The 103,907-nt window shown below is 38.8% G+C and overlaps 3 protein-coding genes and 1 long non-coding RNA gene across 6 annotated transcripts; 3 read left to right on the forward strand and 1 right to left on the reverse strand.

The window, feature by feature from the left end:
- Positions 1-400: 400 nt before the first annotated feature.
- Positions 401-76,802, reverse strand: LOC133523758 (uncharacterized). 2 transcript variants are annotated; one of them, XM_061859468.1, is made up of 7 exons: positions 76,143-76,802; positions 27,185-27,418; positions 11,300-11,503; positions 9,103-9,583; positions 8,730-8,858; positions 6,003-8,340; positions 401-5,140 (listed from the first exon to the last, which is right to left on the reverse strand). In XM_061859468.1, the coding sequence occupies exons 1-7, from the start codon at positions 76,568-76,570 to the stop codon at positions 4,941-4,943; spliced, it is 4,014 nt and encodes a 1,337-aa protein (XP_061715452.1). In that variant the 5' UTR covers positions 76,571-76,802; the 3' UTR covers positions 401-4,940. The 2 variants fall into 2 exon arrangements, with proteins under 2 accessions (XP_061715452.1, XP_061715453.1); XM_061859469.1 differs by lacking the exon at positions 76,143-76,802 and adding an exon at positions 51,263-54,443.
- On the forward strand, positions 61,665-63,228 carry LOC133523772 (uncharacterized). The gene is made up of 2 exons (XR_009800276.1): positions 61,665-62,238; positions 62,405-63,228. It is a non-coding gene; the product is annotated as an uncharacterized LOC133523772 (long non-coding RNA).
- Positions 73,817-75,310, forward strand: LOC133523768 (retinol dehydrogenase 11-like). Its single transcript, XM_061859497.1, has 2 exons — positions 73,817-74,705; positions 74,799-75,310. Exons 1-2 carry the CDS (start codon positions 74,001-74,003, stop codon positions 75,147-75,149), a joined length of 1,056 nt encoding a protein of 351 aa, XP_061715481.1. The 5' UTR covers positions 73,817-74,000; the 3' UTR covers positions 75,150-75,310.
- Positions 76,803-77,187: 385 nt separating the features above from the next.
- LOC133523762 (sorting nexin-14-like) lies at positions 77,188-96,775 on the forward strand. Of its 2 annotated transcripts, none has more exons than XM_061859483.1 (15): positions 77,188-77,508; positions 77,585-77,741; positions 78,512-78,622; positions 80,952-81,083; positions 82,124-82,344; positions 83,306-83,459; positions 84,306-84,480; positions 87,430-87,565; positions 88,225-88,318; positions 88,795-88,853; positions 90,920-91,112; positions 92,251-92,435; positions 93,572-93,847; positions 94,259-94,443; positions 96,603-96,775. In XM_061859483.1, exons 1-15 carry the CDS (start codon positions 77,402-77,404, stop codon positions 96,773-96,775), a joined length of 2,358 nt encoding a protein of 785 aa, XP_061715467.1. In that variant the 5' UTR covers positions 77,188-77,401. The 2 variants fall into 2 exon arrangements, with proteins under 2 accessions (XP_061715467.1, XP_061715468.1); XM_061859484.1 differs by having other exon boundaries at positions 90,929-91,112.
- Positions 96,776-103,907: the final 7,132 nt, after the last annotated feature.

Consider the following 103,907-nt stretch of genomic DNA (forward strand, 5'->3'; position numbering starts at 1 on the left):
TATATAGGTTTTGCAATTTGAGTATGCGAACGGTATATGGTGACGATATTTAGTCCATCGCTTTCACCCAATAACCTAGTTCATTTTAGATTCCACCAACTCTCAATAGTCTTTACCCTTTGGTGGGTGCTGCCCCTTTTTTTTTTGACGGAGTGGGAATGCATTTACGCACGGTGTGTGGGACTCGCCACTCCTTTTCCCTCTCCGGGTGCTGCCCCCGCGTGCGTCCCATGACACGGGTAAGGGCAGCATCCGCTCGGTGTACCTCGTACATCATTAAAATGTCAAAGCGCGTCTACGTGTTGGCTTCGGCTCCGCGCACGCCTCCCAAAGGATGGCGCTGACATTTTCATCAGTATAGGTAATCTGTACCTCAACTTAGAGAAAAATGAAAAAACACTTATCAAATCGCATATGTAATTTATTTTACAATAAAAATACACTCATTACAAACAGCACTTATTTGGGGCCAAATTTATTATGGCTAAAATATATTTACAATGAAGTAAGACTAACTAAAGTTACTTGAGATGGCGTTCATATACAATACATTACATACAATATAATATCAGTCCACATCACAAGTGTAGAAATATCCAAGAGATGCGTTCATCGAATTTCGACTTTATTCCCTTGGATTAGAGTTGACAATAGACATGTCAATAAAATACAGGGTGTAACAAAAATAGTGGGGATCCGTTTAATAATATGACAATAATCGTGTGCCGATTAGGAATAAGTAGAGGAAAAATATTTTTGTAGCGACAATTTTTTTCGGTCCGAGCCGGCCGACCCTGCATGCAAAGGCCAGACAATTTTCGCGTCAAACAATATTTTCTTTTTTAACGAATCCCCACTATTTTTGTTACACCTCGTATAAAAAAAAATCTACACATTTCGTATATAGCATGCCTAACTTATCTTAAAATGTATTATTATAAGTTACTAAAAATACCCACTGTGTTGGATAAATTAATAGATTTTACCAGTACTGAGCATGAAGTTAATATTCCAACAGTTTAGCTGAATACAATGTTTTTAAAGTTAATCAATGTTTTGAATGTATAACTCCACAACATTGAACTATTATTACTATATATAGAACCGGCACAGAGAACCAGTATTTTGCGCCATGAGTTGTTGTTTTGACAACAAACCGTAGAACTCGCGTGAACTTCGCGACCTTAACGCGTAAGCGCCATAAATTTAAAGGCGCTTACGACGTTTCGGTCGCGTGGTACAGATTGCAATTGCGACAATTTCATTGTTTGGTATGACTTCTCTGTAGTAATAATAACTCGACGCTCCATAAACATTATTATAATGTTTAAGAACCTAAAAAGATGCAGTTAGGTTAGGTCAGTTAGTGACCCGTTTTATGTAAATTAATACACTTAGATTTGTTTTCCAATAAAATGCTGAAAATTTGATCTTTCTAGCTTATAAAATCCTAGTAGGTATCCATTTTAACATTGATAAATATTTTATGTTTTGAGCCAACATTAGGTGTCTATAGTACAGCGTTGGCAAGAATTAACACTAGAAACGAATTAAAGCTGAACTTATGTGTCTATAATTATAAAAAGTACACAATAAAATTTACCACCGATAGTTTGCCCGTATACATATTTAAAAAAGGCAAAAACAAAGTAACCTGAATCATTTCAGCTAATTCGTATTAACTTTATTTAAATACGTAAATTTTCAAACTACAATGAAGGTAACCTACAGCGATAATCAGCCCTCATAGCTACGTAAAAATCGCTTCAGCGAATTTACTCCATACTGACGCTTACAGCGTAAAAAATCAATGTACGAAGTTCTTTGTGAAGACCACTTAAATCGAAATTCGCAACGATATTGATTACTTATTTGGAGCAATTAGCGAAGATGTTCAGAGCGTTGTTGGTGGCCCAGGCATTAAGACTTGGCTAAGTAAAAATATGTAGCAGTAATTTTACAAAAAAAAATACAATATAACCCTCATAAACACCCTCATCGATGACTATGAATAATTACGATGTATAATAATTATATACATAATAAATAATAATGTAGATAAATACGATATAGAATAATTATATACACAATAAATAGTAATTCAAGAGCATTTCGAAACATTCGAAGTTCTACTAATCATTAGGCCGGTCCTACTACTCGATGTCCGTTTACTTATTACAATAGTTATATAGTTAATACAATAATTGACGTATCGAATATATTTACATGAAATATAGTTACTAGCTTCGATTTTATACAAGTTCAAGAGTTAGGGTATATATACACAAAATCACCCTAATTTATGTTAAAGTAGGCACTGGGTCGTTTGCCACATGGAAACAATGTCAGTTACTTCCCAGTGTGTTTCCGCCATTACAATATGTGAGCTTTTGAAAGAAACGAGCTTATTATATTATTTAGTTACGGCGAATAAAGGACTCGCAAAATGTTCTTTAGTTTAACGTTTTTTAAGAGACGTAAAATCCAGAAGGAAAATTTGGAGGATATTGTGAAAAATATGATTTACGCTAGCAAGGTTCTGTGTGAAATATACTGTACAGTCAGCATCAAAAGTAGCGGATGAAACAACGCGCCAAAAGTATCTGATATTCCGTATAACTTTTCCAAATGTTGATAATTTTCTAAAATGCGCGTTCAAAAATATATCTTTTACAGTCTTAGTTGTTCTATATTAAAGACATCACTTTTTGTTAAGCTGTTCCAGAATGATTATGATGCTTATGAAGCGTTATTAAATCCGCTACTTTTGATGCTGACTGTACAAGGATCTAATAAATAAAAATAACCTTAACGTACGCAATTATAAGAACAACTATATATAATCTTACTTTCTATATACATTTTCTTATCGGCAGGTACATGAATGATTATCGTTCTCGTATTTTCTAGAGAATATGATATGTTTCATATGTTTATATTTTCGCTCATGATTAAGGCTTAGTTTGTAAATAGTACTACATTAACAAGTGATTTATTTACATGATATTTACAGTGCAACGGCATCAGAAATCTACATAGTTTATCATTAATTTTAAATGATTATTTAAAAGAAATGCGTCCGAATCCAAATTCTATAATATGCGTTCTACGCGATTATCAAAAAACCTAGGTGTGCCAGTTTCAAGGAAAAGGATTCTATTTGAAATCGCCTTTATCGACATCCATCTAAGGTACCTTTTTCTTTATAACGTCACATTTAATTTTAATAATTCAATGTCTATTCCGTAGAAATAAACGGAAATGTACAGTTCATAGTGCATGGATGGATGGATGGCCGTTATAAAACAAGTGATACTTATGAATAATACAAGTTATAAATAAATTATATTTACAAAACTGATATAAAATTTATAAGAAAATTTTAGCGCACCAAGGATGGGCATAAAAGTGTTTCTTCTTGATTCATAATTCTGGGAATAATTTCATAGTAAATTCTGAGATTCCAAGTATTATTACCATTTAGAGTATCATATGTTAGGAATATATCTTATATTTTTAGACAAATTTATAACAACTTTCATACATTATTCGTTGCCACCTTTGACCAACGAGTGTTATAATAATTTTATTTACTTGTAAGTATCAATCTGCCTCGCCCCGCATAAGAATCCTGTTACCTACATTACAAAAAATATTCAATTTTTTGAGGTTTTTTTTTAAACTTATAATGTAACAGAATGGTTACTGTGCAGGATCGGGCAGCGTTGTACTTTTAGTCGAATTACTCTTCAGAAAACTCGTGTTTTGGCGTCGCTATATGACAGAAGTGTTGCTCAACAGCATCGTCCAACGTTTCGCTGAAGGCATATATAAGGATACTACAGCCAAATTATAAACCTTTTGAACGTCACGCCTATCGCATGCGGCGCGTAATCGTGGACCTTGTCGGTACGCATGAAGGTTGATATTGGGCTGTAGCCGCGCGCGTCATATGACGTCTTTGGCGGTCAAAAGGTTAAATATCGACACGGACCAAGTGCCAAAAATATGTATTTAATACAAACAGTACAACATCGTCGAAACTCTTATCAGCTTCTCAAGTTTGAACAGTGGCCATCGGAGTCAGAAATATCAGTCACGTGACGCTATTTTTGAATAATTCTGATAAAGCGAAGAAACTAATATTCAATTCGACGTATTCCACTGAATTAGCTGACCATAAAACATATGGCACTGAGCAACACCATCTGTTTCTGTCAAACTAGGGGGTTTTTACTAGACTTCTGAGCACCAAGCGTCGCGTAATCGTTTTATAAATGAAATCTCATTAGTTGAAATCAGCGTCGCTGGCGTCAGATGTCTTCGACGGTACAGTCGATACAGACGATCTTACTTACTGTTGATTATGTCAGTTTTGTTTTTTACGCCTGTATTACGCTACGTACGCTATGCTTCGTGTGTGCGGATTTGTTTGAAGTTGTTCGTGCTCGTAGCGTTCTCGTTCTACGCTCGTATCACGATACGATTCTGTTACACTTACACTCCGTGTGCTGAAGGCCTAAGTCATCAGTTATCTGTATGGACTGTAAGGTTATAAGGCTGCAAACAAACGGCTCAAACTGTACGTTAATAAAAGTAACTTATATACGCATAAATTACACACTGTTACAACGCTCGAGGAGTGGCAATAGATGACCTTGAACGATGTCTAAAGCAGCAACAATAGGTTTATCCCGCCTTAGAGAGTATCTCTTGAAAAACGTTTTTTTTTTTAATACTACGTCGGTGGCAAACAAGCATACGGCTCACCTGATGGTAAGCAGTTTCCGTAGCCTATGTACGCCTGCAAGTCCAGAGAAGTTTGACTTTCATAGCAATATTTAACGGCTTATTTCAAAAGAACTCTGCAGAATGAGACTATAAGGTCACTATAAACCGACCTTAGCTACAAACGCCTCAAGCAGCTCAGCGACTCGTCATCATAACCTCACGTCGTCATCTTCACACTGCTCGCTCAGCACCAGCTCGTCAAACGTCATGCCGTCCAGCGCCATGCTGACGGAGCCGATGCTCCGGAACAAGGCTTCGGAGTCGAGGTCGTCGGGCAGCTTGGTGAGGAACTGCGCGGCCGAGATGAAGTCCATGTCGCGGAGCTCGTCTTGGTATAAGTGAAGGATTCCTGGAAACAAATAATTAAACTAATATTAGATGATGAATTTAGAGTCGTACGAACCTAGCGTTTTGTGTGTAAAACTTCTACTCGTTCTATTTTCTTTGTACATATATAAAGTGTTTTAGCAACGAAAACAATTACCAGTCATAGATTTATGTTATGTAGATATTAATACTGGGTTTCACGTAATTTAAGCACGTCGTTTGTGTAAAATGAGAGCGGTTTTTTGGTGGCGGGTTCCAGTGACTCTTAAGAGTATTAGAACCCTTTTGTGCCATTCAATCATCATTTTGAGACAAAAGCAGGGCACATTTTTCTTGCTTAAATTAAGAACTCATCTGTATAATTTTGCAGCCAAATGACATTAATTCCTATTTGTTACATTTTAGATAAGTACCTAAGTATGTTATCAGGTCTTACATACTTCTTAAAAGTTTAAGATTTCTCTAAAAAGATTGGATTTCGAACCATAATTCTTCGTTATAGATCGATTATTAATAACCGTTAGTCATGATACTATCCAAATGTCTCTATGGGTATATCCAGAGTGTACAGTGCGGTATGGTAATGATTGGGTTTATTCATAGCTATATAATAGCATAAATGTATATAAAATGCAACGAGTCAATTTGAGAACTTAATCTCTAATTAGCTGTAGGAGTAATTACACGCTGAACGGTTTGTAACCCAGCACGGCTAACATAGGAGAGAACCCATACTTGCGTCTCCCAAGCGTCGGCGTCTAGTCAACTATCGCTGCTGATCGGCACAACGCTGGCGCAACTGCGCAGCGTCTACATTTTAGAGGGAACGCCGACGGCGACGCTCAAAAGACGCTAGTGTGGGGTGTTTCTATTGTATAGTGTACCTAGCGCCGTGTTGAACAGGAAGGCGCCGCCGTCGCGGTGGAACACGTCCCACACGCGGCACGCGGCGTCCAGCGGCATGGCCTTGGCGAACGCCGTGTACAGCCACTCCAGCAGGTACAGCTCCGGCGCCAGCATGTCCGCTAGCGACGGCAGGTTGTGCTTGAGGAGGCGGGTGTACGTATAGTATACAGTACCTAGCGCCGTGTTGAACAGGAAGGCGCCGCCGTCGCGGTGGAACACGTCCCACACGCGGCACGCGGCGTCCAGCGGCATGGCCTTGGCGAACGCCGTGTACAGCCACTCCAGCAGGTACAGCTCCGGCGCCAGCATGTCCGCTAGCGACGGCAGGTTGTGCTTGAGGAGGCGGGTGTACGTATAGTATACAGTACCTAGCGCCGTGTTGAACAGGAAGGCGCCGCCGTCGCGGTGGAACACGTCCCACACGCGGCACGCGGCGTCCAGCGGCATGGCCTTGGCGAACGCCGTGTACAGCCACTCCAGCAGGTACAGCTCCGGCGCCAGCATGTCCGCTAGCGACGGCAGGTTGTGCTTGAGGAGGCGGGTGTACGTATAGTATACAGTACCTAGCGCCGTGTTGAACAGGAAGGCGCCGCCGTCGCGGTGGAACACGTCCCACACGCGGCACGCGGCGTCCAGCGGCATGGCCTTGGCGAACGCCGTGTACAGCCACTCCAGCAGGTACAGCTCCGGCGCCAGCATGTCCGCTAGCGACGGCAGGTTGTGCTTGAGGAGGCGGGTGTACGTATAGTATACAGTACCTAGCGCCGTGTTGAACAGGAAGGCGCCGCCGTCGCGGTGGAACACGTCCCACACGCGGCACGCGGCGTCCAGCGGCATGGCCTTGGCGAACGCCGTGTACAGCCACTCCAGCAGGTACAGCTCCGGCGCCAGCATGTCCGCTAGCGACGGCAGGTTGTGCTTGAGGAGGCGGGTGTACGTATAGTATACAGTACCTAGCGCCGTGTTGAACAGGAAGGCGCCGCCGTCGCGGTGGAACACGTCCCACACGCGGCACGCGGCGTCCAGCGGCATGGCCTTGGCGAACGCCGTGTACAGCCACTCCAGCAGGTACAGCTCCGGCGCCAGCATGTCCGCTAGCGACGGCAGGTTGTGCTTGAGGAGGCGGGTGTACGTATAGTATACAGTACCTAGCGCCGTGTTGAACAGGAAGGCGCCGCCGTCGCGGTGGAACACGTCCCACACGCGGCACGCGGCGTCCAGCGGCATGGCCTTGGCGAACGCCGTGTACAGCCACTCCAGCAGGTACAGCTCCGGCGCCAGCATGTCCGCTAGCGACGGCAGGTTGTGCTTGAGGAGGCGGGTGTACGTATAGTATACAGTACCTAGCGCCGTGTTGAACAGGAAGGCGCCGCCGTCGCGGTGGAACACGTCCCACACGCGGCACGCGGCGTCCAGCGGCATGGCCTTGGCGAACGCCGTGTACAGCCACTCCAGCAGGTACAGCTCCGGCGCCAGCATGTCCGCTAGCGACGGCAGGTTGTGCTTGAGGAGGCGGGTGTACGTATAGTATACAGTACCTAGCGCCGTGTTGAACAGGAAGGTGCCGCCGTCGCGGTGGAACACGTCCCACACGCGGCACGCGGCGTCCAGCGGCATGGCCTTGGCGAACGCCGTGTACAGCCACTCCAGCAGGTACAGCTCCGGCGCCAGCATGTCCGCTAGCGACGGCAGGTTGTGCTTGAGGAGGCGGGTGTACGTATAGTATACAGTACCTAGCGCCGTGTTGAACAGGAAGGCGCCGCCGTCGCGGTGGAACACGTCCCACACGCGGCACGCGGCGTCCAGCGGCATGGCCTTGGCGAACGCCGTGTACAGCCACTCCAGCAGGTACAGCTCCGGCGCCAGCATGTCCGCTAGCGACGGCAGGTTGTGCTTGAGGAGGCGGGTGTACGTATAGTATACAGTACCTAGCGCCGTGTTGAACAGGAAGGCGCCGCCGTCGCGGTGGAACACGTCCCACACGCGGCACGCGGCGTCCAGCGGCATGGCCTTGGCGAACGCCGTGTACAGCCACTCCAGCAGGTACAGCTCCGGCGCCAGCATGTCCGCTAGCGACGGCAGGTTGTGCTTGAGGAGGCGGGTGTACGTATAGTATACAGTACCTAGCGCCGTGTTGAACAGGAAGGCGCCGCCGTCGCGGTGGAACACGTCCCACACGCGGCACGCGGCGTCCAGCGGCATGGCCTTGGCGAACGCCGTGTACAGCCACTCCAGCAGGTACAGCTCCGGCGCCAGCATGTCCGCTAGCGACGGCAGGTTGTGCTTGAGGAGGCGGGTGTACGCTCGCCAGAAGCGCTGGAAACACCAATTGATAACCGTCAATTATACCTAATCTGCAATACACTCGATTAGCATCAAAAATATATTCACCATTCATCGCAAGTATTTACTTACTACTTGGGAACACTAAACAATTTAATAAAGTTTTGCTTATTGAATGTTAAGTCTAGTTCCTTTATTTTTCGATAATGAAATGTATAGCGACTACCGAAACATCACATAAAAACCTACACGTAAAAACTTTGGAGTAGTTTATTCAAAAGCATAAGTTGCTTGCCAAAAAAGTCGTACATACTGTGTCAAAAAATACATATAATCCGACATCACCACTATAAATATGACATTCTTAATGGTGTAGCCAAATTATTTCAATGCAAAATTATCGTAGCCAGAGCAATGCTCACCTGCATAGTGTTGCCGTCGCGAGTAAAAGCTGCCCGCAGCACCGGTTGCTCCAGCAGATTAGCGAAGCACACGAAGGCACACGGTGCTTCCATGTTTAAGATCAGCACAGCCGCGATAAATGACATTCCCTGTGAATAAAAATGATTTTACATTGATTGAAAGAATAAAAAAAACAATTGACAGAAAAGGATGACAGAAAATATCGTATTTGAAATGAGTAAAGTCACCTACAATACTATCTTACACGCAAAAATTTCTAATTCAATTCCAGTTCCTTAAGTTCCTTTGTGCAAGATACTATAACAGATGAGGTGACTGTGCAATTGCGTTAACATTAACGAGGGTGAAAATAAATGTCGAGATATTACTAACCTGTACATAACCAACATCAGGACGATAGCACACATAAGCCGCCAGCAGCTCATGTAACACCGTAAAATACGGCCCTCCCGGTTGAAATATACACAACTGTGGAAAAGTCCGCGCAATATCAAGCTCTATCAACTCCATTGAACACTCATCAGTTCTCTCTATTAGGTCTGGATTAGATTTCGAACAGCATTTAGGAGTCGTGTCACTGTGACATTTCAAATTCTGCTCGCTAAAATTTCTTGGTAAGCCTAACCGTTCCTTTTCTTCAGTCTTTTTCTCTGATTCTGATTCTCGGTGGATCTTCAACCGTTTTCTCCTGAGCTGTGCTTCGTGTAATCGTTGTTTGGCCTTTTCGACGAACTCGCGGTAATGGTGGTGTGTGATTTGGAGTTTGTTTTCGATGGCGAGTTGCCAGACCTTGCCGCGGATGGACGGCGGGAGACCGCTCCACCAAAGCTCTTGGGTGCGCTTTGCGTTTTTTCTGGAATACAGAAGGGACATTGAGTGATGTAATAAACTGATAGTCCAAAACGGGGAATGTCTAGAAAAGTAGAAAGTACGGTATTTCCCTACTTGTATACCTTTTCCTTAATAATCAGACGATGTTAAGTACTCTTGCCGATTTTTGTCCTTGGTGCGTCAGTGGTAGATTAAATATGTCTAATATGTATATTAAATATTGCACTCTAACAGTTTAATACGTACTGTTTTCTTTCCGATTAAAATTTTCAATAAAACAATAAAAGAAAAGTGATATAAATAACTACATCCTTCAGTAATTGTTTTGACTAATATTTGTTTCGATAAATAAGTTTCCCGATTCTATTTTTCCTATATCGAAATCATAGTCATTTCTAGAGCTTAATTTCGCCTGAAACGAGTAGGTACGTACGTATTTAATTTACACAAACACTATTTGCATGTCACACGTAATAACATCCGGCTACATTTATTCTCGTGATATCAAGCTGCGTAAATAGCTCACGCTAACTAATGACAGCATAAATAAGGATAAACACATCAACAGGTAAACTCAATTCTACATACATTTTAGATACACTTTTCCTGTGTCAAAACAGGGCAAACAACAATGCACATTGAAGAAAATGGAAAAGAGAGAGTGTATTTCTTACTGCGGCTTGGGAACATTGTGTGCGTAAGAAAAGAATTATGACAGCGATTAGCATCGCTTCTTGTCATGCGATCATGACTGTTTGTTTAGCCAATGATAGCCATACGTCTATGACTAAGATTAAGAGCTCCTCATTTCGGATTCTGTCATATCCATAAGTAATTGTTAGAAAGTGTAAGGTTTAAATAGTGGCAATAATCGCGCCCGAATTTAATACTTTAAGAGGCTGTCAACACCCAATGTCCTTGAAATTGATGTTACTTAAACAGTTTTTTAAGAAAGACTATTTGTTTTAGTCAAGTAAGAAAAATATATGTTCATATTAATTATATTTCAAAGACCGTGGTTGTACTCGATACATGATTGAACGAAATCGGCTCGATAGAAAATAATTGCAAAGATTGGTCTTAAATTCACAATTAAACGGTTTTATGTCTTTATTGTTTTGACTGCAATTAAAATCACAATTTCAAAACATTTATATCTAAACCGTGGTTGAGTAAAATATTACACTAATAATCCACTTTTTTTATTTAAATATTTTTCTTATTATTCCCTTGCCCAGGCCCAGTAACATGCGACAGTGCTATCTCATTTACTCCGATAGAAATAGACAGTGTGCGCGCTTTAGGTATTGACAGCCTCTTAAGCATCAACAGCAACACCAATGATAATTGTGATATGTATCTTTTTGCCTATCTTGTTTACAACCCTGTTTATAATATCACCATCCTGTATCTTCCTTAAAACCAATTATTTTTAGCCAGTATGGTAGTTATAAATATATCATTTACCGCGTTTTACAATAACGATAATTGTATATCACGATATATATATAATTTCATATGGACATGTCTCTGTTCGCGTTGTCTTGTAACTAACTACCGTCAACCGGAGTGAATAGGGACAAAGTTCCCACACATACTGTATCATACAAAATCTACTATCATTTTCAAAGTAATGATATAATTTGTGTAAGTATTTTTTAAGAAATTGTCAGGTAAATCACATTAAGTTTTGTCCCTATTCACCCCGGTTGACGGTACCTATAAATAATGAACTCACTGCGCGGGCCAGTCGGGCAGGATGGCCTGCCACTCGCGCGCATGCCGCGCCAGCCGCTCCTCCTGCCGCAGCGACTCTTGCAGCCGCGCGAGCCTTGCCGCCGACTCTCGCTCCACGCGCCGCCGCGCCGCTTCCAGTATCCGCGCGTGCTCCGCCTTATGTCTAAGCGCCTCTTCTGTTGTCTTCGCGGGCAGGTTTGACGGCCTAAAATAGAAAAAAACAGTCGTCAATAACCTATTTTTACTTTGCGAAAAAACTAACCAAACACGAATGGAGTCTTCTAAAGTTAGCTTAAAGAGATCTAGGTTTCCAAATATGGAAAGAATAACACAGACTCATAAGTAATATAAATTCTGGCTGTTCAAGAGTCATGGGACGCAGAATAAACAACAGGCTCTTACAATTTTTTAGGCCAAAAAAGTATTTTGGTATGTCTAACATGGCTGTCGGGTTGTAAAACAGTCTTTGTTTTCACAGTAACACAGTAGAACACATGGACGAAATGTCCAGAAAAAAATGCTAAAATTGAATTGAATGAAACAATGCGTACGCAATGAAAGCAGAGTCGCGGCCGGAATAATTTCAATTTCGTAGTACTGTGTCCGATTTCACAAATCATTGTTATTGTTACTGCGGTCGTTGACATTCGACAGCAGTCATAACAAAAATACAAGTAAACAAACCACGTGAACGTTTGTGGTTAGTAATAATTAAAAAGCACTTTGGCAGGTAGTTTTGTGTGAGCAAAAGTACAATTGCAGCTCCTAATTGAATGGTTAACGAGTTGGCGCGTCACGACACGGCAGCGATTACCTCACTGAGCCAGAATCAGGACTCACGTGCACGATATTGCAATAAAAAGTGCACTGAAACACCGATGAAACCCGTACAATGTATACGAGAAAAAATCCCCAGAAGCAGCGCAAGCTTTGAGGTTTATTTATTTTAGCATGAAGATTTTTAACACCACAAAGTCTAAACAGACAGAATAGACGGTCGACTTAATACATGGAGCATAATTATTCGCTTGAATATGCAAAACTGTTTTACAGAAATCCATGTGAAAGTAAAGCCCACAGACTCCATTGGTTGGGCCACCTTGAGAGAATGGACGAAGATCGGAACGTAAAAAGAGCGTACCTGGGTCGCCTAGCAGGAGGACGTCCTATCGGACGCCCTAGGTATCGCTGGAGCGACATGGTGGAGGCGGATCTGCGCGAGCTTCGAGTCGACAATTGGCGAGAGGTCGCACAGGACCGAGAAAAGTGGCGCTGTCTTGTGTCGGAGGCCAAGTCTCATTTTGGGTCGCTGAGCCAACGGAGTAAGTAAGTAGTATGTGAGAGTAATATCAAGTCGGCATTTCGGCTTGGACTGGTGGATTTAAAAACGTTAATTTAAGATTAGCTCAAGTATAATACCCGTGCAATGTAATAATCTTGCTCTGGTATCAAAATTTCGGAGATACATCAATGTTCACTTCGCAACATAACCATTAAAAAAACTGTACTCAGACGCAATTATAACCTGTTATTACACGTAGGTATATGACCTTTAATTACCTCAGATTTGCGTGCCGAACGAGATATTAATATACAGCCCTGATCGATACTTCGTTGATTACGCAATCATAGCACACGATCCTCCAGTTTACGGAGAAACAATCAAAGATAATAGATAATAATAACAAGTTACACGCCAATACGGTTCTAGAACAATGAAAACGGGTTATTAGAATTTGCAGACCAACTACTAGACGGAGCACATACGACCTTAGATATAATTTTCCTAAAGTTGGAGTCTAAGCCAGCTGTCACTGTAGCCACACACACAGCCACATTTTTATGTACGATTAACAATGAGTAACCAAACAAAAGTGGTGGACATATCGATAAGCTAATATCGGCATTTTTTACAATAATAATTTTACTTGAAAGGATTTCGGCATTTTTACAATTTTAATTTTACTTGAAAAGATTTTAACTACCTAAAATGAACAGATAACCATTATAACACAAATTTATATATGTATTCTTATCAACCAGTGTGATTTTGTGAGTTTGATATTACAATAATCAACGGCGAAAATCCATGGGACACCGGCCAAAAGTAACTAAAATATGATTTCCGCAATAATTGAGTTATTCTATTATAGCATAAAGTATTCATTGATCCATTAGCATATCTATGTCGTTAAGTTTTAGTGAAGATATCAAAGCTTCAATTAATCGCTATACCGTTCCGCTGTGTATCGATTATCGATATATAACATGATTAAAATCGACAAGTCCACATTCCTAAAAAGCACACATACAAAGCTTGCCCATCGCCTAAATGGCTACGGCTTGAGTATCAAATTTTGTACTGAGAACAGACAACGCTTTCCATATGACAATCTCGGTCACCACACATAAGCGAACAAATGTAGTATGAGAGCGCGACCGCTTATTTAAGTTGCGCCCACAAATACAACCCGTACTCGCGGAAATGAAAAATTAAGCTTTAGGAGCGTACCTGGGCTGTTATTGTTACAGTATGAAATGGTGTAGAATACAAATTAGCGTTACTCGAATCGTAACATTTTTCAAGTAAAACTGCACCTATATGTGTGTGGTGACCTCCTGCTTTGAAAATGCACATAAAATTGGTATGCCTCGTCGTTTCTCCTACAAGACAAAACTGGTTCTTCAGTCAATAATTGCGTTTAAAAAAGTTAGCTCCAACTTTCAATTAGTTTTTACCAAATTTCACGTCTGTAAAGTCTGATCCAAATCCATTATCGTGAGAACGTATTTAAACCTAAAAGAAAAAATTATGCGAGGTCCCTCAATCAAATCCTTAATAACTCTCAAATAAAGCGACAAAAGGCTGCCATTTAATATTTTAATTAAAGTCACGTTTACTCATTATTTAAAGCCACAACTTAGTTGAGACTTTATTTAGAAAGCAGGCTTAACTATCAGGGTTCATTGACATTTAAACCCATTGCAAGTGCCCTTAGACTCTAAATTATTTGCCCAGTGTTGCGTACCATATTTTGTAGCGTAGTTCGACTTAATCTTAACCTGATCAAAACGATCGATCAGAAAAAGTTAAAGTTCGTTGCCTGATAAAAAAATGAGGGTAATATTTTTTAAACCGGTGCCTAATACTTATTTTCGAAGATTTAATAAAATCTCCTGCGCCTAACATGCCAGCGGTTAGCTATTTTTGTTGAACAGCGGATATTTTTGCGCAATTTCGTTGGTTGTTGTTGAAAGAGTTTTTGAGTGAAGGTATTTCTAAATAAGCCAAAAATATCTATAACAGATCTTGAAGCCCGCAATACAATCATCCGTTGTGCCTTACAACCGTTCGTTGCACCATGTTTGCCCTTTACAAATGAGGTAACCTAACAGCAGTGTCATGTTTCAGAGTAATCTTTACTCAGTGGAGATGAAATATGCGGGCGGAGCATAGGATGCGACACTCGACACCACGCATCCTGCGCACATGCTTTAGCTGTGATGTGAAATATTCGAGAGTGGCGGCGATTAGACTACAGCTTCAAGATGATTAAATTTAAAGTAATTATTCCTAGACGATTTTTTTTACGTAGATACATAGAACAATGTCCTTAGATGTACAGTTAACTAGCTTAATTAGTTTTTCCATCAATTATTATAGCTGCTAAGGACGGATGCCGTGAACATTACAAAAAGTTGCTGACTGCTTGGTGCAGTTAGGCATTACACTACTGCAGTCCATTGGGTCGGAAGAGCAGCTCTTGTAGTTTCCGAAAGAATAACATTTGGAATTTTTAGACCGAACAAGTCAAAAAGCTGGTTTTTCTTCCTAAAGGTTTCCCGACTCTGCACCGTTCCTATCGCAGTTTGTTTGGGGAAGACGACCTACTTAAGTGACGTCAACGCATCAGAAGATGTTCTGATCAAGTGTAATGGAAACAGTTCATTTGTACAGCTTCAATTGAATTCTACTCGACTTACAAGTCTTCATCAGTTAAAACCACTTCCCATTTATTAGTATCATATGTACCGTGGTATTTCAATTATCTTCTTGCTTTACTTGCTCTGTGTTGCGGCGTGGCTTACTCGCTTCATTGGTTACGCTTCAATCGTTCGGTGCACTTGCAGTGGTTGCAGATGGCGTGATGTACCGTCACAATGAATTATTACATTAATTACCACACCGGTAAACCAGCGTATTTTATTATTTACTATCATGTAAGTACTACGAGTCTCGTACCCGTCGCCCCAAGTTCTGTCGGAGGTTGAGAAATCTACTCGTCCTGAAGGCAGAAAACTGGAAGAAAACTCCCAAGTTAGGGTGCGAACTGGTTTCGGAGGCCAAGACCTATTTCGGGTCGCTAAGTCAGGGGAGTAAGTATCATGACTATCATGATAAAGTAGACAATAAAAATGTTTACCAAATATTTAAAAAAAACACCACATTCTGTTTTATAATTATTTATTTATCTACTGCATCCAAGTCACTCACAATCTACCCATGTATAAATAAAATTTATTGTACAGGATGTCTTCACAAAAAAGTCTACATTGGCTTATTGCGGTTTGGTCCGTGTTGAAATGGGTATACCAACTGTTTCAATTTGATTTCTAAACTGACTGGGTTAGTCTTTTCCGTTTACAGCAATCGGGCTATTGCAAATTGTGAAATCTCTGCACATATAATTTGCATGAATGCATAATGCCGCGCTATGTCTACTTATACCTTATACATATACCACATACATCTTACACCTTATAAAACAAAGTCCCCCGCCGCGGCTATCTGTTCGTGATAAACTCAAAACACTACGGAACGGATTTTCATGCGGTTTTCACCTTTCAATAGAGTGAATTCTTGAGGATGGTTTAGGTGTATATGTTGTAGATTCAAATTGACTCGGCGACGCGTCGCGGCGACACGTCAATTTGCGGCGAGCCCGACTTCGTGTCGTTGAGTTCAAATGGTATTTCACAGAAATATATAGAAATCAATCGTGACGTCTGCGGTCGCCTCTCGTCGCCGGATTTCAACTTGTACTTTTAATTTTTTGTGTAACCCGTACGAAACCCATGCCATGCCCAAACCCATTGTTGCCCGTTCCGAAACCCAATAATAGGAGTCAACAAGCCCGCAATACAATCACATGCCGTCTAGTAATATAGTACAGTACAAAATCAACTTTCATTTATTATTCAAAAGCCCGACCCGCATTTATTCGACACACCTATTCTCAACAGTGCCACATTCCTATCGGGCATTAGTAAATTTAGCTATTTCGGTCGGAATTCGGCTAAAAATACGGATTTCCTTGCATTGTTTGGACAGTACATACACTGCAGGCCGTTAACAAACGCTCACTTGGATTATATGTTTCTCTAAAGCAAGTTGTTATCAGGTATATCATATTTCCCAAATTCCCTCCTACGTGGGCTAAATTAAATCTATTGTAATATTTATCGCGGAATAAGGCGGACTTACGAACAAAATGATATGCATTATCATATATGCCATTCAGATGTTATTTTACCATTCACACGATCTCTTATGTATTTATGTTTGGAAATTAAATCTTCTCAATATTTTATGTGACTACCATTGTCCATTGAAGTATACTATAAATAAAAATATTTTAGCAATTTGCTAATAAATACTAAACAGTAAGGATGTTTTGAACGTTTGTATTTTTAAAGGTCATTGTGTCAGTCTCTTGACCAGCAGATGGTCAAATAAACAACACATGTGATGCGGGCAACGAATTGAATACCCTTCATTCACGCCCAATATAGCAATCAATAAGTTTTCCCCCTCTAAAAGGTACCTTTATCGTGTATTGTTGTCTGAGGTATGTGGGTTTCAATTATTTGAGATGGTTTCGATTGTGCGCCGAATAAAGCTACTCATCAAGGGCTTCGTCTGCCCTTCAACAAGTATGTAGAAAGTTAAATATTTTTTACTTCATCTAAAAGTTAGCCGATTGTATATGATAATAAATACCACTATAATCTAAAGCGCGCGGTTGCTTTATGCGATAACGACACAGCGTCAAACGCGCGTTTGACGCACACCCATTTTAAATCAAATAATATAATGACCGTATATTGTTATTGTTTTACGCGGTAAACGCGGCGGTAAGCGCATTGTTATTTTCCCTACATTCCGTGATCGCATGAGTTCAACGCTGCATCGATCGCAGCATGCGAAGCGATACATAATTACATACCTCGTATTTGCACCACAGATGACCTCCTTTGTCAAACACATGGGCGAAGCCCTCGCGAACCGTTGGAATAAATCGCTGAGTACGATACTAGGTTGGCTTAGAACAAGCATTGCTATAATTCGAGCCACCAGTATGTGCATACGAGGCACACGTCACAAATTCAAACCTGCAGCGAAGGGGTTTGACGACGGAGCAGCCATTCCCAGAGATGTGAATTATTATGTGAATTTCGAGTTTCGGTATAAAAAAAAATTGTAAAACAACCGCGCCCTTAAGATTGCGTAGCTAATTAACAAACGTTGCTGCGATGCAATCATATGAAAGTAATTCAAAGTCAATTCCGCTACTCTTTTTATGTCCTCCAGTGTACTTCAAAATTACACCTGTAGGAAAAGAACAATAGAGATATCTCTACTCCATCAGTTACAGTGGAAACCAAAATCCATTAGTAGTCGGAAGTGGTATTTATGCGATAAAAAAAATTATAGCGCGATATAGGGCTTTCGTGCTAGCCATCCATCAAAGTATAGGAAAAATTTATGATTTATCTAATTAATCAAGTCATCAATCACTTTAAAGCAAAACCTGACTCCTTAAACGCGTTTTACACTACCCTAAATTACGGCCTAACGACAGAGACGCCGTCATACATTAGATTCGTTTGGAGATAACTCCATACGTAAGGTAGACGTCCGAGTTCTCGCCACTGTCCATATATACGAGTACACATGACATTATTAATCCTTTGAACGCCACATCTATCGAGTGCGACGCCTCATCGTGAATCTTATCGGAATGCGCGAAGGTTGATATTGGGCTGTAGCTTAGCTCGTCAGTTGACGTTTTGGCGGTCAGTGTCAAACTTACGTCATTAGCAATAGAGGTGACAACAGAGTCATCTCTGGCTGGAACCTTTAGATACCTTATTACTTATCCGAAATCTAGCCTAAAGAATTCTTACTCACCTGTATGAACCCTGTATATGGAACCATTATAACGGCTATCAAAGACCACACTAAGACACAAAAGACAACTCTAAATTATAACAGGGGTGTTTACTGGCCATTTACGGAGTCAAAGCAGTTTTGGCCAAGATGGGACACTCTGACAACACCGATTTTCGAATGTGTGGCGAAGAGGAAGAGACGGTAAAACACCTGATGTGTGAATGTCAGTGTCACGCTCTCGCCAGATAAATATAGGTAATGAAGGACTTTGGAGCAGACTATCTGGAACCAAACGAATTCAAAATGCTACCCATGAGCTCTATCATCCATATGGACATCTCCATAAAAGCTCTTAAGTAGTTGACGGATCCTTCCTAAGGGGGTAATTACACAAAAGATCCCTATGCGTCGAGTGTACCCGCAAGGGCCCCTGAAAACCATAAGATAAGTACCTTATATATGTATTCTATTCGATCTAAGAGTCCGCTACTGTGAACTATGGCCAAATAACTATGAACGTTCCATGGAGGTTGACATTGTGTGCCACTGTTGCAACACAACGGATTACCAAAATGTATTGTTAGCGGAGGACGTTCTATTCTCATATTGTGTTCGTTTGTGAGTTGCCAATTTCAATGCCAGCTCAGGGAACGAGCACTTGGCAAAGAAACTGCATAAACATATTATTTAAGAAGTAAACATATGATGATGAAAATTATTGTAACATATTTACTTATTTAGTTCGCCAGCAGAGAATATTCTGCCTTCTACACACACTCTGGAGACAAGACTGTAAAACATATTCCTATTCGAGACTAATCTTCTTCCTCCTCCGGCCTTGTCCCATTTCTATTTTTTATTCTAGACAGTCATCATCATCAACATAATCTACTTTAGCACGAACCCTCTTCACCGTCGTCGTTTAACGCCGATATAATAATGACAGGATAGTCAGTCTCTCTCTATCAAGCGGTGTAGTGTCGTTAGCTCTATCATGTTATCGCGTTGATAGCCGCGTCCGCAGAAGTCCATGGCAGGTGGTCCGCCTACACTAGCTTAATCGTGCGCGAACTCAATCAAAAACATTTAGTTAATGGTCAATGAACTTTGTTTGACCAACCGTTCAGTATGTATGAAACGCCAGGCCTAATCATTTATACAAGCGTAGCAGGAATGTAATTAATATAATCCGCAGCCGACGTAGTTAAACCAAACGACCGGACGAAATTGAATTCATTTCTAAGATTGCAGTTGGAAATGGACATGCACAGTCTCACAGCCCCGATAATCTTTGCCTTTCCCATTTCACTTATTATAATGAGAATATAGTTCACTATTCGTAAACGTTATTGCAATGAGATAAGGTATGTATTTCAGTGTGTGTGTGTGTGTGTGTGTGTATTAGACACCCGCCCTTAGTGACCAGTAAAGTAAGTCGTGAGTTGTTAAACAACGCCTCAAACGAACCAGTGTTATAGTAATGTCCAAGTTCCGATTCCGAGGGGTATAGTTATATTGGTCGAGCTCGCAATCAGATTAGAGCTATGAGAAGGTAGCTGAAGGCCTGGAAGCCACACAAGTTAACACACATAAGTATGTAACATTTTTTTCCTTTTGAGGCCTCAGAAATGCGTGATGGTTCAAATCTTCCACGTGGTACACCGTGTACAGGGCAGGTAGAGTCCTTCTAAGCTAACTATGCACCGATAACAAAATGAGGGAGTGTCATTATAAACGTCATATCATCATACAAATTTGACATTATCGATGACATTCCACACTTTGTCGTTCCAATTGCCATGCCGAGTTAACTTGGTCCGATTCTAGCGCTATGCTTTTTATAGTCATTATATGTACCTACGCTACCTACATATCTCGATCTCTTTAGAACAGGATAAGTGCTGATCTGCACGATGAGATTACGCACGTTTCTGAGAACGCTCAAACAGGAAAGTCGTTAGAGTCAAATATATAATAATTAGGTTTTGATCGGAATAAAAATCTTAAGTTAGCGATATTCCCAGAAAATATCTTTTCCCATTCCGCTCGTGTGAATGAAGACATTGCAGATTGCAGTGCCCTTTAGTCAAACCTGTTTTGAGCGTGCTGCTTCGCTTGAATGCAATTTATTAGTACAGTTACCGTGTCCTGAATATTGCAGAGTCGTACAATATTGTGTGTTATTTTATGTAAGAAAATAGGGGCTAGCTCACAACTAGCCGCGATTTAGCTTGTCGCGCTTATTCCGCAGTACACTCGGCTGTCGGCTCTAGTATACTACTAAAAGATCCTGCAAAAACCGTACCCGCAAAAAACTGGACGTAAGTGGGAATGAGCTCTTACCGTAAAACTACTTAACTACAGCCCAAATGCTCCCAAGGGTTTGTGCACAAACCACGCGAAGTTTTTTCGGCTATATTTTGACCGTTGGTGATATTTGGTCTCGCACTGTATACAATTGCTATCGTGCTGCACATTGGTTAAAGGATAATAGGTACTTATTAATTTGGGTTATAAAGTATGATCAAGGGCACAAAGTCTTCACTTCACGTCCCCCTTTCTCCGTGTTCAATTTTCCTGTATGCACTATAAAACATTCCAGTTTTACAGGTCTTCTATTGCCTCCGTCCACACAAGTCTGCGGTCCGAGTATATAAACATATGTTTGCTATAATTACATAACTACTGCGAGTAATTTCAACAGGAAGCGAGCTAATAGTGCCGCTTCGTGACCACCGCAGATGCCTTCTGGCGTCTTATTCTCGAAGTTTAGCTACCCTTCGTTGCAACTGGCTCGGAGGACCAACCACGAACATTTAAAAACGAAACACATTATCTTCCTCTATCAGGTCTTGCATAATTTGAGAGAAATAATTTTTTTTCTATGTTCGGTAGGCCTTCAATGCAAGTCTGGTTATAGCATTCTATATCCCATTACACATAGTTACCGAGACGATCAAGCGTGCTTTACACATGCGTAAGATTGACAATTACTATTGAAAGTTTACGAACCACCTCATCATCATCATCATCCTGTAATGGCCGGTTTCGGCCCCGGCGACTGAGTTTGTGCTGGCTAGTGAGAACGACGATCGTGAGCTCTCAGGTGGCTGACGTAGCCTATTTTTGGAGTTAATGTATGGCCACACTCACAGCAAGTCAGCACCCCTCCGACAAAACCTCTTTAACTCGTCACGCTTCGCGTAACGTTCCACTCGCCTCTGCTCTTCAAAGGCTTGCACTTTTCTACTCACTGTATGCCTCCACTTCGGCCGATCTTCAGCGCTTTTGTAGCGCAAAAGTTGGCCGCCCGAGTCCGCTTGCCACTTTACAACTCTGAGTAGAAGATGCACTTAGCGACTCTGTCATTAGACATACGGGAGACATGACCACACCATCGCAGTTGTCGCCGCATTAGATCTTCGTCGCGGCTTCAACGCTGCTAACATTTGGCACGGCGTAGTACTTCGGTGTTCCTGACACGATCTGACCAAGAGATGTTTAGAGGGATGAGATTGTCACGCAGAGCAAAGATGACAATCTTACATCGACAAACGCCAAACCAAAACATGTATCGGGATGACAAATGCTACGAAAAGTCTTATAATTTGTTAGGTACGCAGAACCTAAAGTAACTCAAGAGACAATTCGGTTTATTCGCTAATAAAAGCGTATCTGATTTCTGGTTATGATAAAGTTATTATAAAGCTGCGGCTCGCACCGAATAGGGATGCAATGATACCGGTTTGTTAGGAGCTCAGGCATGATTCGCAGTTTATCACTATCCAATAATTGATCTTCATTTATCTTGCAGCCGGTGAATTCATCTTTGAGATTTTATAATCGGTTTGTAGATGAAGAAGTCTACAGTATAAGATAATAGATACAACTTTTGATAAGTATAGGTGAGGTGATTTTTATTTGTGGTATTATATGCTAATATTTCTATTAATGCCAAAGATATTTTGAGCGAATGTTTTCATGTCAAAAATTGCTATTTTCGACGTGCCTTCTTTATAGTGCTAACAGAATATTCGATCGATTGATAAAATATTGCTACACAAAAATCTAATATGTCAAAGTACTACAAAATACTCAATCAAATTACTTATAAGTGCTTGCCGTTGAGGATATCAATATCAATGGTAAGTCGATAATTGCACACCTTGACATTGACACGAACATTCTGTAAAAAGACATCGTAGAGCTAGATTCAGAGTGCTTGCCATTTATGGATCGTCTTTATATATACAGATGGCGATCATGCTGAGGAATCTCTGACATAACCATGATTATACGGCCAGTTTTTTTTCTTACCGGCCTGATGACGATTGCGACACAGGGAAAACTCTGAGTTTATATTATACTCTTACTCATAAACGATTACGTGCATTAAAGAAAACAGCTATTATGTATGGAGTTTTCCATACATATAGATCAGTTTTCTACTTGAGTTTCAGCATCACTTGAGTTACTCGTAGCGCTTTTCCGAGAAATCTGTCAAGCTTGTTTGTCTTGAGAAAGCTGGGTCGTATGCTTACAATTCTAACAAGGTTTATCTACGACAAAACCTTAGCCGCCACGTGTACCTTCAAAGTACCTTCAAAGACCCAGCTAATAAAGCCCAATAAATACCTTCTACATTAAAAATGTCATATCACGTGTAGATTATTTGTAGGACCTTGTAGGTGCACTAAAAATCTCACATCACGTGTAAGACTAACACTAACTATTAAGCTAGTCTCGTGTCGCTACACGCGTTGGGCCGAGTAAAACTTGTTCACAAAACTGTTTTGTAATCAATGTGAGCGATTCTAGTATAATGGTAATGATCCTGAGATTGGTAACAAAAGTACGTATATTCGGAGGACAAATCTATACTGGCGAGTTTATAGCAAACTGCATTGTTAACTTTCGTAATATATTTTAACCAAGCAATTGGTGTCTTTTAATTGTTTCAATAAAACAGAAGGCCTTGTGGCGTTAAAAGACGTTAAGAGTTTTTAGAAGCCTGATACAAATTCGTGTAACGTCAATTAAAAAAAAACCTATTTTGAATTAGTCTAAAGTACATACAGATCTTATTTACTGAACCCAGTAAATTGTGTAATATCTTATAACTAACGTTAATATAGTGCATAGTTAAAACAGCAATTACCCACACGATGTTTATTTTACATCAAGATTTCGCGAGCATCTCCGTGGTTAGCGGTGATAAAAAAAGAATCCTCCAACACGAAACGATTTAAAATTCTATTACAGCAATTTTCAAAGGCAGAATGCTATGCCGGGTCCACAGAAGCGGAAATGCCTGTATAATTTGACGCAGCCCTACAATTTGCCGGTCGTGTTCGCTGGAGGCGCGAGGGCCACTTCATACTACTTTAGCATCGTTTTGCAGAGTTTCAGGTACTATTTTTATAGGGTTGCTAGCTGTCCGGGTGGATTTATTTCCCGAAACACACTTTCAACCAAGGGCCTGTATTATCTAATGCACTACAGTTATTTTTCGTACTTTCTAATATTTTCTCTTCCTACTAATTTCAAGTCCCTACTCAAATCGTTCCCGTTACAAACTTTCAACCCTTTTTCAACCCTATTAGGTGATACATTTTCAAAACGCTCAAATTACTTTTCTTCTATTTTAATATTATACCATTTTACGAAGTTTCAAATTCCTACCTTAAAAGTTGAACGCCATACAAACATTCAACGCCACTTGCACATACCTAGGATGTACTGATCTTTATTTTGCGAAGACACGATATCCTCATCCAAAATGACGATTTGGAACATCGAGTTAGTTACAAAATGAAATGAAAAAACGACTTTAATAACGCTAATGACAGCGAACAGAGCGGAACCGATACGAAAACACCTTATTGGGACGTGGCGGGAGGTCACGATTACACCTGTCACACGTCCACGCATATTCATACATATGTATACATCCGCGTAGAAAGGCCAAGCCACCGGTCATGTCTTTGGAAAAGATAGACATTTGTCGAGTCACTACTTTTTAGAGGATGAGTGCATTCGCAACTTCTACTGCGAATATCGTATACGGTCCATCTTTGCCACTCACAATATTCGACCGACAGACATAAAAAAAACGATTTCCGAATTCCGATGGTCGCTGTAGACAATCAAGTCACCAGCAACATTTGACTCGATCATACATACAAATATACATATATAGGTACATATATTGCAAGTTAAATAAAAGCTTGTAAAAATTATAAAAAAGGTTTCAGTAGGCGTAGCCTGGAAACTCGCGTCACGTCGCGTTGTCTGGCTCCACTAACAGTCGCACGCATCAATTATGTATGACGTAAATGGTATCATGTCACGTCAATGAGGAAATAACACAATGAGCGCTCATTTTTCAGGTTATAAGGAAATAATGCTATTGTGTGAATTTTCAAGCTATTATCTTTTCTTTTCGACTATTGCAATCATACAGGAGACGTTTTGAAGTTTTAAAACTAAAATTAGACTTGACATTAACATATAGGTATGGTTTTCCTGTTAAGTTGACTGTTCGTGTTGAGTCGATTAGCATGCATCGATGAAGAAGATGTTAATTCTGCTAGCCTCTAAAAACCTATATTTTCTTAGGCATTTCCACTGCCTCATATGTCACAAAAGATGTTTCGCAAAAGTTATCATCAAAAAAACTACATCAAACAATGGTTGTAGCTCGAAACAAAGTTATTCAGTTAAGTAAATATCATTGCGACTGCCATACCACGAGTCCCTGATCCCATAAACTTTCAGGTTACTAAGGATATAATTTATGTTGGACATGGACCAATATATTTTTTTGTAAACTCTTTAAACATTTCGAAAAGTTACCCACGAAAAAGAGTACCTACTGAAATATGGTCGCGTATAAAAACTCAAATTCTAATCCAATTAAAGGAATCCCAAGTTATGTTTTGGCCAGAGACTGTCTCATTTCAAATATAGATAGAGATAGGGACCGTGCGCGTTGGAGGGTCTGCCATCTTGTGGCCTGAATCGGAACAATAAACACTTACATTTACACGTCACGTATTTTCTTGTGCATAGTAGATTCTGCCATCTTGTGGGCTACATCGGAACAATAAACATAACATTTACGCCTCGCGCCAGAAATCTGACGGCTCCTGTGCTGCCTCCTACAGTTCATGCACGCTCCCTATAATCATGCTGCCTTTGCCTTACGCTAGTACTAGCACCCAAAAGAACAGGATGAGTATATTTTTTTTCGTCTTATTTACTGAAAAATTGAGTTTGGTTTCTGACCTGGTGGTTAACATTTCCTCAAATATTACACCGATAGCCTGTTAGCCTACTTTCGTAGTTTCGTAGGTACTTTGATATGGCCTGATCCCCTGAACTGTTAAAGGTAGTTGTTAAGTTGTCAATCATGACCTGACCCCATGAACTATCAAAGCTGTCATTTAATGAACTACTAGTTAGGGTGTCGCCCTGCGCTCATTCAATTGTTCATGGAGTATCGGTCATCGTTACCTAATTATTTTTCATTTCTAGGGCATCGACCTCTGAGCCCGAATCAGATTTGGATTGGAACTGTCCACTATCAGATATTATACAGAAGAGATTAGTAAGTTAATATTTTTACAGTAAAACTTTTTCAAAGCTTTCAAAAACGGTTGAGTTATATTGGCTCGCAAGAGTCGCAAGACAGTCTATTAAAAAAAAAAAAAACATTTCTGCCTTATCTAATCTTTTGTGGAATAACCCTTTTCAGAAGAAAGTTTGATGTAACGTTATTCAAATACTCGAGATTTCCTTCGTAAACGCAACGTCATATATATGTATACTTAATCTTAAAATGAAACTAGACTGATGAAATGTGTCGTTTGATTTCTTTGTATTTTCACAAAAGAAAATCAATATTATATTTCATACAACATTAACGTTTCAACGATAAAAGAAAGACATTAAATAAGAAAAACAAATGAGTCAAATTTAAAGAAGAGCTTACTCCTGTTTTCCTACAATGTAATAGTTAAAACCAAATGTTAGCATTAAAAACAACACTGGGCAAAATCCTGCTTCGCTGAACCACTTTAAACTGGTTGAAACAATTATATATATGTTGTACATGCAGCCAATGAAGAGAGAGCTCAATGCCAGTAGCACAAACACTTGGGCCAATTAAATCACAAGTGGATAAACCTTAAGATATGAACAAACAAGATAGCCCTCTGTTCTGTTTATGTTTGTTTAATTAAAATAAACACTTCATATCGTATGTTTAAATAAATGTAACTCCCTTGTTTTTGCCGAGACCATTCAGATTTCGTTAAAGAAATTAAATGTTTAGCACATTTCAGCTCTACATACATACATCACGATCACGCACCGCACTTTCAAAAGTGTCAAAAGCAATCGCCAACAAACTGTCTCGCAGTTTGGCGAATATTTTGTTTTGTGGTACACATATTTTATATTTTAATGTTATAATAAATAAAAAAAATAAAAAATAAAAATTTCAATTTATTCTTTTCACGAAGGTGGGTTGTATCTACTTATAGCATGGTTCCTATCACCTTTGAACTCTTGTGTCCCTGGACCACTAGCGTCTGTACGACGACGCGACAACAGTAACCTTAAAGCGGTGGCTTGCTTTTTAATTTTATCGCCTTATGTGGTTAGGTTTTTCATGCATCTCTGTTGTAGTGTCTAAATAGATGTACTGACCTATCATGCTGTATAAGTGCTATAGAGCTAGCCACGAGGTCCTCAAACTGCTTGTCGCTGGCCGAGCTCCCCTGCCGGCGATGATGATGCGGGGTAGCGGGCGCTGGCGGCGCTGGCGCTGGCTCCCGCGGTAGGTTCCCGCTGGAGCGGCTGCCGAAGAGACGCCAGCTCGGGGTAGATGTTGGGGAGGTATTGGTTTTGGAAGATGAGCTGCTCTTCCATGGGAATACGCCTCTGTAACAATAGAGATGGGTTGAAGGTTAAAACAGGCTACATACAAACATGAAGTAAAGGACTAACTTTGGGACCTCGCATTTACAGCAATGGTTGCTCAAAATTATTATGATTGATAGCAGTCTCAAGTAACATTACCAATTTAAAACTATACTCGTATCGCAAACGGATAGCAAAGTGAAGGTTGTGGTTTTTGATACTCTTATTAACAGTCTTAAATAAAGTGTAGATTCAAAAAATACAATTACGTTAAAGGCCTAATCGCAAAATCGTTCAACAATTTTGATAGCGGAGCTAAATGCTAAGGTTAATAAAAGGTCAAGAAACAAAGTGTTACAACATCCTAAAGGACCTAACGTCTTAATAAATGGTTTTATGTAGGTGAATTATAATAATACTTCAATAGTAATTATTGTCATGCTTCTGATTGGTGCGTATTATTGGTTACAATAGCGTCCGATAATTGTATAATTGCTTACTGCATCTACTGCATTGCTTTTGTACTAAAGTCAATTTGTCTCAATGATAATAGGATGTTGATTGCCGCCTACATTCAAATGTCTAGCCACTGATTAATCCTGATACCTACCCAAACGATACAGCATATAGTAGTATTTATTATTGTTTATCATTATCTACAAGTGAAAACTATGTATAGTAGCCAATCGAGGCATCTGAAGAATCACAAAGCTGCGTGCATTTTTGAGTTGTTTGGAAGAGGTTGTATGTATACCGCAAATTCGCGATTCCCCTAATGGCTCCCATACACGCTGGGCCATCATACTGGCTCACTAAGATGGACCAGCGTGTAGAGAGGGTAGCGGTATCGGACGGCTTATGGCGCGGCAGGATGGCGATGAAATGGCCACGGTGTCGATGTCGGTTGTGGTGTGTGCGGTGTACGCATCTACACGTGGCCCATTAAATGGAATCGCGCGTGCGTATGTGCGTGCTCTCAACTTTCAACCAACGCATGGCCATCTCGCTGGTCTAGCGCTAGGCCATCGTGTAGATGAGCCATAAAATTCGGGACCATGATGCGGTCGGCCATAGTACCTACACGCTAGAGCATCTTTTTTTGTGTGGATACAGTCAAGTGTAAAAATATCGGTGCACACAAGTTGCTCAAAAATAAGTCCCATAGCTCTTATGTCGGCGAATTAAGAGCCATGATGACATATTTTTGAGTATGTTGCATGAACCCATATTTTTACACTTGACTGATCAGTGACCTTCTATGCAAAATGATCATGTCAATAACTTATATTGCAAAACCTGCGAGTTGCTAATAAACACTTCCTTTAGACACCTAGCATAAAATTTGCGAAGGTAATTGACCGTATCGTTCTCACAGAGCGACACATCGCTAATAATGGGCTAATAGCGCTCGCACGACGGGTATCGGGGGCTGAAGAGGTCACAAACGATCGAGAACATGCTTCCCCGTATTTCAAAAGAAAGTTGTTTATAAAATGCCTGTTAGGGAATTCTAGTCAAATCCAGGCCAATCTCATTCTGGCAGACTGAAGGAGTGTAACCAGGACAACTTAAGTACTTGCTTTAAGAACAGAGGAAAGAGGAGTAGGGATCGGAAGAGGGCTGTCCCGAAAAAAAAAAACATTTAAGTTTACAGATGGTATTTATATACTTGGAACTGATAATTTCATTGCGAGGACTTTTTCACATTACTCTCTGTTTTTCGGAAGCCTGCAAAAAATATGCCAACCAAGCACTTGGAAAATAGTTGCACTGATCAGTGATCAAGACACTAAATGATGCTTCGAAACACTTATATAATTACTCTGCTGTGGTCAATCGTAATTCCAGCTTTTGTTTAATCCATCAAAAGGTGTTGTAAAGCAGGCAGTAGTACCAAATACATAGTACAATCCGTGTAGTTAATGAACCAACGCCAATGCAACCCATTGACACACTAACAGTTGTAACTAAAACATTAATCACACGGAAGTGGAACGACGATGTTTTCTTTTTAAACGACTTATTGTTGCGTGTTGTATACACTAAGTTATTTGAGGCAGGAGTGAAATGACTACTATTTATCATTTCATTATGAGATACTAGTACAGTATTAGTATTAGTATTATTACCATTACATCTGAGGCAAAAAACAATCCAACGGGGTACTAGAAACGAAATAAATTGTAGTAAGACGGGATTAGTGCAAGAGATATCTCAACTGTTGAAAATAATAAGTGTAATCATTGACCTCTATCTAAGGACGGGCCTTACGGGCACTAAGAATGGTGCTAGTTCAGCGGTGTCACTCACGAATTCGAACCAATCGTGCAGTCTAACGCAACTAGTTTTGACTAATGACCCGCGTGTTGCGAACTCTTCGACTAATCGCGTTGTGGCATTAGATTGCACGATTGGCTCGAATTCGTGTGCATGACACCGCTGTACTGGCCCCATTCTTATTACCCGTAAGGCCCGTTCATTGATATATGTCAATGCCTGTAATATATGAGTATAATTATGTAAGAGGGTAGAATCAATTCTCACCGACAGATTATTGTATACCTTCTCCTCTCCGATCTAAAAGTTGCTGGATAGCCAGAGCATCCGAAAATACTTCATAAAATAATACCAATTTCACACACATAGAGAACACTCCGTGTGGAAAACGACGACTTTCGGCACGCTACGCTAAACGGGTTTGCCAATTTCCGGTTCCGTCGAACAGAAAAATAGTATACTATCCTCGTGTAGTAAATAATAAAGCCTCAGATCACATGTAATTAGACAAACATGTGATCTAAGACGTTATTAACTTTACTGCCTAGGTATATATAGTGACGTATAAGATGTAAATTTTATGAACAAAAAATTGAATTGACTTGAATTGAATATACTATTCAAGTATTCAATTCAGTAACCTCTACTCTACCAATAACAATAGATTAGTAAGCATTTTACGATACGTACGTCATTCAAATAATATACAAACAAGGCTAAGTAAACAATAGCGACACAAAAAGACTATGAATGAAGTTCGACACTCATGGAAACGTGACAATTTTATCAGCAATTACTTAATTCATGTATATTATTAGCTAATAATGTGAGATAATTGCAATCAGTTTATTGACAAGGCTTATCAACCACTTACAGATGGACTAGTAATAATTCTGATTTCTGTTCCAACTACACTTACATAAACTGTGTTTTATATCCCAAATACCAAAACGATAGTTAAATAGGACGTAGTTTTGTAAACGGAAAACAAATCCACAAACAACAATTTTAAAAATAAAACCCACGTGTTAAAACGTAAAAAATTGAAATAACTTACCCAATCATCTGCGTTTGTAGCTACCACTTTTGTACTGCAATGACAGATAGGTTAGATGAATTGCGACCACTGAACTGTCATTTTAGTATCGATCGGGTATAAAAACAAGGGTTAGGTTAGGTGTTATCTATCCTGAGGTCAAGTTTATAACACGGAGAAGTTCACAATTGAGATAAGAATGTAAGGATATAAATGAAATGAATAGGACTTTACTCTCTTGACATCACTCACATTGCTCATGAAAGATAATATTGCGAATAGGGATTGCAATCCGGTCCGGCGGATCCGGTAATCCGGCCGGATCCGGCACTTTTCAGGAGCTACCGGAGCCGGTAAAAATCACCGGATCCGGACCGGATCCGGTATAATAAAAAAAAACGCCTAAATACAGCACGCGCTGTGCGTTTCAGATGAAGAAAAGGCAACGGATACGAGGTATGAAGTTGAACAGAACAAAACGAATGAAAAAGTATAAATTTAGTAAGATAAAAATATATTTATTATGACGATGACTGGGAACACAAGAGGATTTCTTCTTCTTTCATGTTGGCGGCGCGATGTGACGATTACATAAATACTGTAATAGAAGGAAAAATGAAAGGATGGAGATGACATGGAAGGCATTTGTAATTTATGCTAAAGAGAAGGTTCATGTCGTGTTATAATGTTGTGATAGGAGATTAACCGACTACAGTTGGGCTCATCAATGTGTGAATGAAGAATATATGATAATATTGATAATCTTTAGTTTTCTCCGATATATGTATATATATGATAAAATATAGATTCTTTTCTATTCAAATTTAAGAGAGAATCTTTTGTCTTTACAATTTCATCCAATCTTATGCAATTTCCTTCATCTCCTAGTACATGCTACTCTACGTCCAGCCAATTCTTTATTTGATCTATGTAACTCTAACTTTCCCTTTCCGCGATGGTTTTCAATCCTACATTCTATTATTTTTCGCATGAGATCGTCGTGTCGTGTATTGTTCCTTATAATTTGACCAATATACTTTTCCATAAATTATAAAAAGTACAATTTTTTTAAGTCATACAGTCTACTACTTTTTCGGACAAATAAATTAGAGCAAGATAATACTAGACCGCATTTAATATCATAATTGGTTAAAAGTAATAAATAATAGTAAGCGTAGGAGTTGAAATTAGAGTTCCTGTTACTCTGGTTATAATATTAGCGGAAAATCGTTGAGCATTAGACTTTTTGTTTGCCGCGATATCTATTGTCGAGTAGCATTCCTGAGAGTTCCGCTACTCGATGCTAGATGTCGACTACGAAAATAATAAGCGTTTTGGTACCAAAACTGGTGTATGGAGTGTGCAATCTATGTAATTCTTATTTCTCTATGCTAGAATGGATGTCAACGTTAGAGTTTGTGAGGAAAGAGAAGAGTCGTGGAATGTATGGGGCCCAATACATTCCACGACTCTTCTCTTTCCGAACAGACTCTACAAAGAATTCAATCAAAGAACAGTTACGAAAACTTGTCCTTTCAAGGAGCTCCAATTCCCACCCCACATCCCATCATCAAGCTTTGGAAACTAAGCAAATTTATAATTGTAAACGAAAATTTGAGCACTTTTGAATGGTTAAATATAATAAATTACCGATTTAAAAATTTTGTTTTCTAAATGATTTTGACATTGTGACACTTTTTACTACCAAGTTCTATTTTATTGTTAAGAAGTTATGTATTAACTTCAAATTATAGATTTAGGAATACGTATTACGCAAAAAACTAGAAAAATATGTCATTTAATTAACTTTTATATCCCTATACCAAACCGGATCCGGTCCGGCCGGATCCGGCCGGACTACAGCCAAAATCCGGCCGGATCCGGCCGGATTGAAAACCAATCCGGTTTGCAATCCCTAATTGCGAACTTGGCACAAACATGCATTTGTTACGCAAAAAGTGTTTCCTTCATACACAATAATAATAAAACTATACATACAGAAGATGGTCATGTTATCTTGACTCCTTTTATATGTAAATACACTTTGAATCGCCAGAATTTCACTCATGTTTTTGGCTACCAATACCCAACCCGTGTCGCTAGCTTATGTAAGTAACGTGCCACATACGACTTCTGGTCACAGGATTTTATATTTCACCGTTTCTTTGTACTTCTTACACTTGTTTACTTTCCATTGAAACTAATGCTGACAGGACTTCAGTACCTAATTGGTTTCTTGTGTAAACGGTGTCGCACTCTAAAAGGGAATGTCAGAACCCAGCCGGACATCACCCAGACGAACTGTGTGGGAGTACGCCTGATAATTTGCCATGGACGGTACTTAAATTCGTATTATAACTGTAGAGTAATAACTAATAACAGTACCGAGAAATAAGGGAACATGAAGTGATTATGCTGTACAACCAAGTTTCTGGCAGGTGGAAAAATAACGTTACCGATTGCATGAGTATTTTGGCGGACCCTACTTGCAAACATAACCGGAATAGTATATAGCAATCGTTTTGAATATTGAAACCCTAAAATAGGTATCCAATATTTTCGATGGGCCTCTACACGCCATGGGACGAATCCATCAATCTCTAGTAATAAATAAATAGCAAAATACCATCAATGTACATAATAGCTGTATACGTAGTAGCTATATTTATGGTCTTATTTAAAGGTTATTGGAGCACTGTCTATCTATTCTAGAATGTAATTATATGACATATTAGATAATTATTGTGTATGCCTATAACCAGTAACTATATTTTCGCAGCATTTTAGTCACGTCTTTAACTGTGTCATAAAGGTCAAGAGCCCGACCTTACGCCGCTGCGACATCAGTCATCAATCAACTTGGTACTTAACCGTGTTTCCTATGTACTAAGTAAAAGCCTACAGTTAACTTATAATTCGTAAACCTTATTGCAAAGAGATAAGGTCCACCGATTATAAATGTTGCCGTTAGTACGTCATTAGTGTCGAAAAGCTACAGAGCTCATTACCTGTGGCAGGGCGCGAACTCGACCCCTATTTGCTACCTCCACGCTAGTACTCCTTTGGGCCTCCGCCCTCAACAGGTATTTCTTGTTGGACTTGTGAACTTCACGATTACCGAAAATTGGAGTTGTATGCATCAGAGAGCCTTTTTATTGCTCTCAGGACTATAGTAAAGTATATTGTGAACTAAATTTTATGAAAATAAAATAATATGATTACGTTATATCGTCCAATAGCTGAATTGGACGAATATTTTTGGCCTAATAAAGGTTTGAGTGTGGGTCACAAATGTCACTAATGATAGCTAGGCTAAAGTGGCGATTCCAGAGACAATTTACTAATTACATCATTTACTAGACTTGCTAATTTGTCTTTAGAACCACAAAACGCGTACTAACCCGTGTGTGTCAGTAATCAATATTTAACATGCAGAACACTCGATGGACTATAAAAAAATGTTAGCGATTAGTTCCACGCATCTATCAGAGTCAAATAACATATGACCTTGGCGTACTCGTATTTGCGCATTAAACGAGCAAAGGAAATCGGTCTTTATCGTCTGTAATTTGGAATACATGATTTGAAATTAGTATAGTTATATACGAAATATCCATAGGACACGCACGAAGCATAGATAACGCTTGAAATGAGACTGTTTCACAATTAAAAGCAATTTATTTAAAATTGTTTTGCTTCTCGTCGGAGTGCAGCCGAATTAAAATATATTCGAGACATTTATACCAAACTTATAGACAGAATTTACTTCCGAATGGCATTATTTTTAAAAGCTATTGCAGAAAAACTATACCTCATAATTGGACAGTGTAGTATTCATACCTTGTGCCATAGAAGAAACAATACCATATAATGTTCATTAAGTTAATCAGACGTCGGCATCTCGGAAGTTACCTAACAAATTAATTACTTTCACTGTAGCTAACACAAAAAAAAACAATTAGCTGCTTCAACCTTTCTTTTGTTTATAACATTCTTCGTTTTATATAAATACTAACCTAAAACAACAAATAGCTTTCAAATCGAGAGGTTAAATCGTGTTTACGCTTTCAAAATAATGCTAATAGTATCTTCATCAGTGTGACGAATTATGAATAGTAAACGCAAAAACCAAACAAAAAAGGTACACGTAGAAGTACACGGAGTACAAAACATTGCATAACGTAGTCAGCGTTTCATTCAATAGCGAGTGTGAAAAGCTGGTGGGGAGCCGTACCGGGGCGTGCTAGGTACGCTGAGCGGAGCGGCTCCGGCGCACTGAACGCGTGTTTACCTGCAACCCTTCTAATATTACTTGAGAACTGTGAGCCTCATGTTAGTCGCATTTAATATCTACTTCGTCTCCAAACAGATTAGAACCGACTCCTAAAATATAATATTAACAGTTCAATGCGATACTTAATCACATAGTAGCAACCGTATCTAAAGTCTCGTCAATCTGCAGTCACGTATTGAATGCTCTTATCGACTCTTTGGCTTCTTCGATTCAATGAACTTTAACTCTTGCTTGACTGACTCAGTGGTTATTTTCAAGTTCATTCACTTACTTTCACCGATGCACAGTAACAACACAGATGCCAATAGATAACTAAACCGTTGTATTGGTAATATCAATACAAATAGATAGAACCAGCTACATATTACATATACTTCATCGCTTAGTAGGTCTTCCTTAACTTCTCACCATCTATGACTATTTACTTATAACTCTTTTCCTTTGTCATAAGCCTTATCATAAGAGTAGTACGAGCACGTTGACATTTGTTATTTATGGAAGTACCAATCACCGGCTTCCTTGATCAAACGATTTGCTCCCTTATTCCAGCATGCGTGAAGTTGGTGTGTTAGAAGCTAACAAAAATCTAATTTGGTATTCATTGTTTTTAATTATGGAAACTATGTGTTAAAAAATACGTTTGAATACATTGTTTAACTCAACAACTATTCGATTCTAGATAATGATCTTATAATTTCTTCTCAACTAGAGCCCAAACATGCTAAGTAGTCATAAAACTGTATGAAACAAAAACTGAAATGCTAAGCAGTTTATCTCAAAACGCTCGATATAGCTTGACGTTCGTATAAATTAATCTTAGCGGGTCCTGGTACCGGCTGGCACGGCACGAAATGTACAGACTCTTATTGGTACAGCAAATACATGCTGTTGGTAGTGTACTAACACAGCTAGCCAATAATATTGTATTCTTTACCTTCAGTATCCATATACAAACAAAAAGCACTAACAACTACAGATGCAGAGTAAATGGCATCGCTGTGTATTAACGAATGGAGCTGCACTTTGGAGCATGCATTAGAACAGGTTTAAATTATGGTTGTTGATCTGTGGATAATTGAAGTAGAGGAGCGGTATGCTACGGTAAATATATCAGGAATGCTAATAGAAATACGCGCAAAATCATAAGGATTTGACATCGCATTTCTATTCTACCTATGGCGCATCTTTGGTAGATGCTTGGTTTCTCACCCTAGTCGCCTAAATACTAGCTTATATACGAGAACAAATGGTGGACCACAACGTTAGGCCCCATTTAAACGGATCAAGAACTTGCATGCGATTTTGGTTACATTGCGGTATCTGGCCGAACGGCTGAATTACTCTGTAGTTAGCAATGTGTCGAATATTGCATGCATGTACTCACACCGTTTTAAATGAGGCTTTAGGCTAGGCATTCGTGCACGTCGAACGTCGCAACTGTCGTAAGCAAATGAACAACCAAGACCATCACTCATGTCATATGGACATTACTAAGAAACTACACGCCACACACACAAAGGCAAAATAAATCAAAACAACATAATTACTAACTAATGTATTCGTTCGGCTGACCGTTGTTTGAGCAGGCATTAGAACAGGTTTGCGTTACGTAGTTAAGTGACGTAAACTTGGTTATCAGTAGCGCAAACAGTGATCGAGTCAAGAACAGCTGTTTGAGTAGCGACTTATTGTTATATTCTACCAACAACGCTTCAGACGTAAAACTGCCTAAACTCCAAATCTGTCTAAGATTTAAACATTCATTTTCGCACCTTATTTTAGTGGAACGAGATCCTCTTTCATCTTTAAAATTAAATAAACCAGTCTTTTAATTATATATAATTCTCGCCAATGCCATTGTCTGTGCAATAAAATGCTTAACTAGAACCTTATTTAGACGGCTCAAGAACTTGCATGCAATATTCGATACATGAGTACAATGAATTAAATCGATCGACCAAATACCAATCGATAAAAATTATGGGGCTTAAGACCATATCGATCTATCTATCTATAATCTGAAATTGCATTCTTTTATTCGAATCGAATCTGTGTATATCGTCGGAATACATCGAGCAAAATACATTACAATAACAATTAAGATTTTCAATAACAATACTCAAGATTTGTAGATTTAAGTCGAGTCCCTCAAAGCAGTCAAAATGTAATAACCATATTTCAATCTATACAATTTTCACCAGAGAGTAGTAAAATTATTTTTAATGGGTTACGTTAAGTAGGATACGTTGTGCGCTCTATCGGTAGAGGCGGTTCAATCGGTGCTCCTAGTTGAAGATCCTCAAAGACGGATCGAAACATTTCGAGCGTTTTTGACTTAAAGTAATGACACCAGTTCCACCTCTCTTTACTATTACAACGGCAACACGTGGAGTAGATACCCATCGACTATGGCATGTGGTTAATGTAGTACACACCTACGCAAGGTCGCAGGTCGCGGCAGAAATATGATCTGTCACGCCTACATTCTTGATAGTGCAATAACTTGATTGGCTTAACAATTGACCCCAGGGACAAATATTTCTGTAAAGATAATTTAATTTGAATGTTGTGAATATTTTCTCTAGCAGTAAGCAATACGTTCTGAATCCTCATTAAACGTGGCACGTAGACACGACAAACCTACAAGAGGTCGTAGCGGGTCGCGCCAGAAATGTGGAGTCTCGTGCCGGCATTATTCGAGAGACATTCTTTACAAGTTAGTTACAAGCGGCAAAGCAAGGCTAGAGTCTGAAACTGTTAAGTAAACGTCATTATTTCATAGAAGTTTGACGTTTAAAATAACCCGTGCACCGTTTGGGCTATCAAAATCGCTGCCAACTTATCTTGGTTTGACTCTACAATAGGTAATATGTAAAATATGCGTCGAATTAAGCATAAAGTTATCTTGGACAACGTAAGGTATTATAGTTAACGTTAAAGGCTTAGAAGGCTACCTTCATTCTCGATAGATCCAGTCCATAGATCCATTAACCAATGGAATAAGGTTCATCATCATCATCATCTCAGCCATAAGACGTCCACTGCTGAACATAGGCCTCCCCCTTGGACCTCCACATGTACCGGTTGGAAGCGACCCACATCTAGCGTCTTCCGGCGACCTTAATAAGGTCGTCTGTCCATCTTGGTCGTCCTACGCTGCGCTTGCTAGTCCGTGGTCTCCACTCGAGCACTTTTCGACCCCATCGGCCATCTTCTCTGCGTGCAATGTGGCCTGCCCATTGCCACTTCAGCTTGCTAATCCGGTGGGCTATGTCGGTGACATTAGTTCGTCTCCGGATCTCCTCATTTCTGATTCGATCGCGTAGAGAAACAAGCAATAAGGTTATTTTTTATTAATTCGTAGAGAGTGACTGTGTAAAGTACTTACCCAGTATTTAACAGGTCCAGTGGTCGATAAAAGACCAGTTATCTGCAGTTTTATATCCGCATATTTTGGCATACAATTGTGTAAGGTAAGGAGCGCAATAATGGGCTTACCTAACCGTTTGAATATTAATCTCGATCAATGCGTATCGACAATGTATTCGAATCGCGATCTATTGTTGGCTGTACATTCCATTGTGTACGCGACCTTCTGTGCATTGGTTGTGGTCCGTGTGGGGGCTATACAATAACAGGTTCTGATTATTTGTTTGTAGACCTTATTTCAATGTAATAAAGCCTAAACGTCAATTATATGCTAAGGAAGATACATTTTGTACCTGCTGCTTCGTTTAGAATTAGAATCGTGACCTGTCTTCCAAGTATATGGCAGTCATTACATGCACATTGTTATTAATTGGTTTTATAGATACAATAATAATGTTATTTTGTTTACAATTAAATTTCGCTTTTTGCCACCCTTAAAATAATACCATTATTAAGGTAAAACAACAAACTTTATCTCTAAACTGGCTAAAGTGCAAGTTAGTAAAACGATTTATCACTTTTAGACTAACTTGTATGTAAAATAAAGCGTAACATGGTTTCCTTCACTATCTGTAGATGTAAGTTCCTGCTATATTTAGAACTGCACAACTTTAGTCGTAAATACCTAATTAATTTTAAAACCGATTAGTGCCATTCACTTCACCTAATTTGGGATTGTCATTTTAGTGACCGACATTGATACGAATATTATGTAGAAACAAGTTGTTTAGACCTGCTTGATTTGGCAACGCATTAGACACTCAACAAGTCAACAAAAGTTTTGTTTTGTATACAAATGTACAATCTTAAAACTTTTGAATGCTATGCCAATATCATATCAATAGGCATTTAATGATTTCGTCTTTTTATGACATTATGTTTCGACTTTTAAATTCTACTTGGGCCGATTTTTATTTTGTTGTAGTTTTTTTCCCGTTGAAATTCAGAGGAAGATTTTGTAGTATACCTGTACAGTAATTGTACAGAATAGGCGATTCTATAGAATTCTGACGAAAAAACAACAAAATAAAATTCGGGCCATTTTCAGTCTGAACTCGCAGTATACTCCAAAGATTTCTTTATTTCGGCACTCGTAAAACATTACCTCTCTCGTAAAACACTGTGTCCCACAGTGGACACAGTGGATCCCGGGGTAACGATGCCGCGGAAGAGCTTGCCAGGTAAGGATCGAGTGCGGGGGCGATTGGCCCGGTACCGATTCTCCCGATAGGTACCGTTTTACAAGGTACGCTCAATGCTGTTGGCACGTACAGGAAAACTACAGACAGAACGCTGGATAAACCAGACTGGATGCAGACAGGCCAAACAAGCCATGCCTGGCATCAACGGAAAGCTCACAAGGGCGCTCCTTCAACTAGGGAAGGTCTGACTGAGTAACCAGTGTCATAACAGGTCATGGACTATTTAACAAACATCTTTTTATAATAGGTGTCACAGACAGTCCCCTATGCCGAGGATGTATGGAGACAGAAGAAACAGCCTCTCACGTGTGGCCCCACATAGGGTTAAACATCTCGCATCCCCGAGGTCCTACTTAACATCAAAGGTTGGATAGGATTCTTCGAGAAGTTTGGCTGGCAAGACTCCTCCCGTCACGCTAAACAGGCGCCAGTCGTCGATTTGTGGAAAATCTCCCAAATTACAATACAATACAACACGCTGTCTCTAAACTAAAAACAATTCCCACGCAAGGCGGATTCCTAACAAGGTCCTTCAACTTCCCTCATCTAAGCGTCTAAACGCTTATTTTCAACGTAACTTTTTGCCGACTAACAAAAAGTTAATGACTGTTTTAACTTAAGCACAAAAACAACAAATAGTGTAGAAACACGTTTGAACAGTTTAATAGACCCATCGACATACTGACCGTCAGTGTCACTGTCAAGTGCTATCATTATATTCATAATGATCATACGCGGACGGAAATTCTTCATTTCGAAGGGGTATTAGCTCTATTCTATAGCCTTTTTTTACGGAAAAGCGGTGTGTTGCGCTGCGCGGCGAATCTCACTACAATTATGTCCATTTATATTTGCTACCCTTATACATATTTCTTCCTTACGGTAATTTCTCCTACCTGAAGGTTTTCTGGAAGAGATCGCTTTTTAGCGATAAGACCGCCTGTTGTTGCTTAGTTTTTATGTATTTAATCATGTTTTCGTTGTGCACAATAAAGAATATTATTATTATGAAAATTGCGATACATTCGAAATTAGATCATAAAAATACCCAAATTGTCTGTGCGAAATACGTAACGTAAATACATAAGCTTATTTTAATTTTCACCAATACCTAATAACAATCGACAATTCCGCCTTTTATCACTTATTCAACCATTGAAAGCAGCGCAAATGAAAAGAAAGATCACATATTCGATTGCGCAGCTAAACGGATTCAAATTTATGGCATAGCATTTAAAATATTCAAACCTGTGTGCATATAAGGTATGTTGAATTGAATGTTTCATTTGAGACACAGTAAAGTACAAGGCACTTTCTGAAACTATTATAATAAATAAGGTTTACCGTTTAAACCGAGTATTCGATTGGATGGTATACAGTATGGTTAAATTATTGTAAATGACGATAATTTATATATTTCAATTTGAACCTTTTTATAGACAACTAGAGTTAATGAGGTCGATATTGATTATAATTAAGTTACGTTATCTATAATTATTTTAAGGCAGGTTGTCTACTAACTAGCCTATGAAAACAGTTGAATCATAATACTGTCTGGCTTCGCTTTCTTGTTTCATTTGACAATGTTGTTGTTCGACCAAATTAATGCAAATGTGCCACGAAATACAATGTCTATGTTTCAAACAATCGACTATACAGTGTCATGGCACGTACCTGGGTTTTATTTTCTGTTAATATCCGAATCCAGTCCGAGAAAGTTGATATTGAGCTTGTCTGTCAAAAACTACTAAGTTTCGCGAGCTTGTCGGCATGTGTCTGCTATTGCATCAGCATTTTCAAGCTTTCTTATCATAATATATTAGCTTACCTATATTCGCAGTCTATTTCGATTTAAATATAGATCTATCCACTGAGGCAGTTGGAACGAAGTTATTATGGCCATTTACGGACTGGTTGAAGGCTTTGACTGCATGAAGCTGATTTGTATTACGATAAATAAGAAAAGATGTAATATGTACTTGCAAGCGAGGCGACGGCGCACAAAGTAACGCACTCGCACCGAAATCGCTAAGCGGGGTCCAGACGGGCGTAACGTGTAATGTAAGCCATTTTGCGTATCAACGGCACTACGAGCATTACATGTAACTAACGCTTGTGCCGGACCCCTCGACTGTCGGTTTTTAGCGCAAACACAAAGGCACTCGCAGTGCCGTCCATACTTTGACACTATATGTATTACACGTAATCATACATTACACGTTACACCCGTCTGGACCCAGCTTTACACGCTCGCGACGAAAATCCATGCTCGATTGCTCGCCCGCGGTGAACTCGCTGCGCGGTCGCCTCGCTTTCAAGTCTCCCGCAAATTGCCAGAGTGATAAGGCTTATACTTTACAACCGCAGCTATAAACTCTCTTCGCTTAGTTGTCGGCCCGGGAACGCGACATAAATAATACATCGTTTCTTGTTTGCAATTCCATTCGGCAATAAGTAATGACAAATGTTCGTATTGTGCTGTTTTATTCAACTCCGTGGGTGTATAAAAATAACATTATTTTATAGGGATCTGACTTCGAAGACGGAATGGAAAATATGAGTCTAGCTCTGGAAAATAATGTTATTTGCCGTTATAGAGGCGCATAAAGAGAAAGGCTTATGCTAAGTAGTGTAAATAGATACATTTCGTGTATCTATTACAGAGGCTAACAAATGAAAATAAAAATGTATGCAACACAATTAAAAAAAAAATTATATTTGTCTGTAAAACAATATCTTTGTCAGCGTATTAAATAACTAAATCGTATGTATACAATTGCAATGCGAATATAATAGGTTGTTTAATGTGAAATCTAGGAACAAAAATCTTGCCTCTAATTGGACATATATATTTTTTTTTTTTTTTTATTTAAATATGAAACAAACGGTCATACAAAAAATATTATTACAGTTTCTTATCTTAATCTAGACCTATAGTTTCCATGTTTGTTAAACATATCTTTATATAGAAGCACGAAAAGTACCTATCTACGTTTAGGTTCAGCTAAATAGTAAGATAGTAAGAGGTTACACAGAATTTGAGAAATCAATAGAGACATATATAGTGTATGGACCCGTATGTTATGCGGTGAAGCTATCGTATGACAACTCATATTCGAGAGCGCGTTTTTTTTTCTTTACAGCTTTTCTACAATTTATAACTCTTTTTTTCTATTTTTTTTAATAGTACATATTTTATACAATCGTGATTTAATCTCTATTTTTTTTTTAATATAAAACCTAAATAAGTATAATGCAAATTGGTAAGTATCTAAGTAGACAAAAATGTAATACAAAGGACATAAACGCGCGAGTGATTTTTTTTTCATATGTATGAGTTGACTACAGCGTATCGAAATAAATTTTATAGTTGAGTTGGGAGCCCATACATGAAAAGCACGCAATTATAATTTGTTATACGAAATCTTAATTCAACCATTACAGTCGACGAATAGAAATACTTATATATGTACTTATTTGTTAAATTATTCGCATTGTAAATGCACTCAGTAACTCAGTATGCTGCAGGCTGTCCGTCGCACAGATTGACATTGACTGACACATTTACAACCGGTTCGAGCAGTCTTAGGGCGCATTTACATGATCTGCCAACCTTCGTGAAGGATTTATGTGGTTGACCGAGGTGTAGTCTGTGCGGAAAAAGAAGAGTCGTGGAATATAAGGGAACCAACATTCTATTCCTCTTCTCTTTCCGCACAGACTCTAGCATGTAAAGGGAGTCTTAAAGACTGCAGAATGTCTAAATACCTACCTCATCTAAATGCATATATAAAACAGTCGAGTTACATAGAAAATGACTCGGACAATGCACAATCTAAAGCTAGACCTTTAAAGGTAAGACGCAAAAAAAAACATTAACCATAATAGGTATACACTTCAAACGTTGGAGCTCTTAGAATATAGGAATTTAGGGTTAAAAAAATTAACGACGTAGACGAAGTCGCAGCGGAGGCTAGATAATAAAATAAAATGTTAAAAACATGTTACTTTAAAGCGGCAAACAACATAAATATTCTCATCACGCAAATTGCTAGTTTAAGTACTGAAAATAAAACTAATTACTACGGTTTATGAATTTAATTATATCCATTATAAGGAGCTGGTATTTTCCTTACAGTAGGTTGGTGCACAGTAGGTAATCTATGCGTTCCGAAAAGTTTCGAAACTGGTGTCAACATAGTTTGGCAAGAATTCGCAACCTCCGGTCCCTCCGGGCGTGCCAACCGTGAGAAGCGAGTGACGCAAGGAAACGTGATCATCCTTTGATCATCACCAACATTGCCAACATACTAATAACAACTTAGCACATTACTACTACTAACATCGCTTGCTTTTTCAATTTTCAGTAAACTTGGAAACTTTCTAAACTTAGAAACCAAAGTTTTTGTTACAAAGGTGATCATATCGCCTGCTCCCGGCCAGGCCTTCCCATTCCTACACAACATCATCATCATTATCTCTAGTCTATCCTCTTTCTAATAATGTGCAATAATGTCAAAAAAACCTTTCAGAAACCTTATTAATTTGCCAACTTTGTGCAAGGGACGCACTGTTCGTAATCGATATGCAATGTTTTTCAAGTCTGCCATTTTAATTTAGGAAACGATGGACCAAACAGCCTGTGTAACACTCCTACTATAGATGTCGCTAGAGTGCCTCCCTAAAGGCCCATATGGTGGAAATATTTGCTGTCCTTGTGTGAGATCTTGGTAGCTCAGATGACAGACCAATGGGCCAGCGATCCAGTGTCGTCAGTTTAAGTATCAAAGACAGTATTTTTCACTTTTAAATTTATTCTAAGCTTAACAAGTCTCGTATTCAATGTCTAGGAACAACAACATTAAACGCTGAAATTTAATGAAACTAATGATGCAGATAGCGTTGCTAATTGTTAGAATCAATGATTGAGGCGCTCATGTTTTTATCAACTTATCCGGTAACACAGAAAAAAACTGATGCTACCATAAGAAACGAATTAAAAATTGAGATTGAATAGGAGATGCAGCAGCGTCATTAAAGATCATGATTGCAGATGAATATCATGTTAATCATTAAAGTTATTACGAAATCGTCACAGTCAGTTGGCATGTATAATCAAAGATTTACGTATCATAGGATCATATTTTATCTTTTAATATAATCTTTGATTGCACAGGCTAAAATACAAGTACCATGCTGTTTTTGCTGACTTTAATCTTGATTCACTCCGCGTAACCAACTAATTATTTTGTTTATATATTTTACTCAAATCTTTCAATGTAACCTAACGGGAACCAGCACGTTGAGATGCCGGATTGAACTGAAATTTTAGTAACATGAAACTATCTAGATGACATAGCCAATAGAGCCATAGAAACAAGGAAAAACTAACCGTAAGGCCATATAGAACAGATACCAGCACCACCCACCAACTTCTCCAGAAACTTCCTGCTTCGCACAGCGAAACTATGGAATGAACTGTTGCCCGCATTACTTCCTGACCAATACGACCTTCAAACCTTCAAGAAAAGAGCGTCCTTTCATCTTAAATTCCGGCAACGCACTTGCAACCCGTCTGCATCTACCTCCTATATCATTAAAAAACTGTCATTTTAGAAATATTACTGGCATAAAATACTACCTACTACTACTAATAAAACTGCAAGTTACTAGTAAAATTACTATAGTATAGTCAAGTTAAGAAAAAGTATGGAAGTAAGTCGTGTAGTCGTGCTTTTTTTGGATTTGTTAGATGGCGCAACTAGATTGTTTCCCCCGAGTTGCACCGTTTCTATTATGTACGGAAGACCGTTAAATTTTAGGTATAAACTATAAAGTGCCGTAATTTTGGAGTAAATTAAAAGCTATTAGGTTCAAGCTAAGTAGTGTATAGAGAACACCTTGGTGCATAGTATATCTTAATTAAAAAGATGTGCAATGTATGATACCCTAAAAAAAATTTTTTTTTCGATTGCGGCTCGAGGATAAGTCAGTCGGTTGGTGCAATCTCAAGTTAAGCTTTTTAAAGCATTATAAACATTCAGTTAACTTTGCACGCCTGGGCAAATTATGGAACATGTATTTTTTATTATTTTGTACATTGTGCTTCGGGGGATATTAAGAGAGACGTGAAAATTTTAAAAACGGTATTTATCTAAAGACACTACATTTGCACTAAATAAAAAATAGATGTTTTTACCGGAAGTTTGTCAAAAAGTAAATAGGATTAATCGCAACGATCTGCAAGCGAAGGTGGTTGGCAGCACGTGGCGTGGGGCGCGCGGGGCGGGGAGATAGCGCAGCGCGCAGCTAGGGTTTGCAATATCCGACAATCTTTCGGATCCGGATACATAGAAATAGGATATCAAGAACGACTGTCAAACTTCAAAAGTGCGACCAAAAATGAAATGCAAGTTTGTGCGTAAATTGTCTATGTGAGATCAAAAATAGTGATGTCATGTTACAACATATTAATAATCTATCGGTGTTTGACTGCTTTATCGACTACTAATTCAAATGTGTTTGATTGTATAAAAAAATGTTATACGAGTAGGTATGAAGTCGCTTCCCTTATGGTCATATAGGGCCCAAAAGGTGCCTATGAAACCAGCATCATATTTTAGTATGTTGTTAAAGCATGTTATTCTGACTAAAAAACCATTGGGAGACAGTTTCTAACGTGGTTAAGTCACCAGTTATGACGTCATCAAAATGGCCGGTGCCGTGTTCAGAATATTGCGTATACCACAGCAAGTATATCACATGTAAGCTTGTGTGGGGTGTCAATTATTATTGTGCGCTACAATATCGTTTATACATTTGACCTTACCATAAAACCATACCAAAAAACCTAACCATAAATACCATAGTTTGCGAGAAATTTTAAGTTTTATTCAAATTTTCCCGAAAAAAAAAACCGTTTTTTGTTTTCATCAACTTTACTAGTAACTTTACAGGAAGACATTGTATCAAGATATGAATGCTACATTAATAAGCTATAAAATTCCATTAAAATTTTGAAAATCGGTTTATAAACAAGCAAATTACACTATTTTTGTTCCATACCGGATGACACCACCAAGAGTCGGATGGCTGTTTCAATACAATTTGCAAGGCAAATGATGTTTAAGTAAAGGTAACTTGCTGAACGATATTTATAGTAAAGTAATATTTTCGATAAAAGTATTATTATCAAAGTTAAGAATACTGAGATCGTTTTATTGTAATTTACTCCGGATCTAGCTAATTAAAGTTACACACTAATTAAACAATTTTTTTTTTTACGTATTATTTTGTCCCAGAGCATGCACCTTCGCATGCGCAAAGCATAGTGTATTTAAATCCGTGTTTTACTCCCCCACACCCTGTACAGCGTTCTTTGCACTTGCAAGACAATAGCTCCTTGCAGAGGTGTACGCTGGTCCATCATTTTTCTTTCGCCAAGCCTAGTTGCAAGAATCTAGCATTTGTGGGTCGCTATTCAGGTAAATTGGTCCCAATGTGGGTCTGTTAAGCCCTTTTTATATGCTGTAGGAGAGCATCCTGTTGAAGGAATATACTCGATCGCTCTGGTTTTTCCTAAACAAGATCCTCCTCGCAGTATTTACATTACCTATTTGTGTCCCTACTGGGAAGTTATATGTAGGGTTTGCAATTAGAATATTGTGATATTCTAATTATTCGAATATCCACCAAAATAAATATCCGAATAAACTGATTTAGATAACACAGAAATAACGTTTTTAACTATGTTTTAATACAATGATATCACTCCAACTAATTTTAAATGATTACTTGATTACTATAATAGCTAACATAATGTTATCTCTAAAACCGTACTTAATAAGGAGGGTTTATATCTGGATTAGCTGGTGCATAGTTGGAAATACATCCAATGCCTCACCTCGTGTTCATTCGTCATGAAATACTAACTATGAAAGCAATACTTACTTACTTCACTGGATCAGTGACCCAAAAAGAATCTTGGCCTTTGATACAAGAACAACGTCACTCTGCTCTATTCTGCACCACTCCACGCTAGTTGGATACTCCGAGGGTGTTTTAGGGCTACATCGCTCCTGCGGTATATCTTTTCACAGCCCGATTCTCTCCCGTCCACTCCAAGTGACCAAGCCTGCGAAGTCGTGCGGCTATAATCTCGCTAATTATATTGGGTGCCGCAACTTGCTACTCTAGCTCCCTATTTTTCCTACGCTTTCATCTTCTCTATCTTCATCTCTGATAGGTCCCAGAATATTCCGCCAGAATTTCGTCTTCTTCACTAAGAACTTGTTCTTTTTTTTCTGATTCAGAGTCCAAGTGTAATACTTACCGATGTCATTCATCAAAATCTAATTATTGTCTTATAGACTTGTATCATGGACAGTCTACTGATCAGCTTGGACACTAGAACTCGGCGAAGCGCTGCTGAGCATCCTCAGGCATTTTGGATTCGAACATCTATCTCCTCTTCCCGATTACTTTAGGTAGGTCTTTTCTTTTCGATCTACGGTGGCAGCATGGTTCTATTTTTATCACTTGTCACTATGCCCTTCATGACAAATGATAAAGAGCCGACCATCTTAGCCCTATTCATTTGGAGATATTATAGTGGTTGATTATCAGACCAATTTTCTCTCCTTCCTACTCTACTATCCTAGCCTTGGCCTTCAGGTTGCTTTTGTTTTGAGCCTATAGCCCCAAGTCATCAGGATATCCAATGATCTAATGTTTGCATTAAGCAACATTCGCATTCATTGTATAAAGTTACTGCGTGACACCTGTATGTACCTATCAAAATTGATGTGCTGTTAGTATTTGAATTGATTAAATATATGAAAATACTATATTTAAATGATAAAATGGTATGAAATTATTCATAAATTTCATTAGAAAATTGTTCCGGTTATAGGTCAATAACCATATTTAACGGATCCGTAATATCCGGATCTTATGACCCGATATCCAGATATTTCGGATATCCGGATCTCAAACCCTACGCGCAGCGATTGTTCGCAAGAGCCGTGCTTCGTCGGTGCATCTACGCGCGTTCCTTCTCTTGCCACTAATCACACGCTTGTCGCTTCTGTGTATTTATTACTCTACTTTTTGGTACTTGATTACAAAACTGCATGTTCCGTATAAAAATGCCAATTTTTTATGGGGTGCGAATGTAAACAAAATCAAATGAATATGATTGCATCAATTTCCAATAGTATTAAAATTTCCCCCGAAGTACAACGACAGTAAAACATGAAAAACTACTTTCCGGGTGTCGCACCATGGTGCGAATTTGACATTGGATTTAGATATTTTTTCTAATTATTTACTCAATTTGCACCGAGTACATTACTTTCCCCAGACCCGCAATGGCCAAAATAGATTTTTTTTAATGTTGTTTTTTTTTTACCTGTTCCGTAGCTTAAATTAACATAAATAACACGTGCGAATTTAGATATAAGTGTTGTAAAACGTACGCCAAATTACACCGAGTACACCTTTTTTCTCTTCTTAGTTATAACCATTACATTTTTAGCCCATACAAAACAATCCGTAGTGATTTTATTAGTCCTTAGAATTAGTTCCTGACTTTAGTGAAATTTGAGTTAATTTGACCGTACTACTAGTATTCTATAAGAAGTTTTCAATATATTCAAGGTAGGCGTACTTAGATAGCATGATGCACCCTCCCCCCTTCCCCCCCCCCCCCCCTTACTCATACACATTTTTAAGAGCTATTGAACGTGTAAATCTTGAACGATCGCCAAATTACACAAACATTTCCAAGATGGACTATTAACCGTTTTATAGCTAATAGTGCCAGCTGTTCCATCAAATAAATAACCTAATGACGTCACATCATAAAATGTACAGTCAAGGTTGTGAGACATTTATACAGTACAACGGTTCTTAGCTATTTCTAGTTCTACCTGATCGAGAAAGCCAAGGTGAGGTTAGTAGGTAGTTAGCATAATATTTAATAATTAGGGAAAATTGTTATTACATTTCTTAATTTAATGTTCGTGGGAAAATACAAGAAGGTATTTGTTACTGAATATTAAATTGATTCTAGAACATTTGTTTCAACGGTCAACGTTCCTCAACACACTAAAGATCTTTAGGTTTTTTTTTTTTTTACCACGACGGTGGCAAACAAGCATACGGCCCGCCTGATGGTAAGCAGTCACCGCAGCCTATGGACGCCTGCAACTCCAGAGGTGTTACATGCGCGTTGCCGACCCTTTAAAAACCTGTACACTCCTTTTTTGAAGAACCCCATATTGTAGACCCTCGGGAAAACCTCGGAAGGGAGCTCATTCCACAGCCGGAGCGTCCGCGGGAGGAAATTCCTCTTGAACCGCACAGTACGCGACCATTTTGGTTCTAAGGTGTGAGGATGAACTCCCTGCCGACGGCGAGCGGTGCGGTGATAGAAAGTGGCCGTTGGCATCATGTCAAACAATTCCTCAGAACACAGCCCATTGTACAAGGTACTTTAAGTAACTTAACACTTAACTTTAATTTTTACTCTTATGTCCCGGTGTAATTTAAAAAGGACAAAAGCAAATCTAAATTTGAATTATATTGGAATAAAAGAAGGTTCCAAATTAAAAACTGTCAAAATGACTCTGGGACTTAGGATGATATAGTGTACATTCCCAGACTTGACATCGGTGGTATGTCAAGTCTGGGAATGTACACAGTAGTGATAATAAGACACTACTAGCATGCAATTCAGCAGTCGCCCTCTTTGACAGCCGACAAAGTGGCGTATTCATGTCTGATAACATCACATTTATTAAAGAAATTCATGTTTTCGTTAAAGGAAATTGCCTATACATCATCAGCGTAACCTTGTATCCGGGAAGCGAGGTCGAGACCTATTTTCGCGGCCCCCACAGCGAATCGGGTCCGAAATATAAATATTTGCGATTCCCATACTGAAAGAGTAACGTCTACTTCAAAGTATCTAGGGCTAGTTGTTTTTATAATATTTAAGGCGAACTGCAACACGAATAAGCGATGAACTGGTTAGTTGAATAGTTGACTAGCGTTTAATATGACGCCGATAGCTGTCAAACCATACATGTCGAACTATGGAAGGTAGAGTTAAGGAATCCAATCTCCATAGGCAGAAATTATGCAAAAGTGTCCAGTGGTCAGCTATAAATAATAGTTCCAAATCTCTCCAGAGTAGCGCTAGATTAGCTAGGGACCTAGGCGTTATTGACGGAGTGAAGTGCGCTGTCTATCATTTGATTATTTTTTCAAGTATTCTAGGTATTGTAGCGCCACCTATTTAAGGTTTTTTGATGACACTTTTTGGTATATGGACATTCCATTCCTTATCTCCACCTTCCGTATGTCGAACTTTTCTATAAGCAAAATCGAATAACGAACCGAAATAATCGGTTGTAACTGATTATTTTGACAAAATTTCATAACCGATTTCGCTCCCATCCCAGTACGTCAGTACGCAGAAAAATCGTTATATAATAGAGAGATAAGAGAATCTTCCATCTCTACGCTACGATAATTTTCCTACTATTGTTTAGAAGTTTTACGAGCAATGGAACAATGGAGCACTAATATGACGAAACATTAATTCTAATATAGAATTTACTTACTCAGTTTTCGAGCACATGCCACGCAAACTATGTATACACGCGTTGGAAAATGAAAAACACAAATATAGTATTTGGATACGCTAACAGGCCCGAGAACACCTTGCGAACAGCACTACGTTGAAACTGAAAACAGATGTCAATGCGTCGATATTTAAATAGGTTAATATTATTGCTTTTTACATATTTTGACGGCCGGTTTGGCCTAGTGGGTAGTGACCCTGCCTACGAAGCTGATGGTCCCGGGTTCAAATCCTGGTAAGGGCATTTATTCGTGTGATGAGCATGGATATTTGTTCCTGACTCATGGGTGTTTTCTATGTATTTAAGTATTTATAAATATTGGTATATTATATATATCGTTGTCTAAGTACCCTCAACACAAGCCTTAATATTGAGCTTACTGTGGGACTTTAGTCAATTTGTGTAATAATGTCCTATAATATTTATTTATCCTATAATATTTTTAGATATGTATTTTGTTCATGTACTGCTGTTCTTGTACCTACTAACAAAGTTGTAGCCATTCTGCAGAATGTTGTAAGCAAGCAGTTTTAAGACGAAAGTCGAGGACCCCCGTAAAATCGCCTTTTCATACAAACGTAGTAACGTTTTCCTGTCTGGATGTTAACATTATTAAAAATATTTTGATACAATTTGTTGTATATGAAACACAGCTATGCCCCTTATAAAAGTTAGGAGCACAAATATATGTATGAAATATGTTTTTCCGCTCATAATTTTTACAATAATCTAAAAAAGTCAAACGTAGGGGCATAGCTGGTGGTTAATACATCAAATTATGTAAAAATATTTTTCATAATGTCTATATCCAGAGAGGAAAATGGGGACTACGTTTGTTTGTAGAAGCGGCCGTCCCCTTTCCTCTTAAGAGCACTTTCTTGTATCACTTGTATGGTCAAATCGGATAAAGCTGGTTGTCAAAAATCGTGGGTTCTAGGTGACCTCGGTTCTGCTGTAGAGCAGAAAAAAAGTTGTGCTCGAAAAAATGCAAAAACTTACTAAAAATTCGGTCCGGATCCTTATCCAGTACCCCTAGTGTAAATTTGATCGACATCATAACGTGACGAACGCGTTTGCGTTAAGTCTCATTATGTATAGGATTTTGAGTTTCCAAAACGTCCCGCTTGGCGCGCTCTTTCTAAATCACATACAAAATGAGACTAAACGCAAACGCGTACGTCACGTTTCGAAATCGAATTTATTTACACTAGGGGTACAGTACACAGAAAAAAGGTAATAACGTTTAAACTGTCAGTTTTGTTGCAAGACGTAAACTAGTATGTTGCGGTTGACATTACTCTTTATTTAGGTGAAGGTCGCTAATAAAACGTAGAGGCCACAGTTATTAATAAAATGCATGTATTGTCATACTTATAAGCATGCATTAAACTAATTTTGCGGCGAAATTGAAATACATATTCATTAGACAAATTTTACTACTTCAGTACACTAAATTTTAATACTTGCAATTACTTCAGCAATTACTCATAACTGTACTTTCTACATAGTACGAAGATAATTCAAGCGATCGTGAGATTTATTATCTTTCTTGATAACTTCCTCCGGCCGTTTTCCGTGATTGAAAGAGACTCTGGAGCAATTAATCTAACATCAAAGCTATGACATGCAATATCAAAACTTGCATCTCGGCTATCTCTGATGATATATTTTGCTGTACAAGATCGAAGCATGATAACCGACAAGATGGCATTTTGATTGCGCTATGTGAAAATTCTATTTTATAATTCAATTATCATCGCGCGGGGCTCTGTTGATAAGATTGTTTGGAACATAGATTTTTAGATAGGTATAAAACTTTGGTCCCAACTTTTGCGATAATAGGATGACTGCTATATTTATTGGCCGCTCCATCCATACAGTACAGCATAGTAATTGACCACTCCCTAGTGAGGCAGAAAGAAACAAGGGAATAGAAGTTTAAAGAATAGCCAATAACTATAGCAGTCATCCTAAAACAATATTCCAACTCAGAAACTAAGTATTAATATAAACCTATAAAATACATATCCTACCTACGGTCTCAAATATGTAGTCTCGTGCTCCGTGACTAGGTACATTTATTTTGTCGTTGTGTGTTCTCATTATACATACTTGGCAAACTTCAAGCTACTTATAATTTGAAGCCCCCAAGTGATGTAACTAAATAACGTGATTATTCAAACTGCCATTTTATGGTCTCATACTAAAAGCAGCACTCTTAACGAACCATCGTTGAACCCTATGTCGTTGCAATAAGGTTTACGAAAAATCAGTTAACAATATGGAAGATGGTACAATAGAAATTTACCTAATGTGTCGTAATAACGAAAGTAAGGAGAGAATCCGTGAAACGGTTTGCGTAACTTACATGAATTTGGCCGACACCGTTGGTTCAACAAATTTGTGCAATATTAACTTAGAATTTTACGCAAAACCGGTTGCATGTTAATTAGGTTATATGTATTGCGGTAGTTTAATTGTGAACATGTAGTAAATATATTTATCTGCAACACTTCACATGGGTGAACCGTCTAAACCTTGGGACTTGACAAAACACTTTCTAAGCCACCTCTTAACTGAAAACTTGAGAAGCGTGAAAAAAAGATAATCTTATAAGCACGAAATATAAAATTCATCTTGTATGTATCGATCGAATGTAATAAAATGTTTATGAAGAAAGTGAAATGGTTTCCGAGAAATCGCCAACACACCAATGCAAGGCTGAAATTTCTTGAGATTTAACATAAGTAACTTGCAAAAATTGTTGTAACAATTTGAATGTTCTTCTTTTTAATTAATGATTACTCCGTCACTATGGGATGACATAATAAAGACCTGCAACATTTCTTAATGACAATATTTAACGTTTAGTTCTGTTCACGTTCACACGCTCTATAAAACCAGTTCAACGACATTATAGCGTCATCTAATAAACTCTCTAACGCTATTTTATGGCTTCGGGTTATAACTGCATTTATGTGCATCCACGTTCAGGTTACTTCCATCTGCTTTCATCGAGTGGTTCGATACAGACAGAGGATCCTAGGCCCTTCTATAACACAGCTTTATCGGCTGGTGGCTTGAGAAGAACGTCTATTTTAATTAATAATTAAGCCTATATACGTCCCACTGCTGAGCACAGGCCTCCTCTCATACGCAATAGGCTGGCTTAATGCGGGTTGTGTATATACAATCGAACAGACTGATTTGTGACCCACCATAGAACGTTTTCACAGTAAGTGTCATTAAGTCATTAATATGAAAGTTTTCACAGTGGATCAGGCAGGAATCAAGTTGTTAAAAAATACCTACACAAATTCTAAGCATTACTACTTTATCCCACATCTGAGCGAGGTTTTAGTCATAATGATATACATTTTTTGGTACAGTTATAATACAATAGTATGGCAACAGATATAAAAATATTTCAGTAGCTATTTACTCGTACTCGGTTATGAGTCGGAAAAGTCTATTACATATAAGTGGTATAGTGGTACCTATAAATGGTCTATTTCCGTTATTATAATTTAATTGCATGTTCCCACCGTCCGTTACGTGTGTAATATTAACTTTTCATCGCACTTGCTCGAAAAAGTTCTTATTTCATGCAGGTGTACTGAAGGACAAAGGCCTATTTTGTTCCCGTGGGAGTTATGGATTGTGAAAAAAAAACTATAAGTCCCTAGGGAGTTACAGTTTTTTTTTTAATTATGTCACTTTTTCATACAAACCAAGTAGCATAATAAATGAGTTAAGGAGTTTTACTTTTAAAATACTGACGTTTATAATTTAACATTTTTGTTTATGTTTAAAATTAAATAATTCGATTAATTTAACAGCCGTTTAAAATATTTTTCCATAATTATTAATCGTGGCTGAATGCCGAATAGGTCTGTGCCCTCGATGCTAACCTGTCAATAAATTACAAAATGGCGGACGAATGTTTGATATGTCACCGTATTTAAGAATTATTTCGTTTCAAATTTAGTTTTTTCTTCGCAAGTGTGATGAAAATCATTGTGTGTAAATCCGGGGGTAAGAATATTGCAAACTCGGGTCTTTAATATCACCCTCGTATCCAAAATTTCACTTACCCCCCTCGTTGCACAATGTACTATTCTTGTGACATGTTTCTTATAGATGACGTGTACTTGTGACGCGAGTGGCCGCTAAATAATTCTGCCCCGGATATTACAGGTCACCCCCGCTAACCCAGATCGCAACGTCGAAACGTTCTCATGAATATATTAATGTATTATTATATCTACATCTACGGTACTAGACAAATGAGTTTAAGACAAATCGGTACTTTTACATTATGTGTAATTGTGTAATAAAGTGCTTTCCTACTCCTCGGAGAGTTCGTTTCAACGCAGCTGGCCAACTTTATTGTCACGCGTGCAATAGAGTATTTAAGAGCAAGTTCGGCCTGGCCAGCCACATTAGGGCTCATGCTAGACAACGTCCATAATGTGTTTATTTAGGGTCGCCGTCATCGAAAACGATGAGGAGGACTATATACTTTCCTACTAGTCAAGTCAGTTTCTTTCTTGAGCTGTCAAAACGATTATATAACCTATGTGGAATTTATATGAAAACTGCACAAGTGACGTCACGGGGTCAAGTCACCACTTTTTTTAGTTCTATACTATAGAACTATTTTTTAGTTCTATACTATACACAATTTTTTTTGATATTATGTGAAAAAAAATTGTCTATGTTTTTCTATTAATTATCTGGTGCTTTATTTCGTGCATGGTGTGAAATAATTTATTTTAAATACAGGCAAAAGATGTTGCATATTGTGGCAACCTAACGACTGGTAACCAATGAAGATTCTAGGATCAACTGGGCTAAATCCAATGAAACTCACTTGGCAATAGAAAATATCAACCCATCTGTTTCAGTTGACATGCTGCTATGCTCTCATTCTTTGTCTACAGTAGCACGGACTCTTGTATACATTTTGCGATAATGTTTGTAAATAGTAAATGCAAAATGTATTTCGTGTCTTTGATCCTTTAGGAGTTAACATACACCATAAAGTTAAGTAAAACTTCCAATATTCCACGGTAGAGGTAGGTCATAATTGTATGCCGCTCAAATTCAACTGCTATGCTAAATTAGAAATATAATTTCATCTGACATTAAAAATAAACAGAAACCGTAAACTTTTGAAACGTAGTAAATATAAGAGCCTCGGTAGAGAGTACCATTTGGCGTTGAAACTCTAGGTCCATGGGGTCCCAGCGCGCACAAGTTTTTTGGAGAAATCGCGAAACGTCTGGTTGACGTAACTGGTGACCGAAGAGCTGGCGGCTTCCTCCCACAAAGTATCAGTATTGCGATACAACGAGGAAATGCTGCCAACATCCTTGGTACAATGCCTCAAGGGCCTATTTTAGATATAAGCTAGTTATAGTAATCATCTGTATATATCCATTATGTATATTGTTATTGTAAATAAAAACAGAAACCTAACACTTAGCACTTTATTGTGATGTATTGTGCCATTTGTGTTTAAGGGCCGCGAACTTCAATAATCGAAATTAGTGCAGGTATTTCCTAAGGCACTACAATGATGAAAGAGCATTAGGGGTAGGCTATAGGGTACCAGCAGGTTGACATTGACTTCTGATCTTCGAATTAACTAACGCCCTTGGTTGTTTGTTTGGTTGGTTGGTTGAACGCATGCGATCACGAAATGTAGAGAAAATGACAATGCGCTTACCGCTGCGATTACCGCGTAAAACAATATACGGTCATTAGATTATGTGATTTACGTTGGATGTGCGGCAAACGCTTTATAGCAATAACCTACGAACCACATACCTGGTATTATTAAGGTCTCCAGAGTCCAGAGTTGAAATTTATATTTAAAGTATCACAATACTTCTCATTAAGCTTTCAAGTTGAAGATGAAAGTTTCCCAAACTGTCATGTTATAAAAACACAATACAAGCCGCTGACTTGTGTAGAGTTTTTTATCCTGATTAACTTGTAAAGTGCGTATCGGGACTCGGGGCACGTTCGGATTAAAATTTACTCGCATTGAGATTAATGTGGATGGATGCCTGTGTTGGCTGCGCGGGTCAACACACCGAAACTCGTTTACACTCCAAGCCGTGCTCGTGAGCATTGCGCGAGATGCACAGACTCTGTGCGCAGTTGAATCGTTCTTGTTAGTGCGTTCATTTCCATTGACTTTCACGTTATTGTTGTTGTGGACCTGAAACTAGGGGGGTGCTGGCCGGCAGATATTGAAAGCCACGAGTTAATAAATATTGAGGTGTAGTATTGAATAAATCATGTGCTGACATATAACGCGGTGGCAAAGTCAAGCTTCACGAGTTATCGTGTTTTAATTATAATACAAACACAGAAGACTTTTAAGACTTCCATCGCTGCCGGGTTTCTAGATCCCGCGTACCTAAATACACTGACCAAAGAAACTCTCCCTCCATTAATCGCAGTTGAACGAAGTCAGTTCTCCTCATACTTGAGCAAATAATAAAATGGCTAGGCATTTCTGGCGCATATTTAAAACCCAAGAATTATATCATTGTACGTTTCTCTCAGTTAAAGGCAATGCCATTTATTTTAGTCTTACACTCTATTGTTTTGTCCGTCCGCATGTCCACTTGGCTGTAACCGCAATTGACAAAATTGCCTCTATTTGATTATAAATAGACATTCCGTTCATTCATTCAACATTCGAACGACCTTAACAATTGAATGGTCCGTAATGGGACACGAAACATGACTCTTTGGAATTGTTACAGTACTGTACTGACCTTATACTTTTGGCAGTAGAAAATAAACAAACATTGTGAAATCATGACAAATATTAGCTTATCGGCCTGAAGCGACCAGGCCTCTATTTTACCAAACGTGACAATATTATCACAGAAGAATCCTGGTAAGGGCATTTATTCGTGTGATGAGCATAGATATTTGTTCCCGAGTCATGGGTGTTTTCTATGTATTTAAGTATTTATACATACATATTTATATATTATATACATCGTTGTCTAAGTACCCTCACCACAAGCCTTATTGAGCTTACTGTGGGACTAGTCAATTTGTGTAATAATGTCCTATAATATTTATTTTATTTATATTTGTCCTATTTAACTATATCGAGATAGAAGTTAATCGATTTGTAAGGGAACCGAGCGTGTAACATTTTGCGAAGATACTTTGACGTCACGAGTGTAATTTTGTGATGGGAAACATAAATCGCGCGAAAACGATTCAAAACGCGGCAATCTATTTCTAGGTATTATCAAAACGGATATAGCATATACGATTTTCCACCCTCATATGAAAGTAGAACGGGTGTTGCGTTCGCCCAAGGATAGGATAACTTATAAACAGTCCAGGCGCTTGATAGGAGCTTGCTGGGAACCACGAAGGGCCGGGCCGAAATATTTGAACCAGAACCAAAAACTGACACATATTTCTATAGATAGAGGGATTATATTCTTAACTCTCCGCTAAAAGTCGTGTGTCTACATCAAAATGCCAAATACGGCTTTCTCTGATCCAAAGGTTTCCTTTGGCAGAATTAATCTCTGTGTTTATAAGATGTATTTATGAAGTGGAGCCACCCAGATTTTTGATGCAGGTGTGGTAGTGGAAGGAAAACAATAAAATAGTACGTACAAACGAATGATTACCAGAGTAAATGTGTTTTTTAAGTCCTTTATTGACTGTCAAGTCACTAATTGTTAATTTGGGCCAAATATTCGTGCGATTGCCATGAATATCAAGTTACGGTGTCAGCGTTTAGGGCCGACCTACCACGAGTTAGTTCGTCTATTAGGGCATCGAATGAAGCATTCATGCTTGTGACAGGATTAAACTTTTGCTATTGATTTGTATTCACTACGAAGAGGAACAAATGGTTATTACCGTCAACTGCTTCAACATTGCCTACCATGCCAAACATTGCTTGCCTTGAAAAACAGTGATTCTCTATCAAATAACTCTCTATGTCGTATTCCTCTTAACGGTCACCCTCTTCCCATTTATAATTAAATATAGATAGACTGATAGGACTGTTTTTCAAATCAGGCAATGTTTGGAATGGTTAAGCAATATTGAAGCCGTTGAGGCGTGACGGTACTGCACGATGGTGTTTTAGTTTTTAATGCGGCGCACCAATTTTCTTTGAAATGTATATTTCGATTACATCTAAGGGAAATAAGGGGAAGTATGATCCAATCACACATGTCATCCTTTTACATTCTCTATCCGTAAAGATGTGTCTGCGAGCATATCTGCAATTAGCAACAGCCTTTGTTTATATAACTAAGAAAGCATCCCATTAAAATACATATAATAGTCATTTGTGCAGGGCCATTAATCGTGTAGACAGCGATTTTAATTCCGCGCAGCAAAGCTTTATCGCACATTACGTTCCATAAGAAGTAAAAAGTTATGAATGAGTTTCGTAACTTCCGTATGGCGAATTGTTTAACGGAGCCTTTGGTCATTGCTTACAGAGCTCAGGTGACACGAAGATTTGGACTAACCAGCGTAAATACGACTTGGAGATTTTTAACAACAAATGTAATAGGAGAGTGCATATATAGCTTGAGGTGATGAGCCTTTGACTCGTATGCATAAGCGATTGTTACAATACCACTGGGAGTGATATTACATAGGCCTGTTTTAACCTGTATAACCTGCGGAAGTCTCTTTTTAACATTTAAATTAAATAGAAATAGATTTTCGCTTAGCTTACAATTTGTATGCATTTATAAAACGGCTCACTTGTCGATAATTTCAATAAGTAAGTTGAAAAGTCCGCCGAAGTTGTTGACTGTGGCTTTAGATCCATGACAACTAAGTATAAGTAAAAAAAAGTAGGTTTAGGTTCGATCCGGATCAATTCAAATATTGTATAACAACACATCTCGGGCTTCCTGCGTAGTAGCATAGTAATAACATTATAACACCCAACAAGTTCACTTTTTACTTTCACTTTGTAATTCGTTAATTTCACGACCCGAGTCGTTATTGTGCTGATGAACTGATACATTTCTATTTTCTCACGCGACGATTGTCCATTTCGTAATCGCTATCATGCAATAAGAGATAAGACCTTGCGTAAAGATACTAGTGGAATGTTTCCAAAATATTATCGGTTTACGCTTTGTAATCTGGCCCATTAACGAAGACATCCGTTAAACCATTCATTTAAAGATAAAAGTATTTACATTGATCATTTGAGGGTATCGAACCTTGTACCTGTTTTTACAAGCTTTTCTGTTTTCTAATCAGAAATCACTCTACTCCAGCGCTAAGAAAGCAGCGAATGTGCGGCCACACTCGCTGCTGGTCAACACCCCTCGGACGTAATTACGAGGATATATGATGGTGATGGCCACAGGTGGTCCGGCCTTTAGCTCGTCACGCTTAGCGTCGAGTTCTGTGCGTCGCCTGGTTTCGAATTCACGCAACTGCGTCTGCACAATATGCCTCCGCTGTCATCAGCTAGAGTCTCCCATGTTCTTGGCTCTATATGAGCTCTCTTCATACATATATGCCGCCTCAGCACAATTTTTGAACTGCAGAAACTGGCCGCCTTGCTTAATCTTACCATTTTGCAGTTCGTAGTAGAAGGTGCGTTTGCGTTTACGAAGATGAAGCTCAACAATACCTACTTACTAACAGACGTCTTCAAAGTTAAGGGCAAATAGTGCAATTATTTTTAATTAATTTAAAATATATTAAATACCTTTTGATTATTAAAACTTCAAATATCTTTACTGATACTTGGTTGCTAAAAAAGGATTTATATTTGCACTTTACTTAGTATAAGTAGGATATTGGTATACACAAAATTGCGTAAACATCTATTGATATAAACACGCAATAAATTTGGCAAGGTATAATTTGTTTCACAACTCCAACCAATGCCTGTTCTTGGCAACGTCAAGGTCTAATTTTGTTTTACGTTAAAAAGCGGGGTTTCATTTATGACCTTTAGAAGCGGTATTAGTTTTTATGTCAAAATCAAGATAAGAACTTTCTTGTATGATTTAACAACCGCAATCTTAAACATTGTATTGCTATGCTATAGAAAATACTAACAGGAATTATTTTTTAGTATCATTCTTAATTTACTTTTGCCCAGATACATTTCCTAAAATACTTTAGGAACGGTCGTATATTTACAAGTCGAAGAAATAATAATACCTTCGCTAAGAGAAGAACAAAACTATCTTAGCGAAATATTTCTGAGACGTGAGATCCAGATAACTCTTGTAAAGTATTGCATTGTACTGCGACAACGCCAACATTATCAGTGTCAGTGTATGTGTTTCTACACTTAGCAAACACCCTAACAATGTTTAATTCATTTTGGGTCTTCCTCAAAATTTTTCCAGACTCCGAAACGCGAACACTAGGGTTTCGAAACATCATGTCATGTTTAACATAGATATTATGACGGCAATATTTACTAACCTCTAGATATTATTTTTGACAAGAGTGACCAGAACACTGGCGGCCATTTTTATTGTTTTGCCAACATTCGTGAGTCACAGTGTAATAATTGGATAGTACTTAATACTCATAAGTTATCATGCATTGTCCACGCAGTTGTAAAACATAAATATGAATACTGCCGAAGTACAAACTGAAGTATAGCGCATTGTTTCGCTTAATTGTGAGTCAGTGTTCCTATGCAAAATGTGACAAAATGTTTTGCTGGCTCAAGATTAATGAGGCTTGGTTAGTCATCTCTTCCTTGGTGAGTAATTAGCATTATCAAGACATAATGAATTCGTCTAATTAGCTTATTGTGTGTAGCCTGCTTAGTAAAACCTTAGTTACAAAAAATGTTGAGAGCTTTGGGGTTTCCGTTCTTTTGCAGATTATGGGTACAGTACAACCTGCAGAGTGCCCTCTACTGATGTCACATTTCGAAGACAAACACATACGAGGTCCAGTGGCGTAGCGTGCCTTGGCGGGGCCCCGTATAAAAATTTGTTTGAGGGCCCTTAGGAAGGGTAAAGATTTCTCACAAAAACGCACGTTGGGGGCCCCCGTGGCCCGGGGGCCCCGTATAATTGATACGGCAGATACGGCGGTAGCTACGCCCCTGACGAGGTCTGAGGATTCGATTCGCTTTCTCGGTCCTAGTTTTCAAATGCGCGAACTACATGTTCCGAGGTCTTGTTCGTAAAATTACTCCAGCTAGGCACAATTCATTGATCTGCCGCTGAATTCTATGCTTATCGATATCGACAATACCTCAAAACTACGCATTGTTCACGAAAACAATAGTCTTATTGCCATTAATACCGCATTTCAGCTAAACTCGAGTACAATACCATTCTAGTGACGTAACCAGCTATTGCCGGCAGCTGCAAAATACATATATGACTGAATTCCGACACAATAACAGCAACACTAACTGACCTTCGGTAGTCCTTATGTCTCAGCAATAAGGTTTACAAAAGGCGAAAGAACATTGTTGATGATGGTACAAAGGAAGTAACATAAGTCATAGACTGGTTTAGTCATATGCAACGTGATTAGTTATAGAAACAGTGGTAATTTTAACGAATGAACTCAAGGAGGTGAATCATTTTCGGATCGGATAGCTAATATCCTCGGATCTCAAATACACGCTAGGAATTAAAAGGATTGTCCGGATCCGAAGCACGTATCGTTACAAATCACGCATTATCGTTTTTTTTTTCTTAATTTGCTACGTTGGTGGCAAGCAAGCAGAAGAGCTCACATCGCAAAAATCGCGGTTAAGCAGTTAGAGAAGATCTGGAGGAACAGAGGATTCAGCAAAGCAACCAAAACCAAGCTAATGCGCACCCTGGTCTTCTCTATATTCCTGTATGGTTCGGAAACCTGGACTCTGAAGGCGAGTACTCGGAGTAGAATTGACGCATTTGAGATATGGTGTTGGCGCAAGACGTTTGGGATTTCTTGGATGGCGCGCCGGACTAATGCGTTTTTTTTTTATTTCGTCATGATTGACGAAAATAAAAATCTAGTGCCGGTTGTCATCCATTTGTCTCCAGAGGATCCTTACCTTAGTTACTTTCGACACGTAGCCAGACGGGAGCCGGACTACTTCGAAAAGTGCATTATGTTTATTATGGTGGATGGAGGACGGGGTAGTGGACATTAGAGTTGCAACGAATATTCGGCCACTATTCGCTATCTGGCCTATTCGGCCACAATTTCACTATTCGGCCGCATACCGAATAGTGAGTTGCATAGTATTCGGCCGGATACCGAATAGTAAGTTAACACGTAGATAACGGTAAACGAGGGGTAAAAAAAGTAACAAATTACAAGTGATCAATTATTAAGATCAGTATAATCTTTCAAACTACCTTTACATTCATAGATAGTACAAAAACATGAGAAAAATAATACAAAATAAGAAAAATTACACACACGACGAAAACGAACGCACCGCAATGTCCGCAATTCAATCCGCACTGCGTGCAGAATAAGCGCAATTTCTATCAAAGAGTGCCTACAGCGAGAAAAAACTTGCAACTTGTACGCACACGCGCGTTTGAATTTACTTCATTGTCTCGCGCTCTCACTCTCGGCTTTAATCCCTGCATCACCTGAACTCCATAATTTGTTTACAGTACATATGGCGCTAATTTACCACCCTAGTACGGTAACTAGCCCTATACGTGCGTATGTCGATAATTTAAAGGGCCATATATACTGTAAAACGTTACAACGTTTAAACGTTCAATTATTGACATTTAGCGATTACCTTTTTGCACGTGTATTGTGTACAATACACGTGCAAAAAGGTAATCGCAACTTGTTTTTTTCCTACTTTTCGCACATGTATCGTAATGTACATACTATTCTTTCATTTAGTAGTATATTTAGACTGCCGCAAATCTGGAGAATTACCTTTTATTACCACACTTTAATTTAATTTCAAGCGCTCAAAATGTAAAAAACCACATACGCAAAATTGGGCTTTAAATAGGTACGATTTGCTTTGCAACCGCAGTATTCATAAGGCACCAAGATTATGTAGGTTAAAGGGTTATAAAATGTGGTTACGCAATCGTTGCATAAATGCGTGAATGGATGAACCGCAAGCCGCTAATGCATATATTATGAACGCGACTTATGCGACATCGCCGTGGGTCAGACGCGAGCGAGACGCGGATATTATTCAGTTAACCCTCGAATGTAATTTCTCAGACACTTAAATCATTTTTCTTGCTTTTTATACTTAATGGATTTTGCAGAAAAAATCAAGCAGATGCTTTAGAAACGTCAGGTGGATTGGCGACTGTAGGACGTGAGCTATACGTACACAAAGACATCAGGTGTTTTATCGACACCTGCTTCGATACAAGAATGTAAGTTATTTAAATGTTCATGAACAATGCTAAAGGACATTTCTTTGTTTGATAAAATGCTAATTTAACGCTTGGCACGACTGTACAGTGTACATGTAAACATTATATTGCACTTCACAGTGAATCCCTCTCACCGAGCGCAGGCGCGAGCGAGATGGATGACCGTGCTCGGGACCGCGGATATCATGTTTCTGTGTATTAATTTGTTGCAAGTTTTAAAAAAGAAAAAATAGCCGCATTATTAGAAGCAATTTTGATATTGTTTGTGCACAAATCATTAAAAAAAAATTAAGTGCGTTTTAGACCTAGGTATGTTCGTTATTTTTTTTTCTATCTATTTTGAAATCCCTAGAGAAAATCCTCAAGATTGTTAATTAAATTTTTGACAACCCTATTGTTATCTAAACAAGTGCGAGTCGGAATCGCCCACCGAGAGTTCCGTACTTTTTAGTATTAGTTGTTATAGCGGCAACAGAAATACATCATCTGTGAAAATTTCAACTATCACGGTCCATGAGATACAGCCTGGTGACAGACGGACAGACAGACAAACGGACGGACAGCGGAGTCTTAGAAATAGGGTCCCGTTTTACCCTTTGGGTACGGAACACTAAAAAGCGTTACGATTTTTCAAAAACCCCGCTCCTTGGACCTACGGCATCTTACAAAGCCGCCCCAATACAAAGTTATATAAAACTTGCTATGAATCAGCATGTCGTTTTAAAATGAGAACGTAACTTTGATACATGGCGGTGGCTATCTGCTTTTGACTCTGTCCGAGAATATCTTAAGGGGCCCACTGAGGACCAGTTAGCCCCTCTAGATAAGCTACGCACGCGGTGTTCGGCGCAGCGCACTCCCTCCTGCTTCCTCAAACTTCGTGCGTGAATTGCATTTGAAAAAAGTAACGAGTTTATAAGGAGACTCAAATGGATTGTTGCAATATACACAACACAGTGACGCAAAACTGTTTCTTAGAATTTAGAGACGCACTGCCATGGGTCTAGAGGATGCAACAACGTATGGAGGTTCACGATACAAGGTCAGGGTTGGTGAAAGGGACCGGCCGGCCGAAACAGGTTCCCCCGGTCAAGCGGCGGGATACTCGTAGGCCATTGTACTTACATATAAGTTACGTGGAAATTATGTTGAAACGCTCGATATTATGATGTTGCGGTAAGAATTTCTACAAATATCGGGCGGTAAGGCATTAATTTACCTGGCTACTGATTATTTAATTATCTTGAAGATCATGAAACACATTAAAATAATATTTTTTTTTTAATATTTGTCCGATTTTCCATTTTAGTTCAAAATTGGTACAAAAGAAAGATCATTGGGTAGTAAACTCGGCAATTTAACTGTCATTTAAGTATCTGCATGAGATATAAGAACAGACCTTAAAATATATCAAGTGATATAATAAGGTACTTAAACGATATTTTGGGCGACATTGGATCATGGTTTATGTAAAACCAAATAAAACCTTTTTTTTACACAAGTTATACAGGTAGCTAAAGACAGAAAATTATTGCTTTTTTACCTGACCTGAATCATAGTACATTATTGAACTCAGGCAGACGAGTTCAGGCAGAAGATTATATTTTATAATTTTGTGCAGGTGGAGGTAAGGTCACTGCGTCCATCTGCCAACTTGTCAGCATTCCTAGTGTTGTCAGTTAGCTCGATGTATACAGTATCTGTCTAGACTTCAAGGCTAAAGTTAAAGCACTGACAGCTTGAGCCTTTGTGCTTCATTTGAGCCTGTATTCATGCCAAAAAACAGACTTTTTATTGAGTTTTTAACACGTATCATTACCATGGCAATTATCACTATTTAAATTAGTTGAATGACGTCTTATCAGTATGAATATCATCAGAAAATCCATTAAGCTCTTATAATAATCAGATTAAATAATACGTGTATCGATGCATATACATTAAATACTAGTCATTAGTCATGGTTTTCATTCTGTTTTCGATTATTTTTAACGTTATTGTATTTATTCATCATTGAATTTAGAAGGTTGTTTGAATTTGGTTTATACGCCTAGAGATCTTTTAATAATATCTTCTGTAAGTCGTTTTAGCGCGTTTTCCCCGTCAGAATTAGCTGTCCTATTTTGCGAAGCTCATAAAGAGTTATTTATTTACTTCTTACTCTCTTAGTTCGTAAAAGTTTCTTTCTTTGTATTTGCAAATCGAGTATTGGATATTGTTAAATCTTTACTTTCGAAGGTGACTTTTCCTTTGATGATGTCATGTCCGTCTCAAACTCCGACCGTTCAAATATTGCTTTAACGCGACGTGACGTCACCAAAGTGCACCGAGCTTCGCCTGGCTGCACAATTAATGAATTGTGCAGCCAGGCGAAGCTCGGTGCAGTGCGTCACGCTCAATTGCATTTCCGTTTTATAGCTGTTCAGAAAAATATAAAAACTGAGGTAAATATGCTTTATAGCGGAATAGCTGTGATACTTTATCTTCTCGTATAGTATTTTACGTCATAAGTACTACATACAAATATTGTATGTAATTTATTTGGTTCTAAATATATCATGCGATCTACGGAAGACCTACAAACAAAAGGCTGAATTATAAAACTGCATGAACTAGATCAGTGGTGGGCAAGCTTTCTTCATGGGGAGGCCAGAAACTTTAAGAAATTTCAGGAGAAGGCCAGAATTGCAGCAATTTTTTAATTAATTCACGGGCCATATACCTACTATAATTATTTCGAAGGACCTTTGGCGGGCCTGATAAAATCCTTTCTCGGGCCGGGGATGGCCCGCGGGCCGTAGTTTGCCCACCACTGAACTAGATGGGAGGTAATTCTTTTTGGACACGTTCCTCAAAATTGAAAAGTCGTCGCGTCTACTCGCGCTGAAGAAGGATATTACTATATTTAAGTAAAAATTGGCAAATAAGATAAAAACAAGGAGAGATTCTCGCTAGGTGCCTGGCACAAGGGTCAGATGCACATGGCGGTAGTCTTGGTCGCGGCGCGGATAGTCCGGCGGTTCCTCTCTGCGGCTCTGACTACCGACAGCTTGGGTACTGCCCCGCTGCTGCCGGATTCATAGGTTAGGTTTTTTTATATGTTTATATTCTGTATTGTTCTTGTATGTATTATTATATTTTACTTTTATATCCATGTTGCAAAAACCTTATTCAGAGAAGAAATATAATTAAAGGAATAAAAACAAGGAAATAATATTCGAGAGAGGTAAGTAGAGCTTATTGATGTTTGTTGGATTTTTTTAGACTGATGAAGTAAAAAAATAATCATATCATATTAGCTCAACTTGAAGGAGTAACGTAGTACGTACTATAAGACTACTGTAGTTTTGGAAAGGGCATCGACTTCTAGCCAACTATAACCGTTATCCCTAAACCAGTAACCGCAACAAACCATAGCAATCCGGTTTGATCCGCGAACTCCATCATTGAAATACTAAATTAATGGTGAATGCTGCCCTGCTACAGCAAAACAACGTTCCAGTGAGGAAATATGTATGTAATAAGCTGCATGTGTTGCCGTAAAGGGAAGTGAGGGGAAATTTAGTCTTCCCGGAAATATTGTCTATTATCGGGAAGATTACTGCGCCCCAAGTCATTACGGAACGCTGCTGTCGCTTGCTGTCGACTAAGCAATGCGTAGTTGGTCGAAACGTAAACGCCATGATATGGAGAATGGTATTTATTAGGGTTCCGTACCCAATGGGTAAAAACGGGACCATATTACTAAGACTCCATTCCCCGTATGTCTGTGTGTCTGTCACCAGGCTGTATCTCGTGAACCGTGATAGTTGAAATTTTCAGAGATGATGTACCTATTTCTGTTGCCGCTATAACAACAAATACTAAAAAATACATACACAAATGTCTCTGTTTGACCCAATGGTTGACTGGTAGAGAATGCCTTTTGGCATTAAGTTCGCCATTTGTACATTTTTCTTTATGTGTGCAATAAAGTTTAAATAAAAAAATAATAAAATGGTCCAAAACTGATATAGAAGCTATAGAACGAACCACACGCACAACATTAACAAAACACAAACACTTACACCCTAAATCTGCAGTAGAGAGACTCACTATTAAAAGGAACAATGGAGGTAGGGGCATGATAAACATCAGCCACCTATGGCAAAAACAAATATACAGCTTACACATATTCTTTCACACTAAATCACACACAAGCAATATACATAAAACAGTAGTCCAAAATGACCTCAACTACACCCCACTTAATCTAAACCAACTACCTGAAACGCGAAATCTCGATAAGGATCCACAAACGAAACAGATGGACAACTGGAAGAAAAAGGTACTTCACGGACGACATCCCCACGACATAGAACAAACCCACATAGATACTACTGCATCAAACACTTGGCTGAAAATAGGTAGTTTGTTCCCAGAAACAGAAGGCTTCATTATCGCAATTCAGGACCAAATAGTTAACACAAAAAACTACCGAAAATAAAAAGAACCAACAGTTACAAATGACAAATGCCGTAGATGTCACACCCAATCGGAAACCATACAACACATAACCGGAGCATGTACAACACTTACACAGACAGACTACACACACAGACACAATCAAATTGCAAACATCATTCATCAAAATCTAGCACACAAACATAATCTTATTCAAAACAACCATACACCATACTACAAATATAACCCACAGGTAGTTCTAGAGAACACAACGCACAAAATATACTACGACCGCGCTATACTGACAGATCGCACCATCCACTATAATAGACCAGATATCACTTTAATAGACAAAATAAAGAAGACCACTTACCTCATAGACATCTCAGTCCCTAACACACACAATATACAAAAGACCATCACAGAGAAAATAACAAAATACGCAGAACTAAAAGACGAAGTTACTAGGATATGGAGACAAGAGAAAGTATACGTAGTTCCAATAGTTTTATCCACAACAGGCGTCATCCCAAAACACCTTCACCATAGTTTAAAATGTTTGTCAACAGTTTTAATAAAATAATATTTATTTCGCAAATTAAACTTAATATTGAGTCATTACACAAAAAACATAAATAAAACACTACTATTACAAAAAACAAAAACAAGCACCGCTATATAAACACAAACCTACAATTATTTAACTAGCCCGTCCTGTGACATGCCTTGTCCAAAAGTCCCCATCACACTCGCAGCGTTGCCACGCTGTATGGCGATGGAGACCTGTTGGACAAGCCAAGACCCAGAACGGGGATCGTTCCCCCTCTCCCTTAGCCGCCGACCCAGTTCCCTGAACAATTCGGACGCCTCGCTGCACCAGGGTCCGGCTGTCTCGACAGCAATGGGCACAAAATCGTACGCCCCCTGTAACCCGGAGTACTTGGCACGCTTATTTTTGGCGGCAATTTCTGCCGCTGAACCCGCGGCCTTAACCGTGTGTCTTAGATGGGATGCAGCAAATGTACTAACACATGTCGCATCCCATAAAAGACACCGCCCCCTCCGCCAGGGGACTAAGGTGAGCCCGTCGGGTCTTTTACCGTCCGACCGTGACAAGCCTGGTGGTTCCAGTACGCACGGGATATTGGCCGACACCATTGCCCGCCGCACAATTTCATTTAAAGAGTGGTGTCTAGGGAAACGACCGGCGCACCTCTGGCAACTCAGCCCGTGATGGCCACTCTCCTCAACCATCATGCCACAAATACACCGGTGTGCGTTGCACACTTTGCATCCCAACCTTAGGGCCACTGCAATTCTCAGGGAGTCGTTGTCCAACAGTGTGCCCAGGTGCGGAGATGGCAAAGCATGCAACCACGCTCCCGACTCAGGCATGGAAACTGCCTTGAGGCGCGCCAAGTCGGCCCCCGAAGCCCCACCCTGTAAATTTGCGCACGCAAGTTTGCAAAGGATGTCATCCCATGCCCTCTGCGTCACCAAGCTATCGGGACGTTCACTGGTAGGGCATAATGTGGCCCATTTTTCCAAAGCCTCGGAAACGTATGGTACGCACACGTCGCTACCCTGGATTCCCAGAATACGAGCAACGAGACCCGCTGAGCCATGCGCCGACGCCAAAAAGGCCACCAAACCGACGTCCTGCACCCGCCGAATACCAAGACCGCCGTAACGAACCGGTAAGGAAGCCTGACGCCACTGAGTATCATTCAGATTCACATTTAGCAGCGATTCCAAAGCAACCTTGAGCGTGTCGTCCAGAGAAAGCAGATCCTGTTCAAAAAACCAAGTTGGAGACGTGCGCAAAGTGTACACCATGCGGGGCAACGCGAAACAATTCCGCAACAAAATGAGGGAGACGTGTGCAGCCAGATGCGCCAAATGCTCGCGTACTCCCGAGAGTGCCTGCCTTTTAAGTTGTAGTACAGAGCTGACACCCTCGGAAAACACGGGAGCACCTAGCAAATGGAAAGAGGATTTATCAATCTGCCTCATTCCGGGCAGAACTACTTCAAGCTCCGTAAAAGCTTCACAGGATATGCCCCCGCAGGTAAAATACTCGCACTTGGATGGATTAATCTCCAGGCCGATCTCTTTAAAAGCTGGTATTAAGGTCTTTAAACTCTCAACGACCACATCTGGGCTACCTCCAATGATGCCGTCATCCAAATACCACACATTTAACGGAGCGTTCACCCCCGAGATTATTTTATGGATGGCCAAGCAGAAAATAAGGGGTCCCAGGGGGTCTCCCTGTTTAAAATTACTAGATCTAAAATCGTATATCTACACTATTCTACAAAAAGCCGCTATATTAAATACATGCCGAATTGTGAGAAAATTTATGCAACTTGACACAGAAAATAATACCCCGGAAACAACTTAAATTCAACAACCCCCGCTGCATTTACTTGGTAAATAACCCGTAAATGTAGCTGATTACCAGCCTAGAGCTGAGAAAACCAACCCTTTCGAAAGTAATAATAAAAAGTACGGAACCCTCGTTGGGCGAGTGCGACTAGCACTTGTCGGGTTTAAAAAAGATCCAATGCTTAGTAAACCAGCATTGAAAAAATTATTTTGGAAGTTTGTTATAAAATATGCTGATGTTTTATTATGACAATATTGAATTAGTATTAGGTTAAGTATAGGTATGTTAATAGGATATGTATTTAAATCAGAATTGGAAATTAATTAACGAATGGAAAACCAATATGAAAATCAGCTTACTGAATATGTTTCCGGGAAATTACCCATCATAAGAAAATTAGCAGTAATGACATCATTATAACAAATCGATTAGACGTAACACTTGGTGAAATCTTATTACTTAGTATATAATTTGGCACCTAATTAACATTAGCTTCTAAATTAGCATGTACAATTTTCCTGGAACCATAAACAGCCTTAAATGCGAACACATTAAGGTAAATATTTGCGTTTCGAGTTCAACTGAACACACAGTATAGTGTAGTAGTTCTATTAGAGGCCGATCTTATCGTCTGGCGGTCAGTTTGTACGAGTACAACTAGGGCGTGCAGTCCCGGGACCGGTTCCTAGTTTTTCATTTCCCGGTACCGGGTCGGAGCCGGTACCGGGATTCCCGGTTCTCCCGGTTCTTTATGCTGAGTTGAATTATTTTTTTATATATTTTGTTTGACATCATTTAACTGTGAATCTTGCAACTAACTTTAATAATAATGAAAAGGAATCGTAGGAATAATTAAGAATTTTTTATAGAATAAAAAACAGTTTTAGGAATAATACACTTAAATCAGTCTTTATAGTTACTTTAATCAGTCTTAATTGATTAATCAGTTAACAGTGTCATTGATCATAACCGTAATGTTATGAATCATGTGTAGTAAGTAATACTTACAAACACCATAATATTTTAAACATTATTATCATGTTCACAATATCATAATTATCATAATATTGTAATAAAAAGAAAAATTGTGCAAAGTTATACAAATTTTAATATCTCAACCTGACTATTTATGTAAGATGTCGAATTTACTTGACGTAACGCTAATCATTATTTTAATTTTAAATGTGAACCTAAATAATATAAATCAGTCTAATTATAATAGTTCAATATTTTTTCTATTTCAAATGTGATTAACTTAAGATAATTGTAACATTGCAGTAATATAATAATCAACACGCTTAAAACAAATACAGTTCTTTTTTTTAACTAAAACATAATCACCTCACAAATAAATAATTTAACATAAAGAACTTATCAAATACCTAATCTAATCATTGGCTTAAGAACGGATGGAACTGGAGATCAATAACAATTAGACACAAGAATGTGATTTATAGTTTTATACATAAACATTGTAGTTTAAGTCTTGTGTATATAACATTTATTAAACTCTGAGTAAAAAGTAATCAATATTACGGAAACTTAAACGTAACATTAACAAATTATAATCAGGTATTTCAGGTCATTATCTAACATTTGAATCTTACAAAATAATAAACTTTTGCAAAATTACACCTACAAGTTTAAAATCAAAATCTGACTAGTTATGTAAATATGTCGAATTTGTTTGACGAAACGCTAATGATTACTTCAATTAAATGTCAACTTAAGATAATATGTATAAATCAGTCTAACTAAATCTAGTACTTAGTCCAATACTTTTATTTGCATCTCTTTTCTTGATAATATGTCCGAAGAAAACTAATGGCGTCTATGGTACGGTCACCTAGAGATGTTCGCAATCGATTGCATATATATGCGACGCTGCCGAACTTGCCGGTGCGTTAATTTTTCTGATAATATAAATGTTTATTTGATGTTATGGCGGGAACCGGGAGAACCGGGACTCGGTGCTCAGTACCGGTGCTTTGGATTCCAAATAAATCCCGGGATTTCCCGGGAAATCGAGAACCGGTATTTCCCGGGAGGACGCCCTAAGTACAACGCAAGTGTGAGACTACAAACTAGTGAAGTTGTTTATTCTTGAATAAGATCTTAGATTATTTTATCGTATAAATTAAAATTAAATAATTACCTTGACCCTCTGATCTTTTTAAAAAGGATACGAGGATGCTTTTTAATAACGAGGCAGTTTTATTGTTATGCGATATTTTATTCAAATTGTAAATGTCGACATTTGAAATTTATAAGCGTCATTTATTTTCTGCATCATTCCTGAATAACATTACGTCAGTTCAGTCTCGCCAGTAGAGCGATAAAGACAGCTCTACGAAACTTTGCGAATAAATTGCAAGTAAAATCCAAATCGAAACGTGTAACGGTACAATAAGAATACAAACACGCCAGGGAGAAAGCGTCGGTCGGTGAAAGCAAGCAACGCCAGTGTGAACCCCGCGTCGCGACGAACGGACGAAATAACCTCAAAATGTCGCTCGCGATCATATCCGCGGTCATCGCTACAAGTGCCTGCATTTATTGGTACATGAACCGACACAAACCAATAAAGCACATTTTATGGGAGCTCCGCTACAATTTGGACATGCAGGGCGCGGGCGTCGGCGGCCTTATCGACGACTGGGTGAATATGACAAGAAACAAAATAGTGTTGCCAGACGCAAACAAGAGAATCGCCGTGATAACAGGCGGAGCGCGCGGCATAGGTACTGAAGTGGTCCGTGGATTATTGAAAGCGAACATGATCGTGATTATGGGAATTAGACAACCTGAATTAGCGAAAAAACTAGCGGAACAATTCGAAAATGGAGAAAATTTGCACGCATTCCAATTGGATTTACTATCTCTAAAATCAGTGAAAGATTTTGCGGATGCAGTTTTGAGGAAGTTCCCTGAGATCCATGTTTTGATAAATAACGCTGGGATAATGTTTGGAGATTATAAACTGACGGAAGACGGCTTGGAGACCCAGTTAGCTGTCAATCATCTTGGACATTTTTATTTGACACATCTGTTGTTGCCAGCCCTGAAAAAGGGTGGGAATGTTGGGGAATGCTCAAGAGTAGTAAATGTGTCATCCTGCGCCCATTATCCGGGGAAGATATACTTTGAGGACATAAATTCGGAACAGTATTATGACACATCAGCTGCCTACTCACAGTCAAAACTAGCACAGGTAATTTACATATCTTATTGGCCTTATTGCATATATTTTATAAGCAGGTTTGTTAGAGTTTTGTGTTAATAATGTGTTTTATTTTTGTTGCAGTTGATGTCAGCAAGGTATATTAACAAGATTTTAGAAGAAAATGGCGATAGAGTGAGATGTTACTCCGTACACCCTGGGATAGTAGACACAGATTTGTTCAACGGCACATTGTTTAGAACAGTATTTCCATGGGCGATGAAATTATTCTTCAAAAGCCCGGAAAAAGGAGCGGTACCTATTCTACATGCGTGTTTCAACAAAGATTTGGAGAAGAAAGGGGGTTTATACATCAGCAACTGCATTGAAGGCATTAGTAACAAGTTCTCCAAAAATGTGGACCATCAGAAAAAACTGTTTGAAATGTCTTGTGACCTAGTCAAAATAGATAAAGATAGTTTTGGTATGGCATAAAAGTCATTAATTAAGTTTTTATAAAATTTGGAAGACTGGTATTTATAAGGGATTTTTGGATGAAAACTATACATTCCATTTTGCAATTCACAAGGTTGTTATTTTTTACAATGTTTACATTATTAAGTATTTATAAGGTAATAAAGTTATTTATTTAGAAATATTGCTTTTTGCCTCATTCCTATTAGCTTAAGAAATTTGCATATGAATGCCAAAAGAAGATGCATTTTTATTTTTTTAATTGTGCATATTTGAACTTTAATAGCTGTCAATAGAGTTGAATATCATATCCGCCGTATATGGCTTCATATGCAGTAAAGGATTAAAGTAATTTAAACCAAATACAAATTCATTTCTAACATTAAAATTCTTTTATATTTATATGAATATGGTAATCATTATTATCTTAAATACTCAGTAAGTAGCAAGACTTATATTTTATCATACAGATAACAATATCTGTCTTGAAAATCTTCGGCTATCAGAAGAGATTTATGTACCTACATTGACACCATGTTACCATTATTGTATAATGCAGTGGTGGGCAAAGCATGACTCGAAAGTACGATAGGATTTTATCCAGTCCACCATCGGTTCTTCAAAATAATTTGTGTATGACTCGCGAAATAATAAAAATGCATTTTTGGCCCCCCATGAAGAAAGTTTCCCCACCACTGGTATAATGAATATTTTTATTAACAATAAATCTACATGCTTCATTTATATATTTTAAAAATTTCAGTTTCCAATATGTATTCCAAATAATCTACATTGTGTTGTAGTATCTACAATAATACTTTATGATCTATAAAATATATCAATGTATTATGACCACTATGAATTGTTTCTACCTAATATGTCTTTTAATGTCATTTATAAATAAAAACTATATTGATATAATATCCAATACATTGACCAATTCCAGCAAATACCTATAACAAAATCAGGACAACATTATATAAATAAACAAAGCAAGCATAAATTAGAACTTACCGGCTGAAAAATCCAGACAATCCTTTCTTCTTCAGCTTAGCCTGCTCCTGGTCTGATGTCACTTCACCAATATCCTCCTTAGAGGCACTAGATCCCAAAGAACACTCTGAAAGACTCGACACTGTGCTTGAAAATGATCCACCATCTTTCCCTCTCTGATGACCACTCACACTACCTCCCCAGTTCAAAGTACTTTTTGGGGAATCACTTGTGTCACTTTTCTCACATGTTGATATCGAGAAGTTCCCTTCATCACTGAAACTACTCTTCTTAGACAACTTATCAAGGTCGTCTGAAGTGTCTTCCGAAGGTTTCTCCACTTTAGGACTCACAAAATGCAGTTGCTTAGTGATGGGGTTGTAAGCTAGCTGCATATTGTCGAGGGCCTCGCTCAGCCGCATCCCGCCCTTCTGGCACGGCGAAGCCATCGCGAATGTTTGAATCCCGAACGCGCTCACAGACTCTAAGCATGTTTACGAGCGATGGGGTTTCCCAGAATAGCCATTGTTGATATTTTCGTCAGACGTTCAGAGATTTTATGTTTTCATTACTGTAGCGGGGCACTTAATAGAACTAAGCACTAAATATTGTATGATCGTGTAATTAGTTTTGCATAAAGATACATAACAAACAACCTTCGTTTACATAAACAATATTTTGTAAAAATATTTACAGTCTATTAATTAATAATTGTACACATTAGTTAATGTTCCATAATGGATATGGATATTATTTACACTACGAAATATTTTTTTATTTTGTCTTAAATAAACATACTAAACGCAAAACACACACCCATCGCCTTTTACTTTCTACAGTAAATAAATTGACATTTTGCTCGCTTCGCCTTGGCAAGCTAGCTCGGTCCATAGTCCGTGTTGTACCAATACCAAACAATATGCTCCTTTTCATTTATCTTATGGTCAACACTGCTTAGTGCAAGTGAGAAAACATTTTTGCGGTTAATTCAACGCTCAATTCGGACGCAAATTTCTACTGTCAATATTGCTGTGAAGTTAGCTAGATATAGTTATGCTATAAAATTAGAAAGAGTCATTTCTGTAAGCTTAGAGTTTGAGTATCATGCTTCTTTAATTTGTTAGAGTATATTAAAAATGACAGCTTATAACTATCTTCATTCGATGGATTCGTTTCGTTTCTGCATGTACTCTTTATAAACGGTCCAAATCAGTCGCTCACTACACTTGCCACATAAAAAAAAAACAAACGTCATCAATGTCACCATTGTTCGTTTAGCCATGACTGAAAGATGTCAAACGAAGTTTACGGAAAAATTTGAAAATCAAAATTATGTTATTTATGTTGGAATTCTTGTTGCTTCGCTAGCCGTGTTATATGTATACAGGTACAATATTATAAATACTAACCGTTGAGTTCTATCGCTGCTTCGGAAATTGTTAACGGCGTTGCAAATTTTGCAGATTTCACTTCGCGACGATAGCAGTCAGCTATGTGCTGGGATGTGTGGCTTGTTATTACGGGCTGAATTCCAACGTTCTGGACAGTTTAGTGAATAAAATAAAGTGCCATTCAGTGGTGAGCAATGTTGAGGACGAGGCCGAGAAAAGCGGCGAAACGGTGAGTTAAACTGACACCATTTATTCTGTTTACGCTGTTATTATAAGGTCGTTTGCGTCGACGCCTCTTTATTACGTACTCATTATCCTTTATACTCGTGCAGGATAGTGTTGAGAATCATGATTTATTGTGTATGAAATTGTTTACATGTTGATTTCTAAGTCTCAACTTGATTTCACTTAAGATTTATTGAGGTAGGTTATTATAAAAACCGGACTTGTTATGAAACTAGTTTAGTTGCTAAAGATTGTAAGCAGTAAAAGCTTTATAAAAACTCTTATATGTAAACATTTTGAAAGATAATAATGAATAACTTTTTGTGTTTACAGTAGGTTTTTAAGTATTAAAGCAAATAACAAAAACATGTAATATCAAAACGCCTTACATAAATAATAATAATTATTAAAGCTTTATTTAATCCCTACATTTATTTACATGTTTGATATACTGTTTAGTTGATATAAGTTTTATTGTATGGCCCCTATAGGGTAGAAAGCCTCCATCTTATTCCATGTCTGTCTGTCTTGAGCTGTGGTCATCCAGTGTTTACCAGCTGTTTTTACAACATCGCCGACCCATCTTGCTTTTTGTCGTCCATCTTGTCTTTTTCCAATGGGACCAACTGGAACTGCCACATACATAATACTATTCACCTATATGTTTTTTTTTTCCTTGCTTTAGAGCGCTATCTGAGTATAGAGTTATAAAATTCCAAATAATAAATGAAATAGTCTCCATCTATTTTATCACTGATTCAGTAGTGTTATCAGGGTTGTGCTACATGTGGCTTAAACAGCTGTCCCCGGCATGACTCTGCCGCATCCTCGGAGCCCTGGGTGGGGCTCCACATACACAAGCAGTTGGACGAAGCCATTGAACAGGTGAGCCCTTTTATTTTCATTATTATTTAAAGTATTATATATTATATTATAAATTATTTTGGACATTGTGTGATTAATTATTGAATTATTTTTGAGAACCTATTTTTTTGCTTTCATATTATTCATTTCATAGTTTTTTCATATTTCATTTATATAACTACCCCCTTAACTATTTAATAAAATATTTATTTGCAATTTTATTAAATTTCAGGTATCATTAAAGTTCAGGATAATATCCGATGATCAGTATATTAATAAGTAATTACTTATCTATTCATTCACATTATGTATGTAACTAAACTAAACATTGTTGGGTTGTTGGAATGAAATTTAAATCTGAATTTCAATATTGTCTAGTTATTTGCCACTATTCTATCCTCTTAAGGCCCAGCCATAGAAATGAAAAATCCAAAATTTGCCACTGGAATTTGAACCTATAGTGCACGGAATACAGTTGATTTTATTTTGTTTGAAAATTGCACGAAACAAAACAAATGCAACTCTGTCCTAATTGAATGATTTAAATTTAATCGAACTGAATAAGTCCTATAGGTAGGACCTTGGGCCTTACGAGGCTATTAGATAAATTAGAATTGCCCATCACTCTCAACTTCGAGTTACCTGCTTGTCAGAGTGAACAGAGGATAATAATAAATATAAATATATCTATATAATGGAGAATTAACTTTACAAATGTTACTATCATCTTTGTTGACAATTCTCATTATCCTCATTAAGATAAAAATATAGTGTAAATTTCCATTTACTGTAGGAGATAATAACAGATAACAGTCAAACCATTTTAAGTTAGCATTGATACACTTTTCCATCATTACTGCATAGTTACAATATTTAAAGTGTGTAACAATCAATGTATACCGCTTTCTTGATCTCTCCCTTGCATAGGGAACTATGAAAGCACCCATGAGGCTGCCATGTTCACCTAGTGTCCAAAGCCTTAATAAAAATCAGATAAAAAAAAAAGAATTGTAGGATGAGCTATAAATAACATTTATTCTGACAATATTGATGTCTATTGTCCTTTACACTCTATTCCATTCTTAATTATTAGGTGGACGTATGTTGTAATAATTGGCTACTTGCCAGTTTTTTGTCAATAATGTCAATCGATCTTGATTTTCCTGAGGATCAAATGTCTATACATAGGACTCATGGCATTTAAGCATAACAAAGGTCAGAAATTAGAGTTAAAGAATGAAGAGCTTCAGTCTACGAGTACACTCGACGATTGAAACCACTCTAACAAAATTATATTGTAATGTGATGTCACATTACATTAGTCTGTCCTAAATATATGGATGATCAAGAAAATTGCTATTCTGACTCTGAAATATTGCGTTTATGAATATAGTTGATATAATTTATTTTTCAATAAAATGTAAGGAATCAAATGGTATCATTTTCTGTTTTCTTTTTGAAGGTTAAAAAAAATTTTTTTTTTGAGACTTTTCCATTTTTTTTATAATGGATGGATGTTATAATAATTAACATGCATCAAGCCCAATTATTAATATCCCGGTGTTTTGGGTGTAGGAATGATTCACACTAGTCAAAATCGGTAAAAACAGAAACTAGTAAAAAGTTTCTAAGCACAATTGAAGCTTTAACTTAATTAATTCATAATTTGGGAACTTTTTTACAATAAACTAATATTTTTAAATATATAATATGTTATATGCCTGACTATTGTAATATGCCATTGTAATTCGCTGTCATTTTATATCACTACTTATATTTAGCTATAACACAATGTTTCAAACAGCCAAAGTGTACTTTGAACAATTTCGTAATCAGCTGGTGTTAGCGTCATTAGTTATTATTTACAATAGGTTATTGTCAACGGCAATTTTATAATTTATTCATTTTTAAAAATAACAATACATGAATATTAGCTTCTATAAAGTATTTGGCTTAGAAATAGGTAATGAAAAGTAACGAGTGGATCTTGCATATGTTTGATTTTAACTTATAAACTGAAATGTCCATATTCAACTTACTCCATAACAATTCCAATTCGACCTCGGGCACTGCCGTAAAATCCCCCCCCCCCCCCCCACTTACCTATGTATGTCACTTAGATCTTAGGACCTAGGCTTTGGATATTTGAACAATGAATTGCCCCATGAACGAAATCCTAGAACTTCGATCAGCACTAATTTAATATATTTTTTAACTTGAACGGCAAAGTTAGCATTGGAATTAAGATTGCAGATTTAGTGAGTCTCCTGGTTTTGGTTTTTCATTCTTTCATTATGCACATGGAGAAAACTACAGAGATTGATATATCATATTTCTTGGACTATTTCAGTTTTACAACGCGATACTGGAGCAGTTTATCGGCTCGTGGTACAAGAGATTGTCAGAGCGGTGGTTATTTACTGACGAGTTGAGATTGCAATTGAGACGAGCCTCTGCTAGGCTGCTGCGGAGGGCGCTTAAGGTAAACTAGACCTTATAACAACGTAATAAAGTTCAGGACATAAAGGCGCAGGTGGCAAACATCCGCGAATGAGATGCGATGTGCGTCGCTTTGACCTTAACAATTTCATCTCACACAAGTTGTCCGTCAGCTTTTAGAAGACTTGGGTTTTGTTTTTCTTTGTCTGAATTACTGTATTAATTAATTATACCATACTAGCTGTTGCCTACGACTTTGTCCGCGTGGATTTATTTCCCTAAACGCACTTTCAACCCCTTTTTAACCCTATTAGGGGCTGAATTTTCAAAAGCATTAAAATAATTTTCCGTATTTTCTCTTCCTACTAATTTCAAGTCCCTACTCAAATCGTTCCCGTTACAACCGTTCATTTCAACCCCTTTTAAACATTATTAACGCTGAAATTACTTATGTGTGGGGTATCTATGGATAGGTCTTCAAAAATGATATTGAGGGTTCTAATATCATTTTTTTCTAAACTGAATAGTTTGCGCGAGAGACACTTCCAAAGTGGTAAAATGTGTGTCCCGTCCCCCCCTGTAACTTCTAAAATAACTGAATGATAAAACTAAAAAAATATATGATATACATTACCATGCAAACTTCCACCGAAAATTGGTTTGAACGAGATCTAGTAAGTAGTTTTTTTTAATACGTCATAAATGGTACGGAACCCTTCATGGGCGAGTCCGACTCGAACTTGGCCGCCTTTTATTTTCTGTACACAACAGTCTACTGATTTTTGCGGGGAGGGGCACGTCAAATGTTGTACATGGTTACTCATATTTTAACGTAACGTACACCACCGCGTAAATATTTATTATAACAGTTTTAATGTTACAACTGTTATAATAAATATTTAACAACTATAAATGTTATAAAAACTAAATTCATACAACGATTTGAGTTGTAAAGTCGGATTAAGCTAACTCTACACACTTTACCCTGTCAAAATTTGAGTTAACTGATGTTTTTATACGTTGTTCAACGAATATACCCTACTTCTATATAACAATCGATATTTACTAAATGTGCAATTTCAGGTTAACTACTCCCGTTTCCTAACGGAGCGTCTAATCCCATGCGCGCTGCGGCACTACACGCTGTACGCTGAAGCGGGAGCGGAGCCTGAAGCGGGCGCGGGAGCGGGGCGGGTAGCGATCCACGCCGCCGCTAGCAGTCGCGCTGCCGAACTTAAATATTTAAGAAGCGTCACGGACGCTATTATGCCATATTTGCTGAACGATGATGAGTTACATAATGCGTGAGTATTTTGTATAAATATCCATATCGATTTTAATATTCATTTAACACAAACATCGACTAATGAAAAAAAACATTGGAATATGTGTCGGTAATAATGTTCGAATACGAAGATCGAATACATGGATCGAATACAGGCATAGTACGATTTATCGACCACATACGCGCCATTAGAATTTCAACTTTAGCATTCCGAATTAAGGTTCAAATTCGATTACACTTTCAGGAACAAAAACAAAAATAGTGGAGATTCGTTTAAGGTTATATTCCAGTGTTGGCAGAAACGTTAATGCATTTAACTAATAAGTCTTTCAGGAAATGTTACTTGTCTTCAAATGAATCATTAAAGCTGGATTAATTGGAATATGTTTGGATTTTTTGGAAAAACCTTGTAGATTGGTGCGGCCTGGAAAAGGGTTATTTAACTTAATAATTTTGCTACGCGCACTGCGCGGAAGCGGCATCGATGAACGAAGCGGGAGCGAAGCCATTACAGTTATACGCTAACAATATTTGTTTCAAATTATATTGTCCCTCTCTTTCTCTCCTAGTCCCAGTATCGTTAGTTTTGTTTTTGAATTTGGAACCTTGATTTATTTCATCGAAGTTTAAATTACGTTTTGGAATAAGGCCTTTATAAGGACCTCTGCGACTCGGGAGGTTACGCACGACATGTTCTTTATTTCGCTCTATAGATTGCGTCAATTACTTTTCGGAACAGTCATTTAGTTCTAGCCGATCGCGCCCAATCACTGTGTTATACCACTAAGCGGCACTTGCACCATCCCACTAACCCGGGTTGAACCGGTTAAACCGCTAATCCAGTGTCAAATTGTACTGGTAACCAATAGTAACCATGATAACTCCAAGTTAAACCGGTTCCCGAGCTAGTGGGATGGTGCAACTGGTGCTAAGTGATATTTTGCTGAGATATTAACTGGAAATATGGTTTTTTTTTTCAGAGTATTCCATGTGCTAGTTCGTGAAATATTCGCCGGCTGGGTGCTGTTGTCATTAACGGACCTCCTAGCAGACCCTTACATAATAAACGCGCTCATAATCCTGGCCACTGGAGACGAGACTATGGCGCAGTTGAAGACCACACCTGATTATAGGGTGAGTACAAACTGAAAAGGTCTCCTTATAGTGTGAGATCAAATAAAATTGATTGTAATAGGGAGGTAAAAATCTAAGAAAAAAACGCGCCCTTTAGTTTGCCATCCAAAACAGATGTAGCTGTACTGCACCATATGTATTGCTGGTACTGAATTGTCAAACGTCAACTTTTGATAATCGAGACCTACCTCTAATTATGGAAGTTGGAGGTAAGGAATGGAATCTCCATGTACCAAAAAGTGTCATCAAAAAACCTTAAATAGGTGGCGCTACAATACCTAGAATACTTGAAAAGAAAATCAAATCATAGATAGCGCACTTCACTCCGTCAATACCGCGTAGGTTCTTAGCTACTCTAGCGACACTCTGGATAGATTTGGAACTATTATTTATAGCTGACAACTGGACACTTTTGCATCAGTTCTGCCTATGGAGATTGCGTTCCTTACCTCTACCTTCCATACCTCTAATGTATTGAGTTGAACAGCGCCATCTCGTTTACCTGTCAAATTTGAAGTCTTAAATATCTTAAATATATAAGTCTTAGATTTTACACATCTTACTCAATCAATGTAGCTTTGGTAAAATATATAGACTGTTAATCATCGAAGACATGGTTATATTTTGTCTAAATCCAGATACAACCGTTTAGGGAAAGAAGGTGGCTCTTGATTCAAATGAAAACGTGCTCCTCCTTAACCTTTTGAACACCACGCCTATCGTACGCGGCGCGTAATCTTGATATTAGCCGCGCGCGTCATATGACGTATTTGGCGGTCAAAAGATTAATACGCTGCTATCGTTAAAATGCGATTAATGATGCTATATTATTCGTCTATTGCCCAGGTGGAGTTCCTCTCAACATTAGCCCGACAGTCCGGTTCCTCGCACGAAGAGCGAGCGCGGCTTCTCCACGTAGACCTGGAGCTGCTGGTGGGCGAGCCGCGCCATCTTTACGCTTTCATGCAACACGTCAAGTCTACAAGCCAACTGCAGCTTCTACAGTTTTATAAGGACATAAGTTAGTGTTTTGACTCATTTCAAACCTTATTACAAAGACATAGGGTCCTCATTCAGAAGAAGAGCGAGCGCGGCTTCTCCACGTAGACCTGGAACTGCTGGTGGGCGAGCCGCGCCATCTATACGCTTTCATGCAACACGTCAAGTCTACACGCCAACTGCAGCTCCTACAGTTTTCCATAGATACCCATCACGTATAGGTTTGATGAAAAAAAAAATTTTTGAGTTTCAGTTCTAAGTATGGGGAACCTCCAAAATTTATTGTTTTTTTTTTCTATTTTTGTGTGAAAGTCTTAATGCGGTTCATAGAATACATCTACTTACCAAGTTTGAATAGTATAGTTCTTATAGTTTCGGAAAAAAGCGGCTGTGACATAAACGGACAGACAGACGGACATGACGAATCTATAAGGGTTCCGTTTTTTGCCATTTGCCTACGGAACCCTAAAAAGGAATCAAGTCATAATTCTTAGTGACAACTTTTTATATCTATGATACTAAATGATTGCCATCTTTATGTTCTTATTTTTCATTAATACATTTAAATAAAAAATGGAGCCTCATAAAATGCCATTAAATTAAGACTATCAATACACGTCCTTGGACACGAACAATGCATTTCTCACGGCGCTGGTCGATATGAGGCGGTGTCTGTAACTTGGCATTTATGATATTGATATGTCAAGGTTTTTTAAAGCATCTGTGGCATTTACATTAGTTTTGTATTTTTTGTCTTGCCAACTTGAAGAGGTGTATGTATATTTAGGTATTATCTTTTCAGTTTTTCGTAAGCATTAACTTAAATTATAGCAATTTTGTTTCTATTAAAGCAAAAATACAGGTTGAAATTGTTATGTTTGAACAGACGCTGAGGGGTGGATACGTAGGTCATACTGAACAACTTTTACGAGTACTATGGGGCCGACGCCGAAATCGAGAAAAAAACTGCCGTCTCAATGTTTTCTACGGAACAGCTGTTTTTTTCTCTTTCAGTATGACACATATACAGGGTGTAATCGTTAAGTGTGGCCAGGCCATAATTCCGTAAATATATCAGATATCAGAAAACTTCCAACTGATATCGAAAGTGCGTTACCCAATGAGTAAAATTACATTCATCACTTTTTTTAAATAAAAGCAGAAATATCCCAAATATAAACTTCAAACCCTTCCATACATTTAGTAGGTAAGCCGTTCATTCAAATACTTACTAGTTTATACGGCCGAGGCATTTCACCGTTATCAAATGATTCATGAATTTTCTTATGTTAACCACTTACTCCATATCAATTAATTATCTTTTCTTCATCATTTAGAAACAGTTAGGAGGGCCCGTGTATGTATCGCACAAGAAGGACGTCACATCGAGCAACTGTTGTAAATAAAATAATTATTCATTTCAAAATAAATGTTAGAGTAATTATTTCATAAACGGTAGTTTTATTATTTTATTACAATGTATTCGTACAAATAACGAATCTCAAACAGTTTTATCTCTTACGACACCCGACATTCTTTGAGGCTGTAAGTCGTCATACTAAATGTATGGGAGTGTTTTAACTTAGTATTTTTAATATTACTTCATCTATTCAAAAAAAGTTTTTAATGTAATTTTACTCATTGGGTAACGCACTTTCGATATCAGTTGGAAGTTTTCTAATATCTGTTATATTTACGGAATTATGGCCTGGCCACACTTAACGATTACACCCTGTATATCCACCCCTTAACAATTTCATCCTGTATTTCTAGTGAGATTTTGTAGTTTGTAAACGGTATCAAACTAGAACTTATATTGATACAGTAAGCATCAGAGCCGATATCGATTCCAATTCGATCGAGTCGATTATTTCTAAGGAGACAATAAGGGCCAGTTTTACAGCGTACCTATCAACGTCACTCAGCCGTCAACTATAAATAAATAAATAATAAATAAATATTATAGGACATTATTACACAAATTGACTAAGTCCCACAGTAAGCTCAATAAGGCTTGTGTTGAGGGTACTTAGACAACGATATATATAATATATAAATACTTAAATACATAGAAAATACCCATGACTCGGGAACAAATATCCATGCTCATCACACGAATATATGCCCTTACCAGGATTTGAACCCGGGACCATCGGCTTCGTAGGCGGGGTCACTACCCACTAGGCCAAACTATGAAACTATGTAATTAGAAATTACAGTTTTTTAGAGCAAAAACAAATCATTTTCTGCACACTTTTGAGAACTTTTTTTTAAATACTACGTCGGTGACAAACAAGCATACGGCCCGCCTGATGGTAAGCAGTCTCCGTAGCGTATATGTACGCCTGCAACTCTAGAGAAGTTACATGCGCGTTGCCGACCCCAAATCCCCACCCCCCTCGTTGAGCTCTGGTAACCTACAACGACCCACTTTCAATGCATGAAAAGTGAAAAATACATACAATAATCAAATTGGATACATATTTGTAAACATTAACTAATAAAATTAATATGTTTGTTAATTATATAGAAATTATTTTAATTGGGTGAATACTCCGGTATGATTTTTGTGATTATTATTTGAGTCCAATTATATTTGTATTATACCTGTTGGAAAACCTTAAATAAATAAATATTGGAACACTTTCAATTTTAACACATGCAGGAGATATATCCGATTCAAATATGTGGGAGTGTTCAGTGAAAGGTACCATTTCACGACCTTTTGTTTCCGAGTTACATGCGTTTTTGTGGAAGTGGTCAAAAATGGCTGTAATAGTTTTGTATTATAAGGCCTGTTCCGTTAAGTCTTAAGGGCAAGTTGCACCAAACACATTTAGCGTACCTATCAACGTCACTCAGCAGTCAATTATGAAACTTCCCATACAATGAAATTTTTCGAACGCTATAACGGTAACAGACGGTTTGGTCCAACCGACCATAAATTGATAGGCAATTATTTTGTCCCCAGAACTGTTTCAAACCAAGCTGCTAGATCCGAACCTCAAGCCGAGCGAACAAGAACAAGCAACATTATTCCGCGAAGCGGCAGAGTTACTTGCCCGTCGCGGTAACACAAGCGTCATACATAATGGTGACCTTAAGAGGTAACATATAAGAAACTAAGATAGAGCGTTATATTTTTTTTATAAGACGTTAGTGGCAAACAAGCATACGGCCCGCTTGATGGTAAGCAGTCATCGTAGCCTACCTAGATAATGGAGACCTTAAGTGGTAACATGTATCCCAACAAAAACATTTATATGTAAAATGTTGCCAAGACGAAACCATGAGGCTCGCACTGTAAAAAAGTTATCAGATCGTTTGTAGAGCCAAGCTTCTAACTTAGTCAAAATATATGGCTTGGCCGTTTACATAAAGTAAACAAAATCTACCCTCAAATGGCTCCTTAAGCCAGTTGAGGGTAGATGAAAGCATTACATGATCAAATAATGTAGGTTAAAGTCAGGTCGTTCAGTGACAGATCCAGGCGGTTTTGTATTTGGTTGGTTAACTACCCGAAAATTTCCAAATTGTTTACTTTTATTTAAATGCCTAAAGATGCATAGTACAGGCTTAAAACGCACTGCGATTAATTTCTTGCGGTTTCAGTCTTTAAAATGTGCTCGCTTATGAAGCATGCCGTACGTTATACTTTTTACGGTTCTGAAACCGCAAAATATTTAATCGCAGTCTTACACAAGACAGTAATTTTTCCACGTTTAAATTTAATCTAAGCTTAATTACAATGTTTTATCTTGTGCAGATTACAAACATGCCCGGAAATATTCACGGCGGCAAACGAAGTGCAAGCCATGCTTGAGAACGTGCTGCTGCCCCGTTTCTTACACAGTGAGGAGGTGAGACAAAACATCAGTACTCATCTATCGATAGGCTGTCTATGTAGCGAATGACATTGCCAAATATAAATATTATAGGACATTATTACACAAATTGACTAAGTCCCACAGTAAGCTCAATATGGCTTGAGTTGAGGGTACTTAGACAACGATATGTATAATATATACATATTTATAAATACTTAAATACATAGAAAACACCCATGACTCAGGAACAAATATGGCCAAATATGGCGCGACAAATAGTTTTGTGGACTAAACTCGGGAAACGGCTGCAAAGTGTGACGAGGCTTTTACTCCCTTTCATGAAAATGCGAATGAAAACTGATTGAGTATCGAAATCGCACCACGCACAAAAGAGGGTTCCTTCTGTATATCCATGAGATACCAAAAGGCGAAAACAACAGCATATCTTTATAAATCACCTATTTGCTGATCAGTGGACACATTAAACGAAATGTATTATTTTGTTGCAGTATTACAAAATATTGATTGGATCAAGAATACCCACAGGCTATCAGAAACAAAACAAGAGGTGAGTGAAATACATGAAATATTACAAAAATTGTTAGAGAATATAATATTAATATAGAATATAACAAAAATACAAGTTACTCTATGGTTTAGGATTTGCGCTAGAGCTGCACTCTGGTGACAGAAGACAATTGTGTTTGGTGCAATTAGCCCTAAGACTAATGTTTTTTTTTTTATAATTATCGCTTATCAACTTCTATTGTTGTAAAACTTCAAAATTAGTTTCTTTGGCATATATCTTATCATCTAGCTAGCAAATATACATCTTATTCAGTAAGATTACAACACTTCCAAATTAATACTCTTGATAAACGAAGAGACTTGTTTGATCTTCAATTTTTATATAAACTTTTAAATAATTATATAGATTGTCCACAATTTTTGCGCAGAATTAGATTTAGAGTCCCATATAGATATCCTAGGAACACAAGAGACGTTTTGTCTCCGGTATTTAGGAAAACCGTCTTAGGCGCTAATTCACCCATTCCACGACTATGCAGTTTACAACAAACTTAGCCACTGCTGCGATATTTATTCTAACTCATTGCTCATGTTCCGAAAATTATTGAATATTAATCTATAGTATAGACAAGTTTAATTTATTTTTGTTATTTAACCTGTAACTTTCACTTTATGTTAAGTAAGAAATTGTTTTTCTTTTGCATGCTGTGTTTACCTTTAATTGGTTACTTGAGAGTTTTTTGTAAATAATGTCAAACGATCTTGATTTTCCTGAGGATCAAATGTCTATATAGGAGTCATGGCATTTAAGCAACACAAAGGTCAGAAATGAGAGTTAAAGTGTGACGCTCGCACTTGACGATTGAAACGCCTCTAACAAAATGATAATGTGATGTGACGTCACATCATATAAGTCTGTCCTAAATGTATGGAAGATCAAGGAAATTGCCATTTTGACCCTGAAATATTGCTTTTATGTGTATAGTTGTCATACAATTTATTTTTCAATAAAATGTACTATTTAAGAAGATTGTAATTCCGGTTTCTGGATATATAAATAGCAGCCCTCGTAAACACCGATGTGCAATATTTAACGCCGGGTACTGTACTGTATTGACTTTTTGTTTGTGTAATAGTAGTTTATGTGACTGCTACATAATAAAAGGCATTAAAATATACGAGTGTGGGTCTAAGAAACGAACGAAGTGAGTTTCTTACTCGTAAAAAGATCACACGAGTGTTTTAATGTCTAATTATGTACAGTTACATAAACTATTTTATCTACACAAATATTATAATCTTTCTATGAAATACTCACTAACCCAAATTACAGCCTCCGTTAGGGCATCGTTGCCAAATCGTTGCTCTCTTGGCGGAACTCGCGGATATGTGGTGGCGTCACCGAAATATTTGTTATCGCTTATTTTACACGAAATTTTTGCTATAGTTACCTTAAAAACAACAAAACATATTCATTTTATACTTAAAACTAATGAAACGATAAACTGTACGTCATATGGCGGTAAATGAAAACTTTTTTCACGCATTTAGTTTTTTTTTAATTCAGAGACAAACTAGAGTCTGGGGCCTATTTCCGTATCATTCGATACAAACTAACACGCGAGATATGTCAAAATTGTACATTTCATTTCGAACAAACAGGCATCTCGACTGATATTAGAATAGAGGTCAAATCGAATTGCTTTTATTTTTAGAGATGTTCCAAATTTGAATTCATAACCAAATCGATTTTGACGTAGTTATGAAGCTATAACTACATTATCACAGATAAGAAATTTGTTGTAACAACACAGTTTATCGTAATGTTGGTCATTATTTACGGATTTTGAAGGCATCATAGAGGGTTTATGATATGTGTGTAGATAAAGATATAAAATCAAACTGAAAATCATCTACGAATCATAAACGGGCTTTCAAATACTTGTAGAGTCGGAACAAGCTAAGTTGCAAGCTATTTTGATAGGTCAGCCTGTGCAAGTGTTAAGTAAACGTCATAATGTCATAGAAGTTTGACGTTTAAAATAACACTTGCACTCTCTGGGCTGTTCAAATCGCTGGCAACTTATCTTGGTTTAACTGTATTAGTATATCCAGGGCAGCGGCGGTCCGCGCTAGAGGCCCCCCGCGCGCGCCCAGCTCGGGCCTGGTGCTGGAGCACTGCGGCAACGAGGACGCCGACGACGGCGCCCTGCTGGCGTGCCTGGAGCACCTCGCCGACGAGCTGGATGACGACCTTGTCACCTACAAGGTCGTGCTGACCAGCATCGACATCAGAATGGTGCGTGTTGTACATATAATGTGTTGAATCTTAGGTAAGCTTTTTTGTGTTATTTTGTTAGTAGTAGTAGTTTATTAGCTTATTGCACCGCCCACAATCTCTCTGCTTTACCTTAAGGTTGACTGGTAGAGAATGCCTTTTGGCATTAAGTCCGCCTTTTGTACGATAAGTTTTCTTTTGTGCAATAAAGTTTAAATAAAGGACATGAGCGTGGCTTTAATGGTTGAATTAAGACTTCGTATACCAAATCATAGTTGCATAATTTTTACTTTAGACCCCTGACTCGATTATAATGACTTCATTACAAAACGCTTTAGGGAACTATAATGAATTCGACCATTCACGTATCGCCGCGGTCAAGAGGACAAAACCAAGGATTGAAAAAATACATCGACGAGCTTCTATTTATAAAAAAAAAAAAAAAAAAAAAAATTTAATGAAAAAGATACTTTAATGAGAAATCCTTCTATCTACTGAGATATTACCTAATTTTGTTTAATTAATTAAGGTGTATAGTAGAAAAAGTACTATTTTAGTTGAATCGTAGAAAAAATATTGTATACAATAGTGATATAATCAAGCTTTTTAATCTCGTACGTTACTTAGGCCACTCAGCAAGCTTGGGGACCTAAACACGGTACTCGACTGAAAAGCTCTCCATTATATCACGATCGTATAAAATACTCTCACAGCAAGGCTGGACCAGAAGCTGGGCTTTATTAGAATTCCACTTTTTTAATGATTGCCGTTCATATTTGGTAAAAAGTTATCAGTGAGTGTTTAGAGAATTCTTTTTTCACCGCCGGTTACCCGACCGGGAGCGGCACTTGGTCACTTTTTCTTTAGTGTATGATACTAATTTCAGTAATATAATTTATTTATAGTAATATGACTACTTATAAAAACACAAATCAAAAATATTTCATAAAAAAAGTAATTTGTTCCCTGGTTGGATTCGTTTTTCTGTTTCATTTTCTATATTTAAAATAATGTGTAATGTAGTCGTATCATTAGCATATAATTAGAGAGCCCTAACCAACGACGACGCCCAATAGGATTTGGTTATTCGCTTTTACTGAAGTTCATTTAATACACATTAACAGAGTGGGCTCAGTGTATCACAAAATCTATCTTCCAGCAAGCCCCTCCCCGCACCGGCACCGTGCGCGTGTTCACCCTCTGCGTGTACTGCGTGGAGCGCGGCGCCGAGCCCCGCGCCTGGACTGTAGAGAGAAGCGAGCACGACTTCCACCTGCTGCGGAGCAAGCTGCTCGAGTTCCACGGCGAGCGCCTGCTGCAAGACCTGCAGCTGCCTTCCAGGAGGTACTGTATCACTGTGTACTGGAGGCAGAACCCCTGGACCTGGATTTTTACCTGCTACGGAGCAAGCTGCTCGAGTTCCCCGGCTAGCGCCTGCTGCAAGACCTGCAGCTGCCTTCCAGGAGGTACTGTATCACTGTGTACTGGAGGCAAAACCCTGGACCTGGATTTCTACCTACTACGGTGCAAGCTGCTCGAGTTCCACGGCGAGCGCCTGCTGCAAGACCTACAGCTGCCTTCCAGGAGGTCCTGTAGCACTGTTTACTGGAGGCAGAACCCCCTGGACCTGGACTTCCACCTGCTGCGGAGCAAGCTGCTCGAGTTCCACGGCGAGCGTCTGCTGCAAGACCTACAGCTGCCTTCCAGGAGGTAATGTAGCACTGTGTACTGGAGGCAGAGCCCCTGGACCTCGACTTTCACCTGCTGCGGAGCAAGCTGCTCGAGTTCCACTGCTGCAAGACCTGTAGGTGCCTTCCAGGACGTAATTACCACTGCCTAAATTCCATGAATTAAGTTCTCTTATATTTTTTAATGCCAAATAAAACTCGATCCGTCCGTAAACACCCCGCCATTGTTAAATTTTTCATTATTGAATCTTACAACAGAGTCATAGATAAAACTGAGTAAGACGCCCGTGGTTACAGGTAGGATGGAAATAAAAAAATCGGACAAGTGCGAGTCTGACTCATACACCGGCTTCGTATAAATTTAACTTATTTTTTTATATATATTTATTGTTTTCAGATTTTACCCTGTAGTGTGCCCACGATATTACTTGGCCAAATTTCATAGTTCTAGGTGAACGGGAAGTACCTACCCTATACATTTTTAATCCCTTGAGAGTGTCGAAATACACGTTTTTTGCGTCATAAACGGACGTATCTTTTTTTAACGCCAACTTATAAGTTTGATTTTTGCACAGGTTCAAGTGAGTGTAGATCTGAGTATATGGTTTTAATTACAACTCGATACCCCCACTTTTACCCGAGATAAAGGGTCTTTTACCAGACGGACGGACGGACAAAAAAGTGATTCTGTAAGGGTTCCGTTTTTTCCTTTTGAGGCACGGAGCCTAAACTAAAAAACTGCTAAAACACACGTGTTTGTCTGATCATTTATTTCTCATCTCACATTTCCAGAGACAACAGCCCATTGGAAACGCTTCGCTACAAATACGAAGACTTCCTCCAGCGTGCACTAGAAGCGCCCCTGCTCCAGAGCTCCGCACTGCTCCGGCTGTTCCTCTCGTGCCCCGACTTCGCTCTCGCGGCGGCCGCGGCTGCCCTCAACGGACCTGATATCGGGAATATGGTCACGGCGGTTACCCATCGGCTGAGAAAGGAGAAAGGACAACATTTGGAGTCATTCTTAAGGAACTATTTACTGTCTGCTGATTTGGAGCGATATCAAGCGCTGTGAGTATTTAGCTACGCTAAGTTGATCTAGGTTCGGGACCGATTATTTGAATACAGGTTGGATATTTGAAATGGGTTATTCAGGGCTGCTACCGTGCGGATTATATACTGCTACGCGAAATTAGTCTTAGAAAACCTTATTTTTCCACTGAGTGTACGAAGTTTTGGGATTTATACATTTTGAATGCGATATAGTCGGCGGCGAAAACGGCCTTTTTGTTATTTCTTTGTTTGATTTAATTCAATCCAAATTTTTTTATGATCACTAAAAAAGCCGCATTGTAAGAAAACGGTGTTTTTATGTATTTTGTATATATATATTTTTTTCATAGGTTCTTCATAACGCCGATTAAACTTGAGGATAATAAAATCCCAATATTACCTACACGTAATCTACGACAATTTTTTTAGAAAGCAAGGTGCGGGCGTAGAAGAGGCTCAAGAAGTGAGCGAAGACGTTAACAAACGGCCGCGTCGCCGCGACATCAGAGAATCAGTATTTGGCAACAATTTCGATGTGGAACCCAGCGGGGAAATCATCGATGGCAGCTATCAAGACAAAGTCAAGGGATTCACGCAGTGTCTTATGTATTTATGTGAGTATGCTCCGTATTGTATATTACCTCATGTTGGCACACGTTCTTGCGAAATGATGTAGTCAACAGCGATTTGGATTTTACCCAGAGGGTAAACTAGGCCTTATTGGGATTAGTCCGGTTTTTCCTCACGATGTTTTCCTTCACCGAAAAGCGACTGGTAAATATCAAATAATATTTCGTACATAAGTTCCGAAAAACTCATTGGTACGAGCCGGGGTTTGAACCTGCGACCTCCGGATTGAAAGTTGCACGCGCTTACCACTAGGCCACCAGCGCTCTCTGGGTTACTGGGTTGGATATTACTTTCTGGGTTAAGAACATGAAATTCATCCTATGTCCTGTCCCGGGACTCAAACTATCTTCATACGAAATTGAAGTAGTATAAGAATTGGGAAACAATTTCTTTATGTTAACATACCAAAAATATATTGTTTTAACTTTTGTCAGTCATTTAATAAATGCAAAACAATATTTTATTCATCGCGTGTTTGAAGGACTACCTCGAAAATCTTCTAATTTCGCTGCTGTCGTACTAATATTGTAAACAACAACAAAAATGTTATTTAACAAGGCATGTTCAAGCACCTTTGGGTACGTACCAGTTACCTAAAGCTAGGTTTACCCATGTGCATATTGACATAGTAGGACCGCTGCCTCCTTCTCAAGGGTTTCGTTACTGCCTCACTGCTATCGACCGCTTTACTCGATGGCCGGAGGCGATACCAATGATGGATATAACTGCAGAAACAGTGGCGAAATCACTGCTCACTACGTGGATCTCCAGATTCGGTTGCCCTATAGATATAGTGACGGATCGAGGAGCACAATTCGAATCAGCTCTATTTAATTATTTGGCGAAGATCATCGGTTACAAGCATCGACGCACAACTGCATACCATCCTGCCTGCAATGGAATTTTAGAGAGATTCCATAGGCAGTTGAAAACAGCAATCATATGTCATGCTCAAGAAAGCTGGACAGAAGCCTTACCATTGGTCCTGATGGGAGTAAGGAGCGCTTTTAAGGAAGAGCTGCAAGCTTCTTCTGCAGAGCTGGTATACGGCGAACCGCTCCGACTGCCTGGGGAATTTTTCCAGCCCAGTACCGACACCACAACCGACCTCACCGACTTCACTGCACGCCTGAAGAATATAACCCATAAACTTCAACCTGTGCCTACTTCTAGGCATGGTCAGAAGAAGACGTTTATATTCAAAGACTTAGCATCATCCACCCACGTTTTCTTAAGGGAAGACGCTGTGCGTGGCGCGCTAAAACCAGCTTACACAGGACCACACGCAGTTCTGGAAAGAGGAGAGAAGGTTTTCAAAATACGGGTGAACGGAAAGACCAACACCGTAACCATCGATCGCTTAAAACCAGCTTACCTGTTAGCTGAGCCGACGTCTGGTACTGGAACTCAACCTGAAAGAGAAAGAAATCCTGAAAGAGAGAATACGCCGAAGCCTGTGAAAGAAAAGAGAACTGTAAATGAAAAAGAACCACAGAAAGGAAAAATAATAAAGCATACCAGATCAGGCCGACGGGTAACCTTCCCAGATTATTATCGCCCGTGAGACGGTCTCTGGGGGGGACTGATGTGGCAATGCCACCCATCTATATACTTATATATACATATTACTTATATACATAAATATTACATATATACCTACTTACATAGTAAACATAACTAAATATATAAATCACTTACATATATAAATATAAATGCACAAATAAATACATAAAAATTCACTATAATAATGCACATGCAATATATACATAAATAAACACGTACATAGATACAAATCCAATCTCCGCCGCGGTGGACCCGCAGCCGTGACGTCACACCAGGAAACCGGCTCGACGAGGTGCGCGGCCGCACTGGCCGCGCCGCCCGCCACGCCGCCACGCCAGTCAGACACTCGACCTGACGGCGAATGCATGCCGCTCCGCGCTGCGCCCGCGCTCGCTTATCGCTTACGTTTACGTAGTGTTTACATTTTCTTTCTTCCGCTTGTGCTTGAGACTATGTACCGCTTGTTTTAATACAGCTGTGAAAGTGATTAGTTGTTTCCTTTGGAGTCAATTCCCGTTACCCACAACTACAAATATATATATTTTTTAGTAATACTAATGTACATTTAATGTTATTTCAGTAATAAAAGTGGTCCACGCACGCGGCTGGGTCGCGCACGTGGTCGGCGGGGCGGTGGCCGCCGTGCGCCGCGCCGTGGACGACGCCTTCGAGCGCTGGCTCACCAACACGCTCGCCCGCAGCCTGTGCGAGCGGCGGCTGGCGCATCTCATCAGGCTGGGGCACGGTGAGTGATACCTTACTGGCTGGCGCACGTGGCCGGCGGGGCGGTGGCCGCCGTGCGCCGCGCCGTGGACGACGCCTTCGAGCGCTGGCTCACCAACACGCTCGCCCGCAGCCTGTGCGAGCGGCGGCTGGCGCATCTCATCAGGCTGGGGCACGGTGAGTGATACCTTACTGGCTGGCGCACGTGGCCGGCGGGGCGGTGGCCGCCGTGCGCCGCGCCGTGGACGACGCCTTCGAGCGCTGGCTCACCAACACGCTCGCCCGCAGCCTGTGCGAGCGGCGGCTGGCGCATCTCATCAGGCTGGGGCACGGTGAGTGATACCTTACTGGCTGGCGCACGTGGCCGGCGGGGCGGTGGCCGCCGTGCGCCGCGCCGTGGACGACGCCTTCGAGCGCTGGCTCACCAACACGCTCGCCCGCAGCCTGTGCGAGCGGCGGCTGGCGCATCTCATCAGGCTGGGGCACGGTGAGTGATACCTTACTGGCTGGCGCACGTGGCCGGCGGGGCGGTGGCCGCCGTGCGCCGCGCCGTGGACGACGCCTTCGAGCGCTGGCTCACCAACACGCTCGCCCGCAGCCTGTGCGAGCGGCGGCTGGCGCATCTCATCAGGCTGGGGCACGGTGAGTGATACCTTACTGGCTGGCGCACGTGGTCGGCGGGGCGGTGGCCGCCGTGCGCCGCGCCGTGGACGACGCCTTCGAGCGCTGGCTCACCAACACGCTCGCCCGCAGCCTGTGCGAGCGGCGGCTGGCGCATCTCATCAGGCTGGGGCACGGTGAGTGATACCTTACTGGCTGGCGCACGTGGTCGGCGGGGCGGTGGCCGCCGTGCGCCGCGCCGTGGACGACGCCTTCGAGCGCTGGCTCACCAACACGCTCGCCCGCAGCCTGTGCGAGCGGCGGCTGGCGCATCTCATCAGGCTGGGGCACGGTGAGTGATACCTCTGACGATTGAGGTCATATTATTATGAGTTTAAGTTTTGCTACGATTATGCAAGTGTGAATTAGAAATTTTACGGTCATCAGTTTCATCATTCTTAGTAAATTGTATACCTTTAAATGAGCAATTCTTGTATACTTATATATTTCGGGGATCTCGGAAACGATTCTAACGATATCGATGAAATTTGCCATATGGGTGTGGTCGTCTCAGTGTCCAGCTGTCAGCTATAAATAATAGTTCCAAATCTCCCCAGAGTAGCGCTAGAGTAGCTAAGAACCTAGGCGTTATTGACGGAGTGAATTGCGCTGTCTATGATTTGATTTTTTTGTTCAAGTACTCTAGGTATTGTAGCGCCACCTATTTAAAAAAAAATTTGATGACACTTTTTGGTACATGGAGATTTCGTTCCTTATCTCCACCTTTGGTACTTTGAATGTATAAATGACAGATAACAGTAGAGGAGTAAGAAAAATTATATTGTTACATTTGTCCTTAGACATATTATTCGGCAAGAAATCCATCCCCCCGCGAGTGGCAGCAGCCAAGCAGCGTCTCACGGCGCGCGGGCAGCTGCGCCGCGCGGGTCCGGCCGCCGCCGCCGCCGCGGGCGCGCCGGGCGCCGGCGCCGCGCGCGCGCTGGATAACGCGTTCGACCTGCTGCAGCGCCCGCACCTGAACAAACAGGTCACTTGTTTCCATTTCTCATGCTCTTTCGGTTCGATTCCCAGAATAATTCTTGAAGAAGAAAGAATGAAGCAAATAATTCTTAGAAAATCTTTAACCTTTATATCTATTCTTTGTATATCTGTCCTACCTTCTTCAACTTTATGTGTATAAGTAACTTGTGGATAACGTTGTTGGCTGTACATAAAAACAACACTTATAATGCGACACCATCTGTAGATTGTATTTGTATAGTTGTTTTTTATCCCTTAAAAACAATAAAATAAAAAAATAAATAAATAAACCTTTTGACCGCCAAAGACGACCGGTTTGGCCTAGTTGATAGTGACCCTGCCTACGAAGCTGATGGTCCCGGGTTCAAATCCTGGTAAGGGCACTTATTCGTGTGATGAGCATGGATATTTGTTCCTGAGTCATGGGTGTTTTCTATCTATTTAAGTATTTATAAATATTTATATATTATATATATCGCTGTCTAAGTACCCTCAATACAAGCCTTATTGAGCTTACTGTGGGACTTAGTCAATTTGTGTAATAATGCCCTATAATATTTATTTATTATTTATTTTTATTTAAAGACGTCATATGACGCGCGCGGCTCCAACCCAATATCGACCTTCATGCGTACCGACGAGGTTCACGATTACGCGCCGCGTGCGATAGGCGTGACGTTCAAAAGGTTGAATGCAGAATTACTGACTTTTAAATAGTTATTTGTTTTACAGGGGGGAAAAGTAGATGTTTAACCGCTCGTGCTAATATTGATACCCGAACAAGCGAAAGATTCCAAAATTGTACCACGAGCGTAGCGAGTGGTTCTAGAAGTGGAATCTTGAGCGTTGCAAAAGTTTCAAGACGCGAGGGTTAAACAAACTTTGCCTCCGAGTGTAACACAATATTTTTCACCACACCAACGCGAGGATAATAATAACTATATAAAAAAACCCATATCAAATCCAAATGAACGTAATTAAGTATTTATCATCCAAAATCATCATTTGAAAGTCAATTCTACCAGCTAACATAAGGAAACGACTCAAAATTTGCATCTGATTACCAGGGATTAGTTTCTGCATAATCGAAAAGGCCTTTACCAGTTGGTGTGGTGAAAAATAACAAAGTCTTATTTCAGCAAAATATCCTATCTACTGTAAAAGGGTACGGTCTATCTGAAATGGGGAATATAAACGCTCCTGGTAAATTCTGATAATATTTATATATCTTTTCTTCAAACAACACAATACAACTATCGAGTAATTCAGATGCGTGCCATTTTCCGAATGAAATCGCCTGCAGATCTTTATTCCTTCAGCAGGGCGATAGTTCTGAATTCAAATAAACGTTGCCAATCTATCAAGAGACTGTGAAGGTTTCCAACCTTCACACTACGATATTTAAGGTACTTTCCCTTGATGTCCCAGTCTCGGGGCGCCCTGTATACTTTTAGAATAAGTAAGTTGACGAAGCCTGTTGCAGATTTTAACGCTATATTGTTTTGTGACGAAGCCTGTAGCTGATCGTTTGTGTTCACCAGACGAAGGATATAAGATTAGGGTCCAAGAATCAAATTCAAGCATTTTGACTTAACTTACCTTTTTCGTTACAGTTGGTGTACAATCTTCTCGATCTATGTATAATGGAGCTGTTCCCGGAATTAAGTGCCACAGATAACAAATCACCGAACGAACCAAAGAGTTGAGGCAGTGTTTTAAATTATCTACATTTTATATTTCTAAGTACCATCGTACACTCTTAAATGGGCCATTTTATTTATTTTACACTACACTTTTTATTCTAATTTGGGAATTTTTATATAATTCCTACTCAGAATCACTAGCACTTTTGATCCAAATTGTGATACAAGTGTCACAAAATGCCCATACACTTTGTTCCATCCATTCCATTGCTGTCATACAAAGTCTATGAAAAATGGTAACGAAATGGAAACAAAGATCTTGGAACACGTTTTTTGATTCTGAGTAGAAATAACACAAAATTTCCGAAATAAAAAAATGTGCAGTGTATACCCCTCTAATTCATAAAACTTAGCAACGTTTTACAAACTTCTGTCAAAATTTGACCCTTTCAATCAAACAGAAATGTCAAAATGACGTATAATGATAAACGATTATAAAAAGTTCTTAGATTTGACAAACATTTATGAATAAAGCCATACATTTTTAAATAAAATGGCCCAACTGACGATTCGTGACCCTTACAGATAAGAAATAAGGACCACCGATGGCCAATAATAGTGTTCGTATTAGTATTATTGAAACGTCCTATGCATTTTTTGTAAATTGCAAGTACATGTTAAACTAGTGATAATAACTTTATTTCATTTAACCTTTTCACGGTTAGTGGCAATGAAAATGTAACCTTTTGACTATGTCACTATGCTAGACTTCTTTTATTGCATCTGGAACACCTACTGACATAACATTTTTTTTTTTTTTTTTAATTCCGCTACCTAAAGGTTGTCTGGAAGAGATCGCTTTTTAGCGATAAGACCGCCTGTTGTTTACCTCTTCTTTATGTGTTGTATTATTTGTACTGTTTCTGTATTGAGGTGTGCAATAAAGTATATTTGTATTGTATTGTATTGTATGTCGGCTATAGCCGACTGTGGCAGTCGAGGGGTTAATTCATTATCAGGGAGTATTTTTATTTATAATTTTGGCTTTCTATCAGAGAAGGGTCCTTATGTTATGGACCAAAATGACCCGTTACACAGGCAGAAAGGGTCTAAGGACGGAATTGTACCTGTATTTGCATCTCACATTTTGTTTAATGAGAGAGATGCATTGGACAAAGAAATTAGACAGGTGGAGTACCATCCTAAGGTCTGTTTCATACTCTGACAAATCATATGCTTAGAAATAAATTATTGGGTATTTAGAAGAGGCCTATAACAGAATTAATTGTTTTTGTAGGTAACTTCGCTAATCAGTGGCTTAATTAAAAAAAAAACTAAGTTGTGTAACAAATATAGGAGTAGATTTTTACTTTAAAAATCCACCAAAAGCCACAGAAATTGTCAATATTTAGTTCGCATAGCGGTGAAAAGGTTAATACTTTGAAAACGTAATTGTGTGATTTATTGTATTATATGGTATAATTTTCAATCGCCGGGTAATTTCAAAATTACAGCAGGGTTAACGCAAATGACGCAGCGACACCTATCACGCGCTACATAAACTACCAAACCTTTAAACTGTTAAAACTCTTGTTTCAATACAACGAGGGCTACCGCGTATGAATTCGTCACTAGAGGCGCTAGTGTAGCGTGAGGCCTCCGAAATATCAACCGTTTCTGGGTGGTTTTTTTTTACATTTATAATGATTTTGTGAACTTTTTGTAATATCTTGGATTATTTATTGAAAATATGAGTTACGGCTCAATGAGTGTCAGTACTTTAAAAGTCACCACGTCACTGAAGTGTCAAAACTGAAATTGAACTTTATGCATATGCAATTAGGTCTATGTTGCTCTGTGGTCTGTGACGGATTAATCCGTCTTCTACGTTGGAACTACGATGCGGATATAACTCGTGTCGATTTAAAACACTCCCTTCGGTCGTGTTTTAATTTATCGCCACTCGTTTCAAATTTCCTATTTTTCGCACTTGTATCGTAATGTACTATTACGGTATGGTGTTATGGTATGTATTAAATATGATTTGAAGTAAAAATAAATAGTTTAGATTAGATAATTTATTTCATGAAAGACAATTACATAATAAATTTGCATTGATGTCAAAAATATAAGAATTTCTATCATGGTCGTCAAAATAAAATAAAAATGAAAATAATAACAATACTAATAAAATAATCCTTAATTCGTGTCTTTCATGATAATATGCGTGGTTCCGTTGTCTACGATGGCGATTCTTCGTCGACCTTCTCTGTTAACCGTGGTGTTAGGCAAGGATGTGTACTGGCACCAACGCTTTTCGGAATATTTTTCTCTGCCCTACTTATGTCTGCTTTTGGGAACTGTGATGTTGGAGTACACCTACATACCAGAGAGGACGGGAAGCTGTTTAATATCAGTCTACTGAAATCCAAAAAGAATCGTCTGGAAATACTTACCCGTGAGCTCCTGTACGCTGATGATGCTGCACTTGTCGCTAACAGTGAGGAAGATCTGCAGGAACTTGTTACAAGGTTCGAACAAGCTTGTCGTCAGTTTTCAATGAGCGTAAACACAAAGAAAACCGTTGTCATGGCGCAAGGTGTTGTTCGCCCTCCATCCATAACGCTCAACAACTCTGCTCTTCAAGTCGTGGACCTATTTTGCTACCTCGGCTCTACTACAACGTCGGCGTTATCAAATGACAAGGAACTGGAGACTCGTATTGGCAGAGCATCCACGACATTTGGAAAGCTTTACTCACGCGTATGGAGAAACGAAAAGCTGTCTATTAACACCAAAGTCCTTGTGTATCAGACCTGTGTTTTAAGTGTTCTTCTATACGCATCGGAGACCCTTACAACATATGCCAAACATGAGCGGAAACTAAATGCTTTCCATATGCGTTGCCTCAGATCCATATTGGGAGTCACTTGGAGGGACCATATGAGCAATCAAACTGTGCTATCTAAAACGCATTGTTCCTCTATAACAGCGATCCTAAAGCAAAGAAGGCTCACCTGGCTTGGCCATGTACATAGAATGGACGCTTCCAGACTCCCACGTCAAGTCATGTTGGGCCAAATCGCAAACGCTAGGAGGCCGGTTGGACGCCCTAAGCTTAGATTCAAGGACTGCTGCAAGAGGGACTTGATCTGCTTCGATATTCATCCTCACAATTGGGAATCTCAGGCTGAAATGAGGCCAGAGTGGCGTCGAGATCTCAAAACGGGTGTAGACAAGCATGACAAGGACTGGTTAGAGAACCTTAGGCAGAAAAGACTCCGCGCTGCTAGACCTCCTCCCTTGGACTCTCGTCATGTTTGTGATTGCTGTGGCAGAAGATGCCGCTCTGGTATTGGACTCTTCAGTCATCGCAGACGTTGCAATCAACCTCCCCGCAACACCTGATTTTACCCGACGCTGCAACAATCATCTGCTATAGATGTGGTGGCCAATATATATATATATATACTAATAAAATAAAATTATAGCTCCAATAAGGATTGTCAATACAATTAGAATAACAGTAAGTAGGTAAATACTTACAAAATCCAAAATACAAATTAACAATGTCAAAATTTACGAAAATTCAAGAACAATAAAAATAAAAACGATATATAAAAAGGCGATGAATCTCCAATAGGAACAGTCCGTTACATTGTTATATTCACATAGATTAGGTATAAAATAACACAAATATCTCCCAATAAGAATCGTCAACACACAACAATATCGCGTCCACAACAATGACTTTGACAGCTGTACTTTGGACCTTAGTGAACAGTGGCGCCATCTATTGAGCACTAAAACGGTAGCCCTCATACAAAAATACCCGCGTAGGTTTTTTTCTGAAATGTGTACCAAGCGCTGTGTCACTT

The sequence above is a fragment of the Cydia pomonella genome, chromosome 12, assembly GCF_033807575.1.
Source record: "Cydia pomonella isolate Wapato2018A chromosome 12, ilCydPomo1, whole genome shotgun sequence".
Taxonomy (NCBI): domain Eukaryota; kingdom Metazoa; phylum Arthropoda; class Insecta; order Lepidoptera; family Tortricidae; genus Cydia; species Cydia pomonella.

Excerpts from the sequence above, each read along its gene's own strand:
- LOC133523758 (XM_061859468.1), bottom strand. The coding sequence starts at position 76,570 with ATGGCTTCGCCGTGCCAGAAGGGCGGGATGCGGCTGAGCGAGGCCCTC. Across the intron at positions 11,504-27,184 it reads GCACTTATACAGCATGATAG|GCCGTCAAACCTGCCCGCGA; the intron begins GTCAGTACATCT and ends TTTCTATTTTAG. Across the intron at positions 5,141-6,002 it reads CCTGTTCAACACGGCGCTAG|GAATCCTTCACTTATACCAA; the intron begins GTACACTATACA and ends ATTTGTTTCCAG.
- LOC133523768 (XM_061859497.1), top strand. The coding sequence starts at position 74,001 with ATGTCGCTCGCGATCATATCCGCGGTCATCGCTACAAGTGCCTGCATT. Across the intron at positions 74,706-74,798 it reads CACAGTCAAAACTAGCACAG|TTGATGTCAGCAAGGTATAT; the intron begins GTAATTTACATA and ends TTTTTGTTGCAG.
- LOC133523762 (XM_061859483.1), top strand. The coding sequence starts at position 77,402 with ATGACTGAAAGATGTCAAACGAAGTTTACGGAAAAATTTGAAAATCAA. Across the intron at positions 81,084-82,123 it reads TGCTGCGGAGGGCGCTTAAG|GTTAACTACTCCCGTTTCCT; the intron begins GTAAACTAGACC and ends GTGCAATTTCAG. Across the intron at positions 84,481-87,429 it reads ACAGTTTTATAAGGACATAA|AACTGTTTCAAACCAAGCTG; the intron begins GTTAGTGTTTTG and ends TTTTGTCCCCAG.